Below are 117,333 nucleotides of genomic sequence, written 5' to 3'. Positions count from 1 at the left end.
TCTGTTTAAAAAATTTGAATTTCTTGTTTTCGCGTCAAAAGCGCACATTTTCACCTTCATGTCATATTTCCCACTTGGTAGGAACTTAAATGTTATTGGTTAGTTATCTCTTTTTAGTATGCTATTATGTGCTGTTTTCCAAAGATATTTTTATGCTGTATATATACGCTTGATTTGTGCTCATTTTTTATTGTTTGTGCTTCTGGCTGCTTGTGGAATATATTTTCCTCTTCCGAGCTTGGACTTCTCTCTCTAGTTAATGTGGCTGGGACGCATCAGAATAGCTAACTTATTGGTTATTGTGTCACAGAGTCTTCATTCCGTTCTCAGATTTGGTGAATTTATAATCTCTTCAAACATAGCAGATAAACACGATTAGCTTAAATGAAACTGGGACAATTTTATCGTAATGTGTAAAAAGAAAGAGACTTTTGTTTTACCGTTCTTACTAATTTTTCACTTTTGATATGGTTTTCAAATTACATTTTTCTAAAGAGGTACTTGACTACTTTAAATGTTTATTTACTACTCAAATATACCAGTTATTTTGTATTCTTCAAAATAGAATAGATCATTAGTTGACCTTAGTTCTTTACTAAAATCATCTATGAAGTATACACAATCTTCATAAAGCCATCTCAAATTATATATTGATTAAAATGACATAGATACCAGAACAATTATTCATATTATTCAATATGTTTATGGAAAGTTTATCGAATGATAGTTTGAGCAAATATTGTAAACTGAATATTCTTTTGACAGAAGTGTTGTTGGCACTAGTTGAAATGATAAAAAAAAACAGATTATTATTCGTGTCAATAAATGTCTTTCTAATAATTATAGATAGGCACGCCTCAGTTGTGTAAATGATGAACGAGAACGTGCTATATGAAGTATACTGTATTTATGCTGTACATCAATTATCCTTGTAACCAATATTATATAAATTTTAACGGTGTTTGAAATCAGAAGGCAATAAGAAGTGGCGACTACAGTTTATTAGCGACTAGCACAGATCACAAAGCTATAAGCACATCAAGTGAATTTGAAGCAGAGAGGCAAATATGTATATATAGTCAATTTGCATAAGAATGCAGCACGGCAAAGCAAAAGCGGTGAGACTAAAATCTATGGACTACCTTTAAGCGATGCTAAAGTGACCTTGATAATGCCCATATGCTTACTGGGGCTAAATGAGGGTTGTAAACCAGTGTGAGGAATTCGAATTATGATTTACAGTTGATAGTTAGGGTTAGGAATTAGGTTTATGGTTTTCATCATGAACTGACATCAGTTATAACGCCAAAAGGCTACTTACGCAGATAAGTGAATGAATTTCGCGTCAAAATCCAAAATCTGTTATCCTAAGTCTGATTGGTTCGTCCATAAATTATAGTCTCGCCGCAAAAGCTAATAAGGGGATTTGAGTATATATGTAGCTCGTTATATTAGCAGGAGCAGTAGCGATCTGAAACAACAACACAAAAGTCAGGACCGGTAAATGCCTCAGAAGTAAGAACGCGGCGTACTGGCCCAACAGATATATTTTTTAAAATTGAAAGACGCGGTTCGAGTACAAAAAGGGAAACTGATCACAAAATAGTTTTACACATTGTTCTGAAGGTTCAGCTTACGTAGGGCTTGTTCCTCTTCTTCCAGTACGTTTACTCTTTGCTGTTCTGCAATAAGGAAAACAAACTTACGTTAGTAACGTCACATGTAATGATTTTTAATACCGTTGCATATATATATATATATATATATATATATGGGAAGGAGAATGAAACATCGAGTGACATTTAAGCGATCAATATTTTAGCTAGAGTCTGTCATGTAATCTAATGATCATGATCATGATCAAAGAAATGTGCGAATTCTTACTGTTCAAATAACATTGTCTGTTAAGTAAGTTAATAAAAGTGCTTAACCAAATTTAACTATAATCGAAATTGGTTGTAGGATAATTGCTACATATGTACAGTTAATTACTATCGTTTTATGATTAATACAAATATAGTTAAATGATTCATTGTCTATAAAACTGTTTACTTACTTGCTTGTAGTGAGTGCTACTTATATTGATATAAGTAGTATATGACGTGAGTCAGGAATGTAATGTCTGGCAGCAGATGATGGGGAAGATCAAGAAAGGAAGAGCGGGAATAGAAAGCAATTAGTACGGAAATGCAAGAACAATGAAGTTCGAGACAATTATTGAACATTTTGCAAATTAATTATTATAGTATGGTTTTTCTATTTTACCAAGTAACTCTGTAATTTTTTGTTTAGTGCAGTTCGATTGTTCCCACCGGTGCTCTTGTTCACTACATACCTACTTACTTTAAGCGAAAGCTTCTCTGTTTGTTTAAATGTTTTACAATTCAGATTAGTTTAAATAATTTTGTTAACATTGATGAAGGTCTAATAATTAAAAAAATAAATGTTTTTAATATTAAATTACATTCTTTTTCCCGCTATAATAACGTAATCATATTCTGAAGGCGCCAGTAGTTGTATATTTTATTTTCAAGTGATTGACAGATTCAGTTTAATTAAATATACACAATACTTTGGTCCAGTGTCAGTATATCACGTTGTTTCTATGCAACTTACATCTAGCTTACTTTAATTTTCGTGATATAATTGATCAGATATATAAGTGATTATAATAACGTAATTGATTTTTGTCGTTCATTGATAACACTTTTATTGTAACTCATGGAAAGAGAATTTAACTCTGGATGCATTAAAATTTCATGTGAAATAGTGTGTGATTATAAGACTCAAGAATTTCTGATCATGATTTTACAATTGATATCATAATGAAATGAAAATAGTTTGCTTAAACAATAGATTTAGACAAGTTAGCTTACAACTAACTTAACCTCCTTCATGCTTACTCTCACTCTTTTTCTTTCTTCTGGTGGTTGACTAGATTATGAAGGCCTCTTTATCTGAGGCGAAGCACGGAATACAATCAACAGATTGGGTGCAACTACATGATTTGAACTTTGCAGATGACCTGACCCTTTCACCCCGTACACATCAACAAATACAGGTGAGGACAACTATTGTAGCAGAAGCCTCTGGATCAGTAGACCTCAACATACAAAAGGGAAAACCAACATCCTCAAATACAACACAAAGAAAACCAACACAATCACACTTGATGGAGAAACTCTGAAAGAGGTGGAAACTTTCGCATAATGGGTCAGAATCATTGATGAACATGAACGATCAGATGCTGATGTTAATGCACTGGTTACAAAAGCAAGGGTAACATTTCCACAACTGAAGAACCTAAGGAACTCAAAACAACTGTCTACAAACCAACATCAAATTCAGAATCTTCAGTACGAGCATCAAGACAGTCCTACTGTACGGAGCTGAAAAATGGAGAACTACCACAACCATCATCAAATTAGTGCAAGTATTCATAAACGATTGTCTGCTCAAGATTCTGAATGTCCGTCGACTGAATACCGTCAGCAACAACCTACTGTGGGAAAGAAAAAACCAGGTTCCAGGTGAGGAAGAAACTAGGACTAACTTGGAATCGTGAATGGAAACGGATAAGAGGAAGACCAAAAAGCACACTGCGTCAGGGATCGGAAGCAGATATGAAAAGGATGACTAGAAATTGGAAAGAAATGAAAGGGATAGTGAAGGCAGAATCGGATGGAGAATACTGGTAAGCGGCCTATGCTCTTACACGTGGGGTAACAAACGATAGTAAATAAGTAAGTATTATTTACAATAGTCTATGAATGTAGAAATCATGCATAAGTTACTAGTGTTTGATTGCTTATACATTCTGAGCATTGTTTCCTTGCTGTTTAACTAACTAGAGATTTTAAATTGATTGGTGTAGCTATGAACGATACTCCACTGAAGTGAATTTGACAGATGGTACAAATTAATATCCCCTCACTACCCTGATATACAATAACAGAAAACACTACAATAGACTGGCAAAATGTAAAGGATGATCAAACCATGTCAAAGGATTAGTTCTCGGAGTCACAGACTGGTAGTTTCAGTAGTATCAGTAATAGAGTCATAACACTTATTTGACCACCTTGAGCGACGTGATATTATCTACTGTTGCCAAAGGTATATGTATCGCTAATATTTATTTTATTTTAAATTGTAATGGCGCTTTATAATTCTCATTTCCTGATTTTATATCATTTTGCTTCGATTTACTACTACTAACAATACTACTGATTATACTATTGCTAATTGGACTCCACTAATTTTTATTCCATGAATTCTCTTTGACTGACCCTGTGCATATTAACAGCACTTTTCACAAATTGTGATCATTATCATCATCATCAATAATTTTTTGATTGAGATAATGAATCAAATGATGTTAGATCATCATTGAAAACCTGGAAGCACTGGACGAACGTTTCGTCCTGTTTTGAAACTCTTCAGAAGATCTCATCCGCGATCCCGATCATGGGATTCGAATAATAAACAAATAATTTATCTAAATCGCTTCAAAATAATCTATATATATATTTTTTTGTATAAATTATAATTCACAACAAATGTATAATTTCATTTATCAAATCAAGTTTCTCTCAATGTACAAATCAGTAAATTAAAAAAAAAGAAAATTAACGAGATCAAATGAAGCTAATAGAAGAGGTCAAAGAAGCTGAACCATACACAAATACATACATCAAATAAAAAAAGGATGCACATCGTTAAAGTGTTGTAAAACTAGTCATTAATTCATTTTGTGAATTTGGCATTATTTCATTGAATGTTTGTAAATAATACTGTCGAGATGAATCAGTTATGGTTTTATCAGATTTATTTAATTGTTCTACAGGAATATGACGAAGAATTGAATGTGGCATATAATGAGTTGATTGTGTATTGAATGATGGTGATACAGTTGAAAGTTGAATCAATTCTGAATTTTGTTGATTCTGTCGTTGTTGTAATTGTGATTGATGTGTTTGTTCTACTACTTGATGTTGATTATATGCTTGATTTCTTCTTTCAATTAATTGTTTTCTATGCTCATTTAATCTTCGACTTTGATAAAAAGTGATCATTATAACAAGAATTAAAAAACAGACAAATAAACCAATAGCTGTTACTAATCCAAGTAGTACACCGATTCCAGTTAATTCATTTTCTACTGGTGTGTCGAAATCTAATTCATTTGATATAGATTGACTTTTAGTATAGTCAGGATGATTGTTTAATGATTTGTGTCGAACTGAATGTTTTATTATTAAAGGATTTGGTGAATCTTTTGAATCACTAGGTGGGTAAAATGGTGGAGTAAATAGAATTCTTAAAATGGTAGAAGATTTCAATGGTGGTTCCCCATTGTCTGTTACCTGCAAGTTAAGGAAAACACATATTTTAAAAAGGAGATGTTTGGATCATAATTAAGTTGCAGTTTTTAATATGTCAATGAAAGTAAGTCGTGATTGACTAATGACGGACATATTCTACTACATTTCAACATAAGAGACGATTTTATACGTAAAATGTACTTCAGTTTACTTACACTTTGACTCCATTTGTCAATAATAATGAAGATACAGATCATGCAACTAATAAATGATCGAAATTAGTAAAGTAATAGTGAATTATAACGAAAAGAGCAGCAAAATCCCACCTAAGGCCTCCTATTGGCGCTGCTGAATAGTGGGGACAACCCTGCTAGTCAACTTAGGCGGTCGCAGAGATCGAACCGATCTGATCAATCTTGAGTTCTATACTCGGGGCTCACTTTACCATCCGGGCTACCCGATGTGTATGCTTATGTATGAGAATTGCAGTTCTCGGATTTATGTGGTTCAAGTATGTATGGCATATACAAAGGTTACGTATCCAGTATCGTACAAAGGGAAGACTGAGCTTCAAAAATATCTGCTCCACGTCTAGTAAAATCAGCGTCCTATCTGTCAGGTCAAAGACATAATAAAAGGAAGTGGTAGCAAGTACTAGGGCGAGGCGACCGACAACCTCTCCTGAGAGAGTGCTTATGCTTATGTGTGTGCCAGAAAATACTGAGGCGGTAGCCATGGCGCGAATAATGTGCCTATAGTGTGTAAGAATCAGTCTGGTGTAGCAAATAAGTTTTCTTTCGGAGCGGTGAACATCTACGCTCCCAAATGTGTGAATATACCTACGTGTATGCCATGGGATGCATGGGGTAAAACTGGTGTGTGCTACTTATATTAATATAAGTAGTATATAACGCGAGTTAAAAGAACGTAATGTCTGGCAGCAGAAGATGGGGAAGATCAAAAAAGGAAGAGTGAGAACACAATGGAATTTGTAAGAAGTCGCATGAACAATGAAATGTGAGACAATGGATTGACGTGTGCAACGGCAACAGTCCGGTTTGATATGATGGAATGATATTTTGCAAATTAACAATTTACCATATGCTTTTTCTATTTTACCAAGTAACTCTGTAACGTTAGTCTACGACCTCCAATAAATTGTATTCACGTGGTTCGACTATTAGGCCTTCCCAGAAGTCTTCACCAGATGTTTGTGGCTGGAACACCCACAATAATAATGTTGAGTAGTAAAACAATCAGTTATTTCAGAACCAGGAATAGGTTCGAAACTAGAGGGTTAGTGATTGGACAATCTACTTATCATTGATAAATGAATTATTGTGGATAATGATGATCTAAATATACAATTACCAAACAAAAAATCTTGATAAGATGACGAAAATTGAAACCAATGATAATTGATAAAATCATTCACCAGGATCTTTTCAGACAGTGAAGTATTAAATATAATATGAATGTCTTATTGCTAGTCAGAATCTCTATTACCTTTCACTATATACGAATAGATTTTCAACGTAATCAAAATAATGTTGTGATATTGAATAACTGACCTTGAATATTTTACTTCTATTTATCGATAAACACATGAACTAGGAAATATGAAGGTAAAACATTCTAAAAAAACAACTTGCTTTCACTTCCAATTATCATACTGAATGCTTTTTAATACTTTATATTTCTTAGATTTACAGACTACTGTACATTATACAATTAACTTTTGTCCCAACTTGATGTAAATAGAGAAACAAGAAGCCTTGAAAAACTACGGAAGCTATTTTAGGGACGTTATTTCATTTAATTCAAAGCTTGTAAAACATGAACAATTACTTTTTGTCCCTAGTCTATTCTAAAGATCATAAACTTTCGTTTGATGTATTATTCACCCCTTTTTGTTCCAAAGCTATTGTAATTTAAATGTAATATTTTGTAATTTCACAGGTTGAAATCATGAATCGATTGAAGCTAGACCACCATGGAAAACCTGGAAGCACTGGACGGCCGTTTCGTCCTGGTATGGGACTCCTCATCAGTGCGTGAAGGTCTTAGACAAGTTATCCTCTGCATAAAAGTTGGTAGACAAATCAAGGACGTAACACAACTATTTGAAGATTTCTTCTGTTTAATCAATTTAAATTAGAACTTAAATATGAATACAATTTACTAATCCGACTACTAATAAGATAATGATAATTATAGATAATAATTAAAGAATCTCCACAGATATGACAGTTTGGTGACTGTTTCACTGTGATATATCAGTTACTCATTGTACATGTTTATAACTAAGATTATTATCTTAATATTAAAAACGTCATCCATAAACTAAGTGTAACTTTGAGCATATTAATCATTGTTTGAGTTTTATCATGTATTTGATTTTGTTCAGTGTTATTTGAAATAGGGGAGTGAATATTAGTAAATGATATTACGAAACTAAAAACTGGATGTACAGTAGTAGTTGAGGAAAATTTTAGATAAATATCTTAAGAATAAAACTGATATATCAGTTGCTTAATACAATTCAAATATTTTGATGAAGTTTTGTTCTTTGAGCTGTATGGTTTGGTTGTGGAGCTTTCGTCTTTCTTCTGAACGACATCATCAGCACAAACTTCAGATAGAACAGAAATGTTCGAATTTCTCCATATACGTTTCACAGCTTGTTCTGTACAACTCGATCTTGATTGGCTGTTATTGACCTTAAATTTGTCATTGTTTACTTCTTTGTTTTGGTTGTGTTTTCCATTGGTTTGATTTTTGTTCCAATATTTATGCATATGCACAAACTCGAACACTTCACTTTTATCTGAAGTTTGTGCTGATGATGTCGTTCAGAAGAACGATGAAAGCTCCACGACTGAACCATCCAGCTCAGAGCACAAAACTCCATCAAAATCATCCACCTGGGCTACAAATCTTCTCCATCATCTAACAATTCAAATATCAATAGAATCATGTTCGTTATCAAGAAGTAATTGGTCAGAATTATTGAGAAAATTTATTTTAATTGTTATTGAAATTATAAACTTTAATAAGTAGAAATACGATCTCTTAGAACAGTTAGTTACTCATACGAGGGTGTATGTTACATATATTGACAGATATAAATAGTATGTTACACCAATTGGAAGTGAAATGTATGCTAACAGAAGATTGAGAAGCAAGATTATAATTTATGGACGACCTTTGAACGAATCTTGCATCAACTTGAGGAATATTGGCCAATCAGAAAACAGTTAGTATACAGTAAAAACATATTATAAAATACCAAAGAATTAAAGTGGATACATTACTTTCACATGGTTCAAAAACTTATCAAGGTTAGAAAGAGGTTCAGAGGTTCTAAAACCGTAATGAATACAGTAGAGCAAATAATCCATATGGCTCCATAATTATCGGCTTCTGGAGAAATGATAAAATCGTAAAAACTCATTCAGCCTCGAACATATAGCTTCAATATTGTGTGTGTGTACTCCGGTTTTCGTGTCCAAAAATGCTGTTTGTGGATAAAGACACGATGCACATAACCAAGTCTATGCAGCTATCTGTACGCTCTCCAATCATCCGTATATATTATAGTACCCGGTAGCAGCCAGTATTACTGGTGCTCTTATTATCCAGCTCACAACATAATTTGCCATAATTTTCCATAATTTGTCATAATTTGCCTTAGCCTTATTCTGGATCAAGCGAAAATCACTATTTTAGCAGATTTCTTCCTCCAACACATATTAAATCGAAAAACAACATCATCATGGTAGTCTTCACAAGGTCCACAAGTCAGTTGATTACCTTAATCACAAACAAAGCAACTTTTTAATAGTCCTATTTATTGTAGTCGTTCAATTATCACGTCTTCTCTAAAATTCACCGTGAATCAATCGTACATAATCCTCAAGTACTGAAATTGGCGCCATGACCTTGAAATCCCTGAAGCGCTTCTGATTGGCTCGTTCATAAATTCTAGTCTTACCGATTGAAAATATTCAATTGAAAAGAACAGAATAGGGAAGCTAAAACTAAATTTTATTAACAACAAAACTGAAAGAATACTGAAGCATCTAAACGAAAATGATATAGTTGATATATGATTTTCACATGTTTACTAAATTACTACGATACTACTTAATTCATTATAAATACTAGTTCATATCCAAAAATCTACTTGTTCAAAAAAAAAGAAACTATTCACAATCTTAAGAATAATGATACTTACTGTAACAATTAAACTATATGCCATTTGACTTTCATATAATTTATTCTTCAATTCATTTTGTTTAAAAGTTGTTTTATTTATTCCATGAATAGATTGATTTCGACGTTTCATTTCCATTTCATGAATAGATGATGATCTACTATGTATATTAAGTAAATTAAAATCTTTAAAGTTTTCATTTTCTTTGAGTCTTAATGTATCTATATTATAATCTAATGAACGTTTTAATATAATATCACCAGTTATAGGATCTAATTCAAATAAGGATTGTATATCTGTATGCTCATTTGGTTTAATTCCATATGTTATACGACCATTTTCTGCTGAATCTATATCAATAGCATATAGTTTTGCAATATAAGTTCCAGGCCTATATCACAGTGATAAATTAAAAAAAAGAGGAACATAAAAGCTTATTTTTAAGCATAAATAATGAAATATGGAAGTATTTACTGTTTTTGTGGAACCTTCATAATTAAAGCAAAAGAGAAAAGTATGAAAACTTCATTTACAAAGTTTATTCATGTTTAATTCACTTGGTATTGTTTTACTTGAATCTTCCCATTGATATTTAGGACTGAAATTGATCAGTCTTTTATTGGCATATGTGCATACTGTGTGTATTGCCTCGATATTGCCTTAATTTACAAGCATTATAAGCGGAGATGGATAGTGGCCAACGCGATGGCGTTTGAAGCGAATGGTACTGGGTTTGAGTCCCAGAGTGAACATCAAATCTGAGATGTAGGTACATCCAGCTGATGAGTCCCAAATAGGACGAAACGTGCGTCCTGAATTCCACTGCTAGCCACTATCCATTTTCTGTTTATTCGTGTTTGTTGATAGTGAATTTCTGAGTATTTAAACAAAGTTTTCACAGATTAACATTTGTCTTAAGTATCAGTAAAAATCGGGGAGCACATTTCATATGTCTAGTTCCAGTTTAGGACGCTCTAGAAGTATAAACTTGATAAGAAACCAGAGACATGCAGGTTTATTGTTGGTAGTCAAAGTTTCCAAATAATACGGAAGTTTATAATACTGATTAGTGGTTAAACCGTATTATGCCAACCATCAGATCTGAAAGTTTTACATCCAAAACCATCTAGTGTAGTAAGTGCACACTGCTTAAAAATGTTGACTTGCAACACATCAGCTGTTTACACTCCTTAGTACTAAATGGCTTCGCATCTAAAGTTAGTCGGTGTCGAAATCTATTTTCAGAATATACGTATCAAAAAAAGTTGCGTGGCTGACTGAATAATAATGGCATTTACTCAAGTTATTTTTAAAAAATCGTTTCTCAGTAACAATATATTGAGTTGATTTATTATTCCAATTCCCTTTGATCTTTTAAATTGAAACCAACTTTTGAATAACACGACATTCGTTTGTTAGGCACAAAATGAAGTTTCACATTTTGATAAAGCTTAACTGATAACAGAAGGCGCAAGTATTTATAAATAGTGGTCCACGCAAGATACTCAATATCCATTAGCCGGATACCATCAGCAACAACCTACTGTGGGAGAGAACAAACGAGCTTCCAACTGAGGAGCAAATTAGGAAATGATGTTATAATAATAATTATATTCTGAAAAATAATAATAATTACAGAATTCACGCCAGTTTACAGGCATGATCAATTTGATATAAGTGGATATGACATACATTACGAAAATCATCAAACTGCATCTCGAGGCAAGCAGTAACTTATAATCTTGAAGGGTAGCGGAAAAGAGGAAGACCAAAGAACACACTACGTCGACAAATAGAAGCAAATGTGAAAATGATGAATAACAACTGGAATGAGTTGTAAAGGATTGTCTATTATTGTCTATGTCTATGGAGAGTGCTGGTGAGAAGCCAATGCTCTTCCAGGAGGAGTAACAGGCAAAAGTAAGTTAACTGATAACAGAATTTAATATCAAATTAACAATGATTTCCTTAATGTTTCTGAAAAGTTTATCGTTCATATTCCGTAGAATCTATAGCTTCGAAACAACATTCAATATAGGTATATCATATAAATTGTTAGTAATAGTCGTATACAAGAACGTATAAAATAAATTCAATAAAGACACTATACACGACCCTGAAAGAAAATGGATGTCCTGAGGAATTTATAAATAAAAACACAGCCGATAAAAGAGAGCATAGAAAATACCTAACCGTGAATAAAAAGCCTCTGTATATACTCTTAAAATTCAGAGGCGACGCACCTAGTGAGATGCTAAGTCTGAAGTTAAGTAGATCAATCCAAAAAACTTTCAATGCAGGTAATCTACAACTGATGTTTTAAATACGCCCAATCACCACTCCGAGGCTGAAAGATAAATTTCCTAGACTAGCCACCTCCTTCTGTAACTATCAATTCAACTGCTCCTGTGGAGCAACTTATATTAGCAGATGTTCTAGGAATTTATATATTCGGGCTCATGGGCACCTTCCAGTGTGGTTAAGCAAAGGTGTAGTCAAAACTGTTAACAGCTCCTTTTTGGCCCATTTATTGCAGACGAGACATACAGCCAACATGGAGCAATCTTTCGCAATAATATATCGTGTTAACAGCAATCTACCTAATTCCGTCAGACTGAGAATCTTACAGACGGCTGAAGCAATTGCTATTCGGATCAAAAAGCCAGAGCTTTGCATCCAAAAGAAATATGTTCAGCCGCTTCTCTTACCCTGACCAACTTCGGGATCAACTAGTTAACAATCAATTTTACAATGTGGTGAAGTAATTTGATTAATGTTCATTTTATGTCCCAAAATTATCTTATTATTATTATCTTTACCATTGTTATTATCATCTTTATCATTATTATTATTATTATTACACTTGATAAACTTTTGGAGAAATTTATTCAACATCCACCCTTATCTACTATATCTACATATTACGTAATTTCTGATTTTGAATCCATTATTCTCTCTCTCTCTCAGTCCATGTTGACCATATTTATTCTGATCATTTATCTTACAATTTCATTTCAGGAGGGGTATTGTGGAGATTGTAGTAGTTTCAGTAGTTGAGGTCGTGAGTCAAGTGATGCTAGACCACCATGGAAAACTTGAAAGCACTGGACGGCCGTTTCGTCCTGGTATGGGACTCTTCAGCAGTGCGCATCCACGAACCCCCCTTGCGGGATTCGAACGTAGGACCTATCTGATACTAATCAACATATGCTCACTAATGGCTGGCTTCAAGATAAATATCCTGGAGTTCTAATGAGAAACCGTGACCAGTGAAGTTCAACTGGGTCTGTTTTAAGATAGTAAATCATTGATGACAATGGTGGATGTGTCGCTCAATTTCGTGTATTAGTTGAAGTTAGACATTAACACCATTGGATGTCGGCCGGTTCGGTGGTCTAGTGGTTGGACGCTCGCACGTGAGAGGTTCTGTGTTCGAATCCCGTGAAGTGGGTTCGTGTATACACACTGGCTAAGAGTTCCACAGTAGAACGAAACGGACGTCCAGTGCTTCCAGATTTTCCACGGTGATCTAGCTTCAATTGACTCATGATCTCAACTCATGTTATATATATACTAATGAATGTAATTCAAAGACATTTATATTACATTACATTGACACCATGCAGTTAATTTACTTGTAAATCTATATATTAATGAGAAAACAAACAAACAATGAAACATTCTAACAAACTATGATAAATGTTTTATCTCTCTTTTTACATACGAAAAAGCAATGTTAAAACATACTTTCAGTTAATTAATTATCCCATAACTTCCATATTTTTTTTAAAAAAAAAGGGAAAGGTATTAAGGTTCACTTGTTAACTGACATAAATCATAAAATATAATATTTACATCTTTTTTTTTTTTGAATTTTCATGTTTCCTCTTTTTGAGAGAAGAAACTAAACAGAACTTGACAAATAGCTAATTATAATTAAATTAATTTTTAATAGTCATTATTTCTTTACTTCACTTTTTTTTCTTTACAAGTAAACCAACGTGTAATTACTTTTGTGGGTTCTTTATTTTATGTTAAAAATATAATTTTAAATGGTATAGTTAAGAAGAAAATAAATACTGTAGTCATACAAGAGTTAAGTATCTAAGTAATTAAAGGATATTGTTTTTAAAAAAGATAATGAACCTAAATTTGTAATCAAGTTCAATAAACATCTAGAAATATCAGATTTTATTCAATCGTAAATCATTGCAACTTGTAAGAATGTTCTCATTAGACGTCACTTCTCTTTTCACAAATGTTCCTCTCACAGAAACCATTTGCTTTTTATGTGACTATATTGAAAATAATAATCTTGATATGCGTATCCCGATACATTACCTTAAAGAACTACTTCTAAGATGTACGCTCAACGTGCAATTTAGATTTAATGATATTTTCTATAAACAAATAGATGGAGTTGCAATGGGCTCTCCATTGGGTCCTCTCCTGGCTGATTGTTTTATGGCGAACCTAGAAAATTCGGTACTTCGACCAATAATTGAAAGATTTCATTTATATAAAAGATATATGGATGACACTTTCATTATTTGCGAAGAAGACAGTGACCTCAATGATATTTTGAATATTTTCAATAACTGTCACCCATCAATCCAATTCACCTTAGAAGCAGAGACAAACAACGAATTTCATTTTCTTGATATCCATTTAAAAAGAATGCCTGACGGTTTATTACAGAGATCGATATACAGAAAACCCACTTGGAATGGACAATACACGAACTTCCACAGTTGGGTTCCATTAATTAGAAAAAGGAACTTAATTCATTCTTTATCCTCAAGGATCAGGCGAATTTGTTCCAACGACACAATAGATGGGGAACTATTTTATCTTCGACAGACCCTCATCAAAAACGGTTATCCACCGAGATTCATCGATAGAAACTTGGTACCTAGACCCCATGATAAAGCATTGACAGTAGAGAAAAAAACTCTATTTATGAATATGGAATTTAAGGGAGATACAGCTGCTGAAATCCTAAATAAACGGATTTCGAAATCAATGAATAAAACATTCCACGCAGCTAAACTTCGAATCATCTTCTCTAGCCGACCTACCATTCTGGGGTGTGTAAAGGACAAACTTTCGCTTTGGGCCACTTAAATGTGTATCTATAAATTTACTTGCTCATGTGGGGCATGTTACATAGGCCGCACAAAGCGATCATTATCCAAACGCATCTCGGAACATTATCCGGCTTGGCTTTTGAAAGGGGAGCGAAAAACAATCACGAGTTCTATACAGGAGCACTTAATCAACTGTGGACATATCGCTCCAAAAGACTCTTCGTTTAAAATAGTTTACAGAGTCAAAGGAACTGGATCGAAGGGGGTTCGAATCAATATTTTATGCACCGCAGAGGCATTGGCAATCCACAAACTAAAGCCTGAACTTTGCGTGCAGAAACGATTTGTCCAGCCTCTTATCCTTCCTTGGCCTTAATGGGTATGTTGCTAGGTTGTTTTTTTTTTCTTTCCTAATGCACTTTTATTATTATCCATATTTTTAAATTACTATTTTGCACTTTAAACCTTAATCATTTATTATTATTACCTTTTACAAGTTTTCTTGATTATCATTCAGTTTATTATCATGACCTTTGTTGTTTTGTCGTTTTTCTTCATATCTGTCAATCTGTCAATTGGACTATTATCTGACCCTTAAATTTTGTTCTTCCTTACCCCTTGATTAGTACGTTAACCTCATTTGTTATTTATTGTCGAATCCATTTTTTTGTGATACAACCCTTTCTATCCTTCTATAGACATACATTTTCCATATAACTATATATACGAATGTACAGCTTAAGTAAATGATTTCGTCGAAAAGAAAATTTTCTTCGCTGAATTCTCTTTTTCTTATGTAAGAATACAATCTAAAATGATTAATAATACAGTTTCAGATAATAATTATAGAAACTGTAATAGTTGAATTCATGAATCGATCTAGGTTAGACTACCAATGAAAACTTGAAAGTACTGGACGGTCGTTTCATCCTAGTGCGCGACTCCTCAGTAGTGCACATACATGATACCGAATGCTAGATTTTTTAAAGTTCTAATGAGAAGCCATGACTAAGGGAGTTTATTCTGTGTCGTGTGTAGACAGTTATCCACCTCAGACAATTGAAGAAGGGTTGGGAAAGATCATAGATCGATTGAAGTTAGACATTAACACCGTTGGATGCCTGCTCAGTGGTATTAATGTTAAGCGTTCACGCTCGAGACCGAAGGTCCTAGGTTCGAGTACTAAGTGCGGAATCGCAGATGTACACTGCTAAGGAGTCTCATACATTAGACGAAACAATTGTCCGGTGTTTCCAGGCTTTCAATGGTGGTCTATCTTATATCGATTAGTGAATTCGACCATTAAAATTACTACATTCTCCACAAATCCCCATTCTGATAATTTTAGAAACGTCTCATTAATTAATCCCATATTAAAATGTTTAAATATGCACTCAGTGTAAACTTCTATATGTACATGTATTACCCCCAAATGCCCCGGTACATCTGAGAGTGAGGAGAGTCCGCTCTTCCTCTCCAAATGCTCTCATATGGCCATGTGCATACAACAACTGCCAAGGAAGTCCTACTCACTGCCTTCTCGTGACAGGAGTGTTGTTTACGAAATTGAGAGGACGAAAGGCAAATATCCAGTACTTTAACCTATTTAGTGGATACAGAGCATCCACCTAGGGGAGTTGGAAAACCCTGATTCCAAACCAATGGTGTACATTAGCTCCAAGATCCTGAGAGAACAAATGGCGTATGAACCAATTATTGGTTACCGGCTACTATGGGACTGAATCGCCTTTGTTCCGCCACTCTCTTGTGAATTACACCTTTAGGTCAAAGGCTCAGGGTACGGTCTCCTAAGAAAACCACCTGTTTCGGTTTGCACACCCAAGTAGCATCACAGTCTTCAAATAAATCGAATGATTTATGTGGTGCATATCTATTTTATGTCTTCTTTTACCAATGTTCATGTGTTTAAATAAAGAAATCAATAAATAACCCAGTAATCAGAGTTTTTCTTCATCTTCGTAAAACATTTAGTACAAATAAACATATCTGTCATGGATTTTCATGAAACATTTTAATTTTTATTGTATATCATCTAATCACCTAGGATATCATTAATGTTTAATTAGAAACATTTGATTGAAGTCATACGATAAGTGTAGTACACTTTAACTAATATACCACAACAAAATGTATAAAAGATTTAAACTATACGATAAATTCTACTATCAATGATAGAAATGAATGTTTACTCTCATTTATGAAAATAACTAATCATTATCAATATATGTTCTAGGATCAATCCATTAGTTGATCATTTTAATAAAAAACAAATTAATGTATCATTTCTTTTTTTCATAAAATGATCACAATAAATGACTTTTTATTTCATTATGAATATTTCGATAATGTAATAAGAAGACGAAGATTATCAGAACTATGTAATGATATATTAGGGCAATACATTTCGAACAATCTGATCAAACATGTAGTTGTTAAGAGCATTTATAAATAAAAATAAAAGGTCAACTAGACTGGAAACGGGGTAAGAAGAGATAAGGATAATGATAAGAGTAATAATAATAATGTGAACACCTACCCTGGTAATATTGACTTATTATCCAGAGTGATTAGGTTTCGAATTGTGTTCAAATTATTATTATTATTATTATTATTACTCTTATTATTATCCTTGTTTCCTCTTACCCTCTATTTCTCGTCTAGTTGACCTTTTATTTTTATATATAAATGTTCTTAACAAGTACGTGTTTGATCAGATTGTTCGAAATGTATTGCGCTAATATATCATCACATAGTTCTGATAATCTTCGTCTTCTTATTACATAATCGAAATTTATCAAAAGGGACTAATTGCTTTAAAATTCATTATGAATGATTTCCGCAAGTCTATATATTCAGTGTACAATACACTACTTATTAAAAATGTATGTACAAATTTTAGTTCAATTTGTACCTTCAGTTTATATATATAGTACCATAGAGATTATTCATAATTGTATTTAACCTTAATTTACCACACATTTGTTAACCTCATTAATTTGTTGTTTTTCTTTCTTTGTAGATACAAATGTACATATATGTAGTTTGGTAATATTTTCTTCTACATCTTGTAACATAAGTTACACCGTCACAATAATAATAATAGTAATGATAATAGTAATAGTAATGGTAATAGTAATAGTAATAATTATTATAAAATGATATTTTGTAAACTCTGACATTTTAATGAAGAAGAAGAAGAAGAAGAAACAAAACAAACAACTTCTATATTACTGAATATATAAAACAGAAAAAATAATTTTATTTACCCATTATTACCAAGGATATTAAGGATAATAAGGAATTTATATATGTATGGGTTATTATTCTACATTTTATACACAATACTATTTTATACATGGTGATGTGTAACTTTGTTTTTTTTGTATGTTTTTCTTTCTTTAGTGAAGAGGACATGAAACAGTCAAAAAAAGCGTGGCATAGTGTAAGGAAAGAAATAAAAATAAATAAGTTAAGTGTGAAAAGGTTAACTGTTTATTGAAAGAAAAAAAAAGAAGAAAAGAGCATTAATGTTTATTAAATGTCTATCAGTGTATATTTATTTAGTTATATATTATTTAATAAGGTCATATTACTTTATTGAAATGTTAGAAATCAAAATGATACAATATAGAATGACTTCAAAGACTACTGATATAATTTATAGTGTGAATATATATATAATTGGTATGTTTATGTTTTTAATGTTTTAGCATAGGTAATAGTAAAGTTATTCAGTTGGTTAGTATAAAGTGCTATATATTAACCAGGTAGCAGATACATTATTCTATACAGTATTAGGATATGTTGAACTATTGGGGATTCTTACTTGTTGACATTCTATCACATTAATCATTCCAGTAGACAATAAAAAATAAACACTAATCTATGTTTTGTTTATTTTTTCCTTTAAAGAAAAGCTATTATTATTATTATTCCGGATCAACAAGCTGGATTCCGTAAGGATAGATCGTGTACAGACCAAATCACAACTATACGGATTATTGTGGAACAGTCAATTGAATGGAATTCGTCACTCTTCATCAACTTCACTGACTACGAGGAAGTATTTGATAGCTTGGAAAAGACAACACTATGGAGACTTCTTCGACACTACAGTGTGCTTGAGAAGATAGTCAATATCATACGGAATTCCTATGATGGATTAAACTGTAGCATCGTGCATGGGGACAGCTGACTGATTCGTTTGAAGTACAGACCAATGTAAGGCAAGGTTGCTTACTCGCACCCTTTCTCTTTCCCCTGGTGATCGACTGGATCATGAAGACGCCAACATCTGAGGAGAAGCATGGGATACAATTGACAGCTAGGATACAGCCTGACTATCTAGACTTCACAGATGATCTGGCTATTCTATCGCGAACGCAACAACAAATGCAGGAGAAGACGACCAGTGTAGCAGCAGCCTCAGCAGCAATAGGTCTCAATATACACAAAATGGAAAGGCAAGATTCTCCGATACAACACATCATGTACCAATCCAATCACAATCGACGGAAAAGCTTAACAAGATGCAAAAACCTTTACATATCTGGGCAGCATCATTGATGAACATGGTGGATCTGATGCAGATGTGAATCGGTAGAACACAGTTATACTATATGGCGTGGAAACTCGGAGAACAACGAAAGGCATCATCTAGAAGATAAAAGTGTTTATTAACAGTTTTCTAAGCAAAATTCTTCGGGTCCATTGGCCGGACAACAACCTACTGTGGGAGAGAAGAAAATGGATTCCATAGGAGGAAGAAATCAGGAAGAAGCACCTGAAAGTGGATGGAACACACATTGAGGCAGCACCCAACTGCGTCACAAGACAAGTCTTCAATTGTAATCCTCAAGGCCAAATGAGGAGAAGAGGAAGACCAAAGAACACATTGCTTTGAGAAATGGAGATAGACATGAGAGGAATGAACAACAATTGGATAGAATCGGAAAGGAAGGCTCAGGACAGAGTGTGTTGGAGAATGCTGGTCAGCGGCCTATGCTCCATTGGGAATAACAGACATAAGTAAGTAATGGAAATTGATGTAAGTTACCTATCACATTCTTTAGAATAAGAAAAACTTTGTGCTTGATAGCTTATTAATAAGGCGACTCAGATGTTTCATGTAAATTGGTTAGACTTACAGTTAATCAGTTAATGTTATGTATCTATATAATTGGTTCTATAGTGAATAAAGACATGTTACAGATAACCAATTTATTATTTTATGCAAAATTACACAATGCTTTTGTAAAATATGAACATTGTACATCAAATAAATCATTTGCACATTTTTATTCATTTATTCTATACACAGTTCTTCATTCCTAAAGTTCGATTGTTATTCCAATTCCTCACTGTTTCCCACCCATTTGTCTTCATTTCAATCTTTTGCTGTCGTACATTTCACTTTCGATTGGTGATACATACAACTTTTATCTGTCAGCGTAAGTAGTATATACCCGATTTATGTGATAAACTTGGTAAAAGAGAAAAAAACACTTCATTCCCCTCACTTCTTACGTTCGGTAATTTTTTCTAATTACTAATAAATAGAGTGGATAACAGTTTCGTTTTTCCTATCGTTATTCTAACATTATTCTAATGCTTATTAGTTTATTGCTGCAAGTTGTTACATCTTCCCAGAATTGTAATATCATACTATTACCATTATCATCATTATTGCTGACCTTATAATGATTACTTCATTAACTCTTCTTATAATTAATGTCAGTTTTATCATTCTATTTATGTTGCTTTTATTCTTGTACCTCTCTAGTTATTCAGCTCCTATATAAATCAATTATGAAAAGTGAATATGATTAATCTTATTCAGTAAATTAAAATGTATGTATGGTAGACTTGGGGCATATATCATGAAATGTATTCAATTTATTTCATGAAGTTTTCTATTGTTGCTTCATTAAATACTTAAAATCAACTTTCGTTGATTACAAAAGACAGAGATATTTTCCGGAAATTACCGGAGCTTAGTCAGTAAACCTGGAATCTCGAGAGGTGGGATCGTGGATGCGCACTGCTGAGGAGTCCCACAATAGAACAAAACGGCCGTCCAGTGTTTCCAGGTTTTCCATGATGGTCTAGCTTCAACTGACTCATGATCTCAACCATTGAAATTAAAAATGACATAAAATGTACTGAAGTCAGTATATCTGAATTAGTATTTCAAAAGCTATTTTTCAAATAATCACAAATAAACAAGAAAATAACTTGACTACAAATAAAGGTTTTTCTGAGTACAACTATTAGTTTACCAGTCTGATCAAGTCGATGCAGATTAATTCGATTTCAATACACTTGTAGTGACGAAAAAAATATAATCTGTATACGTGTTGCCAAATTAAAATACTGGATAGATTTTTCAATTGTTCACTATATGCTGTCTATTCGAGGCGAAGAACAGGTTTTAGTAAGAAGCCATGTTTGATGAATTTCATTAATATCGAGAGTAATATGGTTGTCAAGATAGTGTTCAATGTTTGTTGCGCTATATCACTGAATTAACATAACTTGATATTATGGATTGACCGATCAAACTCAGTTCTCTAAAACATTTTTTGTTACCTATGCGACATAAAGGTTCTGAGTTTAACTATGTTTGAAGTCATGACATACTTATCAATCTGAAGTTTCAATTAAAAAGAAGCAACATTTATTTATACCTTTCTGGTTTAAAGTACCTCCTCTAATGTTGATGCCATTTGACATAAACTGTCTTGAGGTTCCTCACATAGTTTTGAAAGAGTATCAACTACTTGTTATATCTTATCAAATATCTACCAGGTTTCGCTATCCTATTATCAAATGATCCAAAGGTTTCTAAACAGAAATAGAATATGGCTAGCAGTGGCATCCAGGACGCGCATTTCGCCCTAGTTATGACTCGTAAGCTGGACGTAACTGCATTGCAGAGTTGGTGTTCATCCTGGGATTTGAATTTAATGCCGTTCGCTTCTACCGCCATCGCTTAATTCATTTAGCTTCCAGATAGCCACTAGCTTGTGCAGTGGGGTAAAGTTGAATTCATCATTGTATTGCTTATTATAATTCTCCCATTGGCGTTAGGACCGCAACTGATCACTCTACTACATAGGCTAGTGGCTATCTAGTTTTAATATATAAGTGGAGGTGGACATCAATTATGGCAAGCATGTACATCTAACTGACGAGTTCCTAATCGGACGAAATTTGCGTCTTGGATTCCACTGATAATCATCGTTTTTCTCTGATTTTAATGCCTATAACCTAAGTCAATATTGAGTTGATCGGCACATGATATAAATATGCCAATAAGAAACTTATCAATTGCAGTTATAAACATCAATGGAAAGATTAAAACAACTAATACAAAAATAGATTCAAAAGATATTATTTCTTACATTCTTATGAAGAATAAGCTATTATCCAGCCTGTCATCAAACTGGTAATTTATATATACATTGGTGAGATACATTGAATGATAACTGATCATATTAGTTTTTAAAAGTGTAAATATAAATACATTTACTTAAGTAACTATTAATTTGTTATAATAAAACATTATAGATCTATTCTAATTGTCATTAATCAAAACATAGATCTTTATATACATTATAATGTTACAATGAAATGTACAAGCTGTCGAAATACTTAACATTAATTTACCGTTTTCTTTTAAATGTTATCTAATGTATCTGTATTAGCAATTCTAATGGGATAGACGATAAAAGGGGTTTTGTGGAGATTTTAGAAAATTCAGTTATTGAAATCATGAGTCAATTGAAGCTAAGCCACCATGGAAAGCCTTGAATCACCGGACGGCCATTCCATCTCAGTATGAAAATCCTCAGCAGTGCGCATCCACGGTCCCGCACCCCGCGCGATTCGAAAACAGGACCTATCAGTCTCGCTCCAGCCGCTTAACCAACAAGACCACTGAGCCGGCCGGCATCCAACTGTGTTAATGTCTAACTTCAACCAATCCACGAAGTTGCGCCACCGTACACCATTGTCTTCAATGAGTTGATATCTCACAACAGACCTGGTTGAACTCCACTGGTAACGGCTTCTCACTAGAACTCCAGGAGTATCTCTTGAAGTCAGTCACTAGTGAGCATATGATGATTCATATCAGAATGGGTTTTGTGGAGATTTTAGAAATTTCACTGATTGAAATCATGAGTTAATTGAAGCTAGACCACCATGGAAAACATGTAACTTAACATAAAATGAGTAATATTTTTATTATACAAGTAATTACATGGTACTATTTATTCATTTTAAGAAAATTAAGAAAATGGTAACAAAATCCTGCACAGAAGAAAAAAACCATTTAAAAAAAAACTTTTCTAACTGTAGGACGAATGGCTTTTTTGTTTAGTAAATAGACAGTTTAATTTGATATTCTATTCTTGAATTTGAAATAGAATAATTCATTATAGTATTAAAGTTTTTAGTTTTTCTAAGAATGAAAATAACCATTCAATTAAAATATTATTTTAATAGTTGAGTTCATGAGCCAAATGAAGCTAAGACACTATAGAAGCACTGGATGATCGTTTCGTTCCGGTGTGGGACTCTTCAGCAGCGCACATCCACGATCCCGTGGTGCGGAACTCGACTACAGGACACATCAGTCTTGCGCGCGAACGTTTAGCATCTAAACAACTGATCCCGCCGACATCCAACGGTGTTAATGTCTAACTTCAACCAATTCACAAAATTTAACCACTGTCCTCTATTTGCTTCAGTGAGTTGACCCGGTTGAACTCACTGTTTCTCACTAGAACTTCAGGAAATATCTCTTGAAGCCAGTCACTAGTGAGCATGTGATGATTATTATCAAAAAAGGGTTTTGTGGATATCATAATATTTTGGTAGTTGAATTCATGAGCCAATTGAAGCTAGAACACCATGGAAAACATAGAAGCACTGGACATCCGTTTCGTCCTATCGTGGGACTCCTCAGAAGTGCCCATCTACGATTATTATTCAATTGTGATGACCTTACTTCATGTGGTTTACTAAAAACTTACTTAAACTCTGGTTTTCTTTCAGCTAACAGTAAAAAAAATTATTCGAAAACTTTCTGTCTATTTAACAGAACTAGGTGTTGGTTGCAAGAGTTTTTCTTATTTAGTACACTCTTAAATGAATGCTTATCATACATCGTCAGATATTCATTTGGAATATGATAACATGTCCTCACATTCATAATGAATGTAAAAAAGGAGACATAGTATAACAACACAACAATTATTTTCTACTAATTGTAAAAGTACTAAATTGTAGATTATGAACAATGTAATGTTTAAACATACAGGTTAAAATATGTTTTAACATTCAGTTAAGAAGGTGTCTTATATTATTAGACAGATTTCAGTCATTTGTATACATACAATATGCCATGATTTTGTATTATATATCAAGCATATGATGTATGACTATACAAATATTTAATCATAAACACGTTTAAAATGTTTACAGAGAATAAGTAGAAATTAATTAAGCTAAATAGTCATGTCTTGTGTTTACAGATTAATGAATGATCTTCGTTAAAACTGATTGATCAGGGGGCGTTGATCAATGGCATGTACGTCAGGTACTTCTTAGTGCAGATCAAATCATATCGACCAGGTTGCAATGTGGCCACATAGGATAGGATTCGATCTGCACTAAGAAGGACCTGATATACATGACATAGATCACCACCAAGTGATCAATCAATTGCAAATATCTCTCAGTCCTACAGGAGGTTAATCGCGGCTCGGATAGCTCAGTGTTAACGTCTCTGACTGTAAAAATGGGTGACACAGGATCAGGGAGCATCATTTTCCTGAAAATTACAAGTACACCTTGCTGATGAGTGCCAAGTAGCACGAAACCTAGGTCCAGGGTTTCCTGTTGACTACCTCAACATAATGATCTTCATTACGCGTATCTTTTAGTTACTTATAATTTAAATGACTTTGAATAATGTTTATTTTTCTGTTTATTACTTTGTGTACAAGTGTATCACTTTACTGATAATGAAAAAAGAAACGTCTCGCTGATCGTTCGTCTTGTCGTCGGTTATTTGTTCGTTAAAAAGGCACCATATCAATAGTTCTACGTGTGTAATTATCAACTTTTCACATAGTTAAATCAATTCAGACCGCAATTAGTACATCCAAATGTATATAGAATAGAGAAAAGTTGTAACTCAGGACAATGCTTTGAATAGTATCATATTTACTAAACTGAACTATTCGATCACGAAGAGCTAATTGTCTTTTTGAATGATATTAGTAGCAACTACGTCAAATGGAAGTGAACTTTGTGATTATTCTATGATCTTTAAATTATGTAGTTATGATAACCTTACTTATGGCTGGTTGTCTTTGTAGGTTATATTATCTTAATCCATGCAAGTTTTTTTGACCTCACACCATGAAAATCGGTTGGCCTTATCCGTATAGAGTGATAATTCAAATCCATATCAGTGTGCTTATTGATTATGCAGTAACTTGAATATTAAGCTAATAGAAATCTACTGGAATGCTTGAAACTTCCTCTATCCATAATTTAACATTTTAAAATTTATTTACTTAGTCGTCAGTGTGTTTTGAATCAAATGAAAACATTTCGTGTCTTTTCACTGATAGTTTTTTATTAATACACAAGTTAGTAAATAGGACGTCCAAAGTTTTCGACATACTGCTGATGCAAATTATTTTATAAGTAATGCTGCATTTACTTTCAATTGCTATTGTGTATTTCAGTTTACACAGATTGGGATGAAGTGAGTGTGTTGACTTACAGACAATATTGTTCTAGAATGATTTTATCAGTCTTGTGGTAATTTCCGTGTATAGCAGACCAACCTGGTTTTTGGTTTCCAAAAGTCCTGAAGTGTTTATTTCTTAGATGAAGTTCCGCTTACTGCCAGTTATATGGAAAACGAATGTGAAATGAGTTTTATCTTAAATTTGCAAATTCAGAGTTATACAGTATGTTTTAGCCCTTATAAACATTATTTGTATGCATTACTATTAGTGTGTTGGATCTGAGCGACCATTACTAAATGCTCGTATAATTAATAGATTTGTTACGTCCATATCTTTTAATTTTTCGTATTAGTATGTTGATAAAATGTTTCCTCATATACTAAACCGAAGTTATTACTTGAGAACAACTAAATTTAATAGGTTTTCTTGACTACTATAGAATTTTTAGAATGAATATAAAACGAGTGCTGTGTGATGTCCCACCTTAGCTCCTTATTGAACGTTTTAATTTATTGAACAATCCTTTGACATTCGCTTTTAGTCGAATATTTGATTATATTCTTCTTTAACGACAGTTGTTTTTTTTTTTTGAAGTGACAATACACAAGATAAAAAATAAGAAATCGTAGTTTATGTTGTTCATTTCATAGATTTAATGAACTTCAGTATCATACGAACTTAAAAATAATGGCACTGATCGTATACGATCGGCACGATATTGATCTTTCATTGTTGAAGTTTGAATAAATGTAACTGTTATCTAATTCTTAAAAAAACAAACAATATTCCTAGTTTACATTCCACTAATTACTGTCATAAAAAAATTGTCAGTCAGTCTTGAGTGCTGTTAGAGGTATGAGGGCGGTTATCACTACCCGGTTGCCCACACCGTGGAAGGGTTCTTCTGAAGGTGCCTGAAAAGGAACTTGGATTAAAGGTGGTCTTAGTAACCTGAGAGCGTGACCGCTGTGCACAAGGGACAGCTGCTTGAGGTCGGTCATACACGACCTTTATGTGAGTAATTTTCGTGTTAGCTCCGTACTTGTTGAGACCTTACCGCCGTAAACGGATATCTGTGGGATAAGGCGAGGTATGCATTTTTAGGGTCCACCTTTTCTAACCCCACCCCTCCTTGTGGGAAGGCAGCATCTCTGTCATACTGGTTGTCTGAACGAAACACCTTACTGCTGTCACATCTCTGTACAGTCAGCAGTACGACTTCGCCTTCGGACCTTGGGTTTGTTGCTTTTAGTCTTACCGCTCTTCAACCGACCTGTCTGACATGGTAGGACCTTGAGGAGCGATTGTTCTAGCCAGTATAGCTCGGTTGCTTCATCATGATAGGCGACCCCGACCACCACGTCAAGGTAGCAACAACGGTAGTAGTAGTAGACCACCTAAGTTACTGGGTTAGATCTTTAATACTAATTATGATTGTACACTGATATAAAATAGCTTATATACTAATGTCATAGTATATAAATTAAAGATAAGATATTCACTGAAAATTCTAAAATGTTACCGTCATTAAAATACAAACGGATGTAGTTCATTGTAGAAATATCCTAAAATTATTTGGCTGACTAAAGTGTATAAATATATAGAACTAAGCATAGTTTCATAATTGTCACATTACTATAAAAAATAATAAAATAAAATAACTGCATATTTTCAAAAATGATTAATGAGTTTTCTTTCAAAACTAAAAAATTTTTTTCTTTCGTTTTTTTTGGGGGGGGAAGGGGGAGGGGTAATTTTTAAAATTTACACTTGACAGTATATTGTTTACATTTCTAGTGTTCAATGTTTTTTTAAAAAAGTAAATGAATGGTACTAATTTATTTATTTATTTAAGTGACTTCTAAAATATTATGGCGGATACTTTAAAGCTAGTGATTAAATAAGTGGAGACAGAATGTGTTTTTCTTCTTTCTTTCCTTTATATACTTTGACATTTGATCACATTACCAAGGGAGGGAGAGAGAGAGGGAAAAATACGCTTGATTCTTATGAAAGAAACTTTCATTAATTCATTAATCATAAAATTCCTTTTGTTGTTTTATTTTTATCTTTTAAATAAAAGAAAAAAGAAAAATCTTATATGATGATGGATGAACTTACCTTGATTATAATTTAGGACACCTATTAGTCTTATTACATTTATATCATTTGACAGTAATTAATTAGTAATTAATTAGGCTCATTAGTTTTACATATAAAGCGGAATTACGAATGAATAAATATTATAGATTAGAGCCTTGATTGGTGAATTAACGTAACCAGTACTTATGTATATATATATATATATATATATATATATATATATATATATATATATATATGTAACTAAGCAAATGGAAATTAGTCTAACTATATATATGTATATATATTTGTCTAACTTGTCTACCGTGGTTGGGAACTGTTAAATGAAGCGTAATTATTTATTTACTTATTCCAATAAATTTATCTAATATTTTGTTATTGTTTTATTGAAATATGAGAGATAAAAGTTCTTAAACGTTGTATCTTATATTCAGTTTACAATTTGATTTGTATGTATGTAAGGGGTAAAATGTTCAATAGATCTTTACGGGCATACATTGAATTATTTGAGTGACATCATGAACCGATTGATGTGCTCACTAGTGATTGAATTCGTGAGGGAATTCTCGGAGTTCTAGTGAGAAGCCGTGACTAGTGGAGCTAATCTGTGTCGGGTAGAGACAGGTATATAACCTCAGCACAATAGAAGATGGTTGCGCGATTTCGTGGATTGGTTGATGTTAGACATTAACACCATTGGGTGCCGGCTCAATGGTGCAGTAAGTTAAGTGTTCGCTCGCGAGACTGAAGGCCCTGGATTCGAATCCCATGAGCGGGATTGTGAATGCGCACTGCTGAGGAGTCCCACAACAGGACGAAGCGGCCGTCCAGTACTTGCAGGTTTTCAATGGTGGTCTGACATCAATCGGTTCATGATCTCAATCGAAAACTTAATAATCTCCATAACCCCTATACTGATATATTGAATTACATAATCTATGGTAAATAATATAGTTTGAAAATACTTTTAATCAAAGATAGTTATTTTCTGAAAAAAATAACTGGGAATCAAAAACTAATAGATATTTATTTTGTATTGTTACGATAAAGGATTTTTGGAATTTCTGGAATTTTATAGTTTAAATTAAAAACTGATATTAGTTAGACAACTATTGAAAACTAGGAGGTATTTAGTCCGAGTCCAAAACTTTGTCAGAGTTCATCCACGACCTTACTGCAGTACGAACACAGGAGCTTTGAGTCTCGCGGCAAGTGTTTAACTATCAGACATTGAAAGCGGCATCCATTGGTTTTGAACTTGAGACTCCTCAATATTTGTGACTCATTGTTTGATGTAACAAGGCAATCACTAGAAGTTATCATTGGTGATTATCTTACTCTTGATGTGATTGAAACTCAATTTTCACTAGAAATTCCAAAGTTATTCACTTGAAAACAATTGATTATTATTTTATTTAATGGCTCGTATTAATCAAGACAAATTTGTTGGATACATCGTATTCGTTAAAAGTTCAGTGGAGTTCTTTTTAGCAGTGTTAACAATGAAAATAATGAAAGTCTTCTCTATAGTTACACTTTTCAATTGAGTAATAATACTGAACTTCAATCAACTAACTTTTGCTTATCTAATGAAGGATTATTAGTTCATTCATATATATAAAATTTATGTAATCATATGGATGAACTTACTTTGTTTCTTTTCGTACATAAACAGTATTATTACCAATTGATGGAAAGATAAATTGTGGTGTATTATCATTCACATCTAATATATGTATTAAAACAATTGTTGTAGATGATAATTTTGGTGTACCCTGATCTTCAACACGAACTGTCAATTCATATAATGGATATAATTCACGATCTAATTTTGATCTACCTAAATAGATTTGTCCATCCTTGGCAATAAAAAATCTATATAAAAACAATGAATACAAATAAAGTCATACTATAAGCTATACAAATAAAGATTATTCAAACATTGAGTAATCAGTATTTTGACTAAAATGACTATGATATGTCTTATCATTTGAATACTACTTTCTATATCTGGTCATCGCTGATTGTTGTGTCATTGATGCTTATCACTTATACTGGAATGATAGACCTTTGCAATTCCCACGACGCTCAAGTAAGAACAGAAAGACTGGTATAAGTGAAAATTTATTAACCCCCAAAACACGACGAAGACAACCCAAGTTGAAAATATCCTCATCTATATATTGATTCGTATACCCATTTTGATTAATAATTAGGATGAAATCACATATGTGAAAAATACCCAGAATCATAACAAATCATATGCTGAGTATAGTTCATGTCCATTGAATACAAGAATATCGTATGTTATACAGAATGAAATATCATACGAGAAAAGAAAACCGAATACTACACTGAATAATCACCATATTGGATCAAAATGGAAGTAATGATAAATAATAATCATAATAAGTGAATCAATCTAATTTTGACTTTTCTTCCCGTCATATCAGATTACATTTAAAAAGGCACTTCTTACGACAGAATGATTATTGTAAGCAATGATGGATAGTGGCTAGCATTGGAATCCAAAACGCGCGTTTCGTCCTATTCGGGACTCATCAGCTGGATGTAGCTGCATCTCAGAGTTGATGTTCACTCTTGGACTCGAACCCAGTTGCAGTCTTAAACCTCAATGGGAAGATACGAGCCAAAAACAATACCAAGAGAATGATTATTGTTTCATGTTTAATATTATCCATCTACATGTTTTGAATTGTAGTCATCAAGATACTTTCAACTGTTTAATTAATTGTTCTGTTTAAATATGTATTTAACCATCTTCTAATGAACACAATGTATGACCAAACAAAGAATTATTTCAATACCTTTTTACTATATATACAGACGGTTTTCATGATCCCGACCACAAATCAAAGTCATAAATGATCAGTGAATGGAAATTTCAATGACACATGTTTACAGAATTGTAATCAACAACTATATTCAGAAATAAATTCACATTGAATACTTTTGATGGAATGTTGTTCTCTAAGCTGGATAGTTTAATCGTGAAGCTTTCATCATTCTTCTAAATGATCAAACCATCCAACTTAGAGAACAAAACTTCATCAAAATCATCCATCTAAGCTACAAATCTTCTCTATCATCTCAATATTTGAATAATTCATATCATGCTAAAAAATTGAAGTGAGCATGAGAATGAGATTACTACAACACATGAAACTATCAATGATATTCACTGTGATACTGATACATTTCTTCATCAAGATTCAACAGTAACTACGAAGTGAAATTACAAACTATCAATCAATACTTCACACTAAATGATGAATCAATGCGATACCTTTTGTTTGTTTGTTTACAATCCTTTGTACATATTAATTCAAACTTATTAATTCCAACTTTTTGTTTAAAAACAAACAAACAAACTTTACGTGTTAATTATTATCTAAAATAAATATCATTGTTATGCTTTTTTTCCCTCCTTTTCTCTCTCTCTTTTCTCTCTTTTCTTTTTCTTTTTTGATTCGATAAATTATTCGAAAACGATAGAAATAAAAAGAAAAGGTTAATCAATCTATTCTGTATCCATCTGTCTATCTTTTACATTTTAATAAATCATTTATCATTTATCTATAAAATTAAATAATTCAATGAAATAATTGAATTATTTAATTGAACAAGAGTCATTCACTGATTCGGAATAAGTTAGGTAAATAATAATAAAGTTTAGGAGATAATTTGAATAAGTTTTGGTTATTGTGTTGTATTAACTACTAAATGAATAATGTTTAGATAATATACATGATACTTAGAATATACAGTGAAATATTTAATGGGATAATAACAAAGATATGATGTTAGTTTATGTATTTACTGACTGTTGTATAAAGTTATTCAAGTTAAGGTTAACTGGATAAACATAACTTATAGTTCAAAATCAATTAAAGTGACTCAGATATGTTTACTATTTATTCAATACTACTTTCTAGATTGGCCGGATACCATCAGCAACAGTCTACTGTGAGAGAGAACAAACTAGCTTCCAGCTGAAGAGGATATTGGGAAAAGACGATGGAAATGGATAGGATATACATTACGGAAATCATTAAACTGCATCACAAGACAAATGCTAACTTGGAATCGTGAAGGGCAGCGGAATAGTGGAAGGCCAAAGAACACACCTAAGAAACTCAAAACAACTGTCCTCAAGCCAACATCGAATTCAGAATCTTCAGTACGAACGTCAAGACAATCCTACTGTATAGAACCGAAACGTGGAGAACTACCACAACCATCATCGAAAATGTACAATTTATAAATAGTTTAAAACAGTTAGTCCCTTTGATAAATTTCGATAATCTAATTAGAAGACGAAGATTATTACATAGTTCTGATAATCTTCGTCTTATAATTACATTATCGATGTTTATAAATAATTGTCTACATAAGACACTGAATTTCCGTTGGCCTGATAACATCGATAACAACGTTCTGAGGGAGAGAACAAGCTAGCTTCCAGCTGAAGAGCAAATTAGGAAACAACGTTGGAAGTGGATAGGACATGCATTACGGGAATCACCAAAGTGCACCACGAGACAAGCCTTGAAGAGCAGCCGAAAAGAAGAAGGCCAAAGAACACACTACATCGGGAAATAGAAACAGGTATGAAAAGGATGAACAACAACTGGAAAGAGATGGAATGGATTGCCTATGACAGGGTTGAATGAAGAGTGCTGTTAGGTGGCCTGTGCTCCTGGACGAGGAGTAACAGGCGAAAGTAAGTAAGTTTCTAGATTCGATTATTCTCAAACTTTATCCCTTCATTACTCTCACTTTGGTAATATGAACTTGGAAATTATAGATTTAAGCGTATTTGTTCCAGCTCTTATGTCATTCATGACTGATTAACAAATACACAAATATGTTAATTCTGAACATAATAGTTTATATACAATAAATTTACAAAAAAATATGTTAAGTAAATATTGAATAATTGCTAATCAATGATGAAATTTGTTTTTTTACATCCAAAGTCAAAATCTATAGGATTTCTTATGGTAGTTTCTAATCCCATTTTCATAGCCCTTTTGTGAAAACAAAAGAGAATTGTATTTTATTATCTATTTTATATCAATCATATAAAGTAATACACAATATTGTGCAAATACTAAAAAGTATATAAACTTATTCTTTGTTACTATGTGAATAAATAAATGGATATTCATGGGGGAAACTGAAAATATTCAAAATGTAATTTCTATTCATAAGAATAATGAACATATACTAAGTGATTGAAAACATAAAAATAAACGTAATTTAAAATTCAATAAAATATAACTGATTTTTTTAGATAAAAGTAAGTGAATGGAATTAACAGAAGGGATTTTGTGAAGATCTTAGAAATTCCACTGATTGAAATCATGAGTCAATTGAAGCTAGACCACCATGGAAAACCTGAAAGTACTGGACGGCCGTTTCGTCTAGCTTCAATTGACTCATGATCTCAATCAGTGAATGGAATTAAGTCACAATCATATAACTATTCTTACCGGCTATTTTATGTTCAGTCTGTAAATTTGTTTGTTTGTTTTCTTATTCATACAATTAATTATGTTACACGTTAAGTCGAAGTTCATGTTATCTTAATGAAAAATGTCATTTCATTATAGTACAGTGTACTCCAATTCAATACAAACTATAATATAAATATTTCAGAATAGTTTTACACTAGTACAATATAAATATATGACAATGGAGAGATTAAAAATGATGTTTAGCCAATAGTAATAATAACAATAATAATACAAAGATTTGTGAATAAATATAACAGTGACAATAACAATTCACTACGAAAGGTCGTAAGCAAAATAGTCAAATTAGCTCATTCAATAGCTAAGATTACTATTGACTGACTGGCATTGAGGTTGACCGGGAGAAGAGAAGTGTTTGAAGATATTCCTTTTGTAAGCATAGCTCCGGCGTTTTCATCCGGATGGCTACTACTTCAGATGTTTGAAAAACTTCAAGTATGACAAGCATTGGCAAAAAATTACTGACCAAATAAATAATTGAAAAGGATTGGTTTATACTGGCATTATGACCAGTTTGCACTAAATGGGTCAATAACAAACTGTTCATTTTCTTCACCAGACCTTTGCTTAGCCACATAAGGAAGTGTTCACGAGCACGAAAATGTAAATCCCTAGAACTCCGATCAATATAACTTGCTCTACAGGAGCAGTCGAACTGATAAATACAAAATGAGATGGTGATTCTAGGTAATTCATCTTTTAGCCTCGGTTTCTCTATTGGGCGCGTAAAAAGCACTAATCGTAGTTCTCCGGTGTATTACGCAAGTGTTTATCTCATCTTCAACTGTATCCATAGAACATATAGTATATATTCGATAGCTAAGAGTTTTGATCAGATTTCGTTTGAACTGTAGAGTTATAAAGTAAAAAAATTATGTATACTGTCCAGTCCAAGTATTTTTTCTTCTCAAATTTTTTTTATTGATACATCCGCTCTCTTAGTTAAGAAAACGTCCAAAAGTCTGTTCTACCATCACTCTCTTCTTCATATATCAACTCAATGGCTAAACACACTTCATTAAACTTCTTAAGAACCTCTTTCTGTGTTTCAAATTCACATACTTTAAACAATTCACTTTACCCTTAAACCTGATAATTTGAATTGTAGGAACCTGAAAAGAATTTCTTGAAAACAACATTCTTCATTCAAATATTAATCTTTTAAATATCTAATCATATAATGATAAATATCCGAATGGATTTTTGTAGATATTATATTAATTTTTAATAGTTGAAATCATAAGTCAATCGAATCTAGATCACTATAGAATACCTGAAAACACTTGACAACCATTTAGATAACTCCGTCTGTGGCCCCTCCGGGGGCTACTGCTGGTCTCAAGCCCGGATAAAGGAGGAGAGTTGGGCATGGAGTTAGCGACTCCACCCCGTAAACAACTAACTCGCTAAAAAAAACTCTAGTTCTTTCAATACACAAAATAGAGTATAATAATAATAATTCATTCTATATATTTCAAATACATAATCCATTCTAATTATACAAACTGGTAAATCATTATAATCAAATATATTTTCATTTTTACACTAAATAAGAATAAATGCAACAATGATTCTATGATCAAATTGATTTATACTTCCTCTTTTATAAGTAATCTCTACTTAAATCAGTGATTTAAATAAATAAATAAATAAATAAATAAAACACAACTTGGATACAAGGTGATATTCAATACTTGAATAGGTTAGATATTGTACAATAGATTTATTGATTATTATAATTGTTTCACCTGAATGAATTTACTAATTGGTTCATTAGATATTCATATAAAATGTTATTGTTATTATTAAATTTTAAAGGAAAAAAATTGCATTTTATATAAATATTAAGTACGATATGTTATATCATTGATGAGTTATTATGACTACTATTTAATCTAAGTTAATTGAAACTAGACCATCATGAAAAAACTTGGAAAGACTGGATGGTCGGTTCGTTTTATTGTAAGACTGCTTAGCTGTGCGAATTCACGATACCACCTCACGAGATTTCAATTCAGGACTTATTAGTCTCGGGTGCGAATGCTTAAACCTCTAGACTACTGAACCGACATACAATGGTGTTAATGTCTAACTTTAACGAATACATGAAATTGAGCGATACATTCACCATTCTCTTCAGTGAGTTACTATCTCACAACAAACCCAGTTGAACTCTTATTGTCACTGCTTCTTAATTGAACTCCAAGAAATATCTCTATAGTATTTGTTTAACAACAGGTTAATTTCAATGTTTCCGTTTTATTTGTTACACCCACATGAAAGTCTGCCTGTCTATCCAAACATATATATAAATATATATACCTAGATGCATTTTATGTTTGTTTAATGAAATATTCAGAGTAAAATAAAAATAAAATTTCATTCGTCTAATTATAGGAAAGTATACGGCATTGAATCATGTTAACCACTAATCCTCATGACAATAAGCATATCTAAAAATGAAGACAGCTATAGGATTTTTGGTCTGTGTTCGAATCTGACGAGGTGGGATCATGGACGCTCACTGCTGAGGAGTCCCAAAATACGACGAAACGGCCGTCTAGTGCTTTCAGCCTTTCGATGGTGGTCTAGCTTCAACTGATTTATAATCTCAACTATTAAAAAGTCACTATAATATCTACAAAAAACCCCTTCTGATAGAACTCAATAAGTTTCATTTTCCCATATCAATATTTTTAGTGTAAATATGTATAAAATCAACTGTACTCAATACATGTGAGTCATAAAATTAAGATAAAAATCTATTCAATAAACCTTGATTTTTTGATAGAGGTTATATATTACTGCAATGCCAAACAAATCATATACGATCGTGGGTAAAACGGAGGTATGCAAATATTGGTGAGTCATAATGTGTAATCGAATTCAAATGATAAAAAAGATTTATATGTCAAATGGGTTCTTTTTGATGTGTTGTGCTACTTAAAATTAATGGTTTAATTGAAAAGTATGGGCTTCAGATAAATCGGCAGTCACTGAGTATATCGACATAGAATCTATCTACCAATATACATAGAGAAGGTTAACCAACCACGTGGTTAGATTTCAATCGTACAGAACGTTCATTAGAAACATAGAAGTAAATGAAACTAATAAAACATCTAAAGAAAACATTTTACAAACATGATCATTAAAACAAGCTGATTCAGTGTTTGTTATATAAGTAAATTATAAGTACATCGAGTTTAAAAAAATACGATTAAGCAAACTGTTAGCCTAGCTGAAATCACTGCACACATATGTTTGTCAGGCTCAATCTAGTAACACATGAACACACTAGAGTTGTGCAAACTATTTATCCGTTTCGGCTATATACCTATAGACTCATTTTTAATATTCTCATTGTCCATAGTTGGCCGGGCAAGGCTTATGAAATGTGTATTCTGATTGGATCCAGTTGATAAACAATAACAATATCCGATGTTTCTCTAGTTCATCAAGTCTTCTAATGGAGTTGTCTTTAAAGTATACAAACCTTAATAGATGTTTATTTTGAAAAGAATTTGCGTGATTATGCTTCGATTTTAATCTTAAAACAATATTTTTGATCTTATATAATGGTTGTCTAAGGTGAATGCCTAGGTTTATTGAAACTTTAGTCAAATCTACAAAATTATGTAATTTTAATAGCTCAAGTTGTAAATACATTTTTTTATGTAATTGTGATAATCTGGTTAAAATGGAAAGGATTTTCTAAGCATTAAATCGATAGTAAAATTGGTTGGTATCTTCATTCTGTTATGACAACTATAAGATTATCGTTTAACACTTACGTAAGCAGCAAATATTCAAAAAACAAAAAAAAAATTAAGACTTCCACTGAGACCTAACGTTTGATGATCTGAAGCCAGTTTTCTATTAACAAGTAATCATATCAATAGAATAAGTATTAAACTGATGGTGTATTAACCTAACTGAGTTTATGTTGGTAAGTTTATCAGTATTGGAGATAACTTCTAGTCTGTTGAAATAATCCTATTAGATATTTTAAGTAATATGAAATATTCGCAAGTATATGAATTTGAAATTCTGAATAGTGGGTGTTGTTTTTGAAAATAATTCGATATAGAAAGTGATTTCCAACTGAACAGTATATTCAAATGCTCAGAGATAGAATCTTGAGAAATTTAAGTTGATGAAGAATAAGTGGTTGTATTCAATCATGTAGGTGATGTGATGGAATGGAAGGGTAAATCTGCATATTTAACTCATTGTGATTACACACAGTGTAGTATTTGTTTCTGATTTCCAGTGGGATATTTTATATGGTATAATGTCCTTAATGTTCAATTAACGAGAACTATGTTTAGCATGATATGCAGTATGTAATTTGTTATAGCTCTGAGCATTTTCCATATATGTGACTTTTCTAATTAATGATGTGGGTACAAACTAATATATAAATGAGTGTATTTTCGACTAGAATTGTCATCCTGTTTTCGTGTTGAACAGCTCTCCACTTGTATCAGTCTTCCGTGTTCCTACTCCGAGTTGTGGGAATGGCAGAGTTTCCTCGTAATCAAGTATGAGTAATAAGCGACGTCGTTATATTAAAGTCGTCTGATTGATTCCGAGCTGTCCATTGTAAACCGTATTTTCCGTTAGGTGTCGAGGTCTTCATAATCCAGTCGACCACCAGAAGAGGAAGGGGGAGTGTAAACAGCCTTGTTCGACCACGGTCCTTACTTGAAATACATCTGTCAGCTGTCCTCTATGCAACACTTTGCACTATGCACTCTTCACTGGGTTCCAGACAATGTTGACAATCTTCTCAGGGACTCTGTAGTGTCGAAGATGTTTCCATAATATTCTCCTATCCACACTACCGAATGCTTTTTCATAATCAAGGAATTTGATGTATACTGACGAGTTCCATTCACTTAATTGTTCAACGATGATCCTTATTGTCGCGATTCAGTCTATGCATGATCGATCCTTACGGGATCCAGCCTAACTTCATTTGATGCTAATGTAAAAATGAATAATTATCAAAATATTTAATTCATTCATCATTACATTAACTTACGTATACATAATTTCAAGGGATTGTGAGAAATTTTTCTTATTGCTCAAATAATTTTCATATGATTCATGAACTATACTGTCTGAACTATTGAAAGTATTTAATCCATAAGCAATACATTGAATTAATGTAAAAGTTATTCCGGCATTTCGACCAATATCTGCATCATATGCAGTAATTTTACCAATAGCCAATGCTAAATAAAATTAATAAATAATAAGTAAACAAAATGAAAAATACGAAGTTAATAGAAATCATTTAATATATACTAGCATGATACTTGACCATTGACATAATAAAATACATATGGAGAACATGGGATGTTGTTAGCTGTGGAGTCTAGGATATACATTTCGTCCCGTTTTTTTGAGCTCTTTAGCTAAATGTACTTGCAATTTAGTATTTATATTCACTTTGAGATGCAAATCCAGATACTTTAGCTTCAAAAAATTACAAAAAAATAAGTTAAAATTCATAACCATTGAACAAATGAGTTGCTATCTGTACTCGATAGCTAAAGTGATAAGGTGTTGATGTTTGAAGCGAAAGACACTAAATTAGAATCTTTGATTGATTATCAACACTGGAATCCAAGAACATCCTGTTGGTACTACAAATTTCTTTAAGCTGGATAGTCATATTGTGAAGGTTTCAATATATACCAGGAGAACACTGAAGACCCCATTGGTTTCAGATAAGATAACATCACCTAACTTCTTTAATACTATTTGTGCAGGTTTTCTTAATTTGTTTTCTTTTTAACATTTTGAATGACAAGCATATCATAGGTACTCACATACATATGGGTTTATACAGATAACAGAATCATCAGAAGACACCTCTTGGCTGAATAACTCTCTACCGCATATATTTAAATTCAGACACATATATTTATTTATTTGAACACATAAATATTAGCACAAGGGGGGCACCAAATACATATGAACCACACAATAACAATGAGGCCAGTAGCAAATATAATTGATTTATGTGGGGGCTGTGATACTGCCCGAGTGCCCAAACCGAAGCAGGCGGTTTTCTTAGGGGGCCACATCCCGAGCCTTTGACCCGAAGGTCTAGTCCACAGATGCAGTCCCATATTAACCGGTGACCAACAATAGGTTCATACGCCATTTGTTCCCTCACGATTCTAATGCCCGTATGCACCACTGGTTTGGAATCAGGGTTTTCCAACTCCCATAGGTGGATGCTCTGTATCCATCGACCCGGTTAAAGCGCCGGACATTCACTTTTCGTCCTGTTAATTTCGTAAACAAGGCAGTGAGTAGCTCCTCCATGGCAGTTGTTGTATGCACATGGCCATGTGAGAGCATTTGGAGAGGGAGAGTGGAATCTCCCCACCCTCGGTCGTACCACGGCATTTGGGGGCACATCAGACGTAGATAGACATAAATAGACGCTCGTCATATTTTCTAATTCGACTTCAGGATTTTCTGTAATAATTCCGGTACTCATTTAGTTATTTATATTACGAATGGTATGAATACTTCTCTTTTCACGTCCATACAGATTTAAACTGATAAATAGATGCTGTTCAAATCTCATGCAGATATGAAGGCGCGAATCCGCAAAACAAGAGCAGCATGTCTACAATTGAAGAACATCTGGAACTCAAAACAGTTGGCAATCAACACCAAAGTCACAATTTTCAATACAAATGTCAACACAGTTCTACTATATGGGGCAGAAACATGGAGAACTACGAAAACCATCATCCAGAAAATACAAGTGTTTATTAACAGTTTTCTGCGTAAAATACTTTGGATCTGTTGACGAAATACCATTAGCACCAACCTACTATGGGAGAGAAAAAAGTGGATTCCAGAGCAGGAAGAAATCAGAAAGAAGCGCTGGAAGTGGATAGGACATACTGAGGAAAATACCCAACTGTGTCACAAGACAAGTCCTCACTTAGAATCCTCAAGGTCAAAAGAGAAGAGGAAGACTAACGAATACATTACTTTGAGAAATGGATACAGACATGAGAAGAATGAACAGCAATTGGATATTACTAGAAAGGAAGGCCCAGAACAGAGTGGGTTAGAGAATGCTGGTCGGCAACCTATGCTCGATTGGGTGTAACAGACTTAAGTAAGTAAGTAATGAATTTTACTGATATTGTACAAATATTATCAATTTAGTAATGCATACAGTAGAAATATAATGAAACAAAACTTACAAGCTGTATGATTCTCTAATATATAGAATTCTATTTTATTCAATATACTCGGTGGATTATCATTAACATCTTGAATAATTATTGTTATATCAGCACTAGAATTTAAACTTGGCATTCCATTATCTGCAGCATGAATTTGAAAACGTAATTCATTAATCATTTCTCTATCTAATAATTTTTGTACTGTTAAATAACCGGTAGCTTTATTTACATCGAAATAATTTGCATTTTGTCCACTTAACCAAAATGTTAATTTAGCATTTTCACCTATCATTATCAAAGTGAAAGAATAGAGTGAAACATTGTAGATAATTATTTGTTAATTCAGTTAATTTAGATTGTAATTAGAATATAGTAATATATTTATTCATATAAAAAAGGTGTAATCTGATTCTGGTTATTTGACGGAATACACATACTTTCTTTAAGTATAACACTGTTTGACAACTGTACGTTCAGTCACATACAAACATGGAGAACTACGAAAGCCATCATCCAGAAGATACAGGTGTTTATTAACAGTTGTCTACGCAAAATACTTCAGATCCGTTGGCCGGACACTATTAGCAACAACCTACTGTGGGAAAGAACAAACCAGATACCAGCAGAGGAAGAAATTAGAAAGAAGCTCCGGAAGTGGATAGGACACACATTAAGGAAGGCACCCAACCGCGTCACAAGACAAGCCCTCAGATGAAATCCTCAAGGCCAAAGGAAGAGCAGGAGGAGGAGGAGAGGAAGACATAAGAACACATTACTTTGAGAAATGGAGATAGACATGAGAAAAATGAACAAGCATTGGATGGAATTAGAAAAGAAGGCCCAGGACCGAGTGGGTTGGAGAATGCTGGTCGGCGGCCTATGCTCCATTAGGAGTAACAGGCGTAAGTAAGTATATCATAAATAAGAAATAGTCATTGACGTTAATTTAATGACTAATTAGTAAGGCTTTCTTACTTTTACAACCTAAAATAAGTTTTCAGTGTAATGATAATCGATACATTATAAGAAAATGTATCAATCAAGAATTTTACCACTTTCAATATTGCATAAATACAGTGCTGATTTGTGTTAGGAAGTATGAGACTTGATTTCACTAACACGAGACAATGATCATCACGATGTCAATAATGATGTGATTAACGGAAATTGAATAGAGCTACAAACTAGAAAGAACGACTTTAGTTATTACAAAGTTATCAGACAGTTCTTTAAAATCAGTATAGCTCTATTACAAGTTCTCTGAGTGTAACATCATGAACGTGTAATATTAGAATCGAGTCCCAATGAAAACATCAGTTTCCTGAATATTGAAAAATGATTGCTGTAAGCTTTTTAATTGTATAAAGCGGTTTTCTATCATTTATCCTGCTAATTCTCTGTTTGATTAAAGAAAGAACAAATACTGTAGCAGTGTAGTGTCGGAATATTATGTTAAGCCCATACAGCTTTCGGACAGCCCATCCTATTAATTCTACTTGAGTCACATTCTCACCTTGTTATTTATTTGCATATCAGTCTTGACTGTTTTTATATGAGCGCGTAGGTGTGTGTACATTTCTTATCCCATTACTAATCGCATGTCTGTAACTTACTTTTGTGTAACTAGAAATATTGGTTAACGTTTAGCTAAATGGGAGTTGGCTTACCAGCCATCTCCACTGCGCGTCGTTTTGCTTCGTTCTATTCCATTTACTTTATATACAACGCGATTTAAGTCGATGATTATATACGAGGATAGGCGATAACAAACATTCATACGATCTAATTGGAGTCAGATCTCGGGCCACTAAAGTGGAGAGCCCTTTCGACGACATCGTCCGATCTAAATGAGGATTAAATAACGGGCCTCCACAGCAGAATAACATGAATTAACTTATTTTATGGATTCTTCTCAGTTGCATACAACCTAAAACTATAGTGTTAATCATTAAAACAGAAATGGATACTTTATATCAGAAATGTCAGGAATGAACTGAATTAAAATATGATAATAGAATAGCATTAATAGATCATAATGAGGAGAAATTGAAATTATTCAAATGTTTACTTATTCATAGGTTAAATACATGAATATTCTAGAAGAGTATGGAAACAAAAAATATATTTTCTCCTAGAAACAGAAGATAGATGATATAATAAGTCTAGTTGAGTAAAGCTTAGAAGTAAGAAAGAAGATACTAGGATTTTGATTAAAGTATATGAAAATATAAAAACAAAGTCTTACGCAATAATTTCACAAAAATAAGGTCATCGGGGAACAAAAATTCGGTTTTAATTTTTTTATTGCAACAGCTTTGGCAAAGCGTTACAGTTTGGAATACATTTGTATGTTAATTACCTTAAAAGATTTCACAACTTCAGCACCATGTACAGTGTCAAGTGAATGACAAGCGATTGCATTATTAAAAACCTTCAGTCCGTTTAGTCTCAACTATGTAGTATATATTTGGAAATGCGGACACAAACCATTCTTTCTGTTCTTCTGACTTATGTGATTTGACATGTACATGTCAACTGGTAAAACACAATCGGAGTTAACAGAAGGCGGATATTTATCTGCATTTGACTGTCTCAATGAGCATTTAGTCTTGTATAGAGACACCAACTTGGTCGCTGGATACGTTCTTTTTAGTATTGTCTTTGGTCTAGCTATTTCATCACATTTGAAGTCACGTCTTAGGAAAACAGGCTTTTTCTCAACCATAGAAGTGCATTCACATGCACTCGCTGTCCCTTAAAAAATTAATACGGAAGCTTTCGAATTCCACTTTCAGTGTTTAATCTCCATACGAGTAAATCAGTGCCATACATTCCATATTTCTAACCCCAAACAAACTTCTGATATAACAATAAATATCTAATATCTTTACTACACATGGTTTAACTCCCAATATATATGATATAATGGTACAATCCATTACGGATACCATCTACATATTAAATTTTTATTTATTTTAAAAAATCCAGTCCTTAATAATTATTGATTCAGTAACATGAATAGTAATCGCTATGTCACATAAACTGACTACCATGACAAATGTTCATTGGTGGATCCCTGTATGAAGCTGCTGTTCTCTATGCTCCGTTTAAAAGTTCTGCATTCAATTCTGTACGAGATGTCGATTATGCAGTGATCAAAAACCTCAATCTAGGAAAAAATAACTGTCTACTTCCAATTGGTTTTCAATGATTTTCCTGCCGATGGCTTCCAGTTTTTGATAAACTTCATCTTAAATAGTAAATTTTCCATCAAAGGAGAAGAGGATGAAAAATTGAATTGATAAAATGAAACTGAAATTTAGTCGGTAGGTTTTTATCTTTCTAAATAATCACTTAATCGTAACCAGGACACGAATAATTAACCTAAACTTTTGAACCTTAACATATCCACCGGCTGTTAATGATAACATGAATACATTTCAGTAAACAAATTACTTTTACAATTACAATAACAAAGTATACACATTTATGTATTACTGAATATTAAATTTTATGATATAAATACATTAAACATAAGAAATAATATTTTTTGTAAGCAATGATGGTTAGTGGCTAGCAGTGGAATCCAGAACACGCGTTTCGTCCTATTTGGGACGATGCAAGATACAAGCCAAACAATACCAAGTGAATTTAAATTCACGCCATTGCACAAGCAAGTGACTATCAGGACTCAGTAGCTGAGTGGATAACGCGATGGTGTTTGAAGCGAATGGTACTGGGTTCGAGTCCCAGAGTGAACATCATACCTGAGATGCAGGCACATCCAGCTGACGAGTCCTGAATAGGACGAAATGCACGTCCTGGGTTTCACTGCTAGCCACTATCGATCATTACTTACAAAAAGGCAATATCGAGGCATATGCATAGTATGCACATAAGCCAATAAGAGGCTGATCAACTGCAGTCTTAAACCTTACTGGGAAGATACAAGCCAAACAATACCAAGTGAATAAGAAATAATATTCATAATTTTTTTAATAATTTACCTTCATCAGGATCTGTTGCATTGATTTTGTTTATTATTGTTCCTATTTCAGTATTTTCATTAATATTAAAGTAATAATGTGTTTGACTAAATATTGGGGGTTCATCATTTACATCGGAAATTCTAACAGCTACTGATCCAGTACTATTTCTTGGTGGAATACCGTAATCTGAACATGTTATCCAAACTGTAATTTTTGAAATGAATTCACGATCAAAACTGGAAGCAGTTGTTAGTTTATATCTATGAAATAATTCAATATTCAATGTGTTAATTTATAGCCACAGTTTTCGATGAAGTTTTGTTTTATGAGCTGGATGGTTAGGTCGTGGAGCTTTTATTATTCTTCTATCCGAAGTTTGTGTTGATGATATTGTTCAGAAGAACGATGAAAGATCTATGACCTGACCATTGAGTTCAGAGAACAAAACTCCATTTAAATCATCCTCCTGAGCTACAAATCTTCCCCGTCATCTCAAAATCAGATAACCACAATAGTTTTACATATTTACTCTACTGGAATAAATAACAACGTAATACAATGATGGTTTTTATCAAAGACTAATCTTAGACAACTATTAAAAACCAAAAAGCACTGACCTGCTTCTTCATCCTAGTAAGAAACTCATTGATTGTGTACATTTTTATTCGTCTTACTGTTTTTTTATTAAAACATTTAATTGATCACAATTGATTGATCACTGGGTGGTGATCAATGTCATGTGTGTCAAATCCTTCTTAATGCAGATCGAAAACTATCGACCACGTTGAAACGTGGCCACTAGTCTAAGTGACTCAACATTGCGTGAGCTATGTTGAGATAAGATGGTGGTTGGAGGTAGTCGGCAGGATACCCTGGACCCGGGTTTCGTGCTACTTGGCACTCGTCAACAAGGTGTACCTGTGATCTTGAGGGAACTGGTGCGCCCTGACGGATTTGACCCCGTGTCCCCCAGCTTTACAGTCAGAGATCTTGCCACTGAAACTTGGTCGATAGCAATTGATCTTCACTAAGAACAGCTTGACACACATGACTTTGATCACCCTCCCCCTTAATAAATCGGTTGTGACTACATCTCAGTCCTACAGAAGGTCGTTCGCAGCCCGGATAGCCCAGTGATAACATCTCTGACTATGAAGCTGTGTGACACGAGACCGAATCCGTCAGGGAGCACCAGTTTCCTCAAGGTTACAGGTACACCTTGTTGACGAGTGCCAAGTAGCACGAAACCCGGGTCTAGGGTTTCCTGCTAACTAGCTTCAACCACCATCTTATCACATTTCATTATTGAATAATTATAAACTCGAAATCTTATAAACAAATATACTTACATAATTGAAAAAGGCATATGCATTTGTTGTAAACTGAATAAAATTTCAGTTGGATTTAATAATAAACTTTCTAATTTTTCTTTATTTTGTGTATCAAATGTCCATTTTCTTGTTTCTGCTAAACGACAACTTACACGACCATTATCTCCACTATCTTTATCTTGTGCAGTAAATACAGCAACTAATCGACCAGGTTTTTCATTTTCTGGAACTAATGCATAATTTGTTAAATGAGCTGGTTCAAAATGTAATTCAGGTGAATGATCATTTTCATCTAATACTGTTATTTCTACAATACAAGTTGTACTTCTTGGTAGACTACCTCCATCATTAGCTTCAACAGTTAATATTATCTATGAGAAGATAAAATAAATTACCCATATTTCAATTATTATTGTTTGTTCCATACTTTATATTCTGTATGTAAAATCAATATTTTTCAGTTCAGTTAAACTGTACCGTTTGTATTTTTTATATGAAAACTATAAATAGTTGAATGATCACACTTTATGGTATATTCTTTATTGATTGTTAATCGTTCAATGTTATTTATTTTTCACTTTTCATTTAACATGATTGAACTTTACTGGTTGTGACTTTTTACTGGAACCCTAGTGACCCGTTGACCTAACTCTGATTTGATCTTATGATGTTAATGAATTATACATGCCGGCTACTCTTGTACATAATCCTTGATTTGATTCGCGTTAGAGCATAACAATATAAAATAAGTCAAATCTCATACACTCGTTACATCAGACAAACAATTCGATAAAAAATAACTGAGTAACCGATCGCAGAAGATAATTCCAACTCGATTTGACAAAGCGTAACTCACTATTTATAGCTACACAAAAATAAGACACGTGATGAAAACAGATTAAGCGATACATACACATTAGCTCATATCAAAACAGTCAAAGTTATAAGCGAATAATTAACAAGATCAAAATGTAACTCAAGACCAATAAACTTATTGGTCTGTCCGAAAGCTAGAATAAGCCATGCAGGCTTGACATAGAACTAGACATTACAGAACCTTCAAGAGTTTGTACGAAACTAATCCTCATTTAGTACATGACTATTACTAAGACAGAAAGATTTTGGAGACTTTTTAATGTGTGAATGGTATTATTTACTGACCTTAGTAAATTAATAATAATGTGAATAGGTTTCAACTTAATAACAGCAATCAATTACCATAACCTTTTTTTAATTTCAATATAAAAGTGTTATAGTCAACAAAATCGAATCACTGGACGGCCGTTTCCTCTTAATGCAGAACGTCTCAGCAGTGCACATTCACGATCCCGCCTCGCGAGATTCAAACCCAGGATCTATTTGGCGCGAACGCTTAACCTCTCGACCACTGAGCCGGTATCCAACTGCTGAAGAGTCCCATACTAGAACTAAACGGCTGTCCATTGCTTCCAAGTTTTCCATGGTGGTCCAGCTTCAATTGACTCATGAATTCAACTATTAACGTGCTATAATATTCACAAAAAACCCCTCTCTGATTAAAATTGAATTAGATGAATAATTTTATTGAGAAAGACAGGAATTATCACCGTCAAATCATCACATGTCAAATCCATTTACATTAAATGATACACTTATTAAATTGTTACATAATTTTCTATAAGTGATTATTATTATTATTATTTACTCGGTTTATCCTAAGAAATGAATGACTGAATGAATATGATAATTTTTATTTTACTGATTAATGTGCTTTTAAAAATTGTACAATAAACTGAAGTTTTATCAGAAGGGGTTTGTGAAGATTTTAGAAATTTCACTGGTCGGAATCATGAGTCATTTGAAGCTTGATCACCATGGAAAACCTGGAAGCGCTGGAAGGCCGTTTCGTCCTAGTATGGGACTCCTCAGCAGTGCGCATCCACGATCCCGCACCCCGCGGAATTCGAACCCAGGACCTACTGGTTTCGCGCGCGGGCACTTACCCACTAGACCACTGAGCCGGCATCCAGTGGTGTTAATGTCTAACTTCAACCAATCCACGAAGTTGCGCCACCGTACACCATTGTCATCAGTGAGTTGATATCTCACAACAGACCTGGTTGCCGTCCAATGCTTCCAGGTTTTCCATGGTGGTCTAGCTTCAACTAACTCATGACTTCAACCAGCGAAACTGAAGTTTTTCTTCTTTTTTTGGTTTTTTAAAAAAAAGAAGAAAACAAACAAATGAAAGGAAAATAAGGTGAGATTATAATTTATGAACGACGTTTAAGCGACGTTAGACTGACCTTAAGAGTATCTACCTGATAATAACTAAGAACAAATATGGGTTATAAATTAGTGTGCCGAATTCGAATTATGATTTACAGTTGATAGTTATGGTGAGAAATTGGATTTAACGTTTTCATCACAAACTGACATCAGTTATGATCCCAAAACTTTATTTACCCAAATGGATAAGTGAATTTCGCGCCAAAATCCAAGACCTGCTATCTTATACATGATTGGTTCATTATAGTCTCAGCGAAAATAAGTTAACAGAAAAATAAAATAAAATAAAACATTGCTGAGATGGTGGAGAAGATTTGTAGCTCAGGTGGATGATTTTGATGGAGATTTGTTCTCTGAGCTGGATGGTTTGGTTGTGGAGCTTTGATCGTTCATCCGAACGACAACATCAGAACAAACTTGAGATAGAAGAATGATAAAAGCTTTACGACTAAACCATTCAGCCCAGAGAAAAAACTCCATTAAAAACATTCCGTAATAAAAAAACATAAGTTGTAGAGTGTTTATCAGCAAAGACAGATAGTGGCTAGCAGTGGAATCCAGGACACGCGTTTCGCCCTAAATGGGACTCGTCAGCTCGATGTGCCTGCATCGCAGATTTGATGTTCATTCTGGGATTTGAACCGGGTACCGTTCGATTCAAACGCCATCGCGTTGTCCACTCAGCTACTGAGTCCTGATAGCCCCAGAGTGAACATCAAACCTGAGATGAATGTATATCCAGCTGACGAGTCCGGACGAAATGCACATCCTGGATTTCACTGCTATTCACTATCCATCATTGCTTACAAAACTTGTGACTAAGGCAATATCGAGGCAATACGCACAGTATGCACATATGCCAATAAGAGGCTGATCAATTGCAGTCCTAAACATCAATGGGAAGTTTCAAGTGGAACAATACCAAGTGAATTGTAGAATGTTTGTTATAAAATTTTCTAAGAGAATATATCATCATTGTGTATCCTAGATACAAAACACAATAGAAAAGCTTAATGTGATAATGAGAAATGGTTAAATTTATAATGATAAAAAATGTAATTAATTCTAATATTAAGTATTGTATAGACAGTTATACAATGTAATTTTATTTAGAATAATTAGGAGTTATAGAGGAAAATCTAATATGAAAAGATAAACGTATTTGCTTTAATAAATGAACTTTGACAAATGGCTAATTAAGTGTTACAATTAAGAATATTTATAAGTATTTCTAAGAGAATATATGTATTTGAAGTGATAGCAAAAACAAAAAAGCGGGAAAACTTTATTCAACTAGCTTCATTGATTTATACGACAGATTTGATACTAAGGGGATTAAGTTTAATTGCATTTTGTATTGTTTGTTTGTAACTTCTTAGTGATGTTTAAGACTGTAATTGATCAGTCTTTTATTGGTATATGTGTAGATTGTTTTAAGTCATAAGCATTATAAGTAATCCGCTAAGGATACACATATGCTAAATAAAGATCGATCTATTGCAGTTGTAAACACCGACAGAGAGATGCAAACAAACAATACAAAATGAATTTACACTTTACCTCATTGCACAAGCTAGTGGCTATTTAGACCTAGAAGGTAAATGGATTAAGCGATGGCGATTGAAGAGAACGGTACCGAATTCAAATCCTAGATTGAACATCAACTCTGGAATGCAAGTATATCCAGGTGACGAGTCCCGGATTGGACGAAACGCGTATCTTGGATTCCATTACTAGCCACCATATATCTTTGCTTAATTTAGTTTAGTTTCGTCCATATATTGACTATTTGAGTTTCCTTTCAGCTTTAAACATCATCGAGTGATAAATAAGAAATGATACTGTTCAATACATAGAATTTTGATTTTCATTTACTACTTGTCACTGATTCCTTTACTTATATTATGGTTGAACAAATGATAATTACCCTTAAATATGAAAACGTTTTGTGCGTTCTCTACTTTTTAAACAAAATAATCAGATTGTAAGCAGTTGAATAAACCTGACGCAACACATTAATTCATAGTTTTATGCCACTAATGCAACTCTTATTTCATTGAGGTGTGTAAAGAAACATTGTGCGAAAAAAAATCAATATTTGCATGGAATTATTTTTGTTTCTCAAATTCAACATTCATGTGCTACTAGGTAACTTGTTGTGAATTGAATAGCCTTAATACTAATGGAAAAGTTAAACGTAAGGCAATTTATAACCTATGCAACTGCATGAAAGTCGTGCGAATAGCGTGACCTGAAGGAATTATGGATTTACAATCCTAGGAAATCATTTTCTAGTTTATAATATTTTCAATAGTTGAGATCATGAGTCATTTGAAGATAGATCAACATGAAAAACCCGGAAAAACTAGACTGTGGTTTCGTCCTATTGCTGGACTCCTCATCAGTGCTCACCCACGGATCCCGCCTCACGAGATTCCAATTCAAGACTTATTAGTCTCAAACGCGAATCCTTTAACTTCTAGACTACTGAACCGGCATACAATTGTTTGAATGTCTAACTTCAACTAATACACGAAATTGAGCGATACATTCACCATTCTCTTCAGTGAGTTACTATCTCACAACAAACCCAGTTGAACTCCAATTTTCACTACTTCTTACTAGAACTCCAAGAAATTCCTTCATAGTATTTGTTTAACAACAGGTTAATTTCAATGTTTCCGTTTTATTTGTTACACCCACATGAAAGTCTGCCTGTCTATCCAAACATATATATAAATATATATACCTAGATGCATTTTATGTTTGTTTAATTAGATGAAATATTCAGAGTAAAATAAAAATAAAATTACAGTAATCTAATTATAGGAAAGTAATACGTCATTGAATCATACCAACCACTAATTCCAATGACAATGAGCACATCTTAAAAAAAGCAACCCAGCAACTATATATTATATATAAATATAACTTTTCTAAACATTGACGTTTTTTTAAATTACTGATACTAAATGACGACAAAATTTAAACAATCTTGATATAAGATAATCATTTTAATTGAATTTTTAGCGAGACTCTAATTTATGGACGACCTTTGAACGCACCTTAAGCGACCCTGAGAAATATTAGCCAATCAGCAAAGTCAGTATAGAGTAAAAATGTATTATGTAAAACCAAGGAAATAAAGTGGATACACTTCTTATACGTGGTTCAAAAACTTGTCAAGGTTAGAAAGAGGTTCAGAGGTTCTAAAATCGTAATGCATGCGATAGAGAAAATCATCCATACGGCTACAGAATAGTCGGAGACATGAAAAAGTCTCAAATACTTTTTCAGCCTCGACCACATAGCTTCACTATTACTTGTGTGCACTCCGGTTGTTGATTGCATCAAATGCTACCTGTGGATAACGACACGATGCACTTGACCAAGCCTATGTAGGAGGCTGTACGCTCTCCAAACATCCGTATATATTGTAGTACCTGGCTGCAGCCAGTGTTACTGGTGCTTTTATTATCCAATTCGCAGTAATTGTCGTAATTTGCCTTAGCTAGGAATTATATATGAGGTTTTTATCACGAACTGGCATCAGCTATAATGCCAGAAATTTATTTAGCTAAGTGGATTAAAGGCTTACGCGTTAAAATCCGATATCTATTATCTTATACCTATTGATTCATCCACAAATTATAATCTCGCCGTTTTATTTGTTATAGCCGCTCAATTATCACGTTTTGTACAAAATTCCCTGTGAACCGATCATACGTTAGCACTAAGCACTGAAGTTGGCGCCGTAACCTTGAAATCTCTGAAACGCCTCTGATTGGCTCGTCCATAAATTAGAGTCTCGCCGAATTTTCTATTTATTTTTTTTAAACTTTATTTATTTGTTTATTTATCAAGTTTTTCAACTGTACTTGAATATTTTCAACAATTTAAAAAAAAACTTATTTCATTAACTTTAAATTCATTGAATAATGAACTATATAACATATCTATGTATGTTTATGATAGGCGGCTAATTTAAATTTAAATAATCTATCTTGTAGGTTTGTAGAATAAAGAAAAAAAACAAACAGACAAATAAAGAAAACCAGAACAATGTAGAATATAATTAATGATTACTATAGTAAATGAATAATTAATATCCTTAATATTTATTTCTATAATAATATGGGGAGAAATATAGAAAAATTAACCTACATCATAGTTGGTTATTCTTGTTTATTTTTTTTTAAAAGTATAATAAATTGTTTAGTTAACAGTTGAGATCATGAGTTATTTGAAGCTAGACCACCATGGAAACCTGAAAGCATCGAACGGCCATTTGATCCTATTGTGGGACTCCTTAGCAATGTGCATCTACGATACCTCGCGCGAGATTCAAATCCAGTCTTGCGCGTGAACGCTTGAACCTCTAGACCATTGAGCCGACTGGCATCCAACGGTGTTAATGTTCAACATCAACCAATCCACGAAATTGAACCACACATTCATCGGGCTTGTGGATAAGCATTGCTGAAAAGTTTCATAATAGGTTAGAAACGGCCGTCAAATGCTTTAAGGTTTCCCATGGTGGTCTAACTTCAACTGACTCATGATCTCAACTATTCAGTTACCAAAATATCCACAAAAACCTCTTTTTGATATTAATAAATTGTTTGTTAGACATTATGGGCAACTTTTAAAATAAATCAATATGACATTAGATAGATTCTTAAAATGATACTAATAATTTGTCTAATGTTAATTAAATTGAATAATGATTTATGTGTTTATTAATTGTTTACAGCTTATCATTATAATTTATCAATCACAAACAGTAATATGATTTTATTGTATCCAATGTCTAAATATCTCACAGGTTAAAAGTTATCATTGAATCGAATGATCATTAGGAATTTTGTTTTGGTATACATTTCAGTTTATGTTTGATTGATCATAAACAGATACATTATTCTTACATATTTAAACTACTACTTTCTTCCAATTTGTTAAACTATCCATCAGTTAGCTCAAATTCATTTATGAAATAATGAGAACACTTTGAAATATGGGTATATTGTTTTCAATAAAGATGATAACTTACTAATCCTCCTTAAGGCCTCCAAATACCCTGGTACAGCCGAGAGTCGGGAGAGTCCGCTCTCCCTCTCCAAATGCTCTCACATGGCCACATGTATACAACCACCGCCAGGGAAGTCCTACTCACAGCCTTCTCGTGGCAGGAGTGTTGTTTACGAAATTGAGAGGACGAAAGGCGAATGTCCGGCGATCAAACCGGGTCAGTGGACACGGAGAGTTTACCTAGGGGAGTTGAAGAACCCTGATTTCAAAAAAATGGTATCCTGAGGGAACAAATGGAGAATGAACCAATTGTTGGTCACCGGCTACCATGGGACTGCATCTCCTTACGTTACCCCACTACTTTGTGGATCAGGCCTTTAGGTTGAAGGCTCCGGGTGTGGCCCCCCAAGAAAACCACCTAGTACGGTTTGAGCACCCTGAGAGTATCACAGCCCTCACACAAATGAAATGAGATTTGTGTGGCACATATGTATTTGGTGCCCACTTTTACCAGTATCTATGTGTCTAGATAAATAAATAAAAAATCATCCTTAAGAAATTGTTTGACAATGAGCTGTATAGAGAGTGATACATAAAACCGACAACGATTAAATGATGGCAGTACAAGATAAAGAATCGACACATTTAGAATATAGACCATTGGTTCATGACTAAATAAGAAACTTGAAATTCACATAAAAGTCTATGTACATTTTTGAGAGTCTCAAAATTATACTGTAACAACAGTCTAGTATAGTCATAAAACAAAAAACGTAATAGTGCCTGTAGATTATTTTGTTTAAGTTGAGTTTAAAGATTAATGGACAGATATATTTAAGTCAACTTCTTAGAGTTGTCTGAGGAATTAAAGTAAGATTAATAGTTGTGTTAAAAAGTATAGAGATCCTGTTCAAGATAACCAATTTTAATATCTTTAGAACAATAGTTAGTCTTCGTTGTTCATGTTATTGGTTTATTATGTATAACATAACTGTAGCCTCGTGGTTAGATGACCCCATCAAAATGTTTAATAATAGTAATAATGTAGTGAACTATAATCTTTAAAGCATTTCATCTACTAGAAAAGACTTCAGCCTTAAATTAAAAGTTGAAACTGGCTCCAAACTCTCTGTTAGTTTTCAATTCAAACTAAGATAAAAGAAATTTATTAATAATATATTTACAATTGGGATTTATAGAGATTCCTTCGATTATATAGGTAAAATCAGATAAATTCCGAAGTTCTAATAAGAAATCATGATCAGTGGAATGTATGATTCAAGCGAGTCTCAGTGAGCTGAATGTAAAGTAGTTACTTAACAAATTCATTGAAAAATAGTTACACAATATTATGAGCTGATATGTGTTAAACATGTAAACCATTAAATACCAGCTCAATGATCTAGATATTAGTTAAAAGGTACCAATTTAGATTTTCTCTGTGATCGCGAATGTACACATCTGAATAGCTCCATACATGAATGAAACATTCCAGTTAGTGCTAACAGGTTTGCAATGGTCTTTTTATTAACATCAATTTGTAATGATAATTATGAAATGTCTTTTTCTTATATTATTAACTAAAATATTTATAAAATTATTAACATACTTTTTTGTGTATTTCATAGTCCACTTCCCATTGCACATGTATCCAACCAGTTATTGGATCCAATGTAAATAATCGTATAAATTCCGGTTTAGTCAATGAACTTATTCGATATTTAATTTGTGCATTACTTCCCTCGTCGATATCATTGGCTTTAACCTTTAAATAACCATGGAAAAGAAAAGATTTTTGTTGATAATGTATATAATGTTGAAGGCTATATTAGTGCATTATTTACTTACATCATTCTATATACTTCATGAAAAAATTAGGGACAAAACATATTCCTTTTTAAGCAAAGATGGATAGTTACTAGCAGTGGAATCGAGGACGCGCGTCTCGTCCTATTTGCTTCGTCCATCTTTGCTTAGAAAGCATGTGAGTTAAGGCTATATCGAGACAATGCGTACAGGATGCACATATACCAACATGAGACTGGTCAAATGCAGTCCCAAATAACAATGGGAAGATACAAGTAAAACAATACCAAATGAATTTAGAACATAATCCGTTTAATTTCAAACTCATTTATAGAGTTATCATTTTAAAAGTAAATGGTTTTGGTAAGAAAGAAAAAAAGATATATGTTTATTAGTTATCTATTACACAAATTAATATGAAGATGAATCAAGTTGGATTATAATATTTTGTGTAAAGTTATCTTTAAGCAGAAAGTGACAGCTTATCTTAAACTTACTTACTTATGCCTGTTACTTCTCGTGAAGGAGCATAGGCCGCTCATGAGCTTATCTTAAAGAATGAAAATATTTTAGACTATTATTAGAATTAAATTCACCTGATGTTGTTTTACTTGTATCTTCCCATTGTTATTTAGGACTTCAATTGGCATATTTGCATCCTGTACGCATTGCCTCGATACAGCATTAAGTCACAAGCAGGTATATCCAGCTGACCAGTCCCAAATAGGACTAAACGTATATCCTGAATCCCACTGGTAGCCACTATCTATCTTTGCTGTCATTAGAATTATTAGGAATCGTTGACTTAGTTTGAATTTACATTATCGAAACGATCTTCATGATATTATAATAGAGATTACATAAAAACCAACCAGTTCAAGTAGTTAGTTTAAAAAGAAAATAGTCAAAGAATACGTTTGTGTTAGTTAGTTAGTTCTTATGATAATGAGTAGTTTAATGAAAATGATTGATGATTCAACATAAAACTTAATTAGTAAAATGGATTCGTACTTATTAATTTAAACAGTTGAGATCATGAGTCAATTGAAGCTAGACCACCATGGAAAACCTCGAAGCAGTGGACGACCGTTTAGCCCTATCATGGGACTCCTCAGTAGTGCGCATCCACGACCACGCCTCGCGGGATTCGAACCCAGAACCATTCAGTCTCGCGCCAAGCGCCTAACTAATTAAACCACTGAGCCGGCATTACTTACTTACTTACGCCTGTTACTCCTCGTGGAGGAACATAGGCCGCTCACCAGCACTCTACATTCAACCCTGTCTAAAGCAATCCTTTCCAGCTCCTTCCAGTTGTTATTCGTCCTTTTCATATCTGCTTCTATAATCCGACGCAATGTGTTCTTTGGCCTTCCTCTTTTTCGCTTCCCTTCAGGATTCCAAGTTAGGGCTTGCCTCGCGATGCAGTTTGACGATTTGCGTAATGTATGTCCTATCCATTTCCATCGTCTTTTCCTAATTTCTTCTTCAGCTGGAAGCTGGTTTGTTCTCTCCCATAGTAGGTCGTTGCTGATGGTATCCGGCCGATGGATGTTGAGTATCTTGCGAAGACAACTATTTATAAATACTTGTACATGTTTGATGATGGTTGTAGTAGTTCTCCAAATTTCAGCTCCATACAGTAGAACTGCCTTGACGTTCGTATGGAAAATTCTCACTTTGATATTGGTTGAAAGTTGTTTTTAGTTCCATATGTTCTTCAACTGTAGGAATGCTGCCCTTGCTTTGCCAATCCTCGCCTTTACGTCTGCATCTGAACCTCCTTGTTCATCGATGATGCTTCCTAGGCATGTGAAGGACTCTACATCTTCCAGAGTTTCGCCATCAAGTGTGATCGGATAGCTGTTCTTCGTTTTGAATTTGAGACTGAGCCGGCATTCAACGGTGTTAATGTCTAACTTCAACTAATCCACGAAATTGAGCGACACATCCACCATTGTCATCATTGAGTTACTACTTGATACTAATCTTACTTATTAGTTCGATTAAAATCATACTCTATTATCCTTTACATGTTTTATAATGAAGTATTAATGACAATTAACTAAACTTTAATGCATAAAAATACACTAGTTCATAATTGTATCATAATGATAAAAAACAACAACATAATGTAGATCAATTAGTTGATAGTTTTGTAAATCACCAGATCATTCACAACCTTTTAAAATGTTGTTCTACTTATTTGTATCATTTTACTTTTTTAAATTGTTCACTACTTAAAAAAATTCTGAAAACTTAATGTAGGAAAGCTTTAAGAGAAAAAGCAAATTATTATTATCAGTATAGGGGCTGTGGAGATTGTTAAGTTTTTGATTGAGATCATGAACCACCATTGAAAACCTGGAAGCACTGGGCGGCCGTTTAGTCCTATTGTGGGACTCCTCAGCAGTGCGCAACCACGATCCAGTAGGTTAAGCGTTCGCGAAGGCCCTGGGTTCGAATCCCACGAGCGGGATCTTTTTATTATGATCACCTTTTTTTCATTATTCATTTTCTATTTATGGATTCCTATTAGTTAATTGCGCACACACACATGCACACATATAGATAAACACAGACATATAATATTTACTTATTGAAATGTAAGCGTACATTTAAGTAAACTCAAAATACCAGTTACAGTGTCCCATTCTAGGAATTGACTGTAAATATAAGTAATTAGGTATTATGAAAATAATTTGTATTAAGTTTAATATCAGGAAATCTAAACTTATTCAACAATATGATTTTCTATCAGAGGAATCAATTTCTCTGAACAGTTCTAATAATGAACTAAACTGTTAACATGTTGTTATAGTGTATATATTTTTTATTATTTTTTTACAGTGATCGATTATTAAGTAGTAATCTAGGTTACATTTGAATAGTCATTGGTGCTGGTTAAATTTCCAAGTCTTACCGGATATTAGCAACTGCTGAAATAGATGGTATGTTCTTCTATTTTTGGACGGGTTCGAATTACGAGAGAATCTTTAGTTTCTTTCGAGATCACACTACATCTTGCCAATAATTCTTAAATAGCACGGAACTAAGATCACCTTTAACTACCTTAACCATACCAATGATTTACATGTTTCATTTGTCATAATGATCTCTGATGTCATTCAAAATAATCAGATACCAATCTACATATTTATTTAGAATACAATTTTCATTAAAAAGAAAATTCACTAATTGAATGAAGTGATTTTTTCTGTTCGATATCATGTTACCGACCTAATATCATCCTGACTGTATGTTTAAATGAATACCTTTAAAGCATAGAATATTACCCAATTATAGTTTAATTTTAAAATAATTTCTCAATATATTTTATAGCCTTACAATTAACGATCATTATAAACAATCGAAAAACTAAAATATATTATGCAACGTAACAACTGCTTGATTTTCGAATAATTACTGGTTAGTACAAACTGGTCATAGTCCCAGTATAAACCAGTCTTTTTCAATTATTTATTTGGTCAGTAATTTTTTGCCAATGCTTGCCATACTTATAGTTTTCCAAGTAGCTGAAGTAGTAGCCATCCGGATGAAGAATCCTGAGCTATGCGTACAAAAGGAATATTTTCAACCAATTCTCCTCTCTCGGCCAACCTCAAGGCCAATTAATCAATTATAATCTTAGCTATTGAATGAACTAATTTGACTATTGTGCTTACGATCTTTCGTAGTGAATTGTAATTGTCACTGTTATTTTTATTCACAAATCTTTGTGTTATTACTATTATCATTACTATTGGTTAAACATGATTATTAATCTCACCCATACATGATTCATTCACTTCGTATCCATCCCTCCTTATTACGTCTTACTAATTTTTCACACAATATAGCTTTCCACTAAACATTCGATCGAATTGTAATTACACTATTATTTCTCTCACTCTATCTAATCCATATTTATTCGGATCATGGATCTTAAACTTTCATTTAACATATTAGCTGATTCAAGTTAACATTCTAGATGGGTCATTTCAACATTAACAATTACTGGTTATCATCAATCGTCTTTCTTCTAATTACTCAATGTTAATTTATAATTGATATGTCATTATATAATTATTACGTAACGTATCTAATCGATGAGCATTATGTCATTATTGTTAATGATATATATATATATATATATATATATATATATATATATATATATATATACAGTGTAGAGCCATGATGAAAAACTAATCGAGAAGAAATTTCTTCGCTCGATTCATTCTTTATTTACCAAATGTCAAAATGAGAATTTCGACAATTGACTCATGAATCCAACTATTAGATTACTATAATATCCACAAAACTCCTTTCTGATAATAATTATCATATACTCACTAGTGACGGTCTCCAAGATGTATTTCATGGAGTTCTAGTGAGAAGCCGTGACCAGTGGAGTTCAAATGTGTCAGTTATGAGATAGTAAGTCATTGAAGACAATGGTGGACGGTAGCGAAATTTCGTGGATTAATTGAAGTTAGACATTAACACCATTGGATGCCGGTCGGCTCATTGGTCTAGATTTTAAGCGTTCTCGCACGAGACTAACAGGTCTTGTGCTCGAATCTCGCGAGGCGGGATCGTGGATGCGTGTTGCTAAGGTGTCTCATACTAGGACGAAATGGCCATCCAGTGTTTCCCGGTTTTCCATGGTGGTCTAGCCTTAATTGACTCATAAATTCAACCACTAAAAAATATGAATTTTATTACGAGAATAAAAACTATATATAGTCACTCAAAAAAACTAGAGGAACCATTTAAATGAAGCATGCAGTATGATTATAATCTAGTTGGGGTTTTTTCATTTTATTATGAATATTGACTGTATCATGCTTTATTCAATAATAATTTATCTATAAAAATTGAATTGTCTTTTAATTAATTAAATGACAAAATAAAATAACAAATAAAAATGGCGCCTAATAGGATTTAAATTTATAGAAGCATCAAAATGTAATAAAATTTATTATTATTATTATTATTATTATCATTATTATTATTATTATTATTATTATTATTATCATTACTCACATTAACACAGTGGTTTTGAATGGAAAAAACCGTTATCAATAGTATTCTGAGGTTATATGAATCGACTCATAAATGTATATATCTCATAAGCATTGATTGTATTGTTTTCACTTTAGTTTAGACGTCTAATAAATATACTTCAAATGTAAGGTGAATATGTAATTTAGATAAACGCTATATCAGATGGTTACTATGTTGTGTCGATTGTTATGTTAAGCCCATATACTTTATTCTAGCTACTGGACAGGCCAATTTATCTATACTAGTTGAGTCACATTTCCACTTTGTTAATCATATTCACTCATCAAACTTGATTGTTTTTATATAAACGTATGTGTGTACACGTCTTATCCTACTCACCGCATGTCTGTAGCTTATTTTCGTGTGACCATAAATATCGATTAATGCTTGGTTAAGTAGTGTTGACTCACATACCTTCTCCACTGCGCGTCATTTTGCTTAGCTCTCTTCTCTTTGCTTCGCCGATATTTTGTCTGGAACAACGATTATATGAAATATACGTATTCAAAACAAATATATATTTCAACAGCAGTTATTCAATAACGAACATTCATACGATCTCATTGAAGTCAGATCCCGGGCCACTAAAACTACGTCATTTAGGGACATAATCATATACGGAAACATAGTTGTCCTAAACATAATTGTTCTAAGCATTATTTTACCGAACATTAAAGTTTGATGGAAAATCAATGAAAGCAAGAAAACATTTTGTAATGGTATTATTCAAGTTTCATAAACCTTAGAACTAGGTAACCACAACCACTACTAAGGATCAAATCCAGGACATCATTTAAGCAGAGCTTTGAGATTTAATAAGGACGGATAATTTTTTTGATGATATCAGTCTACGTCAAAGTTCATGTAATATTTCACAAAATCTTCTGTCGTCCCATATGTGAAATCTTAATCAGAAACGATGATATGTACACTCTATCATACTTTATCATACAATACTACATTTTTCATGTTTCACGTTCAGAGTATTACGCATAGATAACTAAGTCAGTACCTAGTGGTTCACAAGTACAGATATTATCAATTTACGATGTTGCACGGTCCCAATTTATTAACGTCCCTTATGACTGTTTCAGTTCCTTTGTGGATGAAATTCACCAATCATACCTCAAATGTTTAGAGATTATAAAGTTAACATCGATTGATTAATTATTTATAAATAATGAGTTTAAACATACAACGAGTGTTATAATACCTCAGTTCATTTAACTTCTATTCATAGATCAGTTTACATGATTAAGCAAATACCATTTAACTGTTGATTGTACATTAATAGTAATTATCAGAAGGGGTTGTGGAGATTTTTAGAAATTTCACAGATTGAAATCTTGAATTAACTGAAGCTAGACCACCATGGAAAATCTGCAAGCATTGGACAGCAGTCTCGTCCTAGTATGGGACTCCTCAGAAGTGCGCATCCACGATCATGCACCCCATGAGATTCGAAAACAGGACCTATCTGTCTTGCTCAAGGCGCTTAACCAACTAGACCACTGAGCCGGCCGGCATCCAATGGTGTTAATGTCTAACTTCAACCAATCCACGAAATAGAGCCACCATACACAATTGTCTTCAGTGAGTTGATATCTCAAAACGGACCTGGTTGAACTCCACTGGTAACGGCTTCACACAAGAACTCCAGGAATATCTCTTGAAGTCAGTCACTAGTGAGCATATGATGATTCATATCAGGAGGGGTTTTGTGGAGATTTTAGAAATTTCACAGCTTAAAATCGCGGGGTGCGGGATCGTGGATGCGCACTACCGAGGAGTCCCATACTGGGACGAAACGGCCATCCAGTGCTTCCAGGTTTCCCATGGTGGTCTAGCTTCAATTGACTCATGATTTCGATCTGTGAAATTTACAGTAATTCTTGGATAATTTGGATTGATGGATTCTATACTACAAACTTCAATGTTTAAATATTATTAAATAGATTGTTTTTTTCTTCGAAACTCTTCAGGGAAATATATACAAACTTAGAATCTATATATTCACTATATAATTATTGGCTTAGAAGAAATATTCTACAGTTAGACAACTAATAATAAATTTCTTTTTTATTGGGTTAGTGTTCTTTTTTTCCCTAATTTATATAACTTGTTAACCAACAGAGTAAAATCTAATCTAGTAACATAACTATAATGAATCTTTGATCCTATTTTCATACCGAATAATTTACTGTTATTATTAAACTACATATGATCATTAAGTAAGTTAAAATATAAACAAACCATATATGTGATAATTTGGATTGTGTATTATTTTCAGAGTATGATAAAAGAAGATTACCCAGGAAAGAACGTTAATAAATATATACTGTATTTAAAAGAGTTACTACTAATATGTATGTATATATCTACTGTATAATTTGCCAAATTTATGGTAGTTTATATTGCTGGTGAATTCTATTCAAACCTCGTCAGCTATGACATTAATGAGATCAACACAATTCGATTTCAGTAAACTACATGTACTTTGATTTAACGAAACTGTCAGTTGTCCAGGCAATATAAGTTGTTTAGTTCTGTTGGAGTGATCCAGAAAATTTCTTGCAAAAGACAAGCAAGCATCAGGAAACACTAAGAAGCGTTTCATCCAATCAGCGTTCACTTGAAGTTTTAGCCAAAGATATTAAGGAATTCAAACGTCACATGTAGAGGTTCTGGTTGGCTGATTGCTACACTGCTGCTATGTTTAGTAGCATTCCAGAATCTTCTAGAAACACAAGGACATTTAAAATATTATAAAAACCCTGTATTTTCTGTATTGAAATGAACCTTGGAGTTAACTACTTCTCACATACTTTACGTCTTCTCTCTCGTTGTTCAGGTCGTTGTCTAGTTCTAGCTTGGGGGTTACAGAATAGCTTATGAAACGAATATAGCATTCAATTCGCAAAACCTATCAATTTCAAACTCTAGAGAATAATATAAAGAATGTCTAACTGATATAATCATCACTTTAGCAGCCGAGTCCTAGGATTGAAAAACTTCAGAATGATGAGCTCAAAATAGAATGAAGATTGTTTTCTGGATCCTATTGTTAGACACAATCTAAACATACTAAAAAAGGATTATATTGAAGCACATGTTCTAGATGTATATATTCCGAGAAAGCCTGATCAAAATCCAGACATAAATATTTGCACACCGTAAAACCACAAACCTTTAGGAATTTAGACATTTTCGAAGTTTATGTATAACTAAATTAATCATGTTAAATCGTTATCAAAAATAATCCACAGGATAATGTAATACTCTAAGAAGAATTCAGATATTACCAGTCTTCAAAATAATAATTTTATAGGCATACGAAAACTAATTACTTGTATAACTGGTGTATGTGGTCGAGCATTTTCATGCAAATCCACAGTATATGTATCTTTTTCAAAAATCGGAGAATTATCATTGAAGTCTGTGACATGAACTTGTAACTTGATTGTTGTATTTCTACTTGGTGATCCACCGTCTATAGCAGTTAGATTGAATTCATATAAAGATTTTGTTTCTCTGTCTAATAGGCTTCGAACAATTAAACGAAGTTCATGTCTCGGACCAGGTGGTGATCTGATAAAATGATCAGAATATGATTGAATATCACTAGACTGTATATCTTCAGAGAATTGATTGTTTGCCATTGTAGCATCTCTATCAAGTGATGTCCATTCTAACTGGAATTCAGGAAATTGAGGTTCAATCATATATTTCATAATGTTATTTGACCCAGCATCTTGATCTACAGCAGGCGTTAGTTGAATGGAATCTCCGATAAGGCTACTTTCTGATACGTAAACATGCATCACATCCTTGAAACATAAAAATCAAATGATTTCCAATTAATGTCAAACGTTTTCATTTTCATCAATATAACATCATAGTTTTTACATCTGATGCTATTCAGACTAAATATACAAATGGTTTAAGCAACATAATAACATAATTTAAATAAGATATGTATTAAGATTGAAATCCGATAGGTATATGAGGTTTATCACTGTGACATAACAATATGAATATTCGATATAACTTCGCCCTTTTAGTGGTATGCACATATGCTACAAGCCAACGGATGTTATTTAACAACTTTAAAAACAGAGTAGATACCTTTTAAAATGATAGAACGAAGGGCCTTTCCAACTTAATAAGCAAAAATAAATATGTAATCGATGTTCATCGGTTATTTTTCTAAAGTTAGGAAAGTGTTGTTTAGCTGATCCTAAACGTGAATGTTATTCCACCTATTTATACACTAATAAAACCATAATGATTGCATTACTCAGTACTGTAAATTATGTTATCGACCTCAAAATTCGTATCAGCCATCATACACTATTGCAATGGATTCTCTCTTTAACATGCATTCAAATAGTTACATACTTACTTACGCCTGTTACTCCTCATGGAAGATCATAGGTCTCTCACCAGCACTCTCCATTCAACTCTGTGCCGGAAAGTCCTTCCCAGTTGCTACTCATCATTTTCATGTCTGCATCCAATTCCCAACTCAGCGTGTTATTCGGCCTTCCTCTTTTCCGTTTCCTTTTACGATTCAAAGTTAACCCTTGCCGTGTGATGCAGTTTGGTGATTTCCGTAATGTATGTCTTAACCACTTCCAACGAATTTTCCCAATTGATTCTTTAGCTGGAACCTGGTTTCTCATTTCCCACAGCAGGCTGCTGCTAATGGCGTCCTGTCAACGGACATTTAGTATCTTGTGTAGACAATTGTTTATAAATATCTGTACCATTTTGATGATGGTTGCGATAGTTTTCCACGTTTCGGCTTCATACAGTAGAACTGTCTTGACGTTCCTACTGAAGATTCTGACTTTGATATTGGTTGACAGTTGCTTCGAATTCCATATGTTCTTCAATTGTAAGAATGCAGCCCTCGCTTTGCCAATCCTCGCATTTACAACTGCATCTGGTTCATCAATGATGCTTCCTAGGTACGTGAAAGATTCTATATCTTCTAGAGCTTCTCTATCAAGAGTAATTGGGTTGGTGTTCTCCGTTTTGTATTTGAGGATGTTGGTTTTCCGCTTGTGTGTGTTAAAGCCTATTAATGCAGAACCTGCTGCTACACTGTTTGTTATGACCTGCATTTGATGATATGTATGGGACAGAAGGGCCAGGTCATCTGTGAAGTTCATATAGTCTAGGTGCATCCAAGCTGTCCAATTTATTCCGTACTTCTCGACAGATATCGAGGTCTTCATAATCCAGTTGACCACCTGAATAAAGAGAAAGATAGAGAGTAGGCAGCGTTGTTTGATTCCGGTCCTCACTTGGAATGCACTTGTCAGCTGACCTACAGGCATAACTTTGCACTGTAGTCCGTCATACGAATCCCGTATGGTGTTGACGATCTTCTCAGCTGCACACACCATAGTGTCGGAGATGTTTCCATAAGAACCTCCTATCCATACTGTCGAATGCCTTCTCATAAACAAGGAATTTGATGTACAGTGACGGATTCCATTCAATTAATTGTTCAGCGATAATCCGTATTGTCGTGATTTGGTCTGTGTACGACCGATCTTTATGGAATCCAGCCTGTTGACCTCTAATTGAGACATCTACTACGTCTTTCATCCGGTTCAGCAACACTTTGTTTAAAAAATTTCCTGGTACCGATATTAGTGTGATGCCTGTGTAGTTCTCACATTTGCTCAGATCTCCATTTTTTGGAATATTGATGGGGTATCTTCTTCCATTGTGTTGGTACTTGTTCTTCCTCCCAAATCTTCCTGAATAGAACGTGGAGCATGTTTGCGTTTACATCTGTGTCTGACTTCAGTGCATCAGCTGGTTTACTACCAGGTCCTGCTGCTTTCCCATTCTTGATTTGTCGTGTGGCCATCCTGATTTCTGTGATCGTTGGTGTAGTATTAGCTAAAAGAAAGTCTATAGGTGCTGTTTCGATGTCCAGTGGGGATGGTCTATTCAAGAGTTCTTCGAAGTGTTCCACTCATCTGTTCCTCTGTTCTTGAATCTCCGTGATTTTCTTGCCCTGTTTGTCCTTGATCGGTGTCTTCGGTGTCCTATATTTCCCTGCTAGTTTCTCCGTCGTGTCATATAGTTGCTTATATTTCCTTCTCTTGAAGCTTTACCGTTGTCGCTACTAGCTCTTTTACTCATCTCTGCTTGTCAATTCTAATGCTCTTCTTCACTTGCTTGTTTACCTAATGTATTCAGCTTGTGCCTTGACTTTCTCTGCTCATGTTCGGTCGTTGTTAATTGCTGTTCTTTCTTTCTGGAATCTTGTCCAGGGTTTCATAGGAATCCATTCCCTATGATGATGCCACTTGTCGCTCAGAACCTCCTGGCACGTTGAAGTTAGTGCTTCTTTGATCCCTCTTGGGTCAGAACTTAAGTGGTATAAACTGTTTATTCTGGTTAGCGTTTCTTTAGCAAGGTTTTTTTCTGCGGGATGGGGTTACTGACCCCACGACCAATCCTTCGTTTGGGCTTGGTGCCGGCGCTAGCCCTAGAAGAGCTACAGGTGAAGTTCATTCAAAGAGCAATCACTCAAAAATCTATTTTTATAAATATTTGTCACTTATTGTTTGTCGTGAAAATTTTTTACCAGTTCATTTGTATGAACGAAATTGTCTTTATCCTTTATTATATTTAATCTATCAGTTTCAATAAAATCGTTTTTCTTTTTTTTTAGAAGATAGACAAAGAGAATATGCAAACATCTTAAGTGTTTCCATTTAAGATTTCATGTATTTATCATCACAATAATCTACAAAATTTTCATAAAAACGAATAAGTACATACTGTTGACATTCTTGCTGTAACCATGCAGTTATAAATATAGATACACCTAGTTTTGTCACTTTTGTCAACCTTAAATAATACTGAAATTAGTTTTTGACTATCAGAATGGTTGGAATTAAACATTACCACAATTGAATGCCGGCCTGCTCAGTGGTTTAAAGGTTAAGTGTTCATGCGCTAAACTGAAAAGTCCTGAGTTCGAATCTTATGGACTAGGACCGTGGATACGAACCGCTGAGGAGTCCCACAGTAAAACGAAACGGCCATTCAGTGCTCCCAAGTTTCCCATAGTGGTCTTGCTTTAATTGACTAATGAATTCAACTATTAAATTATTAGATAAACATTTATTATTACCCATCTCATTGAATTAACAATAAAAAAATTCCACTGATTGAAATCATGAATTAACTGAAGCTAGACCAACATAGAAAACCTGCAAGCACTGGAAGGACATTTCATCCTAGTATGGGACTCCTCAACAGTGCGCATCCACGATCATGCACCCCATGAGATTCGAAAACAGGACCTATCTGTCTTGCTCAAGGCGCTTAACCAACTAGACCACTGAGCCGGCCGGCATCCAATGGTGTTAATGTCTAACTTCAACCAATCCACGAAATAGAGCCACCATACACAATTGTCTTCAGTGAGTTGATATCTCAAAACGGACCTGGTTGAACTCCACTGGTAACGGCTTCACACAAGAACTCCAGGAATATCTCTTGAAGTCAGTCACTAGTGAGCATATGATGATTCATATCAGGAGGGGTTTTGTGGAGATTTTAGAAATTTCACTAGTTGAAATCGTGAGGTAATTGAAGCTAGAGCACCACGGAAAACCTGGAAGCACTGGATGGCCGTTTCGTCCACGTTTCTCATCCACGATGTGAGCGTGGGTTCGAGTCCCACCTCCGGCACATGCTTGAAGAGTCCCATACTGGGACAAAACGGCCGTCCAGTGCTTCCACGTTTTCCATGGTGTTCTAGCTTCAATTGACTCATGATTTCAATCCGTGAAATTTTTCTAAAATCTCTACAAACCCCTTCTGTTAATAAAAAAGCTGTTGAAATTTCTTAAGAATTTTGCTAATATACATAAGAAATATTTCTCAACTATCTACATTCCAATACAAAATCAATTTGAACATGTATTCCAATAACAGGTTACATAAGTTGTATTTCTTTAAGCAAACATAATGCAGTGAAAGGTTTAAACAATACCAATGGTCATATTGATTCATTACATAAACCGTACAAGTAATATGAAGGAAGTTGTAAAATGTAAATATTTCAATAAAGAAAATATTTACGAAATTATAACAAATAAAAGTTTACATTAGAAAGTAAACATATTTGCAAATCTAAAAGTGACTGAAAAGATCTATAAATTAAGTGAATGTACACTTATAATAAGTCCACTTGGAGACACTTTAGTGCTACTGATAATCCCAAATCTGGATAGAAGGAGGAGAATTGGGCATAGGGTTAGCGAACCCATTCTGTAGATAACCAATTCGCTAAAAAGAAAATACACAACGCTAACCAGAAAAAAATAATTTAAACAATTCATACAATTATCAACAAAAATGTATCTTGTAGTGACTCACATTTATCACGAGAACACGACTGGTTTAATAAAAACAATTATTATTATAACCAACTGTACCAGTGTTTGTTTTAATGTGCTTTTGTTTAACTGTGCTTATTATAGCCATTTTGTGCTTCCATTCTTATTCTTACACTTTGATTGTGACTTCGCGCGAATTCGGTTACGTTCTGTAACCGAGCTTGTATCCTGGCACGATCTCGGTATCCTTTCGATACCACGAGATCGCCAGCGAATATATCTCGATTTGGTCCATTAATTGCCTTCTGATATTTGGCTTCTCGGGGATTTTATGGATTTATTTGGTTATGTTCAACCTTCGCCTTCTGATTTACTTAGCACGTGTTTCTTGGTAGCGGTGTTCATAGTCAATCTCGACTCGACACCACGCTACAATCTATTGATTATAAGTCCTTTTTGTTTATTGTAGTTTAGATGTTGAAAAGTGATTCTTTTTTATATAGACCGAAATATTTATGAAGAAAAACAAACAAGAATATAGTTGAACTGGATTACAGTATACTTTTTACGAATACAAAGTTTTAATTTTTGAACTGAACAGAACCCAATTAGCTAGATTTGTTTATAGCTTATTGAATAATGAATACAATGGTTTACATTTGAAAATGTAGTTTTCAGGTTATAAAGTTCGTCTTAAAATGGTTTTAATCCATTGGTATTAGCTCACCTCGTCAGATTTAATAAAAAAATTGAATTCAGGGTATATGATATTTTTTGTACAACTGACTAATAGAAAGTAAGTTACTTGAAAAGATATATAAAATTATTATTAGCCTATTTCTTTGTGAATATACTCTTTGTCTACCGTAAACTAAGCTACCTTAACTAAAGTTGTGGCGTATGTTACTTATATCGACAAACCTAAATATTATGTAACACCAGTGGGAAATGGATAACCTGACAGCTGGTTAGAAAAATCGAGTTGAGGAAAACAAAAAAAGGGGAGTAGAAAGATATTGTAACTTGGAAGAATATGAAGAACAATAGATGTAAGATCTGCAAATGACTTATTTGGTGATATAATAATTTATGGACGACCTTTGAGCGACGCCAAAGTGATCTTGAGAGTGTCCACCTACTTACTAGGGCTAAATGATGGTTATAAAGCAGTATGAAGAGTGAGGATTATGATTTACACTTGATGATTAGGGTTAAGAATGAGATTTATGATTTTTCATCGCAAACTGACATCAACTAAAATGCGTCAAAATCCAAAACTTATTATCCCTAATCTGTTTGGTTCATCCATAAACTATAGTCTAGTTAAACAATCTGTAATTATGTATTAAATGATAAATTAGTTATGGTGGAGAAGATTTGTAGCTCAGGTGGATGATTTTGATGGAGTTTTGTTGTATGAGCTGGATGGTTTGGTCGTGGAGCTTTCATCGTTCTCCTGGACGATATCATCAGCACAAACGTCGGATAAACAGGTGTGGCACAAAAACCGACAAAACCACTACAATCAATCCTATGTAAACCAATGGATGAAATAACAGAGGAAAACAAATCAAACATCAGCTACAAAATAAATTGTGCCAACTTCAAAAAACACTACATCGGACAAAGTGGACGTCCCCTTCACCTTCGCCTACATGAACATCGATCAGCAGTCAAACGCCATTGTATTTCCTCACTTATATGAATACACGTGGACAACTGCGGACACTCATTCGATTGGAAAAATGTGGAAATCTTGGACAGAGGAAATTCCAAAAACGCTAGAGAATTTTTAGAAACCTGGCACTCAGGTCAATCAGCAATCAACCAGCATATTGAAATCAATCCAATTTATCAAACAACCAGAAAAATTATGCACAAATATAGGAACAAAAATCAAACCAATGGGAGAAACAACCAAAATAAAGGAGTAAACAATGACAAATTTAAGGTCAATGAGAACTAATCAACGTCGAGGTGTACAGAACAATCTATGAATCGTATATGGAGAAATTCGAACACTTCATTTCTATCTGAAGTTTGTGCTGATAATGAAAGCTCCACAACCAAACCATCCAGCTCAGAGAACAAAACTCCATCAAAATAAATTAGTTATCCTCATTTAATCTTTCATTTATTACAAAGTAACTATTTTATAACAATAATAACCCAAATAGAACTTGACAACGTTGTTAACATATAAAAACTATATTCATATATATATTTTATAACAACAAAAAAAAGAAAGAATAGTTACCTGTTTTTGATGATCATCAGGAAAATTTAATAAACCTGATTTACTATTTAATAACCATATTGGTGAATTATCATTAATATCAATAATATGTACACTAACAGTAATAATATTAGTATATTGATCATCTGAACGAATATTTAAATCTAATTGACAATTAGTTAATTGTTCATTATTAATTAAATTAAAATTTTTATTAAAATAATTTATATTATTATTATTAGGATGATTTAAATATGTACAACATGATTTAAATAATGGACATAATTGATCACGATCAATCCGTCTAGCAACACGTATAATACCAGTTTTTGCATCTAAATGAAAATATTTTGATTGTGGTTCACTATTAAATATTTGATAATAATTTGATTTTTTCTTTTTTCTTCTTTTTCTTTTTCTTTTTCTACGTCTTCTTTTCCTTCTTCTTCTTCCTCATTATTATTATTGTTATTATAATTAATTAAATAATTTTCATTAGAATTATTCATACGATTAATTGGAAATTGTAAATTAGCTACTTCTCTACCAATTGATTCTTCTTCAAGTAAATAAACATTTAATTTTTTTAATTCACTTAAAAACATTGTCTGAGTTAATGAATTATATTTTTGTATTTTTCTATTATTATTATTATTATGTATCAATGTATATGTACAATAATTTGTAGTAATAATAATTAAAATTAATAAAAAATTAATAAATTTAAAAACATTTAATGAATATAATTTCATTTGTTGCCAGGTAGTTAAGTTATTGAATAGCAAAGATGGATAAATTTAATTCAATATATATTCAATATACTATTGACAAGTTATTGTTTATGATCTAAACAGGAAAAAACACACAAAAAAAAACAAAATAAAATAAAGGAAAACATAGAAAAAAATGATATGAAATATAAATAGTAAAACGTTATTAGAATTATCATAACGTAACATAGTTAAACTGAATAATTAAAGTAAAAAATAAAAAATAAAAATCATTTCTATTTAATGTGAAATGGTTATACAGAGCTTAATGTTAATGAAGTTTTCATCCATAATCCAACTTTATAAATGACTATCCATGGCATTTAAAAAAAAATAGAAATATTGGTAAAACTATAATTTACGAACGAGCCAATCAGAGACGTTTCAGGGTTTTCAAGGTCATGGCGCCAATTTCAGTACTTGATGCTTATGTACGACTGATTCACGGTGAATTTTAGAGAAGACGTGATAATTGAACGACTAAAATAAATGAGACTATTAAAAATTTGCTTTGTTTGTGATTAAAGCAATCAAATGATCTGTGAACCTTGTGCAGACTACCATGATGATGTTGTTTTTCGATTTAATATGTGTTGGAGGAAGAAATCTGCTAAAATAGGGATTTCCGCTCGATTCAGATTAAGACTAAGGCAAATTATGACAAATCATGGAAAAATTATGGCAAATTATGTTGTGAGCTGGATAATAAGAGCACCAGTAATACTGGCTGCTACCAAGTACTACAATATATACGGATGATTGGAGAGCGTACAGATAGCTACATAGACCTGGTTATGTGCATCGTGTCTTTATTATGAAACAGCATTTTTGGACATAAAAACCGGAGTACATCAAACGAAATTGAAGCCATATGGTCGAGGCTGATAGTTTTTGCGACTTTATCATGGCTGCAGAGGCCGACAATTATGGAGCCATATGGATGATTTGCTCTACTGTATTCATTACTGTTTTAGAACCTCTGAACCGTTTTCTAACCTTGATAAGTTTTTGAACCATGTGAAAGTAATGTATCCACTTTAATTCTTTGGTATTTTGTAATATGTTTTTACGAACTGTTTTCTGATTGGCCAATATTCCTCAAGTTGATGCAAGATTCGTTCAAAGGTCGTCCATAAATTAAGGTCTCGCCTAAATATTTATATTAGTGAAAATGGATGGTGCCTAGCAATGGAATTCGGAATGCGCGTTTCGTCCTGGTTACGATTAGTCAGCTGGATGTACTTTTAGCCCACATTTGATGTTCACCCCCCATAATTAAATACAGTAACGCTCGCTTCAAATACCATTGCGTTATACACTTAGCTACTGACTCCTGATATACATTAACTTGTGTAATGAGGTGAAGTTTCGATCCAGTTTTATGTTGTTTATTTGAATCTTCTCAATAATATTTAGGATTGCGACTGATCGTGCTATTATTAGATTTAGATTTCCAGAGCGAACATCAACTCTGGGATCCAAGTACACCTAGCTGACGTGTTTTGAATGGGACGAAATGAGCGTCCTGGATTCTACTACTAGCCATCATCCATCTTTGCCTATAATGCTTGTGACTCAAGGCAATGTCGAGACAATCCGAACAGTATGAACATACGCCAATAAGTGACTGATCAGTTGCATTCTTAAACATCAATGGGAAGTTTAAATTAAAACAATACCAAGTGAATTTATACTAGTGGTTTATTAAAAAGGTAATAGGATTAACGATACTTTGGTAATCATACTTTTTTCACAATAAATTCATGAATATGCGTATTTTTTTCGTTACTTTTCATCATTAAAATGTTTCCTTCAAGCGCATATCCTAAAACTCTCCAAGATGGCTATCTAAATTTGAACGCATATCGGTTAACAGTTAAATTGTTGGACATCTGGTCCATTCCAGTAGACTTCCACACTAGAATCCTTACCAAAAGTTGTCAATGAAGTCAAAATAACGAATTTTCAGTAAAACTGAACAATAAACTAGTCCATAGCAGAGGTTTTAGCAATTCATCATCGTATTGAGGAGAGGCATACCTAGTTTTTATTTTCCTAATTGCTTTTTTGTACGTGTTTATTTCTTCGTTATCTCCTCTTTATTCGTCAGGTAAACAAACTTTTACACCCCGTTTCTATATAACTATTACACCGAAAGCACTGGGTTGGAATCCCGCTAGCGGGATCGTGGATGCGCACTGCTGAGGAGTCCCACAACAAGAAGAAACGGCCGTCCAATGCTTCCAGGTTTCCAACGGTGGTCTAACATCAATCGGTTGATGATCTCAATCAAAAACTTAATAATCTCCATAACCGCTTTACTGTTAATTTTTCTAACTATCGGTACTTTTGTTATTTACTGAACAATCTTCTGTTTTACTGTAAACCACTTTATGCGTAAACTGACTGTAAATACAATTATATTAGTTTAGTAAATAACCAATTATCGTTGTTCATTTCCTTCCGTTTAAATTTATTCATCAGTGTTAGGTATATACTTACATTTAAACTAAGGAAAGAGCAATACGTCCTTCTTCTTGACTAGTTGTTACCTGGATGAGTTCCCACGTCTTGAAGATAAAACAGACGACTATTTGTGATTAAATTTCCTTAAAAAGATGTTTTACATTTTGGTGCGTTTTGCTTTATTCAATAAACTCTACTGACTTCGTATTAATTTACAAAAGTAACACGATGCACTTTGATCAAGATTCAGCTGATTTTGAGTCGAGTTTCATTTGCTTTATTCTTTTCATTCAATAAATCTATTTATTTGATTCTGCAAATTTTTGTCTTAGTTGGTTCATACATATTAACTATAACCACATCATTTGTATAGATTGATCGACTCAATTTCAAGCGACAAATGATAAGATATGAAAATGTAAAAGTTAAAAGAATGAAAATTCTATGTACCGCAGTTGTTATTTTAATGTCAGACAGTTTCATCACCATCTGATGATTACAAATGAGCCTACCATTAAACCATTTGGTCACAGAACACTGCATAGTATGTTTTCTCGTTACCCAGTATCTACATTGAAGCACAAAACGAGATTCTGTTCAAGTCTGTTCATTGATTGAATACTTTGCCTAAAGTTTCTATGTGACAGTAGATTGAGATGTTCTTAATTGTCTCACAGGTATAAATCAAGATTATATACAAATAATTATTAAATCAGTACACATTTTGTGCCGATTCATCTTTGAAATGCTATATGAATTGCTAACGTGATTATTTGTACATATTATACTCACGAATCTATCAATGAAATATACACTTTACTTCTATTCTTGGAAAGCGCTATAGTTTTTAACAATATCAAATTAAAATAAATGAAATTTGTGAAATAAACTTTTTACGCATTCCTTGAATACCTAATCTAGAACTCCTGAGCAGTATATGCTCACTACTTCGCATTCCAAACTTGTGACCAGCTTGAGAAACTTAGATAGTTTACACACAATACAGCAGTTTATTTGTGACCATCAAACAAAGTTGTCGGTCACATATATGTCAGTAACTATCATCTGCCAGAGTTTCGGAATTCCATTTTGACTAAGCCTCATATTCTTAGTGTTGTGCTCAGACCGTGTTAGTAGATAAAAATTAATTTGTTGAGACCTTGATAATTATCATGACGTATGTCTGGAGACGATGGGTGACATGATTTAAAATTGTTTGAAATTGTACAGACATATTCATTCATTATCTTCTCTTAGTTAATATTTTTTTTCAAATCTTATGCTTTCTTACTCGACGAAATAATATTTCCTTCACGAGTCTTAATGTTTATGTCAGCTTTCTTCCACTATCACTTATGATGTTACCACTCCTATTCCTTTGGCATTTTGCAATACTTAACTTGATGCACGTATATTTCAGGCTCTACATTATACATGACTGATTGATTGACTGATACTGGATTTTGTATTTTTATAAAAATCCATTTTACATTTGATCAATATTTGATCTTGTGTCGAAATGTTAAGATTATTAATAGTATGAACTTAATTCGTCAAACATAAATATATCTGTTTTCTCATATTGTGGTGTGGGTTACTTATATCCACACAAGTAGTATATAACGGTAGTCAGGCATGGAATGTGTTTCAGTAAAAGGTCGATGAGGAACAAACAGGAACGGAACGCAATAGGTATGAAAACGCATGAACAATGAAATCTGAGACAATGGGTTGATGTTTGCAATAGGAACAGTCAAGTTTGATATGATGTTTTGATATTTTGCAAATTAACGATTTACTACATGGTTTTCAGATTTTATTGAGATGCTCTGTAATTTTACTCTCAAATGCATTCGATTGTCCTCACTAGTATGCTGTTAGTACAATATCACCTGTGATAAGGCGAAACTTTCAATCGTATACTTATCAAGGAAATCTTAAACTAATTCATTTATAGAAAAATAAGTGAACGTTTATCTCCAATTTAGAGTTTTTTAGCGAGTTATTTTTCGACGAGACAGGGTAGCTAACCCCATCCCTAATCCTCCTTTTTTAGCCGGGCTCACACGGGAGGTGGAGGGCTGAACAACACATTACGTCGGGAAATAAAAACAGATATGAAAAGGATGAATAACAACTGGGAAGAGGTGGAAAGGATTGCCCAGGACAGGGTTGAATAGAGAGTGTTGGTGGGTGGCCTATGCTCGTCCACGAAGAGTAACAGGCGTAAGTAAGTAAGGTATCCCCTATTCATCATGAGAACAGTTTTTTCACACGCTCACATGATTTATGATGTAATTAATTCTTAATTACTTCATTATATATATATATGCTTTGGACATTAAAAACTAGACTTTTTGAGCATAGAGAATTTCATTAATTATATTAGTTACCAATATTAGTAGAGTTTAAACAAAGCGTGAAATGCATTATATAGGAAGAAAAAAATATTATTTTTAAACAAATAATGGATTTATTATACGCTATATATATACACATCGATTAAACTATATTTCTCAAAGTAACAATCAACAGTTATGATATGGAAAAATCAATGTGTTTTAGTTAACTGTTTCATCAGAACTTAATTATTGATTATTTATTGAGTATTTAAGGAAACATTCAATATTCAATTGATGTAGATAAAGAGAACAAACTTTAAACTGTTAACTGTAAAAAAACGGTTCGCTGATAAGGTTTATCATAAAATAGATACCTGTATTGTAATTTGTTAATTTTAGAAAAACTGTCCCACTAATTTATTATGTAACCGAAAAAGTAATAAAATAAATAACCAATGTAAATTTTTTTCAGTAAAATGAGTGGTTCTAGGACGAAAGACGTTTCAACATCCTTTATATAAATGTATATAAATAAAAGCACTGGACGGCCGTTTCGTCCTATTGTGGGACTCCTTGGTAGTGCTCATCCACGACCCCACAATAAAACAAAACGGCCGTCCAATGCTTCCAGGTTTTCCATGGTGGTTTAGCTTTAATCGACTCATGATCTCAACCATTGGAATTACTATAATATCCACAAAAAAACCCTTCTGTGATATATATATCACAATATATGGTCACATAAATGACAATTTGATATAGAAATAAATTATGAAGCTGAAGCCTGCCCCCAAATGTGATTTAATAATGGCTTCTAATGTTAACTGCAATACATTATTAATTTTTTAGTAAAATACCATCACTGCCCTAAAATCTATGACTCGGAATTCAGTAACCGATTTACAGATAAACAGAATAACTAGACGAAAATCAATCAACACTTTGGCAAGCAAGATTAATGCAATCTAACTGTTGTTAATGTTCATTATTTGTTCAAAATAAAACATTTAAAGCAGTTAATTTTTATTAACTAACTATAAAAGTCTGAAACATGACTTTAACTGAAAAGTACCGGTACAACTAAATTATTCAGTATATATGAGAGGATTAAATATTTACTCTACATTTTCATTCTTTACAATAATGTAATTTGGATCAAAACAAAAAATTACCATTACTACATCGCCAATCAGCCCGTTTTATTACGTGAGATTACAGACTGATGAAAACTGTTGTTTTCAAAAAATAAATACATAGCTCTAATTTATCATCATATAGTTTGTTTGAATTTCCCCATTGATGTTTAAGAATGCAATTGATCAGTCTCTTGTTGGTATATGTACCTCCATATTGCCTTGAGTCACAATCAATATAAGCACAGATGAATGATGGCTAGCAGTGGAGTCCAGGATACGCATCTCATCCCAACTAGGACTCGTCAGCTGGATGTACTTACATTCCAGAGTTGATGTTCACTATGGGACTCAACGGGAAGTTTCAAGTAAAACAATACCAAGTGAATTTGAATTTCACCCCCTTGCACAAGCTAGTGGCTATCAGGATTCAGTAGCTAAGTGGATAACGCGATGGCGTTTGAAGCGAACGTTACTATATTCAATTCTGGGAGTGAACATCAACTGTGGGCTGCAGGTACATCCAGTTATAACCAGGAAGAAACGTGCGTCCTTGATTCCACTGCTAATCACAATCCATAAATGCATGACTGTTTAGAGATATAGTTGTGGACCGGGAGCTCAACGATCTAGATAATCAAATTTCAGTCATTGATTGCCAAATTAGTGCTGGACCTTACCGGCTTTGGTTAGGGCAACCAGATAGTATCACAAACTGTTGCACACAACACGAGTCAAAGCGAAATACACTTATCTTTACACGGTAAATGAGATACATATATAATTCAATAAAACATGACTCAATATAAATGTGAAATATGTCAATATTATACTACTGTTTACTAACATTCGGTAAGATTACATCACTTAACTAATTCTCTTTACCTAAAACATTATTTGGATAAATAAGAAAATTGTATCAACGGAGAATAAATTTGCCTTTGTTACTTCTAAGTTTATATGTTACGTTACACAAATGAGTAAATCACTGTCAATGAATAGTAAGACAGTTTTAATGTAACTAATTAACGAAATCTTTTACTTACTGCAATCATAATGGATTCAAAGAAGCCATGGAATATAGTGTGTAAAGTATTTCTTTTATCAATAAAAGATGTCTATTCGTAGTTTTCCTAAATGTTAAATAAATGTCAATCTCTTATACAGTTTCCTTGAATATTCAGTGGGTAAACTATAAACCATGGTTCAGTTATTTACGTCAAACTATCATACATTTGTATAAAATGTCGAAATAATCCAGAAAACATTTATTTATTTGCCTAATCTTTGTTTAAATAACTTCTCTCTTGCTATTCAGTAAAGTCCTCTGATAACTTTTATTCAAAATAGCACACTTAAAATCTAGGCATGTATCAGAAAGATTTGAACATTTCTAGCAATTATGACCCACAACCACATATAAGATAATATTGCACATCACAACATATTCCATTAAAGACAATAAATCTTGACCTTAGAGTTAGAATTCAGATTTCAGTTAATCTGCGAGTGAATCAAAGAGTCATTTGACTTACGGTAGTATATGTGTTCCCATAAATATGTAAAAGATACAGAAATCACCGAAAACTACATAATCATCTATGAATATTCACTTTACTGTTCTAGATAGTGAATAATAATAGTAAATAAAAACTATAGATATATATAAGTGCACGCACGCAAGACTGATATGTCCTGGGTCCGAATCCCGCGAGGCGGGGTCGTGGATGCGCACTGCTGAGGAGTCCCACAATAGGAAGAAACGGCCGTTCAGTGCTTCCAGGTTTTCCATGGCGGTATAACTTCAATTGACTCATGATCCCAACTATTTATATATGTATATACTTATGTTCCGAAAATACCTCTACATTAAGTTACAAAAACGTAAGGTGGCTATACATAAGACAGTTTTCTGAACCAATGAAGTTTCATTTTTAATTTTGTTTCATATACATATATACATGTACATCAATAAAAGCCTATATCAATTAAATTAATTCACTCAACACTTGAATAAAAATATTACTTGTGTAAAACTGTTAATTAAATTAACGACGAAGTAAAATTTCATCAATTTCATCTATTGAATTATTGATTATTTATTCTGTGCTATCCTCAATAGATACACCTTTTATTATTCAGCAGATAAAGAATGCTAAATTCTCCAGAACAAACAAATGCTTTTTTAAAAAAAGTATCATAAAACTGTATTATTTTAACTTATGTTAACTTCTATGTGAATTCAACTGCTATCTATTCAACCGAATAGATTGAATAGAAAATCATAAGTCATTTTGCGTAATATAATTGCGTAATAGTTCCATATCTTTCCCTCCATAAATTGAATATATATATATATATATATATATATATATATATATATATATATATAAGAATTATCTATTAGAAATTCTTTTGGACATAACATAGAAAAGCTTTATTGTATGAACATCGCAGCTTTATCTATTGAGATAATATGTTTATGTATATTGTTTTACTGAAATATTAAGAGTATAAAAATAATTGAAAAATTATTAGAAAGTTCGTTTGTTTAAGATACTTAGATAATATAAATCGTGAATGAGCACTACTGAAGAGTCAGTCTCATAGTAGGACGAAACTGACGCCCATTACTTCCAGGTTTTCCATTATCGTCTAGCTTCAATTGATTTATAATCTCAACTATTAAAATTATCATAATATCTATAAAATCCTTTCTAATATAAATCAAGGTAATTTGTAAACTGATTCTAACAATTACCATTATGAGTAGTATTAATGTTATTCATAATAGAATTCGCAACACTTATATAAGGTGAACATTTAAAATATAAAATCTAGAAATAAACACATATACATTCGAAAGTACTAAAAATAAGCAAGTACTGATTATATATATTGCAATATTCTTTGAACTATTGATGAATTAACACTGAATGAATCCACAAACGATCTAAATCTATAACTTTCAGATATCTCATTATATTTCATTTCATCAGAATCCAAATAGTTAACTTAATGAAGTCTATTTTATTCTTTGATTAAACTTCAATTTCATAATGATAATATATACAGTTCAACCTAATTTATACAAAGAATATTCTTTTTGATAAATTCTCTTCAGGTTGCTACAGTTAAATGATCCAAATTAATAATCTGAAAAATGGTCAGATTAAGGGTAAAGTGAATCGTTTAAAGTGAAAACATGTGAATTTAGGATTGTCAAACAAAATAGAATAAAATTGTTAATGTTGATATGACTCAGATAGAATGTTAACTTGAATCAGCTAATATGTTAAATGAAAGTTTAAGATCCATGATCCGAATAAATATGGATTAGATAGAGTGAGAGAAATAATAGTGAAATTACAGTTCGGTCAAATGTTTAGTGGAAGGCTATATTGTGTGGAAAATTAGTAAGACGTAATAAGGAGGGATGGACGCGAAGTGAATGGATCATGTATAGGGGGGATTAATAATGTTTAACCGATAGTAATAATAACAATAATAATACAAAGATTTGTGAATAAATATAACAGTGACAATAACAATTCACTACGAAAGGTCGTAAGCAAAATAGTCAAATTAGCTCATTCAATAGCTAAGATTACTATTGACTGACTGGCATTGAGGTTGACCGGGAGAAGAGAAGTGTTTGAAGATATTCCTTTTGTAAGCATAGCTCCGGCGTTTTCATCCGGATGGCTACTACTTCAGATGTTTGAAAAACTTCAAGTATGACAAGCATTGGCAAAAAATTACTGACCAAATAAATAATTGAAAAGGATTGGTTTATACTGGCATTATGACCAGTTTGCACTAAATGGGTCAATAACAAACTGTTCATTTTCTTCACCAGACCTTTGCTTAGCCACATAAGGAAGTGTTCGCGAGCATGAAACTTTAGATTCCTAGAACTTCGACCAATATAACTTGCTCTACAGGAGCGTTCGAACTGATAAATACAAAATGAGATGGTGATTCTAGGTAATTCATCTTTTAGCATCGGTTTCTCCATTGAGTGCGTAGAAAGCACTAATCGTAATTAGCCGGCGTTGAAAGATTTTTGTATTGTTCTGCTTAATCTCAGTTAACAATTCACTAACTGTAATCCCTCTAAATTGTAGTTACATGAACAAAAGTTACTTATTCACCATCTGTATTTCGCTTATTCTCATCTTCGTGATCATATCTTTAATTATAAACTTTCTAGAGTAGCCATTCTCTCTAAGAGTATTACTCACAGTGTTTAGCTCATCTTCAACTGTATCCATAGAACATATAGTACTTATTCGATAACTAAGTGTTTTGGTCAGATTTCGTTTGAACTGTAGAGTTATAAAGAGTTATAAATTCTTTTTTATTGATATATTCGCTCTCTTAGTTAAGAGAACGTCGAAAATGTCTATTCTATCATCACTCTCTTCTTCATATGTCAACTCAATAGCTCAATACACTTCATTAAACTTCTTAAGAACCTCTTACTGTGATATAAATCCACATGCTTTAAACAATTCACTCCACCTTTAACCTGTCTATTTTTTCGTATTATTAATTTGCAGATATAAATTTTAAGAACCTGAATAGAATTTATCGAAATGAATATTCTACATCCAATATATTAGTTATTAAATATGATCCGGATCTTAAAAATGATCTAATTTATATTTCCAACAATTTATATTATTCAACGAAAGTACTAGAAGGTGAGAACAAAAGAATAATAAATTAACCAAATTATTTTTTATCTATTCTCTTGTATAGCAACATTCATTCAAAAATGTCATTCACTCAAACTGGCATCTAATCATCCTTCTTTCTTTTTTCTTCTTCTTTTATTGGTAAAACAGATTATTCGTATATGTATTTGATGAATTATTATGTTGAATATTTCATCACTGCATGATTCCTTAGATACAGATAGCAATAATAATAATAATATCTTGGGAGGGATATATCCTACTGTGATTTATTATTATTATTATTATTATTATTATTATAAAATAAACTAATATGTATACCACAATATTTGGCACTAAATTCTAAGTGTACGTAGATGTGTGTATAAAATATTTAAGTGTTAGAAAAGAAAAAAGGTAAAACAAAACTAAATGAATAGAAACTGTCATTGGTTGTATATTAATGAAAAGCATTATTTAATATAAAGTACTTAGAAAAAAAAAGTTTTGTTTTAGGTCCCGAGAAACATAATGAATGGTAACTTTTGGGATCTATTGATGGACGAATACTAAACGTATATTTCTATTGAATAATTATTAAGTAACTAAACTGAGCATATTCATATTCCTCTTATTATAAGCTTTATTTTGACCCATAAACTATTATTATACGTTTCACCATTCTTGAGTTATACCCAATATATTAATTACTACCTCCCTCATTCACAGCCACATCTGGCTAATTCTTGTACACATGTTGTTTCATACTTTATTGGTACCTTGTGGTCTACTTGATTGGTATATACACCCCGTATGTTTGAAATATAATGATTCATATCACAGAGGATGGGACTTGTGTTCTGGACTTAACTGGCTGGGCTAGGCGGAAAGCGGGACCAATGAGAACTCTAGTCTGCTCATACGGGTTTACACGTCATTGTTCCGATCGATAAGTCACTGTTCTCTAATAGGCGGTCACAAGTTATAACATTAAAAAAAACCCATTTAGATAGTAGTTTATCGTGGAATTCATTTTTGTACAAAACAATTACAACTTGAACTCAGTAGTTGAGTGAAGAATTTGTGTTCCTTTCAAGTGTAAAGCATTAAGTTAGTGTCTTGGAGTGAATATTATCAATGAGCTGCAAGTATATCATGTATTGTACTATTGGTTACTAAAAATGTTTATAGTATGATGACTGTATGAATGTATTCAGCTAATTACTTATATAGGATAAGAGTGACTGATCATTTGAAGTTCTTAATACTAATTATAGGTAGATTCAAACCCATACAAATGACATATTAGTGCAAGTATTTTAAACTCGTATTATGGTTTTGCAAATTAATAACTTTAAAATTTTTTTATCTGTCATAAAACATCATATTTATCATTATATTTTTACTCAATCAGTATGACCCGACCGTTGCTGCTACCTTGACGTGGTGATCGGGTTTGCCTGTCGTGATGAGCTATACTGGCTGCAATAACCGTTCCTGAAAGTCCTAACATGCCAGAAAGGTCGGCTGAAGAACGATAAGACTAAAAGCACCTAATTCAAGGTCCGATGGCGATGTCGTACTGCTGATTGTGCAGAGGTGTGACTGCAGTAAGATGTTTCCTTCAGACAACCAGCATGACAGCGATGCTGCCATCCTATAAGGAAGGGTGCGGTTAGAAAAGGTCGATCCTAAAAATGCACACCTCGCCTTATCCCATAGATTTACGTCTCCGGCGTTAAGGTCTCAACAAGTACGGAACGAAAGTAAAAAATACTCATAAAAAGGTCGTGTGTGACCGACCTCAAGCAGTTCCCCCTTGGACACTACAGTCACGCTCTCAGATCACTAAGACCACCTCTAACCCGATTTCCTTTTCAGGTACCTCTGGAAGAACCCTTCCACGATGTAGGAAACCGGGAAGTGATAACTACCCTTTTACCTCTAACAACACCCAAGATCATTGTATTCGTAATCAATCTCCTCCTCCTGTATTCAATCAGTATGAGTGACATGACTGTATACCAGAAGGAGATCTTTTGAAACATTTCAGTTTAATGAACCATATATTAGGTAACTGGTACATTTTTTCTGAAATATTCTCGTAGTATGTAAATGGAGTTTTCTAATATAATCGTTCCAGTTTTTGCATTAGACAGAATAATCTAGATAAATGACACTTAACTTTTACAGAAATAAAATTATTAACAATACATTCGAAATCTCCCCTAATGTATCTCAACTCATTACTAAGCAAGTTGAGTAAATTTGGATAGTGTAATAAGAACATAAAGATTATCAGAACTATGTAATAGTTTAGTGTAATACGTTTCGAACAATCTGGTCATATATATATATTTGTTAAGATCAAATGACCCATTAAGAATGGATGTTAAACATACATCATCATCTATAGCCAAACACATAGTTTAAATAGGTTATAAGATTGATGTTAACACGGCTTTCGTGATGTTAAAGATAAGTGTAAAAGGGCCTGTACAAAGGTATATTGAAACCTTATTCATGAGAAAATTAAGACTTCCCTTATGAATTCAAAAACACTTTGTTTTTACGCTAAACCTAAACTGATAGTATTAGCTTATTATTCAGTGTAGTGCGTTTCCCATTATTTTTCCAATTATTTTCTTGATTATATTTGTTTCTTCCAACCTTTCATCTGTCTAGTTGACCTTTTATTTCTATATGTAAACATTATTGGCAAGTATATAATGCGTGATCAGATTGTTCGAGATGTATTACGCCAACCTATCTTGTACTTCTGATAATCTTTGTCTTCTTATTACCCTATCCAGGTTGAGTAAATTTATTTTCTCCAAACAATGTGTAACATGGTTTAAGTCAATAAGTGTAATTATTATGTACTTATAACATTTCAGAACCTGAATACAGGCAAAGCTTTTTGTCAGTTAATTGTAAATATATATAAAGTATAGAGGGAATAAAACAACTGAAGCGGAATAGTATAAAATCATTTTGTTTCATGGGTTCTCATCTGTTGCGTACAACATTAATCATAATGAAAGTTAACATTAAATTAATTAATCAACAATGATGACTGAAAATTTGAAGTGACAAAGGTTATTACTATCCCACTTCAAAGATATACATAAATTCATATTAAAGGAACCGTTAGTATGAAACATATTTTGAAATTGTCGATTGTCCTATTATTAACATAACATTGATTACGTAATAATTATTATAATCGTTGAATTCATGAATCGATATAAGCTGGTCCACCAATCAAAACCTGGAAGTTCTGGCCTAGTATGAGACTCCTTAGCAGTGCGCATCCACGATCCTGCATGTTGGCTTCGAGCTTGGGACCTTCGGTCTCATGCGTGAATATCTGAGCTGTAGACCATTGAGCCAGCATTTAACGGTGTTAATGTCTAACTTCAATCGACCCATGATATTGCTCAACCATTCATCCATTGTTTGAGGTAGATACTTGTATCTACTCGACACGGATTGGACTCCACTGATCACGGATTTTCATTAAAACTTCAGGAAATTCATCTTGAGGTCAGTCGCTAGAGAACACATGAGAATTTCTACACTAGGACGAAGAGGTTTTCAATGGTGATCTAGCTTAAATGGACTCATGAAATCAGCCGATAAAATTACTACAATCTCCACAATTCCCTAATATGATAATAATTATTAATTATTTATCTATGAACAAATGAAGAGACATTCAAAGACTTTGATTATATTTTTGATGTTTCAGAAGTGTTTAGACATGTATATACTAACAAGATAAAAAACAATTAAAATGGTTTCGTTTCCAGTTTAAGGCATCCAACAGAAATCTGAGGTGGTTAACTATGAAAACATTGTTACAAAGTTGTCTAACAGTTTATCTAAACTAATGTTAGAGTAATCTATTGTTTTATTTAATTATTGTCAAATATGTAAACATTTAGATGTATTACAGATTAACTGATTTTCGTAAAATGTATTGACATGCTCCAGAAAGATCCAATTACTAACCTGTCTATATGAATATATATAATTTGGTAGCTGAGAAATCCTTTTTTTAATAGAATAGAAAAATAAAAAAAAGAAAATTAGTTTCCCATATATCACTACCCATTTTGTTGCTGACTATTCATAAAATATTTGATTTTAGCAGAGACACTAAATTAAAGGCATAATATGATTAATGTAAGAATGTATAATAATTATGAAAATTATATATTATGCTTGACTACTTTCATTCTTATTTAAATAGCCTAGAATTAATTAATAGAAACGATTTTGTTTATTAGTTGAATTCATGAGTCAATTGAACCTAGACCGCCATGGAAAACTCGGAAACACTGGACGACCGTTTCGTCCCAGTATGCGACTCGTCAGCAGTGCGAACCCACGTTCTCACCACGTGAGATTCAAATCCAGGACCTAACGGTCTCGCTCATGAACGCCTAAACCTCTAGACCACTGGACTGGCATCCAATGGTGTTAATGTCTAACTTCAAATAATCCATGAAATCGAGCGACACTTCCATCATTGTCTTCAATGAGTTACTATTTCACAATAGACCCGGTTGTACTCCACTTGTCACTGCTTCTCACTAGAACTCCAGAAAATACCTCTTGAAGCCAGTGACTAGTGAGCAAGATGAAATCGTGAATGCACATTGCTGAGGAGTCCCACAATAGGACGAAACGGTCGTCCAGTGCTTTCAGCTTTTCCATAGTGATGGTGTAATCACAATGCATATTGATAACCTGGTGAATTATGTGACATTAATAAAATTACTCCAGTTTATAACAACCTCATAATTCAAACTATAGTCTATATTTATTCTAATCACTTTATAAATGTTTACTCCCATTTACTTTTCATTTAAGTAATAACTTAAAAAACAATTAATTTATGCTTGATAAATAGAAATAAATCAACCATAGTAAGTGAATACTTTCAATGAAACACAAACATAAAATATGAATAATCATTAATTGTGTTTTAAATACATTTCACTATGAAATAAGTTTCAAATTAGGTAATCCGTTAAAGTGTATATGATGGGGATCTTTAAAAGATTAAAGTATCTATGTTTGTTTTGTTTTGTTTTTTACTTATGATTCTCTATGTTCTTTATGCCTTACACTAACGGTATATATAGAAGAAGATTTAAATGAACAGTGATTGTTTTTTTCTAAAGTAATAACTTACACAATTGTAATTATTCAAATGTTGATACAATGATAATAGTGAAAGTGAAATAATGAAATAACCTTTACTAAGTATTATAAAATGTAATAAATAGCATACTCTATTATCGTTCATGTTTTATCATCATTATATTTAAGACTTTCAAAAGAAAAGAAAGAAACAACACAACTTTAATCTAATTTTATTCATATGACATTTTGGAAATAGGACAAAATGGTTATGTAATAAAATTCTCTTAGATATTAATATACTTAATTCGACAAAATATTTACATATTATCAATATGAAATAACGAACATGTTATATCTTGAATGTTGATTTCTTGATATACCGCGTATAACAGAGCACTAGAACACCAAAACCCTTCCAAGTCGCAATATGAAGAAAGAAAACTGATGAACGGAATATTATTCCAAACAGTGTCATTTATAGTACAAAATTGTCAGGTATTTATAGTTTTTAGTAAGAACGAAATCATCATTACAGTTCTCCAATCCGCATACAGGGGGATATCAGAATTATCCAAACGGGAAGCTACATGTAGAAATTCTAGAATATTCTTCCGAAAGGTGATTGGATGGAACATCTTCGGCTCCGTCTGAGCCTCTACAGCTTCCTTGAGTTCACCCGAGGTCCGTCTTCACAGAACATTTATCTGGATTTTTATTATACATATGTAGTGGACAGAACACCATTGAGGACAATCGAATGTATTTGAGCGCATAACTACAGAGCATCTCAATCAAATCTGAGAACCATATAGTAAATCGTTAATTTGCAAAGTATCAATCCATCATATCAAAATTGACTGTTCCTATAGCAAACATCAATCCATTGTCTCAGATTTCATTGGCCATGCGTTTTCATGCCAATTGCGTTGCGTTCCGTTCCCGTTTTTCCTCATCGACCTTTTACCGAAATAGTTTCTATGCCTGACCACTGTTATATACTACCTGTGTAGATATAAGTAACCCACACCACACGTATACATGTAGACATATATGTAAGTTAGCCATGTATATTTAAATAGAGTAAATATATATATATAATTTATCAGTATGAAGATTTGTGGAGATTGTAATATTTTGACATACTAAGATGAAATGGTTGTCCAATGCCTCTAGATTTTCAACGACCATTTAGTTCAAATCGACTTGTGAATTCAATTGTGAAAATATACAGTTTAGTCAAATTCATATACTAAGTAAAAGATCGCCTTGCTAAACAGTCAGTGCATTGATGTTGATTGTTAAAAAGATAATTTCAAATGAGTATTTTGGACAAATCATTTCATTTGAAAACATATATTGGCTCATAGTATTCCTGAACTAGTAAAGTATCATATCTTGCATCATTTATATTCTATACATTTTAACTGACAAACCAATGAAAATTAAATGAAATGTTTACCTATATAGCATTTCATTTCTTATTCCATGCTAATTGTCCTTTGATAGCAAAGTGTTTAGGATTACTGATTGAAATAAACTTATTTCAGGAAGTATGCTAGTTTAACGCTATAAATCACGTAATATTGAATAGTATAATCTCAATTAGTTCATAGTGATAATCAAACTATAGCAGTCAAGCATATTGTGATGTCTAATTTAATCGGGTTGACTTCACGGGACAGTATGTTTTCATGTTAGGTGGTTAGAGACCATGATACCAAAGCTATATATCTAGATTTTATTCTGGCTGGCAGATCAGCATTATGTATCTTTGGTCTTTAAAGTATCGGCATTTCCCCTAGGGTTCCAACTACTTTCACAATATGAGTTCTTGTCACTGAAGGACTTTGACAGCAAATGATTTGTTTTTAAACTATTGTGTTTACACACTGATAAAATCACTTAATTATAATCAATGTCAAACTTATGAACATATTACACCAAACAAAGTGATCACAATGTGGCTGCTCGATAATATTTGACAGAGCATACAAGACAGAAAGCATGAGATCACTTACTACTAACTGTTCAATTGATGTGTCAGTATTAAGTAATCCTTGAATTGATCGATTAGTTTAAAGTGATTACAGAATTCAGCTACTTTTTGTTTACTTTTATGTAAAACGACCCGATTTGCCTTGATTTATACTCGAATGTTTCTAATGAGATTATATTTTAACACTGAACTAAGGTCTTACCAGACGTATTTCTAAGATTTCAACGTTCGTTGTTCAGGAAATATTCTGTCAAATTCAAAATGGATACTTCCTATATTTATGGTCATATTAAATGATTTATCAGTGTTGTTAAATTCAAGATTTTATAAGTACTATAAAGAACAGTGATATTCCATAGTACAATTCATGAGTCGATCTAAGCCAAACCATCATTGAAAACCTGAAAGCACTGGACAGATGTTTCGTCCTAATATGTGAAAATTCTACAATCTGCGTTGAATGACGGCCCAGTGGTTTGTAGATTAAGCGTTCGCGCACGGGACTGAAGGTCCTGGGCTCAAGTCCTGGGTACAAGATTGTGGATGTGCACAGCTGAGAAGTCCTTCACTGGGACAAAATCGCCGTCCAGTACTAACAGGTTTTCAGTGGTGGTTTAGCTTACATTCAACTATTAAAATTACTACATTATCAACAAATCACCGTTCCGATATTAAAGAAATTGTTACATGTCGAAACAATTTAATAATAATTTAAGTTTTTAATTCAAGATATAAAGTTTTATTCTCATGTGAAATGTAAATTACTGTAGTTGAAACACTTGTGAACAATTTCCAAGAAAAAAAGTATTTCTGACATGTTTTGCAAATGATAGAAAAGATGGAAAGTATTAAAAAGAACGTTATATAACATATTTTTATGTATTAGATTTTCTTAAGTACTTATTTGTTAAATTATTAATCACATATTCAAAACTTGCATGATTAGTTGATATGTTACATAAGCCCAAATACCGTTGCCCAGACTTCCAATGTTGACTGATATACTAGTAGTCGTAGTAGTAGTAGTAGTAGTAGTAGTAGTAGTAGTAGTAGTGATAGGTTGAAATAACATTAGTCAGGTTAAACATACACCTAACATAAGTTCATGTAGTTGTTGACTGATGATTTGAACCATGTCAAGAGACTTCAATTTCCTTGTTAAAGTTACAAAGCTGATGATGATCTGTGCTTAAACGTCTTGGATTGTATAGTTCAAAAAAAGTTTTTTTTAGCTTCATATTTATCTATCCTGTTTAGAATACACTTTATACGTTTGATTCTTAACTATCATTCAAAACGCTGATATTCAAATTCCCTTTTCCATACCACCAACTTCCTCTCTAACTCCGCCTGGAGTCCCTCCGAGGGCTACTGCCGGTCCCAAGCCCGGATAAAAGAGGAGGGTTGGGCATGGGGTTAGCGACCCCATCCCGTAGAAAACTAACTCTCTAAAAAAACGCCAAGTAAATTCTTCTCTATGATATGATTAAAAATGTAGTCATTTAGTACCATATCTAATTGCTCTAATATATTTCCTAAGTTGTTTGAATTAGAAGTTATTTATATGCTCACAACCTTGAATATTAGACGTAAATATACTTACTATTAAATTTTAAAGTATAACTTAACATGACTTTAAGTATTAAGATTACTAGTGTACTGTAACTAAAGTAGCGTATTTCATGTAAAAGCAGTGAACTATTATCAACTGTGATCTTTTTTTGTTGTTGTTGTTCAACATGTGAATGGGAACAATTTAGTGTATTGATTTTATAAAATTAATCAATCACTAATGTTGCTTTCTATAAAATATTTACACAATTTTTATCAAAATACAAAAATAAATTTCAATAATAATTTTACACCTATTTTATTTTTACTTTAAGTTTAACCTCTATGATATAACATACACAATGAAACAATACTGTGTCCATTACTAAATATAATATCACATAGAATTTGTTTTTTATAGTTAGATTATTATGACCACCCAATCTGTTTTTAATAGTTGAATTTTCCAGATGTATAGAACAGATGTTAACTAATTCATCATATTGAAAATATATATGAAAAGTAACATAGATTCATTAATAATCACACCTTTTTAGTAGCAAAGTAAATATTTCTAACGATTTCATTATAATCAATGTTGTCGTTTACTAATATATTTCATTAAAATTATTGAATCTTTCATTTTAACTGATATTTCTCAATGGTTAAGATCATGAGTCAGTTGAAACTAGACCACCATGAAAAACGTGGAAGCACTGGACGGCCGTTTCGTCCTATCATGGGACTCCTTGGCAGTGCGCATCCACGATCCCAGTGCTTCCAGGTTTTCCATGGTGGTCTAGCTTCAACCGACTCATGATCTTCACCATTAAAATTACTATAATATCCACAAAACCCATCTGATATTAATATTTCTCAATTAAAAATTCAATGGGATTATTCTACATTAATTATAATAATGTAATATAACACAATAACCTAAAATAGAATGATGAAATAGAATATAAGAATAGTTGTAACTTACCACTTGTAATTGAGGTCATAGAAAATAATTTATGACGAATATAACAAACATTATTTCTAATCTGAGTGGTTGATCATGTATACAGCATATATTTGTAATGCCTAGATAAAGATGAAAATAAGTGAAAATTAGAACTGTTTTAACAAGATCTCAGATATATATATATATATATATATATATATATTACTTACGCCTGTTACCCCTCATGGAGGAGCATAGGCCGACCACCAGCACTATCCATCCAACCCTGTCCTAGGTAATCCTATCCAGTTCTTTCCACTTCCTATTCATCCTTTTCATGTCTGCTTCCATTTCCCGATTCAGTGTGTTCTTCGGCTTTCCTTTTCTCCGTTTCCATTCAGGTTTCCATGTTAGAATTTGTCTCATAATGAATTTTGATGATTTCCTCAATGTGTGTCCTATTCATTTCCAACATCCGCTCTTAATTTCCTCTTCAAATGGAAGCTGTTGCTAATGGTATCCGGCCAATGGATATTGAGTACCTTACATAGACAATTGTTTATAAATACTTGTACATTTTCGATGATTGTTGTGGTAGTTCTCCATGTTTAAGCTCCATAATGTGAAACTAACTGTCTTGACGTTCGTATTGCAGATTCTGGATTTGATATTGGTTGAGAGTTGTTTTAAGTTCCATATGTTCTTCAATTGTATATATATATATATATATATATATATATATATATATATATATATATATTTCTTATAGCATGTTACATCTGACGATGATGTTATGATTAAACTGTAAAGAATTCGGTAGTTTAGTAATAATAAAAATCTATTTGTCATTGGTGGCATTTATTCAGGTCTTTTAAACATTGCTGTAGTTATATTACGTTCATAATATTAGTTTTTATGGGCATGGTCCGTAACTTATTAAAAAAACACCTCGTAAAATAGAATTTCATTTAACTAATGAATGCTTCTCTAGAAATTTGGATAGTGTGATAAGAAGATGAAGATTATTAGAACTACGTGATGTATATCAGCACAATATATTTCGAACAATTTGATCACATATTACGTACTTACTAAGAAGATTTCTATAAAAATTATAGGTCAAGCAGACTAGAATTGGAGGGTAAGAGGAGACAAAGATAATCAACAAAATAATATGAAATACAATGTGAAACTTCATCACTTTGGATAATAAGCTAATATTACCAGGATAGGTTTAAGGTGAAAACAAACTGTTTTTGAATACTTAAAGAAGGCTTAAATTTTCACATGACTAAGGCTTCAACAAACCTTAATACACGTTCTTTTACACTTTTGTGCATTATCACAAAAGCTGTGTTAACATCAACCTTATGACCTGTTTCAATTATGTATTTGACAATAGAGGATGATAAATGTTTATCCACTACGCTTATTGGGTCATTTGATTTTAACAAGTATATATGTCATCAGATTGTTCGAAATGTATTACGTTAATCTATCACATAGTTCTGATAATCTTCATCTTTTTATTACACTATCCAAATTTATCAAAAGGAACCAATTGCTTTAAGCTTCTCTATAAATTACTTTTCAATGTTATGAGAGATTTTATTCAGTTTCAAGCTGAAAACCAATAAGAAATTAGAAATTATTTGAACAAGCTATAAAACATCCAAAACAAAAATGTTTACACGGGTACAAGAAACTCTTCAGGAACTTGACCTCCATAATTATGTGTATAAAGTTAATCTTTAATTCATTCTTCTTTAATTGGAAAGTTAAATATTTGACAGCAAGAAAAGGAGAACAATAAACACTAAAAAATACGGTATATGATGTAAATTGAGTAAACTGAGTAAACTTTTATTTACAGGATCAAAAGTACTACTTAATGTCATGTATCAGAAGTTGATGATTAAGTACACTGTGTTATCATTTGTATACAATCAGTAATAATATGATTAATTTTCGAAATTAAATTAACTAAAAGTCACATTCCATAACATATTGTAATCAGATTAGAATAAAGAAATAAGAATTAGAATAAGGTACCTGTGTTCTTCTCGTTTAGGATTCATCATTGCACATCACTTACACGTAAATATAGAATCTTCATTCCTTGATATTTGAGTATGATAACAAATGAACACTTTCAGACCACATGGTTAACAAGTAATAATTAGTCAATTTTTCAACTTCATTTCATTTTGTCCATTATTCAGTACTCACTAATTCAAAATTTCATTTTATTTATCTAGACACATAAACATTGGTACTTGGAGGCACCAAATATATATGCGCCACACAAATCTCATTTGATTTGTGTTAGGGCTGAGATACTGCTTCGGTGTCCAAACCAAAGCAGGTGGTTTTCTTAAGGAGCCACACCCAGAGCCTTTGACCTAAAGGTCTGGTCCACAAGGTAGTGGAGCATCGTGAGGAGATGCAGTCCCATGGTAGCCGGTGACCAACGCTTGGTTTATACACCATTTGTTCCCTCAAGTTCCTGGAGCTAATGTACACCGTTGGTTCAAAATCAGGGTTTTCCAACTCTACTAGGTGGACTCTCCATGTCCACCAACCCGGTTAAACAACACCCCCACCGCAAGAAGTCAGTGAGTAGAACTTTCTTTCAAAATGATACTCTTATAATAATCTCACTTCCTTAGATTTAACATATTCATTTAACTAAAACTCATACTGAATGATTATTTTTTGTAATTAAAAATAAAGCATGTCTTATCTATTAACATTCAACTTATAAATAATAAATTACAAACATAATTCACTTTAACATAACATACCATAGTAAACTTCATCTATGAATGAACTGACTATTAGATGTAGTGACGCTTCTCTTTTCTTTTTAGTTCAATTAAATAATACAATAAACAAGAATGAATTATAGTTTATATTATCATTATAAAATCCCATATACACTATTATATATTATTAAAATAAGTAATAACTTTTAATAATAATATTCCATTTAATATAATTTAATATTTTTCTCGGAAATTAATTTAATTGGTTAATTTAACTGACCAATAATAATTTAGTTTATTGGTTATAATAATATTATTTAAACAAAATGTATTACCATTGTTTATGTAAATGACTATACTAGATAATATGATGAAACTCATTATGTATGATGATAAAAACAGTTAATTTGTCTAGATATGAAAAAAGGCACATAAATTTTGATGGAGTTTTGTTCTCTGAGCTGGATGGTTTGGTCGTGGAGCCTTCAATTTTCTTCTGAACGAAATCATCAGCACAAACTTCAGATAGAAGTGAAGTGTTCGAATTCCTCCATATGTGTTTCACAGCTTGTTTTGTACACCTCGATGCTGATTGGTTCTTATTGACCTTAAATTTGTCATTGTTTACTCAGAGAACAAAACTCCATCAAAATCATCCACCTGAGCTACAAATCTTCTCCACCATCTCAAAATCATATGGGCACATAAGAAAAAATATATATGTACTACTGAATAACCTTAGTGAAAAAAGCCTAAAAATGTATGCTAGTGGCCAAACAAACAACAACAAAACATTTGGGTTCTAGTTGTCAATAAAACTTAAACCAATACTTTTTTAATGGCTCAGAATTATTTAATCAGCTATTAGATTTCGTTATAATATAATTCCAAATTGTGAATATATCACCAAAAAGTATTATTATATGGCATTTTTATAAAATGTGTGGATTATTTTGAATTATGACCTTATATCAACTGAAGAACTATGAAAAATTAGAGAAAACTGTATACTTGCTTCATTCTTTAGCGCAAAATCCCGTAATTAATAATTACATTTTCATTAGTGACTAACTGTTAGATAATGTTCACGAGATATCTATCAAATACAATAACTCATGAACTCAAGTACATTATTAGTGAGATATTTATTATCTAAGACAGTAGTCTTGCTATATAGCAAAAAATTTAAGGTTGAATATGTGAGTTACTTCAATTCTATCCAGTAATTCATTAATTTCATGTTCATTGTGCTATACGTGATGATTACTGATTCATTCATCCTTGAAGTCATAAGTGGGCACAACTAATCCGTCGCAAGTAAAGTGAGTAAATTTGTTCAGAAATCTGTCGAATCCCGACGATTTCCTAATTTATTTTTATTATGAAAATTACAGTCAAACTGTTATAATCAGTAATCTTGTAAATAAATATTTAAAAAATTATGTAAAAGAAAAACACCGATATTATCAAATCAAGTCTGTTTTCAAGAAATTACTCCATATGAACAACCGTTCAATAACCTTAAGCTTTCAATAGTTGTCTACTTAGAATCAGTTTCTGACGTGTATTATGGTTAGAATTCAAAAGTTCTATAAAACATCCATCCCAATCAGATTTTACTTATTTAAACACATAAACATTCATACAAATAGGCACCAAATATATATGCGCCACATAAACCATTCAATTTGTATGAGGCTTGGGATACTTCCTGGGTGCTCAAACCGAAACAGGTGGTTTTCTTAGGAAGCCACACCCGGAGCCTTCGTTCGGAAGGTTTGATTCAATGGAGCAACGTCAGTAGATGCAGTCCCATGGTGGCCGTTGACCAACAATTGGTTCATACGCCATTTGTTCTCTCAGGATACCTGAGCCAATGTACACCATTGGTTTGGAATCATGGTTTTCCAACTCCCCTGTGTGAACTCTACATGTCCACTAACTCGGTTAAGTTGTCGGACATTCGCTTTTCGTCTTCTCAATTTCGTAAACAACATTCCCACCGCGAGAAGTTAGTGAGTAGGATTTTTCTGGCAGTTGTTGTATGCACGTGGCCATGTGAGAGCGTTTCGAGAGAGGGGGCAAACTCTTCTCACACTGGACCATACCTGGGCATTTGTGGGGGGAATCTCAATCAGAAGAAGAGTCTTTAAAATGTCTTCATCAACAGTTTACTATTTTTTAAAGCAAACAAATGCAGTTCTCTAAGGTCATAGAAACTAAAATATAAACTAAATAAATTTAAATGTTTTTTTTCAAATTTTCATCAAAATTTGTTATTTATTAGTTCTGACAGGTACCAAACATTAAAAAAATAAACAAAACGTTTTGTTTCTTCAGAACAATATGACATTTAAAATGTATACCAATACATTATATACATTTATTCGTGTAATTCAAAAAACCTTTATATTTCTGTATTATTTTATGGTTATTCAACTAACATATTCAATGTATCGAGGGGATATTTGATCTTTTACCCGGAACTATTTGAATGGTTAATAAAATGAACAAAGAATAAAAAGAAGTGATACACAATTTAAAAGAAAAAAATTTTTTCCACCCTTTTGTTTAAAACAATTTTATATGACTGTTTTGTTCACTGAGGGAGGGGGTAGGATTTGATAAAATGTGTTTTGTTATGATTTTTTTACGTTGTTTTAATAATGATTCTTACCTACTGAAAAAATAGGTAGCGACTTTCTTGATTTTTTTTAAAAATTTATTTAAAGATACTTATTAGCATAACTTGAAAAACATATGCAAATGTAGCCGAAAACGTATTTAATTATGATTATGTAGATTTTCAGGTGAATTAAACACCATCCAGTGATTTTTACAGTTTCGGAAGTTCTATTCTGTAAAATAATCGTACAGAAAATTACTTACTTAATTACGCATAGGTCGCCCACCAGCACTATCCATCCAACCCTGTCCTAGGTAATCCTATCCAGTTCTTTCCACTTCCTATTCATCCTTTTCATGTCTGCTTCCATTTCCCGATTCAGTGTGTTCTTCGGCTTTCCTTTTCTCCGTTTCCATTCAGGTTTCCATGTTAGAATTTGTCTCGTGATGAATTTCGATGATTTCCTCGATGTGTGTCCTATCCACTTCCAACGTTGTTTTCTAACTTCCTTTTTAGACAGAAGCTGGTTTGTTTTCCCCCATAGTAAGCTGTTACTGATGGTATTCTGTCAGCAGACATTCAGTATCTTATATAAACAATTGTTTGTAAATACTCATACATCTTTGATGATGATTATGGTAGTTCTTCACTTTTCAGCTTCATACAGTGTAACTAACTGTCTTGACGTTCGTATTGAAGATTGTGAATTCGATGTTGACTTGGATACAGTTGTTTTGAGTTCCAAATGTTCTTCAATTGTAGGAATGCCGTCCTTGCTTAGACAATCCCCGCATTTACGTCTGCATCAGATCCTCTTCCATTGATGATGCCACCTAGATACGTGAATGTTTCCACCTGTCCCAGAGTTTCTCCATCAATTGTGATTGCGTTGGTGTCTTCTGTGCTGTATCAGATAATAATCACCTAAAACCAAGAATATTTAAGCGAATCATTGATTTCAATAAAATTTTCATCAGACTTTAATGTTATAAGGCATATTAGTAAATAAAAGTGTTATATTTTCTTTTTAAAAAATGGTGAACTTTTGCATCTGTTATGGAGCAAATACTTCAAATTGTGTCATTTGAGAAAGGTTGCAATGATTTGTCGTAGGAAACAATTTACATATCAAGTTATATATAAATAAAAACGTGTAGTCATTTTTAAAAAATGCCATGTTCACTATATCTAAAAACTTCCTATACTAGGCTTAAGCTAGCATATTACGCAATTCAGAAATGATTGCAAAGATCTGCCATCAAAGAGAGGTATTAATTGCATAAAACCTAGAATTCAAACAGACATATAAATGGATTTATTATGAAAGTGCAAACATGTAATTCTTTTACCTGGTATTGTTTACTTGAATTTTCCCATTGATGTTTAGGACTGCAATTGATCAGTCTCTTATTGGCTCATGTGCATACTATGCGTATTGCCTCGATATTGCCTTAACTTACTAGTATTATAAGTAAAGATGGATAGTGGCTAGCATTGCAATCGAGGATGCGCGTCTCGTCCTATTTGGAACTCGTCAGCTGTGTGTGCCTTCATCTCAGAGTTGATGTTCACTCTGGGACTCGAACCTAGTACCGTTCGCTTCAGACGCGATTGCGTTATCCACTCAGATAATGAATCTTGATAGCCACTTTCCTGTACGAGCGAAAGTACTGAGTTCGAGTGCCGGAATGAACATTAACTCTGAGATGCAGGAACATCCGGCTGACGAGTCCCAAATAAAACGAAACGCGAGTCCTGGATCCCACTGCTAGCCATCATCCATCCTTGCTCATCATCCAATTCTTTCTTACAAATAATTACCACAACACTGCTCTTTTTTCAATAATATCATTACTGAAGATTTATGGTCTCAAATATATACACTTTGCAAACGCAATACAAGATCCCTTTTATTAAAAAAACAACAGAAATAACCTCTAAGACGGACTGCAAAACGTTGTCATATCTCACAAGACAATAGCGTACAACTTGGGTATTGTAGTCTGACAATCTGTTATATTGTGGAGGATCTCATAAAACGTTAGCCTTCCGTAAGTCCACGCGAAAGCGACCATATATAAACAGAGATTATTAAATAAAATTCACTACTTAATAGCTCTAGTCTGAAGTTGTGATGCCTGTAACTACTGCCGAAACATGGATGTAGACTAAAATTTCCGTTAGTTTACTGAGATAATCTGATGGTTATTCAGTAAAAGAAAAGACAATATCTTCAAATACTCTAAAGACTGTGTTTGTACAAAATTAATAGAAATCGCTAACTTGCCAATGATTTTAAACTGTTTCATTAGCTAACGTATTATTTTATCTAATTTTATATAATTTCCTCATGTCTCAGTCAGAAGAATAGATAAGTCACCTTACATGTAGTATTAATATTTGTTCAAAGTTAGTTTGCATTGCAAATTGATAATAATTGGAGAATCACCAGAAAACAAATAATGTTTAGAAAATGTTTCCTCACCATTAGTACATATCAATAACCCTAAACAGGACTGAACCTAGGATCATGTTATCCCTTGGCAAACACTATAAACGATGTTCGGTGAGTCTGAATGCAGTATTTTGTATCTTTAATTTAAATATTTATTTAAAATGTAACCATTAGATGAAACGTTTTGATCAGACACTCTGAATACACATGGCATTCTTTCTAATACGTATACACAGACAGTTGGATAGCGAACGTTTTCTTCGTGATCGGGTGACGTTAAGCCAATATTACCAAAAACAAATCATATGCTGATATAACTTCATTGTGATGTATCTTAAATTTTTCAATATTTATTTAACTAACTCTGTGATGTCAGACCTCAAAATTCAACAGTCCCTAGAACTCAACTGTCCTAAAACAATTGTAAATCAAGAAGTATTTCTATTTTCAAAATTTTAAAGGCTGCCCAATGATACTACATAAGTTTCCACGATCTACTGTACAAAACAATATGGAGACGCAGTTGTCCATCAAGTGTTATGTATCTACATTACATTCTGGTAGCTGTCATTTTAAACAAAGGTTTACGAGTTGGTGTTCTGGACTTAACTGGCTGGGCTAGGCGGAAAGCAGGACCAATAAGGACTCTAGACTGTTAATAAGTGTTTTATGCGTCACTGGTCCGATCGATAATTCACTGCTCTCTGGTTGGCGGTATCGTTACGTTACACATTAACAGGGCTCACAGGACACAAGTTATAACACTATAAAACTGAGTTACCTGTTTTATTAAAGGGATGATATGCAATCACGAAGACTAGTCTACCGAAACATTTTTGTTCCGAACACATAATCAGACAATGATAAAATTAGAAAACCTGGAAATAAAATCCCGTACTGATGACTATGAACAAAGCTTTCCTAAATATATTTTGTATGCTTACATTAACACTGTTGTAATGAATGAGAACACAAGTGGATACAATTGAATGTATTTGAACACAGAACTGCAGAATATCTTAGTAAAATCTGAGAATCATACAGATAATACTTAACTTGCCAAATCTGAACACAGAAGTACAGAATATCTTAGTAAAAACTGAGAATCATACAGATAATACTTAACTTGCAAAATCTAAATCAATTGTCTCAAACTTGACTGTTTCTTTTGCAAACATCAGTCGATCGTCTCAGACTTCATTGTTCTTTCATTTCCATATCAATCATTCTTTGTTCTCGTTCTCTTTTCTTTGATCTTCTTAACGTTCTACCTCCAGGCATTTTACTTTCACCAGGTGTTAATTTCTAAGGTATTTTCTGGAGTTTTAGTGAGAAGCGGTGACCAGAGGAGTTCAACCGGGTCTGTTGTGAGATAGTAACTTACTGAAGACAATTGTGGATATGCCGCTCAATTTCGTGTATTAGTTAAAGTTAGACATTGACACCGGCTCAATGGTCTATAAGGTTAATGTGATCGCGCGCGAAACTGATAGTTCCTGGGTCCGAATCTCACGGGGCAGGAACGTGGATGCGCACTAATAAAGAGTCACACACTAGGACGAAACGATCTTCCAGTGCTTCCAGGTTTTCAATGATAGTCTAGCTTACATCGACTCATGAATTCAACCATTAAAAAAAACAACACTAATTTACTACACAATCTCCACAAATCCCATTCTGATCATGAAAATCAAATTATTTATTATAATATTTCTTTTATTATTATTGCTACATTGTTTTATGTAATCACTGATACAAACATAAATAGTTCACAACTAACCTTGACCTGTATTTTAACTAAAATTTAACTATTTATAAGTTATATATATCACACCGGTCCAGATGTTAACTGTTTAAAGATCTTTATTGAAAAATACAACAACAAAAAATGTTTATTTTTTTTGTTTGTTTCAGATTATTAATAATGAATAAACGATCATTTGATGGACTAAAAACATCAACAAGATTATCCAAACTAATCAGTTACTATGATACTGAAATATAAACTCTTTTTTTTAATTTTAACATAATGGAAATAAGAAATTCACCAACAACAACAAAAAAAATTTTATTTTGGATAGTGAAACGAGATCACGCATATTTGCAAATTATCAATATGGTTTAATTTTGTTTGCTTGTTTGTTGGTTTGTTATTCAGGAATTAATTGAATTGATTATCGGTTGATTATTTCAGACTGTAAAGCATCATGACATAATGTTTATCACGAATAATGTTTATATATATATATATTAGTATCTAATAGCTATCCAAAATGGAAATGCTAATATATTGAACGAAGACTGTTCTTTTCGATAAGTGCTCTTCGGGTTATACAAGTCATATATCCAAATTAATAATCTGAAAAATGGACAGGTTAAAGGTAAAGTGAATCGTTTAGAGTGAAAACATGTGAATTTAGGATTATCAAACAAAATAGAATAAAATTGTTAATGTTGATATGACTCAGATAGAATGTTAACTTGAATCAACTAATATGTTAAATGAAAATGTTAAGATCCATGATCCGAATAAATATGGGCCAGATAAGATGGGAGAAATAATAGTGTAATTACAATTCCATCAAATATTATTTGGATTTGGTTATTTATTCTCTGAAGAAGTGGCTTACAGTGGGTCACGAAACGTCGGAAGATCCTTTTTGTTGTTGTATTTGCGTATTTTATAGAACCGTTTTGTTTTGTAGTGTTTATGTTTATTTCATTAGACAGATTATTATATAATGCAATAGACGAAGGCATTTTTACTTACATTAAATAATAATAATAATAATAAATGATAATAACACTAAGCTGCAAAACGTCAGAAATTCAATTTTCTATTCATTAGGATATTATAAATCTAAAAAACACGAAGTTCAGCCAAGGGATCTCTTTTCAACGAATATATTGTCAAGCTGTTAGAGTTCTAGCTCTGTGAGGAAATGTGAACACGAATAGCCAAGATGATGTATTAGAAAGTTGATAATACTAAATTACGTAATACAAATAATAATAATAGACTTAGTAAATTAGTAACGAATTATCACGTGAATGTCGTAAGATGACTAAATTTTTTTTATTGAAACCATGAACCGATTGACGTTAGACCACCATGGGAAACCTGGAAGCACTGAACGGCCGTTTAGTCCCATTGTGGGACTCCTCAACAGTGTTCATTCACGATCCTGCTCGCGGGATTTTAATCAAAAGCTTAACAATCTCCACAACCACTAAACTGATAAAAAAATTTTGTTACAATAATTAAAGTTCAATAAAGGTCACAGAGGCATAAAAATAAATAAAGTGATATGATAAGTACTGATGTATAAAATAATGAGAATACGGACTAACTATTATTAAGACATAATAAGTTAGGATGAATGCGAAGTGAATGAATCATGCTTTGGGGAGATTAATAATGGTGTTTAACCAATAATGATAATAATAATACAAAGCTTGATAATAAATTCGCTGAAAAGAGATCCCTTCGCTGAAATTCATGTTTTCAAAGATAACAGAGACAATTACATTTGACTACGAAAAGTTATAAGTACAATAGTCAAATTAAGTCATTCAATAGCTAAGATTATGACGAATCTTAAATTTTCACTTAACATATATGCAGATTCAAGCTAACATTATATATGAGCAATATTCGAAATTGGCTGAAAATAATCCAAGTTAAAGTGATGAAAAGAAACTTGTTATCATGATATACCCTCAAAAGGTTTTCATAATTTTTAATTTAACCTAAAACTCATATGTTCTACCAAACAATTTTCAATCTGGAATTATAAATTGTATCTAACTAATTTTGGCTTATTGTGTACGTATATAGTTTTTATATAAAAGTGGAGCCATTATCAATCATCTAAAAACAAACCTAATATTTATGAAATTTCACACACATAATTCCCTTTATTATCTTAAAGAGAGAAAGAACAAAGATTGATGCAGAATAATATAAATTCATTTTATTTCATCAGGTTCTCATCAGCTGCTTACACCGTAAAATATTTGAAAATCAGAGTAATTACAGATATTTACATATTTATACATAAGAAGATGATTACGGATGAACATATGTGTATCATGATGTAGCGAAGATTCCGATAGAGTTAATGAGGTCATAAAGTTTTGTTTTGAATAAATAATGTTTAAGAGGGAAAGTTCCAGGAACATTGAATTAGTGATTAAAACTCATTGAATTAACAAACGTTAGATGATTATGTAATGAAGTAACCGAAAGTAGATTAATGGTAATAAAGAAAGATATGAATTGGAATCAGTCGGTTATGATACATATATTCATAAAACTCAAATGATTTCCAATTAATATCAAACGATTCCAATTCATATTTTTCTTTATTACCAGTAATCTATTTCCATGAGTTCTAATCACTATTTCAATGTTCCGGAACTTTCCCTCTCAAACTTTATTTATTCGAGACAACATTTTATGACCTCATTAACTCTACTGGAATCTTCATCCAGCTCAGAGAACAAAACTCCACCAGAATCTTCACTACATCATGATACACATATATTCATCCTTAATCATCCTCTTATGTATAAGTATGTAAATATCTATAATAACATTGATTTTCAAATATTGTAGATTGTAAGCAGCTGATGAGAACCTAACGAAATAAAATAAATTCATATTATTTTGCATCAATCTTTATTCTTGCTCTATCTAATATTTATGGTTATCATAAATTTCTATGATCACTTTCTTACTTCCATAGTCAATATAACCAATACTAGAGCTGTTTACAAACTGCTTACTGTTTACACTTTATTTTGTCAGTACTTTCTTTTCAATTTTCTTTTGTTGTTTTGATGCTGTATAATTGTAATAATTATGATGATTTCACCTTGTGCCAAAATGTAGTTTATTCTCTTACTAGATATTTCTGCAATCTATTGGTAATGGTTGAAATTATTATGTTTCCGTGCTGATGGCTTAAAATATTATAATTACCTTATTCACTTTCATCTTACTCATTATTTTCATGAGTACTTTTAAATTTACAACACACAATTGCGTAATTGAAATTGATTTTATCAAGACTTTATACAGCAATACAGGACTGTTTTGTTCTAATTTCTCATATTGTGATTTTATAATTATACTAAGGATTTAGTGTATAATTTTTAGATCTCGAGGCGAAGAGGATACTCTCAGACATTGTACTCAAAATTCACGGTTAACATCTCTAAGGTTTACTCGATTAAATGTTAATCTAATTGTTGTCAGTCCTTAATGATAACTTACTCCAAGTTAAACACTATCTAAAAACCATGATAATAATAAATAAATACTTACCTGATATTTCACTGGTTGAAATCATGAATTAATTGAAGCTAGACCACCATGGAAAACCTGGAAGCGCTGGACGACCGTTCCGTCCTAGTATGGGACTCCTCAACAGTGCACACCCACGATCCTACACCCTACGGGATTCAAACCCAGAACCTATCAGTCTCGCGCCAAGCGCTTAACCAACTAGACCACTGAACCGTCATCCAATGGTGTTAATGTCTAACTTCAACCAATCCACGAGGTTGCGCCATTGTACACCATTGTCTTCAGTGAGTTACTATCTCACAACAGCCGGCTGGGTTGGAATCTCGCAGGGTGCAGGATCGTGGATGTGCACTGCTGAAGAGTCACATACTAGGACGAAACGGTCGTCCAGCGCTTCCGGGTTTTCCATGGTGGTCTAGCTTCAATTAATTCATGACTTCAATCTGTGAAATTTCTAAAATCTCCACAAACCCCTTTTGATAACTTGCCTGATATATTAAATTTAAATTGATGTATGAATTAAATGGAATATTATTATAATTTAAATATCCCGGTAAAACGTCTACAAAGAAAGAAAATACCCCAACTAACGATTGTCTTCAATCAATTGATTTTCAGGCTTCATAATCTTAAGTTCATAACTTTTGCATTACAATAGATGAAGTAGATCAATTCAATTAGGAGACTAAAGTGAATAACTTGAAAGAACTGATTATTTAACCATAAAATAAAGCCCAGAATTTCACATGAATAATTATCATATCATAAAGTCACTAATATTTCGAGAACAAACAGGGTTTTATTCCAGATTTACTATGATTCATAAATGTGGTAAGATGTTCAAATAATAGAGTTGAATTCAACTAAAACATATGATTAGAAGTTTAAAAAAAATTCAGAGTAATAATCGTCGAAGAATAATTTGAACCCGTCTATTTCAGGGTTCGACCCAGTTTTTTACAAAACCTAAAAACAACAATAATACTATATATTTAACATAAAACAATTGTACATACTTCATATCAAAAAGGTCTTGATTAGGGTTAGAATTGATATATATAACAAAGAGTAATTATGGAGGGAATAAAGGTGTTCTCATACGTTTACTTATTCATAGATTAAATATATGAATATTCTAGAAGAGGAAACTGAGAAGAGCTTAGAAACTGAATCGTAGAACTAATAGATAAATGCTACGGGTTACACAATGCCAAATCCCAAAATCTGACTGATTAGCAGAATAAGGCAAATAATAAGAAAATGAGATCCATAGTTAAGAATAAATAAAGAAGAATGATGTCACACTGCCCGTTGTTGTAACTAAAGTCACTAAAGAAAAACAAGATTAACAACGATATTCCTTTAGTTATATAAATATGGTTTAAATCTTTTTATAGCTTTGTTTTTAGCAAAAAGATAATTCATTGTCAAGCAAATAACGTACGATTCAACTACAAAATTATCATGTCCCCGAATTTTTTTTAATTTTCGGAGAATGTACTTAAGATGTTTTAATAAGTTTTATAAAATGAAGAAACTATGCGAAAAAAATGTTTTTAGACACACGCCAAATACAAAATAAATGTCAATACTAAAATCATGAGTTCCTTGAAGTTGGTAAATACACACCATTGGATTGCAACTCAGTAGTCTAGTCGTTACATTTTACACATTAACAGTCTACGATTGAATATCTAATGAAATCATAGGTAACAACTGAAATAGAAATTTCAGTAGGTGAGATCGTGAGTCAGTTGAAACTAGACCACTATGGAAAACCTTGAAGCACTGGATGGCCGTTTCGTCTTATTGTGGGACTCCTCAGCAGTGCCCACCCACAAAACCCTTTATGATACTAATTAACATATGCTCACTAGTGATGGTCTCCTAGAGGTATTTCCTGGAGTTCTAGTAGGAAGCAATGGCCAGTGGAGTTCTGATTTTACAAATTCACAAAAATCAAACGACCGCGAGGAGGGGCCATGGATGCACACTTCTGGGGAGTCCCATAATAGGACGAAACAGCCATCCAGTGCTTCCAGGTTTTCCATGGTGGTCTAGTTTCAATTGACTCATGATCTCAACTATTGAAATTACTACAATTTCTACAATACACCATCTGATACTAAAATAGAAATGTCTTCTGATTTTTCTTGTTTATCACGATTGATGTTAAACTAATTGAAACATTCAAATTATAAAATAATTGAACTCGTTATTCATTATACTTACTAACACGATGGCGTATTTGTTGTTTACAAGTTTTATGAATAATTAATCAGTAGTATTGTAAACAAATTAGTAAAACAAAAATTTTCCCAATACAACAAAATCCCGTTTAACATTATACGAAATCTTTAATTCATTAAAATGTAATTCAAAATAATCATATGCTGACATAATTCCTAGAAGTAATATAGTAACTATATGCTACAGTTATTAAATATCCTTTTAAGCTTACTATATATGTATAATCCGTATTCTCTCGAATAAAGCAATTATAAATAACAATTACACTTAGTTAACAGGTGTAAAACACTAGTTATTATATTCTATTATATAATTCACCTGAAAACAAACCCCTGATGTTTCTTTTTTTCTACTGAATATAGTTTTTCTTTCACAGTAGGATCTCTTATACATGTTGTGTTCAATTTATGTTTATGACATTCATAATGTGTGTTATCAACTAGTTACTGGTTATGATTTGTTTGTTTCTTTTTTCTCGTAAAATATTAAATCCATGTTGTATGCTGAGTTTTTTTAGGATTTTTTGCTTATATTATAAGGCTCACTTGTTTGTACGTAAAAAGATTTATCAAGTTATCTTTTAAATGAAAGAAAAACACACTGTATTACTGTGGAATTCAAGTTGTGGTCTTCTTTGGTACTTCTAAAAAAAACAAGGCTACTTAATCTACATGACACTTTGTACATGTTTTAAAAAAGGTGATGACTTAGCAAATGAACAAATGCAGATAAAGACAGCCAGTGTAGCAGCAGTCTCTGCATCAGTAGGCCTCAACATACACAAACCAAGGTCCTCAAATACAACACGGAGAACAGTAATCCAATCACACTTGATGGCAAAACTCTGGAAGATGTAGAATCCTTCACATAACTGGGAAGCATCATCGATGAACAAGGTGGTTCAGATGCAGACATAAAGGAGATGATTGGCTAAGCAAGGGCCGCATTCCTACAACTTAAGAACATATGAAACTCAAAACAACTGTCTCCAAGCCAATATCATATTCAGAATCTCCAATACGAACGTCAAGACAGTCCCACTGTATGGAGCTGAAACTTGGATAACTATCACAACCATCATCAAGAAGGTACAAGTATTTATAAAGAGCTGTCTACGCAAGATACTAAATATCTGTTGATCGATTACCGTGGGCCATAGATTTCTGTGGGAGAGAACAAACCAGCTTTCAGCTCAAGAGGGTATTAGGAAAAGACGTTGGAAGTGGATAGGACATACATTGAGGTAATCACCAAACTGTATCACGTGGTAAGCCCTAACTTGGATTTCTGAAGGGAGGCGGAAAAGAGGAAGGTCGAAGAACACATTACGTCGGGAATTGGAAGCAGATATGAAAAGGATAAATATGAAATGAAAATAACTGGAAAGGATTGCACAAAACAGGGTTGGATGGATAGTGCTGGTGAGCGACTTATGCTCCTTCATTAGGGGTAATAGGCGTAAGTAAGTTAGTATAACTTAGCAAATGAGTAGGTAAGACTTTGAATATCTCAGCTGTTACAAAATCGTTAAAATATAAATGGATTAAACTTAAACTAGAATCCAAACTTTCAAACAACTGAATAGAATGACAACATGTGATTGAATCTAACACATAGGCAAATTAATGATGTTTGTAACATAGTTTCATAGATTGAGCCAGTGGAAGGTTATTCGAAGAAATATAGTCACACAAAATATCAATGGTTTTCTTAAGACGTACATTTGTAAATAAAGTGTTCACATCAAAGGAGTACATTGTCTTTGTCTTTATATTTGTCTTTTCTTATTATTAATTAGTAACCATGATCTAAATCTAAACAAAATATATACTATAATCCTAATCAATAATAGTCATATAGTGGGGTAAGTATTACTATAAAACCTATAAGGTAAATATTTCACTAAGAATGAACTATTATACACACATTTAAATAATGCTATGCCTACTAGTTTAAACATCAACAAAATGATCAGGTGTAGAAACAACTTTCTGTATTTTGTATGTCTGAATGTTGTGAAAAAATACATTTTCTTTCTCTTTTTTTTATTTATTTCATCATTTAATGTCAACATATAATAATTATTGGGTATTTGGCATTTTCGTTATTCTTTTTACATTGATTTAAAAGCCATATTGGTTAGTCATTGAATGTCAAATTTATTGTAGCCTATAGTAATGAAAATCAAAGAAGAATTCGTCTTTGGTGTTTCTTTTTTTATGTTCTTCTTTTTCTTCTTGAATATATGTCAACGATTAAGCAAACAATAGAGAAGAATTTTTAAAATGATTTTCTTTTCTCTTTTTTTTCTCTTTTACACAAAAATCATAAGGTGAGCGAAGAGAACGACAGAATATAGAATCTTGCGTAAATTAATATTAGGCTTTATGAAATAGATAAAACAACAATTTTGATTATGTAAATGTCATAGAATTTAATCAGCAATGATTTAGTTCGTTCAAAATAAGGTAGGATATACTGAACATATATTTGGAACCAAATTACCATGACTAGAATTGGTATGTCTAGAGATAGAGAAAGAAATGGAAGAAGCGGAATTACTATAAGATGAAAAAGAGGTATGTGGTTGTCGGTATTTGATATAATCCTTAAACTTCGTATACAGCTCGTCTTGATAACCGTCCTAGATAACAACCCAACGGTATATTAATCAGAAGGCGAATACAAAGTGTTGATTATGTTTATTATGGGACCACACGCACAGACATCCAAAATTACAGGTGCGTTAAACAAGCATGAAAGAGTTGTGCCGAAAGGCAAGCAGGCAAGCGAGCTAGCGAGTCAGCGAATATGAGTACGAGTAAGCGAGTACAGATAAGAGAGAGAGAGCAATGAATATGAATAACATGAACATATATATACATAGTGAAATTAATGAATCATCGAATCAATTAAGCGGTTTGTAGTAAGGCTAGCAGCGTGAATAAATGCGTAGGCAGTAAGCAATGCTCAAGCATACATGTTCATACATTCGCAACAATAATAAGGATACAATGATATAGATAAGTTGTTGTTGTTGTACGGATGACTTAGTTCGTTAATAAGTTAACAAAATGACTTAACCGAATTAAATGTGAACAAACTCAACTGCGCGTGAGTTGCTATAGCTGAAACTATAATTTATGGACGAATCAATCAGATTTAGGGTAATAAGTCTTGGATTTTGGCGTGAAATTCATTCACTCATTCGTCCAAATAGCGTCTTGGCATTTTACCTGATATCAGTTCGCGATGAAAACCGTAAATCTAAATCCTAACCCTTATCATCAACTGTAAATCATTGTCTTTATTCTTCAAATTGCTTTATAACCTTCATTTAACCCTATTAAGTAGGTAGACACTCTGAAGGTCACTTTAGCGTCGCTCAAAGGTCGTCCATAAATTACAGTCTCACCGAAGAAGAAATCTAAATATAAGAAATATAGTTTACGGGAGAGCGAATAAAATTGAAGCCTGTAACACCTGATGTGACTTAACGCAATAGATATTAACTTTTGATAATAAACCCATGCTTTTGTTTGACTACCTCTATCTCTACTCTGACTTACTCTTACTCTAGTAAAAGTTGTACTCATCTAATAAGTAATACATTACTTTAAAAAATGACCTAATATATTATATTTACAATATATAATACTTACTATTACAAGAACGTAGTAGATTCGAAACCGTTATTTAAAGTTAAGATCGTGACTTAAATATTCATCATGATTGATATTCAAAATTCATTCTCTATTAGATAGTGGCTAGCAGTTGGATTTAGGACGCGTTTTTTCGTCCTATTCAGGATATGTCAACTTGATGTACACGTACTTATGACAAAAGAAATTAATCAATTACATTACTAAATACCAATGATAAAAACCACCAACAAAAATGAATTAAAATCCAAACTTTCCGATTAATAACTACCTAACTATACTGAATGATATAATAAATTCTACAATAAATAATCATAATACTATGAGGTAGATTATTCTCTATTTAAATTTTTCTTCATATACTAGATAATCAGCTAATTGTGACATTTCATTGATAAATGAAAATAATCTAGACTCTGAATGTCTAACAGTTTAAATTGTACAATAAACAGTAAACTAGTAACATTACTTAAGATGCAATTATATAAATAGGTAATTTCATTAAGTTTTTATTGTATTATCAAGATTGTATTGTTTACTAAAGATTCTTAAACTAGAAGTTTGCTTGAAAATTAGCGACACGATACTGTCATGAAAAGCAGTAGGTAGTTCGTGAATTACAATATAAATAGTTACTGAAACATAATAAAGATGGATTGTTAATTTTGAATAATATCAATGATGTAAACAACAAGAATTTAACTATATTGTTTTTTTCAATTATATTCGTATAGAGACATTCAGCTACATATTTTATTAATCTAATAACGAGGAAGGAGATGTCTTTACAATACTAATAGTAATAATAACGATAATAAATCATATTAAAAATACGAACTTCTATAGTGAACAAAATACGTGTGCAGACAATCGAATGTATTTAGCACAAAATTACAGAGTTAGTTGGTATAATAGAAAAACACTATAGTAAGTCGTTAATTTGCAAAATATCATCCCATCATATCAAACCGGACTGTTGCCGTTGCAAACATCAATCCATTGTCTCACATTTCAATGTTCATGCGGTTTATTACAAATTCCTTTGTGTTCTTGCCCTTCCTTTCTTGATCTTCCCCCATCTTCTGCTGCCAGACATTTCGTTCTTTAACTCGCGTCATATACTGCTTATATCAATATAAGTAGCACACACCACACTTCGAGTTTTACAATGAATTTATAGATAAGTTTATAGAACTATCAGATAATTTTTTTTACCAACTTTAAAGTAATCCATTATTCAAGTGCATTCTAAATCATTATCTCCAATTACACAACGATAGTGTAGTGAACAAAAACACAGATGAGGACAATCGAATATCTTACTAAAATCAATCGATTATCTCAAACTTGACTGTTTCTTTTGCAAATATCATTCTGTCGTATCAAAATTTCATTGTTCCTGAATTTTAATACCAATTACTTTCCGTTCTTGTTCTTTCCTTTTCAATCTTCTACTGAAATACATCGTATTTCTGATTATCGTTATATACTACTTATATGGATATAAGTAGCTCACACCACAATAGTTTTGTAAGGATAATAGAATCATATTCATAATGTGATATACTTATAGTTAGGATTAATACTGAAACATATAATACAAATAAATATATAGAATTATTAAAAAAAACAAAAAAATATGTAAATATTTTCACTTATAATTCAATCTAATATGAACTGTGCGTATTTGGATAAAAGTTACGAAATTAACATAAAACTAATATGTAAAAAATACTCTTGTTTAATAATATTAATTATGGATGGAGTTAGTATTATTATTACTACTATTACTACTATTACCATTGTTACAATTACTACTACTACTATTATTAGCATTACCGTTACCATTATTATTATTACTATTACTATTATCATTATTATTATTACTACCATTATTATTATGATCATTACTATTACCATTATTATTATGAAATTTTACGCTGTAAAATCTTTTTTAACGTATATATATATATATGAACTTTCTTCCATAAAGAAAGTGAAAAATGATGGTTAAATAATTAGTAATAAACATTTTTATTCTGTAACTATACGAATAAACATATGCATGTGTTAATAAATGGAGTTCTACTCTATGAACAAAATGTAAATTAAATAAAAGCTTTTCAGTTTTGATTATCCCTTGAGTATATATGAATATGTATTGAATCTCATGAGAGAATAATATTTCATAAGAGAGCGAACAATCAGGTTTTTTTCCAAAAATATGTGTACATATAGAAGTTATATATATATATATATATATAAACGCCTAAGGGTTCTGACTTTCTTTCGTGTATTGATTTGCCTATTCACTTTATATTTCCCTTTCTTGTAGGAAATATGTAAAATAGTGTAGATTTTAACTAATTACATATTATTAGTTTTGACTTATAAATAAATGTATGGATGTAATTATTCTTCATTTTTTCGGATTGTGTTAAGATAAAATAAGTAAAAATATTTGTTTTAAACATAATTAAGAAATTGTTAGATTAATGTTGTACAACTACATTCTCAATAGCACTGAAATCTACTTGTCATGTAAATTGAATGAATAACATAGGTTCCAGGTTATCAGTAGTAAACTCAATCAGTCAGTTAACTGCAACGTAGGACTAGGCATATATATGCATTAGTTCAAGTTGCCATACCTTATTAGCCCAACATGATGAACACCGACTTCATAGAAGTAGTTTACTCAACGGTGGTAATATATAAAAAAAATATTGTGTATAAGGATATAATACAGGAAGAAAGAATTAGATGGTAGAAAGAAAGATATAAAGCAAATTTAATCTCATGATTTAAGGGAAGACAAAGAGTGTATACACCTACGCCATTGTGATTGATTCTGAGCCATGTCACCAAGAGTCTCCAACCGTTGGTTACGATGGTCACGCGGAACCCGACTAAGTAGTCTGCATCTACCAACATAGCTCATACCAGATGTTAGTGACTTCAAGGACTCATGCCACTATCAGTAGTAAAGTTTACAAACCTGAACGTTTTGTTTTCATAGGTCTTAAAACCATCATTCTGTACCGATTGGTATGTTGATGTGACGAAAGAATATTCAAATATTTTACATATTAATACCTTAATTACGCTTCCTGCAAGTGACTGATGGAAGAGTTCCTGTATCTAACGAATTCTGAATTCATCCCTTGAACGTAAATTTTGTTGTTTTGAACTGGGACGAAATGACTAACTTGTAGCGGTAAATAAATCCCTAAAATAAATAGCCCTGTAAGTTTTCGACATTGGATGCTGACCATATGTTTTAGTGGACTCATCTAGCTGAAGGCGCTCGGTCATGCATCCGCACCAGATCACGTGTGGTAACGCCGTGCTCAACATCAACCGCAATCGCTAGCCAGATTAGATCAGAGAATTCCGATATATTGGTAATCGCCAAATACACTCTTCCGATCTCCTTGACTCTGTCTTTTGATTTCTCTGGGTGGGAACGAAATATATTAGGTGTTACTGGTAAAAGCGTTGTCAAACACTGAACACCTGAGGCATCATCAAACTGTATATCGATCGAAACATATATAAAAATATGTATTAAACTGTCTTCATTGAAGAACGTAAACTATTTCAACAAACTTTTAAACTTTACGACAGGTGTAGCATACCGTTTCAGACAGCTATTATAAATCAAAACTAAATGTCGTTTGTCCAAAGCAACTTTCCGTTTTATATTCGAACACTAATAATTTGATGAACATCATACTTATAAGTTGTGTGTGGCTAACATGAAACTAGAGGCCTTTGAATGTCGAAAAGTTAATAGACAGATGTTACGTTTTGATTACATCACCTAGGCAAAATTAATTTTTAATTATAAGCATATATTCACCATGTAGTAGAATTTCGACCATCAAACTCATGCATAAATAAAGAATGATGACTTTCTTTCGAGACGTTCGTTTTAAGTTAATATTAGTTAAGAAATGTTTAGGTCGCGCTTACGGTTTTACTATAGACGAATACCATAAGATAAATAAATTGGCAGGTGCTCAACACTTAGTGCACAGCTAGTTGGTTTTGACAGACTGATCTAGTAAACATATGATCAGGCACTCAAACATTCAAAGCCTCACCAAGCATGTTGGGCTTAGCTATCTAATGAGTCTCAATTTAGATGAATTCATTTTTCCGATAAATATAGGGATGTAATTCAGTATAACTCTGCACCTTGGTGAAAAACAACTGAGTTTCGAAGAATTCGATGTAGTGATGATGCCCGAAAACCAACAGTTTAATAGTACTCCAACGTTAATCCTGACTTTATTTGTTTCAACTGACACTATAACCTGAATGGGTTCAGTCAAACAGAATTTTAGATTCCGATTTGTGTGTTGAAGACAGAAGACCTACTACCATGTTAGTCCTTTTCTAGCAAGCTTCTGAGAGCATCTAGTCTTCTCTTGAATGAATCAATTAGAGAGACAAACACCACTTTTCCAAATAACAGGATCCAAGAATTAGTGACTCGGTGTGAACACCTGTACGCCACCGATATTTTGTTCGTTCTTGGCTTCCATACTTGCTTGCCATGACCTCCGATTTGTCCCGACCTAGTGGGAAGAAAAAGACGATATATCTCGTTCAAAACCATTCCTAATTATTCTATACATCAAAACCAGATCGCCTCTTTATCTGCGGTAGGACAGTGTATAGAGCTCTAGCTTTCCGAGCCGCCCTTTGTATGGCGAACCCAGGAGTTCCCGAATTGCATGGTTAGCTGCCCTCTATACGTTTTACTAATTGTCAGAGTTACTATTTAAATAGAAACTTGCGGGCTGAACTAGGTCGAAAGTTTGGATTTCGTAATCGTTGTGCATACTGTAGGATCTAACTTGGTAAATGAACGTCTTAAAGCCGATAGGATTCTGAACCTCAAAGCTGAGACCTCGCGAAAGTGGACCGTGGTACTAAGATCGTGACTCACTGTCACCCCAAGATTATTGTGAAACCAGATTACGGAAAAAGATTCTTTCCTAATACTGTACCTATTTGCCTTTGTATCCCCAATGTGCATGTAGACAAACTTGGACGAGTTTATAGGCAACAACCATTTTTCAGACCACGTAGTTAGAACATTTAAGTCCGCCTGAAGTGCACGTTCCTCTCTGTCTCCCGTTATTTCTCTCCAGATTTATAGCCTATGAGTTTATAGTAGCACCGAGGACGCAACCGTACATGAGAGTTCATTTGCATACAGCATAAAAAGTAAAGGACCTAGGACGAAGCTTTGCAGTACCACACTAATTACTGATATCCCAGAGCAACATGTAAAATTTAAACTTATTTTCTGTCCACGACCTACCAAGAAATCCTTAATCCATTTTTCAAGAGGTCAGGCAATTCCTAAATTCCTCAGCTTCAAAAGTAGACTTTTACCGACACCTCATCAAATACATTGCTGAAATCTACGTAGATAACATCTACTAATTTCCACTATCAAGAGCCTTTGTCTATTGCTCTATTGCACCATATACTGGTGCACTGGAGTCAGTTTTCAGTGGAGGCTGCAGAGCTGATCTTCTTCATGTTTCCGTTCTATATATTAGGATTGGCCAGTGTAACTACTTAACAGACCATCTCAGCCATGAACTTGAATATGATGACTACATGATCACTTCCTCCTATAAGCGTAAGGGACTTGATCTGCTGAAAGCATCATCGCATATGAGTAGTTTGTAGGTGATATTTGATGGAAGCCCTAATATGCTGAAATGAAGCTAGTGCGATTGTGGTTTCAAATGATTTGCAATCAAATGACATTCCTTATGACCCTATTTTTAGGTTTCACCAATTTATAGAAGTGCATTAACGTTACCGACTATGAGGTCTTTACGCCTGTTTGACCAGGATTTCGGTTTATTTATGAGGACATCATGCTCTACACATTCAGGACTTCGGTGTAGTATTGACCCAAGGTTTTGCAGTTCGTATTCCAGCCGACAGCGCTCCAGTTCACATGTCTTCTAGTCGAGTGTCACTGTCTCGGTAGCTAGTATGTTAAATGTGCCTTTAATGTACGGGACAACCCAACCACCTTTACAGTTTGGTCAATCAGCCCTGAAACTAAGAAACTAAGCAACCGAATTTCACTATCATGAGCGTCTGACGCGAACCATGGTTCTTGAAATGAAAACGACATCACGGTCCTCTTTATCCACCACGGTTTTAAGCCTCGCCATTTTGTTCACTAGGCTTTAATTGTGTAGAACTTTCCCGTACCACTTAGAGTGGTTCGGGAAAAGTTCAGCTCCAAACGTTTACAACGTGAAAACTCTGAGGCATAAGGTTCATGTACTAGTCTGACTACGTTTACTTACATCTACCTGTACCTATCGCCTGTTCATACGGTCAACTAGTCTGTGATTCGAACGTATCCCCGTGTAGTCAGCGTGTGTGAATTTCCCAACATCATCTTCCTTTCATAAACAAAAGTAAATTAACTTTTAAGAGGCGCCTTACTTTTTTACTTCCGGAATCTACTTTTTGTCCTATTTTATAAAGCCCATGAATGCTAACGGCTTCTACTGTTTCTAAGAGAGACCTGCCTGTTAAAAGCCTAACTTGGCATATGTAGTGTAAGTGATGTTCAAAATTCTTCACTAATTTTTATGCACAAACACGGTTAGAAGTAACATTTGTAGCTTTTGTTCTCTAAAAGAAATCAAATACAATCCAGAAGGAATTCCTAGCCATAATTATCGTCGTTGATGTTAGTCCTTGATGGAATTCCTATGAAAACCTGACTACAAATCCTGAATCCTAATCCTTGCACTATGAACCATTCATA

The 117,333-nt window shown here is 32.8% G+C and overlaps 1 protein-coding gene across 1 annotated transcript; it reads right to left on the bottom strand.

Moving 5' to 3' along the window:
* Positions 1–4,101: 4,101 nt before the first annotated feature.
* On the bottom strand, positions 4,102–94,373 carry PCDH9 (Protocadherin-9). The gene is made up of 13 exons (XM_051209878.1): positions 94,249–94,373; positions 91,484–91,584; positions 70,429–71,253; positions 63,144–63,623; positions 54,530–54,685; positions 45,643–45,995; positions 44,312–44,553; positions 40,323–40,589; positions 38,126–38,318; positions 29,171–29,395; positions 9,801–9,931; positions 9,562–9,761; positions 4,102–5,366 (listed from the first exon to the last, which is right to left on the bottom strand). Exons 4-13 carry the CDS (start codon positions 63,615–63,617, stop codon positions 4,719–4,721), a joined length of 2,889 nt encoding a protein of 962 aa, XP_051075349.1. The 5' UTR covers positions 63,618–63,623; positions 70,429–71,253; positions 91,484–91,584; positions 94,249–94,373; the 3' UTR covers positions 4,102–4,718.
* Between the last annotated feature and the right edge of the window lie 22,960 nt (positions 94,374–117,333).

Source organism: Schistosoma haematobium, chromosome 1, assembly GCF_000699445.3.
Source record: "Schistosoma haematobium chromosome 1, whole genome shotgun sequence".
Classification (NCBI taxonomy): domain Eukaryota; kingdom Metazoa; phylum Platyhelminthes; class Trematoda; order Strigeidida; family Schistosomatidae; genus Schistosoma; species Schistosoma haematobium.
Note: the sequence above shows the minus strand (reverse complement) of the source record. Positions and strands in the feature narration are given on the sequence as shown.

Bases quoted from the DNA above. Each gene is read 5' to 3' on its own strand.
- PCDH9 (XM_051209878.1), bottom strand. From the start codon at position 63,617: ATGCATGTTTACGTATCAGAAAGTAGCCTTATCGGAGATTCCATTCAA. The intron at 45,996-54,529 runs GTATGTTAATAA...ATCTTCTCATAG, and splicing joins ACTATGAAATACACAAAAAA to ATAATATTAACTGTTGAAGC. The intron at 40,590-44,311 runs GTAAATTATTAA...TGATAATGATAG, and splicing joins TGCAACAGATCCTGATGAAG to GTGAAAATGCTAAATTAACA.